This window comes from Paramormyrops kingsleyae, chromosome 20, assembly GCF_048594095.1.
Source record: "Paramormyrops kingsleyae isolate MSU_618 chromosome 20, PKINGS_0.4, whole genome shotgun sequence".
Classification (NCBI taxonomy): domain Eukaryota; kingdom Metazoa; phylum Chordata; class Actinopteri; order Osteoglossiformes; family Mormyridae; genus Paramormyrops; species Paramormyrops kingsleyae.
Genome location: NC_132816.1, coordinates 11,909,550 through 12,050,482, shown reverse-complemented (window position 1 = coordinate 12,050,482; position 140,933 = coordinate 11,909,550). Strand labels below are relative to the sequence as shown.

Here is a 140,933-nt window from a genome sequence, read left to right as displayed (position 1 = left end):
ACATTCTCCCCGCAGACAGACACTACTGATGGCTGTGCCTGTGTCTTTATCCAGGACACCCACAATCCCAGACACTGCCCATGACAACCAGAAAATACATGTCCATGTAAATGAATGCATGCATTAACTCTACAATTTTAATAAGCCCTGTAGAATTTCCAAGTGATTCAAGCAAACTTTAGACTGTTTTCTTCAGATTATTTGGGTAACTCAGGCAGTGACACAAAGACGATTTGTTGTAAAGTCTGAATAAAACAGTTCATTATTATGTGTCAAGTTTGGATAAAATCCATCTTGATGACATTAAATCACAATTTCAGGGTTTGCTAGCAAGTGCCACTTAGGTAATAATATTATAATAAAGCTTTTGCATGCGTGATAAACACCCAGTAGTCTTGCACATTCAATGGTCACAGGGAAAAAAGCATGGTAGAAAAAATGGTGCTTGGTTAATCATATATGACTTTAATCTTTTTGGCATTGTGCTATGAGAATACCATACCACTCTCTCTCAAAAATGTGACAGGGACTTAACCCATCAGCCATTTCTCACACAAACATTTAAATTATTATTTATGATACATTCAGAAAGGTTCTATGGAGTTTCTTAGTCACTAAGTTGGTTAACGTCTTCTCTCTTTGGAAAATTTACTTAAACACTTCAGTGCCATGGAATTTGTGATAAGCCAGAAGGTGGGTGGAGTAAGGCATTAAAATGTAGAGTTCGTTGCAAAGTTCTCATCACGAAGCAGGATTTCGTGATTAGTTGGACAGCTTGTCAGATTTAAGGTAGCCCAGTTTAAATGGACTTTTCTTCTGTTCACTTACATTTAGCCCAGACTACCTTAAATCTAACAGGTTATCTGGCTAAGCAAGAAATCATGTTTAATGTGACCAACATCTTTTATTTTGCATGTTCTAAGACAGGGGTGGGCAATCTTATCCAAAAAGAGCCAGTGTGTATGCAGGTTTTTGGGATAACCTTTAGGTCAGGTATTCAAACCCAGATGTGAGGACTCTTCAGCCAATCAGTCCTCTAATTAGCTATCTATAATTAGGGAGTTGCAGCGAAAACCCGAATACACAGCGGCCCTTTCTGGATGAGATTGCGCACCCCTATTCTAAGAGAATATATAATGTTTTGAGTAGTTTAGGTACTAAGGCTGAGCGATTTGGGTATAATATCTAATCGTGATTTTTCTGACAGATATTGCGATATGATTTTTTTTCTTAAGTCAAGCTTCAGTTCAATATAGTGTGTAATAGATTTAAAACATATGACGCAGCATTACCATATGAGATACCATCAAAATGTGAACTGGTCTATATGCTAATATAAGGATGAAAAAATATGCAACTGTGCAAACTTATTGAATACCTCATCCCTGAACACTAAACAGAGTTTCTAAATTAATAACATTGTCATGTGATGATGGCCATATGATTCGGTGTGGACACTTCCCAGATTACTCCACGTACTCTTTATCCACAACAATTTGCTATAAATTTAAGGCAAAACAGCTTAGATTTATTTACTTATGTATACTTGCATACCAGTTATGTGTATCATTCATTTATTCACATTCACTTATAGCTCTGCAGAGGAATCAATATTTTTTGGCACCGCGAAGGTAAAATGTTTCTTGGGTTTCATGTATTTGTTGTTTTGTGGACGTGTGGCCCACTTCTGTTTGCTGAGCATGACAGGCACGACAGGAGCATATAGCACTTCTCCTTGGTGAGAATGTGTCATACAAGGAGGACGGCATGAATTTGTAAAACTATTCTCACGAGTTTTAAACCCTGGGTTAGACCTGCTGAATAATGCATATCCTAAATCGCAGCCTTTGTAATCCCTATAAGGTACTGTACTTCGACCTAACTAATCGTCCACAAAATATTCTGCCTGACTTACACACGCAGTCCTAGCTTTAGAAAAGGCCAAAATGATAAATGAAAGGTTCTGAAGGTATTTCAGCTTTGAGAGTAACGGAATATTTGATAATAAATCTGAATAATACGGCTGTAGGCCTACTATGAACTTCGAGCTGAAGGTGCCTGGTGATTTTAATTTAAATACATGACTATTCATTAAGCAATTTCATTCAGTGAACAATCTAAAAATAACTATTAGTTACTACAGTACCAAGGCCGTGGCCATGAAGTCAACATTGGGGGACATGCCCCGCCCCATATATATTACAATTACGGATTACGGCCATGGTTACTATACTCACTTTGTAGCTGGTTTTCAGGGAAAACTGGATTTAAGGGTTAAGCAACTGTGGCTGTCACCTCCCATTTAGAAGCCATTTTAAACCGAGGAGGAACGGGGTTTGGATACAGTCCATATCCTTCCGTAGGACAGCACCTTGATCTGAGCCTGTAAGGTTAGCGTGTGAGTATGAAACTGCACTGTTTATCTTGGTAACTGTCCTTATAGTACAGTGGACAAAAGTCTGGAGGAAATATAGCGATATGGGGTTTAATTTGGTTGACAACAAAATTTAACATTTTGTCATTTGAATGTGCAGGGATTATCCCATATCCACTTTTAATAATATCGATGTATTAATATTAAACCTGGATATGGGATAATTTCTGCATATTCAAACGACAAACTGTTTAATTCAGTTTGTATATCAAGCAAAACTCGACTTACTACGCTTTTTAAATACTGTACAGCCGTATACGTTACATCGTTTCAGAGGTATTTGTCCACAGAAGTGCTAAGCGCAAAAAGCCTAGCAAATCGCTTCGCGGAATTACTTACTTTAAAACATAACAGACGTGTTTGACTCGGATTGTTCGCTAAATGACTTTCTGAATACATATTAGACTAGGAAGTAGGAACTCACGGATGTATTTACCCGGAACACACGAGAGGTCATGTGACAAAGACCGTATATCTCATAATATAGGTGCCATGGTATTATATTGTTCCTGTATAACATAGACGATCTTTTCCTGAAGACAAATATTCTAGCTTTTTCGGTAGTGTCCCATTGAAATGCCGAAGCCGCCGGAGACGATTTAATTTCAGATTACGGCGAACTACTAAGGGTCTTTTTCACAATGTCGTTTCACAATGTATCAAGAGAAGCTATGGCTGGTACTGCCATACTCGGTGTTGCTCTTGTGGCAGGTTACTACATGGGTAAGGGCGATCCGAGTTGATTTACTCTAAAATGCTGATAATTAAATTGGACTATGGTCAGACATGTGCATCTCATCCAATCAAAAACTTGATCCTTTTGGTTTAAAGTACATATTTCATTTAAAAGACAAGGTACTATAGAATTACACATCCTGACACATTACACTGTTATTTTTAAGATCACTTCAATTTTATGCTATTACATAATTCACATAATATTATAGCTTTATACGAGTATTTTCACCATAATATTACTTCATCAGTTTTGTAATATTGACTAAGTAATGACATGTGCATACTGTTAAGCGGGTGCAGTTTCTAACAATATGAATGGCTTTATAAACATCTATTTTTAAATAAACGCCTCAATATTACACGTGTTTAGTCAAATTATAAATTACTCCCCAACCTTTGTAATAATTATGACAAACAGCCATAAGATTAAAACCACCGACAGGTGAAGTGAATGACATTCATTATCTCGTTACAATGGTGCCTGCCAGACAGGCAAGTGAACAGTCTGTTCTTGAAGTTGGTGTGATGGAAGAGGGGAAAATGGTGCACCCCTTCATGGCAACGGTATTTGCCCAATGGCAATAGCCTCTTTCAGCAGGGTAATGCACCCTACTATACTGTAATAATTGTTTATAGAGTTCAAGGCATTGAGTTGGAGGCCCAACCTGGCAACCTACAGCAACTATCTTCTACGTAATTTTTGTGAGCAATCAGTAAGTCTAGATCAGGGTTCTTCAACTCTGGACCTCGATTCCTAATCCAGGCCGTGTTTTCAGTTCTCCCAGGTAGTTGTTTAATAATTACTGATTCTGATTGGTCAGAGGCTTCACACCTGATTGACAGGTAAAGGAAGGCTGGAAAACCAGCAGTGCCTGGACCTCGAGGACCGTGAGTTGAATAACCCTGGTCTAGATAAAATGACACTAGGGCAAAGTCCGAAACCCTCCCTAATACTGCCGTATATCTTTTGCTTTTGGCTTTGGTTGTATGACTTGTATCACACATTATATATGGAGAAAGCACATGGTAATATTATCCACTATCTTCTCTGTAGGGAAAACCAGAACTGTCTCTTCCAGAATGGACCTTTTTAAAAGCCACAGTGGAGCTAAAGACAACCCATTGATGTTGTACGTGTTGAATCATTCTTTGCGAGAACACCCAGCTTTGACAAAGCTCCGACTGGTAATAAATTACATTCTCAAATATTAGAAAATATAGTATAGGACACACGGTATATTAGATGGACGAATACATGACTGAATGAATGAAATGCCGGCTAGACTGATCCAATGAAAAAGCTTTTAAAAGTGGTTTTAAGAAATTTTATGAGTAAAGGAAAACGTACAGTTTAGCCACTAGATGGCAATATGTCAGCACTACACATAGCTTGGTATGGTCAGGATTAGAAGTGGATGGATGGATGGATGGATGGATGGATAAAAGGTTCTGCCAGATAATACATTTGTTTGGGTTTAATCGAATAGGTATTTAGTAATATAATTCTATGTTACTGTAGTTGAGTGGTGTAGTTCAACCGTTTTTTAAATTGTGTAAAATATCCAGTTTTAACTTTAGTTAAATGATGCATCTTTTTCCTACACTATGTAGAAGACACTTGAAGATCCCTATAACTATATGATGGTTGCATGTGAGCAGGCTCAGCTGATGGCCAACCTTGCAAAGCTGATCAAGGCCAAAAAAGCCATTGAGATAGGTATGTACAGAAAGTTCAGCTTATTTTATGGTTAAATAAACCCTGTCTAACAGAATCTGGGAAAACCACTCAGTCTTTTAATCACGAGCCAAACTTCTGTCTGTCATGCCAACAATATTAAACAGAACTAAATGGGTATGCTTACATTACTGGAGATCTCTATGTAGTCAGAAGAATCAAGTGCTACACAGTATACAGAGAGAATGGGATTCTAAATATGATTCGGCATATCAATGCATGCCATCAGCAACATAGTGCTGGCATTTATTAAACAAAAAACTGGAGCACCATGCCTGTGTCAATGAGATTTCTAACACCACCCCAACACCCTTCCACCCCCAGGTGTGTACACTGGATACAATGCACTTAGTCTGGCACTGGCTTTGCCCGAAGATGGCCGGGTTGTGGCATGTGATGTAGAGGAAAAGTATACTGACGTGGGCAAGCCCTTCTGGGAAGAGGTACAGTAAAATATACTTGCTTTGCAAGTTGCCTTTTCTGAAGTATCGCTGTGAAAGTTTAACAACCAGTCTCTAATGAAATGTATGTTCCGGCCAAAAACAGGATCAGTATAATGTGAAGTTTTATATTGGACATTCACAGCCAAAGTGCATTTCACTTTTCAGCTATTTTAACGGATTCCTGCGTGCGAGGCATTCTAACAACATTCTCTGAGCATTTCTCTTTTGCCACTGCTTTTTCTCCAGTAACAAATGCGCTGGTGTCATTTTCCCTTTATAAAGTGCTGAAAGGAGAATAAAAGTTGCCATCCAGGTAACAAAGTAAATTCTTGCATTATGCATGTTAACAGTGGTAAGCATCATGCTTCAGTTCATGCCCAGGATCCCTCATAGTCTAAGTGTTATTAAAAATTAACCAATCACCCTGCTAATAGTACTGTCTTCACTGACAATTATTTTGCAACTTAGAAGAAAACCCCCATGCAACACACAATATTAAAATTAACAATGTATTCTTGCTTTCTCTATTCAATTTATAAAAGAGTAATGTATTTAATGTAGACTGTAAAATCCTGTGCAAGTAAATGTATTCTGTAAAACCAGTAAACTCCATTTAAAAATGCATTATGGAAAAGCTGCAAGATAGTCTATCCCAGTTCTCCACATGTCACATTGAGTGTGTATTGTATGAACAGCACTGGACAGCCTGCACAAGCACACCAGTCAACTTTTAAATACCAGGAGTGATTTGTGCAACTGATACAGTCGACTTTTTTATCTATAGACATGTTAGCATAGCCACTGAAATGGCTCATCTAAACTAGTGATGATTAGCAGTACAACATATATCTACAACAGACCTGATGTACTCTTAAAAGAGGCTGAATTACCAAAAGTCCAAGGAGTACCACAAAGATGTACAAGACTTAGTCAGTCATTAAAAAAATATATAAAAACATTCAGGTCATTGAAAGTAACTGAAGGTGTAACACCCAACCTTTTCACATGAGGTTCCTTCTCAGTTCTAAAAAATTATAGGCAGCCTCATTACTTAGTTTGAACTGAAGGCAGGGGTGGGGAACCTGTTCCATGGAGGGCCGGTGTGGGTGTGGGTTTTTGGGATGGCCTCTCAATAACAGTGACTCCCCTGGACTGGAGTTGAGAACCACTGTTTTGTTACTGGCAGACTGAGATGTCATCCCAAAAACCCGCACCCACACCGGCCCTCCATGGAACAAGTTCCCCACCCCTGACTAACAGGTAAAATGACCACAGCCCCCCTGCACCATGAATATACAGAAAAGGTTAGATATACACTAGCTGGGAATCATCTGGATATTTCTAAAACACCCTGCACATTTGGCTGACATTCTCCACCAGAAACTTATCAGTTCCCCCACATTAAATCTCAGTAGTTCTCAAGGTGCATTCTGGGTGCACAGAACACCCAAAAGCATGACATTAGGCAATTGTCGCCAAATCTCCAGAACATCTTAAGTACCCATCTTTCTCTTTTTTGTAGGCTGGAGTTCAGCACAAAATCGATCTCCGCATACAGCCAGCCCTGAAAACACTCGGTAATTTGTGTACTAATCAAACTATTCCACATAAATTCCTGCATGATATACCACCAAAACCTCATGCTCTGTCTATCTACTGTCAGATGATCTCCTAGCGGCTGGCGAAGCTGAAACCTTTGACTTTGCCTTTATCGATGCTGACAAAATAAATTATGACAACTATTACGAAAGATCCCTTCAACTTGTGCGGAAAGGAGGGATTATAGCAATTGATAATGTGAGTATACCGCCAGCACCATCATGAGCGCACTCACTAAAGGTGTTTCATGAAATGCTACTTTAAATCGTTTTGTGGCTCTCTTTTCCATGGCAATAAAATACTGCTCTAGTTTTCAAACAAATGATCATTTTGCTTGTACTAGTAAATCTACAGATTGATTACACTGCCTTTGCAATTTCTTTTAACTGATGTTAATGCTCAGCTTTATCATTTGCACACAATACTTGCGCTGCTACAATTATAAATCATTTTTCCTCGACCCCATCTTTCAGGTTCTGTGGAGTGGGAAGGTTATCAACCCAGCTCAGGATGACATGAACACACAAGCGATTGACAAGCTTAATAAGAAGATATACAGAGATACCCGAGTGAATTTGAGCATGCTGACTATAGGAGATGGAGTGACGCTGGCTTTTAAAATATAACCAGCAGAGTAAACACTCAAGACTATAGCGATCAGACTGCACAAAATTTACCTTTAACATCCTATTGGGCCGAAACTATAAATTAAGTTTTTAACTTTATGTCTAAGGAATCAAGGAATGTGTGTGTGTTTTTATCTTCACATATTTCTCCCATTACTAATTATTCTCAGGCATTGTTGCAGCACTATGTAATGCATACCTCGGACTCGGATAATAATTCACCAGTCAACACCAAATTAAATGTTATAAGTCATATGATGGCCTGCTACTCTGCTCTAAATCAGTTTAACCTTAGCAAAGACAAGGAAAATAACCACTCCACTAAAACATCGGAGACACCACCCATCAAAGCAGAATCAAAACAACGAAGACTGAGCTGATGAAAAGGATAAACAGGAGACACAACAGCATATTATACTTAAAAATGTATGATTCATTGTGCTGAGATGTATTGTAGAAGTGAATTAGGTTTTGAGGCCAGTGTAGGTACTTTTGTAACCACTACCTAGTTTACAAAGCAACAAAACACAAGATCTGCACAAGGTTTTCAGGTGTAACGTAATGCTTATTTTTAGTCACTTTATAGACAGAAGGTTTATTAATTAATGTGCATTTTCACATGTATTTTTAAAAAGAAAATATGGCAGCATCCAGGTTTGTTACTACAATTTTCCCCATTCCCTCAAATAGAAAATTATAATTTATATAACATTTAAATTGATAACATTTACCCCCACAGTAAGCTGTCTATCAGAGTAACAAACACAAACATGTTTCTTTTTTCCTAGTCTCCCATCCCTACACTGGAGCGTCCACACGCACCTTATACCATGAAATCTTTGAACGATGGCACCTGTAGCTTTCATAGTATATGATTTTCCCGCTAAATGCCTCCAGGGGGATCACAATCATCAGCCTCCTTGGGAAGGTCTATGCCGGGGTACTGGGGAGGAGGGTCCACCTCTTGGTCAAAACTCAGATCCAAGTGGAATAATGCAGATTCTGTCCTAGTCGCAGAATGCTGGACCAGCTCTTCACCCTCACAAGGATACTGGAGGGGTCATGGGAACCAGTCTACATGTGTTTTGTGAACTTGGAAAAAGCATTCGACCATGTCCTTCCGGGGCTGCTTCAGGTTTTGGGGTACGAGGTCCACTGATGTGGGCCATCAGATCCCTGTATTAAGAGATTGAGAGTTTGGGTCACATCGCCAGTAGTAAGTCAGACTCGTTCCCAGTGGCTGTTGGACTCTGTCAGGACTGTTCTTTGTTACTGATTCTGTTCAAAAAAAATTCTAGAATAGTCATGTGGCAGAGCGGGTGTGGTTCAGTGACCTCAGGACCACATCATTGCTTTTTGCAGATCACGTGGTCCTGTTAGCATCACTGGACTGTGAGCTGCAATATGCAGTGCAGCAGAATGAGGATCAGCACCTCTGAATCTAAGGCCATGGTTCTTGACTGGAAAAGGATGGATTGCCTTCTCCTGGGGGAGGATGAGGTACTGTCTGAAGGAGTTTAAGTATCTTGGGGTCTTGCTCACGAGTAAGGAAAGAAGGAAGCAGGAGATTGACAGACAGATCAGTGCCCCGTCAGCAGTAATGTGGATGCTCTACCGTTCTGTCATGGTAAAGAGAGTGCTGAGTTGGAAGACAAAGCTTTCAATTTACCAGTCGATCGATATTCCTACCCTCACCAATGGTCACAAGCTTTGGATAGTGACCAAAAGAATGGTGTCTGGTCTCAGCCGTAGAGATAGGGTGTGGAGCTCAGACATTTAGGAGGAATTCAAAGTTGAGCTGCTGCTTCTCCTGCCCATTGAAAGAAGCCAGTTGAGATGCCTGAACCACCTATCTAAGATGCCTCCTGGACGCCTCTTTGGTGAGGTGCTTGCAGACCTGGGACATGCTGGAGATAATATCTCTCAGCTGGCCTGGAAATGCCCCCAGTGGAGCTGAAGGAAGTGGCTGGTGAGAGGGAGGTCTGAATACAGACTTGTTGTTCTTACTCTGAAGATCCAGCTTAAGTCCAGTAGGCTACCACCTACTATGAGAATAAGGCTGGATCTGGCCAGACTGGAAGATTGGGCTGTTTCTAATAAATTTGCATATAGATTGTGTGAGGAACTTGTAGACTTGGGTGTGATTGCTGATCTTTATGTGATGTGGGAGAACTTCCATGATAAGACCCTGAAGATTGTTGAGGTTTGTGTTATGTTACCGGTGCTTCATCTCGCAGGGCACCCTGAATATTATCCAAAAAAATCACAGCGTACTGCTTGATGGCAACATTATTGGTTTATCCCAAGAACTGAGAAAGACAACTGCAACATCACTGGGTCCATGGTTCTTCAGGCTAATCCTCCAATTAGCTGTGAACCACCCAATCTCACTGAGACTGCACACACAGTGAACCAGCTGAGGGTAGGGATCTGAGGTATCTGGGGTGAACTTCTCTAGGCTGGTGATAAGGCTGTCCGCCTGGCATTGCAAGCAATCTTTGCTTCCATTTGGGAGACAGGCATCATCCCAAATGACTGGAAAACGGGGCATGATATTCCTATCTGGAAATGGAAAGGGGTAATCGCCTGGATTGCGGCAACTACAGGGGGATAACACTGCTCTCAGTGCCGTATAAGGTTCTTGCTAGGCTCATCCTCAACAGGATCCGTAATCACTTGCTCACCTATCAGTGACTGGAGCAGTCTAGATTTACGCCTAAAAAGTCTACCATCATTGGCATCCTGTCACTGAAGAGTCTCATCAAGCACAAACGCCAATACTGGCAGGGTTTCTTTGCAGCCTTTGACGATTTTCACAAATCATTCAACCCAATCAACCAAGCTGTTTTGTGGGACATCCTAAGGCTTCAGGGGGATCCAGCAAAGTTGCGGAACATCATGGCAGACCTGTACACAGGTACTGTGAGTGCTGTGCAGAGTGGAAGCAGAACCTCTGCATTCCTCCCAGTGGATTCTAGGGTTCGTCAGGAGTGTGTTCCTGCTCCTACTTTGTTCAATGCTTACATGGACTGGGTGTTAAAGTTGGGGGGTCCAGTGACTGTGGGGTATCTGTTTGTGAGTAAAGATGTTGGCTTTGCCAACAATACTGTGATCTTTACAGAATCAATGGAGGCTCTGATGGGGGCTCTCAAGAGATTGAATGAGAATACTGAGTGTTTGGGCTTGCGAGCGTCCTGGATTATAACTAAGATCCAGTCCTTTAATGATCTCTTGGACACAGCAGTCAGCAGTGTATCTGTCTGCAAAGAGAATGTCAACCTTGTCGAGAGGTTCACTTCCCTTGACAGTGACATTCATAAGAAGAAAGAACATAAGAAATTTACAAACGAGAGGAGGCCATTCGGCCCATTAAGCTTGTTTGGGAAGAACTTAACTAATAGCTCAGAGTTGTTAAAATCTTATCTAGCTCTGATTTAAAGGAACCTAAGGTCTTAGCTTGCACTACACTAACATGAAGACTATTCCATACTCTTATTACATGCCTTGTAAAAAAGTGCTTTCTCAAATCCAGTTTAAACTGTTCTCCTGCTAATTTCCACCTATGGCCACGAGTTCTAGTATTTAAACTTGTGTTAAAGTAGCCATTTGGCTGAACAGCATCAAGACCTGTTAGAATCTTATATACCTGGATCATGTCCCCCCTTAGTCTCCTTTGCTCAAGGCTGAACAGATTCAGCTCAGCTAACCTCTCCTCATAAGACATTCCTCTAAGACCAGGAATCATTCTCGTAGCCCTACATTGAACCTTTTCCAAGGCAGCAATGTCCTTTTTAAGGTATGATGACCAAACCTGCACACAATATTCTAGGTGGGGTCTTACCAAGAAATTGTATAATCGTAGCATCATGACTCTGGTGACTCTTCCTATGAAGTAAGTGGATGGATTGGGAGCAGTGGCAGAACAACTGCACACAAGGCCTCTGGGCAAAACACCGATCGGGGCACGCACACACACATACACGTATATGTGCAGCGCTGAAATGAAAGTGTAAGGGCAGGATCACAAGAAAAACTTAATGAGAGAATTCGACTGACCCTCACAAAAACTGTAAAGTTTTAGTGGCTAAATTGCATTTTCTACGCCTTTTCAGACAGGAGATTTGTTTGGCTATGCCTAGAAAGCAACGTTGTTACCAGTGTGGAGACCAACAGAGTTTTACCAAGGACAAAAATTCCACCTCCAGCTGCCTGCCCATCTCATCCATTTCTGTTGCAAAAATTACAGTGTATTGTCTAAGTGAATAGGTTATAGGTTAATTCAGTGTTTCTTAAAGTGTGGGGCGCGCCCCTCTGGTGGGGAACAGAGACGTGACAAGTGGGGCGCGAAATACAGGGGGACTTTTTTGTTTATTCATTTATTTTTTTCATTTGTGTTATTAAATCTATGAATTCATTTATTTAATTACCATACACCCAAAACAAAACAAAGACACATTTAAACGTAATCCTAAATTAAAACAACATCAGCGAGCGAATGGCATTGAAAATGTCATGTGGAACCACAGTACTTTTGAGAGTGGCAGTATCAAGCCTTCAACCTCGTTTTGAAAACATGTGTGCTACAAAACAGGCTCATTGCAGCCACTAAAATAGTAAAAAAAAAATATAAAGTAATATAATACACTCACCTAAAGGATTATTAGGAACACCTGTTCAATTTCTCATTAATGCAATTATCTAATCAACCAATCACATGGCAGTTGCTTCAATGCATTTAGGGGTGTGGTCCTGGTCTAGACAATCTCCTGAACTCCAAACTGAATGTCAGAATGGGAAAGAAAGGTGATTTAAGCAATTTTGAGCGTGGCATGGTTGTTGGTGCCAGACGGGCCGGTCTGAGTATTTCACAATCTGCTCAGTTACTGGGATTTTCACGCACAACCATTTCTAGGGTTTACAAAGAATGGTGTGCAAAGGGAAAAACATCCAGTATGCGGCAGTCCTGTGGGCGAAAATGCCTTGTTGATGCTAGAGGTCAGAGGAGAATGGGCTGACTGATTCAAGCTGATAGAAGAGCAACTTTGACTGAAATAACCACTCGTTACAACCGAGGTATGCAGCAAAGCATTTGTGAAGCCACAACACGCACAACCTTGAGGCGGATGGGCTACAACAGCAGAAGACCCCACCGGGTACCACTCATCTCCACTACAAATAGGAAAAAGAGGCTACAATTTGCACGAGCTCACCAAAATTGGACAGTTGAAGACTGGAATAATGTTGCCTGGTCTGATGAGTCTCGATTTCTGTTGAGACATTCAAATGGTAGAGTCAGAATTTGGCGTAAACAGAATGAGAACATGGATTCATCATGCCTTGTTACCACTGTGCAGGCTGGTGGTGGTGGTGTAATGGTGTGGGGGATGTTTTCTTGGCACACTTTAGGCCCCTGAGTGCCAATTGGGCATCGTTTAAATGCCACGGCCTACCTGAGCATTGTTTCTGACCATGTCCATCCCTTTATGACCACCATGTACCCATCCTCTGATGGCTACTTCCAGCAGGATAATGTACCATGTCCCAAAGCTCCAATCATTTCAAATTGGTTTCTTGAACATGACAATGAGTTCACTGTACTACAATGGCCCCCACAATCACCAGATCTCAACCCAATAGAGCATCTTTGGGATGTGGTGGAACGGGAGCTTCGTGCCCTGGATGTGCATCCCACAAATCTCCATCAACTGCAAGATGCTATCCTATCAATATGGGCCAACATTTCTAAAGAATGCTTTCAGCACCTTGTTGAATCAATGCCACGTAGAATCAAGGCAGTTCTGAAGGCGAAAGGGGGTCAAACACCGTATTAGTATGGTGTTCCTAATAATCCTTTAGGTGAGTGTATATAAAATATAAAGAAAACACAACACTTTTATTTTCTTTGTTTCTAAATTGAGTTTATCAGAGGTAAAATGCAAACATAAATGCATTATTATTATAGTTATCATATATGTTTGAACAAAGTGTTATTTCATGCAAAGTGATAATATATTTGTACTTTTATTAGATGTTTTATTTAGGTTCCATGTGTGAAAGACTTTAATGCTGTTATATGAAGTTACGGTTTTAAAATGTAATGTTATTTCAATAAATTTGAACAGTTAAACTTAAAGCCCAGTTTATTACAATTTTGTTGGGGACGATTTGGGACAGGTGGGGCTTACAACCCTTCCATACCTCCAAAGTGGGGAATGACAGAAAAAGATTAAGAAACTACTGGGTTAATTGGTGTGCAGGCACCGTGTTTCTCATTCTCATAATGCGCTCATGCATCCAGGCATAACCCATTCAAATGTCATGTAGCCAAACTTTTTATACAACTTAGACAGCACAGAATCATTAACCCACTTTAACGCATTTATTTATACAACCACATATTTCCCACATTTTGACATCAGTGATGCAGTGAAGATAGTCTATTTATTTCTTGACGCCAACCCTCCCCATTAATCCGGGCTTGGGACCTAGTTGAGCTGGCTTGCTCCCTTAAGTGGCTGGGTTAGGCTAAACCAGGGTTGGCCAATCTTATCCGCAAAGGGCCGGCGTGTATGCAGGTTTTTGGGATAACCTGTAGCTCAGCTGTTCAAACCCAGGTGTCAGGACTCTTCAGTCAATCAGTGCTCTAATTAGTAATCCGCATACACACTGGCCATTTGCGGATAATATTGGCCACCCCTGGGCTAAACTACAGTGGTACCTCAGTTCTCGAACTCATTAGAACTCGAATTTCTTAAAAGTCGAACCAACTATTTTGGAAAAAAAAATTACCTAGAACTCGATCTGAATCTCAGAAGTCAAACCGTGAACGCCGACCTAAGATAACTTGTACACGTGGGGAAATGAGTCTCGCGGCACGTCTCTCAGCGGAAACATAGGGTAAGGCTTCAGTCTCAGCCTCGCATTCGCTGTGATAGCATCCTGCATGTTTACACTAGCTGAATACATATATTTAGACAGTAAAAATACATTTAGACAATGATAGACAGTAACAGTAATTATTATTATATAATAAAATACATTTAAAAATAAAGATTTCTTATTAATTATTTTAATATTAATAATAAACCATTAATATATTTGATTATAATACTATTGTCCTGCCTAGCGGGGACGGAACGGAGACAAAGACGCAGACGTAAGGGTATCGGGGAATACGGGGTTTAATTACAGGTAAGGCAGGCAAAGCGCAGACGGACAATACAATGACGGAGCTGGGGAAACAAACTGAAACGCGGACGAAATACAGAGGACTAATGACAATGTCACGCCCGCTCCGTCCGCTCCTAATGTGTGCCACGCCCACCTCATTACCTCCTGTTTCTCCCTGATTGTTCTCACCTGTGGCTCGTTACCCGTAGCTTGTCTGTTGTATTTAGTCCTCGTCTGAGTCAGTCTTCCCCAGACTTGTCATTAATGTTACCCGTCGTTCTTCCCCGTCTTGTGGATTCTGCCGTAATAAACCCCGTTTGCCCTACTTCCTGGCTCAGTATCCCTGCTTCCCAGATCGCCTTCTGCCCGACCATGACCGACAACAACCAGTAACAGCTAATCACACGGGGATTTTACACGGGGTTAATAAGGGGGCGTGGCACACGGAAGGAGCGGACGACACATTGTTTTTTTTAACTTTACACATTGTTTGGATACATTTATTTTCTGACTTTACAAATTTAATTAGCGACTGGGCTGATACTTGGCAGATGAAATTTAACACAGAAAAATGTAAGGTAATCCATGCAGGGAGCAAAAATATAAAGTACAGATATTTTATGGGTTCCACTGAAATAAAGGTAGCTGATTATGAGAAAGATCTCGGTGTGTATGTTGATGCTTCCATTCTCGCCAGTCGGAGAAGCAATGAAAAAGCCGAATAGGATGTTGGGGTATATCTCCAGGTGTGTGGAGTTTAAGTCAAGAGAGGTGATGTTACATTTATATAATTCCTTGGTAAGACCCCACCTAGAATATTGTGTGCAGGTTTGGTCACCATACCTTAAGAAGGACATTGCTGCCTTAGAAAAGGTGCAACGGAAGGCTACGAGAATGATTCCTGGTCTTAGACTAATGTCTTATGAGGAGAGGTTAGCTGAGCTGAATCTGTTTAGCCTTGAGCAAAGGAGACTAAGGGGGGACATGATCCAGGTCTATAAGATTCTAATGGGTCTGGATGCTGTTCAGCCAAATGGCTATTTCAATATTAGTTTAAATACTAGAACTCGCAGCTATAAGTGGAAATTAGTGGGAGAACATTTTAAAACAAATTTGAGGAATCACTTCTTTACACAGCGTGTAGTTAGAGTATGGAATAGTGCTAGTGTAGCGGAAGCTAAAACCCTGGGTTCCTTTAAATCAGAGCTAGATAAGATTTTAACAACTCTGAGCTATTATTTACAGTAAGTTCTCCCCAAATGAGATTGATGGGCCGAATGGCCCCCTCTCATTTGTAAATTTCTTATGTTCTTATGTTCTCTGGAATGGTGGAAAACCCACATAACTGCCTTTCCTAAAAGTGAGCCTCCTAGCTAAGCGGTATCTTTGTATTCCTGTCACTAGTTCACCTTCAGAAAGGGTTTTTAGTACAGGAGGCAACATTGTTACCTGCAAAAGAGCATCAACCAAGCCTGAGACCGTAAACCGGTCTTCTTAGCAAAAAACCTGTAGTGTGTCAAAGCAAATGTGTGCTTTCTTTTTTGTAACATAAAGAAGGTCCAAATGATTCTAGATACAGTTCTAATCATGACTTTTTAGAGATACAAAATAAAGGTAGATATTGATTGCCAGCATTACAGACTTGGCATTGTCTTATGTTTGTACTTTAGCATACTTGCACTGTTAAACTATACACAGTTTATTTATTTTCTTTTTTAATTTGAGGTACTACATGTCCTAACATTCTGAATACTTGAAAAATCCAAAACTTGTTACATTTTAAGTGTGTTTTAAATGAAAGTTTTTTTTATCATAACAAAGCTATGAAGAATGTAGCTCAATTTGGCTGGGGGCAGTCCATTTTTCAGGATTTGTAATTTTCAAAAGTGTCAATAAAGAAAAAACATCTGAGAATCTAATGAATGAAATATTCTTTTATAGAAACATTCACAGAAATGAACCATCGAGTCAGTTTTAGACTTTTGGATAATACAAGTTTTATTCACATTAGCAATCTAGGACAAATAATGCACATTTCTGGTAGACTGTCCCATCTAGCAAACTCATGTTTCTGGCAGTTTCTTGAACGGGACCAAGCCTGGTAGGGATCTTTTTAGCAGATAATTGATCTATTAAAAACAATACAGAGGCAGTTAAGTCAAACATCTCTGTCACCTTGTCTTTAACCATTGTAAGTTGGCTCCTCGCTGCTCGAGCTTGCTGTGTTAGCAACTAGCTAGTAAACTATACACACAAATCACAAACTTCATAATATGATATGCAAATCCCAAACCAAATCTTTAATCTTTAACAAAATTCCCACACCCGTTTAACGTCAGACGTTATATTAGTAGAACGTCTCTCATTCGAGTATCTTTAAATCTGTTATTGCAAGTTACTTTTACTTAAAACTTAAAAAACACTTCTACTAGATGAAAATATACTACTTTCACAAAAAGGGGAGAAAATGTTTAACACAATTAATTTTATTATAACTATTAACATTAACAATTAACATTTTTTGAAGGTTTTATACTGTACAACTGTATGGGTAACAATGTCATAAAATGAAACAAATATACCAAACAGACTATAGGTCATATATAATTTATAAGAAAAGGGCCATGGGGGAAACAACAGTGAACCATATGTACATAAGCAAATTAACAAAAACTTGATCAAAAATCTTTCAGGAAAACATTTCTCTGAATAAAATGGAAAGGAAATACTGTAACGTACAAGAAGAAAGGCAATTGCCACATTTGCAGCTGTGAAGAGACCTCTCATCACAGGTGACACTGGATATTCTGGTCTGAATATGCGGACATAGTCCACGAACCCCCTCTACACAAGAGACAGAGAGAAGATTAATGTCAATTGCAACCCTGGAGACAAAGAGGAGGGGGGACACCCAAGCAGGTACGAGTAGAAGCAAACATATGTGTCAGTCTTTAAAAGATGTAGGTTGATTCTCAAGACTCAGTCCTACATTTTCCCTATTTATTGATCACCATGAAAGGAGAAACATATATATACCTTGGGCTGACAGGTTGAAATATCAAGACAGACAGATATCTTTGCTTGATAAATTAACCCTGAATTCCTTTAAAAAGTAGCATTTACCAAGATAACTAGAAATGGATCTCTGTTATCAATATAACTAATGAGATATTAGGCTTTGTTGACTGAAACACAACAAAAACCCTGAGCAAGATGCTGAGAACATGTTCTCCCAGATTCCATATTCTTGGACTGCTTTGGTGGTACAACCACTTACTTTCTAACACAGGCAAGACAACCAAGAAAAAAATATATATAACAAGAAACTACATAAAAGGAGCAGTTTTTGATTACAAAATTACATGCACCTACCCAGCCTCCATTCTGGATCATCCATTCCTGTGTTTCTCTAAGAACATCAGTGATCATGTCCGCTAGCCGTCTGCAGCAGGTGAAATCTTCATCTATGGTAGACATTTGAACTGCCATCATTCCCGTGAAGGCGAAGAGAATCACAATCTGGGACCACCTCATATTTTCACGATCAACCATATCCAGCATCACATTCCTGAGTTCGGTCCAGGTGTGTATGGGAAAGTTGATCAAGAATGACTGCACAAGACGGCGCAGTGGGAGCCAGTACATATCCTCCACCTCCTTTGCTATGTATCGCATGGCTTTAGCGGACTCGCTGGGAGGTGTCCTCTCGATTCCAACACATAAGTCCATGTAATCATTTGCCACCATAAGAGTTTCGTCATGTAATGAGGTGGCCATATTCACTGAAAAGAGAGAACAAGAAACACTGCTATGCTTTGGACACTCAACGACTGGACAATTATCGACTGTCAGAAATACAATAAAACCATATTTTTGGTGAAAATAAGCAAACTTTCACGTTAAATTTCTTCATGGCGCCAAAGAGATGCAATTTTAAGAGGGACACATGAAGCATTTTTTTTAATCACTGGTATAAAAATATATAACAACAAGATAAATCACATTAATATACCGACTCCATGACACCATCCATGCTATTACATATACATAGAGACCATAACTATTTAAGTACCTTCCTCCTGCTCTGGCGTTTTCCTGAACCGCCGGTAGAGGTACGCTGTACCAGCGGCGGCAGCCGCCACTCCAGCGGCACACGCAAATTTCATGATTCCCATCTTCTTATCCAAGGCGAAATGAGCAGTGTCTCCCGTCCCGCAGTATAAATAAGCATCTGCGTTCTAAACTACGTCAAAAAAAACTCGCAATTTACGTCACACCGTCACGCCCACTGGAAGCAAAAATCGTCGTCTGACATGTTGGTGCATTTCGCGCATGCTCCGTGGGTATTAGTGATGGGCGAATATTTTAGGACAGGGGTACCCAATCGTATCCGCAAAGGGTCGGTGTCCCTTTGCGGATAAGATTGGGTACCCCTGTTTTAGGACATTTCATCTAAAAGATTCGTTATGATTCATTCACCAACTCCTACAGTGGCAATTCTTGTTTACCTAAAATTGCTCTGAAGCAAAAAATTGCTAAAGAGCAAGCTAAATACCACAAATAAGCATGGTTGCCTACTTTTGTCAATTGGCTGGCGTGAGATTTTAAATTCGAGTTAAGTCTGCATGCGCATTTACAAGTAGGTAACGGTTTTTGTAAGGTTTGCAAACTCCCCACGTTTTGATGTAGCTAATTCTAGGTTTATAATGGAACGATATGTATTTGTAATTTGTATTGAAATCTGTAAGATTTCTTGCGTGAGTCTAAAAGTGTCAGTATCGCCAGATACATGAGAGTTTGCAACCCTGAATAAGTAATGTGAGAAGTATTTTTTTTACTGAATTATAGTCTGTCTCTTAACGTTGTACCTTATAGATTCTCATGTCTGTTAAAAACGGAAACCTAGCAGCTTATCATATAGTCAGCTAACGAGTCCAAACGCTAACAAACCTTGGTCAAAATCGTTTTAGAAGGTGACAATATTTTATCTCTAAAATCCAAATATGAAACAAAATTTGAGTAACTAGCTATATATTACAACTGCCTTGCGAAATATCTTACCAAATGTCCCGTCCAATTATAGAACTTTTTAGGCGTAAAAAAAGAAAAGTCTAACTTGCCGAATACAGATAAGTTATCGATCGTCACAAGAGAAAAAGGTGTGGCTCGAGCCTCTCTCGCTCCCGCCTAAACAATACTACGTTAATCTTATTTGGCATTTTTTTGAATACAAGTTTTTTGTTTGGTTTAGATACTTTTCTACCTCAGAATTTTAAAAAGTTTTTAAGAGACCAAAAATAGAGGCAGATACTTGTTGCAGTCAGTTCCGTCCTGCTTTATTTTATGTTTGTCCTTTAACATATTTGTAATATTATAGTGTTTTGCACATTGTTACCTTTATTGGTTTTGTTGTTTTGAGCTATGTGTTTCTTTGAATACTTGAAAATCAATAACCTTTTATAATTTTATGGGAATTTAAATTTGTATGTAAATAGTAAAATTTGTTGGAAAATAAATATTTCTTTACTAATATTGTTTATTTCAATGTATTCATTCTATTTGTCAGAATATGGTTATTTTTATTATATTGATTATTACATGGAACAGTGTTGTGAAACTGTAATATTGATAATTATCGATATCGGTCAATACAGGAAAAATAATTGTGATGTTTTTTTTTGCCATATCGCCCAGCTCTACTATCCAGTGAACTGAGACAAACACCGGACTCCTTTGGTATTGTGTCTCTTCAGAGAATCCTTGTATACCGCCCGTTTGACCTTGTATTGAACAAGCAATTGCTCAGGGAGTCCTAAATGAGGCACATAACCTCTTTTGTGAGGGAGTGTCAGATACAGCAGTGCTTCTCAAACCAGTCCTCGGGGACCCCCCGACCATCCACATTTTTGGACTGGTTTGAGAAACGCTGAGTTACAACACTACAGCCATGTGGCACATTTCCCTGAGGGTGATCTGACTGGCTGGATCTTCATTGCTGAGGTCCCGAGTGGCTGGGCCAAGCCACAGGGACACCCATGTAACACCTGGCCGCGGCAGACAGATGTGGCAGACCAGAGGGTGGGACTGGACTGTGTGTCAGCATGGGGGATTGCCAACCAGCATTTCATAGTGTGGTGAGCACGGAAAATTGCTCTACCAGTGCATGCTCCCCAACCTGACTGGACAGACGTGAAAGTGTTCTGCTATGCTCTGGAATATGTGTTGTACTATAAATAATAATGTTACTTTTTTATGTCGGCCCTACTAATTTCTGGGGAGAGTAGAGTTAATTACTCAGTCAATCTAGCCGATAAGTGTCGACACGCTGCAAATTCCAAAAACACAAACTCTGAAAACACATGCAAAACAAAACGCTGCAGATCCACTCACAATACAACGGAAGTCGATACATTTTCAAATGACAGATAGGATGAAATGATACCGTATATGTCGATATTTTGAAGAGATCAGTAGTTTCCTGGTTGAGGTCTATGTTGCATTGAAAACCGCAAATAAAATCTACAGAACTGTGCACTTTTTGTTTTTATAAACATTAAAATAACTAATTTAAAGTTGTTCTGCTGGGAGTTTTGGGGATATTAGCTGTAGAAATGTCATCTTCTCTCAAATACAATGGGAATGAATGGCATTCTTTCTGCGGTGATTAAAGCACCAGAAAATTCAACCAGAAATCATGACCTGGTTACTCAAGATAACAGACTTTGAAGTGAGCAGTTTAATGTAGGAACTATTTACTTCTATCTAAGCCCACCACAAGTTATCACCGCACAGAAAATATGGCTGGGTTGCTCATGCGCAATGATATGATTTTTGGCGCTTTAATCACTTCGTCATTTACGTCATTCTCATACCCTCAGTCGTGGCATGTACACCGCTGGCGTCCCATACGTTTAATTGTGTCTGGAGGGTTAAAAAAAAAAAGCAATTTGGAGACGTATTCTGTCTCATGGTTTATACCCTAACGGTGTTCCATGATAGAGGAGGTGTACTGACAAATGAGGTCCGTGTACATCATTTACGTCATTTCCTTACCCTCAAACAACATTTACTGACAGGGGAGGTTTATTTACAGGTGAGTACTGCAGCTAGACCCTTTTGGGAAAAATCAAACCACCCAGCTTCTCGCAGGGAATGTGCTGGAAAAGAAATGGGAGGAATCATTGTCATATCCCACATGTGCTTTTGATTTAAAGCTGAACAATTAGCTATTTTCGTGCAAAATATTGTATATGGCTAATCTGCCTAAAACCTGATTAAGGTGTTTTCATATGTTTTTAATGACCCAATTAGCTAGTCATGTAAAAAGTAATTGGGTTATATCTCTAGGTGTGTGGAGTTTAAGTCAAGGGAGGTGATGTTACATATATATAATTCCTTAGTAAGACCCCACCTAGAATATTGTGTGCAGGTTTGGTCACCATACCTTAAGAAGGACATTGCTGCCTTAGAAAAGGTGCAACGGAAGGCTACGAGAATGATTCCTGGTCTTAGATGAATGTCTTATGAGGAGAGGTTAGCTGAGCTGAATCTGTTTAGCCTTGAGCAAAGGAGACTAAGGGGGGACATGATCCAGGTCTATAAGATTCTAATGGGTCTGGATGCTGTTCAGCCAAATGGCTATTTCAATATTAGTTTAAATACTAGAACTCGCAGCTATAAGTGGAAATTAGTGGGAGAACATTTTAAAACAAATTTGAGGAATCACTTCTTTACACAGCGTGTAGTTAGAGTATGGAATAGTGCTAGTGTAGCGGAAGCTAAAACCCTGGGTTCCTTTAAATCAGAGCTAGATAAGATTTTAACAACTCTGAGCTATTATTTACAGTAAGTTCTCCCCAAATGAGATTGATGGGCCGAATGGCCCCCTCTCATTTGTAAATTTCTTATGTTCTTATGTTCTCTGGAATGGTGGAAAACCCACATAACTGCCTTTCCTAAAAGTGAGCCTCCTAGCTAAGCGGTATCTTTGTATTCCTGTCACTAGTTCACCTTCAGAAAGGGTTTTTAGTACAGGAGGCAACATTGTTACCTGCAAAAGAGCATCAACCAAGCCTGAGACCGTAAACCGGTCTTCTTAGCAAAAAACCTGTAGTGTGCCAAAGCAAATGTGTGCTTTCTTTTTTGTAACATAAAGAAGGTCCAAATGATTCTAGATACAGTTCTAATCATGATTTTTTAGAGATACAAAATAAAGGTAGATATTGATTGCCAGCATTACAGACTTGGCATTGTCTTATGTTTGTACTTTAGCATACTTGCACTGTTAAACTATACACAGTTTATTTATTTTCTTTTTTAATTTGAGGTACTACATGTCCTAACATTCTGAATACTTGAAAAATCCAAAACTTGTTACATTTTAAGTGTGTTTTAAATGAAAGTTTTTTTTTATCATAACAAAGCTATGAATAATGTAGCTCAATTTGGCTGGGGGCAGTCCATTTTTCAGGATTTGTAATTTTCAAAAGTGTCAATAAAGAAAAAACATCTGAGAATCTAATGAATGAAATATTCTTTTATAGAAACATTCACAGAAATGAACCATCGAGTCAGTTTTAGACTTTTGGATAATACAAGTTTTATTCACATTAGCAATCTAGGACAAATAATGCACATTTCTGGTAGACTGTCCCATCTAGCAAACTCATGTTTCTGGCAGTTTCTTGAACGGGACCAAGCCTGGTAGGGATCTTTTTAGCAGATAATTGATCTATTAAAAACAATACAGAGGCAGTTAAGTCAAACATCTCTGTCACCTTGTCTTTAACCATTGTAAGTTGGCTCCTCGCTGCTCGAGCTTGCTGTGTTAGCAACTAGCTAGTAAACTATACACACAAATCACAAACTTCATAATATGATATGCAAATCCCAAACCAAATCTTTAATCTTTAACAAAATTCCCACACCCGTTTAACGTCAGACGTTATATTAGTAGAACGTCTCTCATTCGAGTATCTTTAAATCTGTTATTGCAAGTTACTTTTACTTAAAACTTAAAAAACACTTCTACTAGATGAAAATATACTACTTTCACAAAAAGGGGAGAAAATGTTTAACACAATTAATTTTATTATAACTATTAACATTAACAATTAACATTTTTTGAAGGTTTTATACTGTACAACTGTATGGGTAACAATGTCATAAAATGAAACAAATATACCAAACAGACTATAGGTCATATATAATTTATAAGAAAAGGGCCATGGGGGAAACAACAGTGAACCATATGTACATAAGCAAATTAACAAAAACTTGATCAAAAATCTTTCAGGAAAACATTTCTCTGAATAAAATGGAAAGGAAATACTGTAACGTACAAGAAGAAAGGCAATTGCCACATTTGCAGCTGTGAAGAGACCTCTCATCACAGGTGACACTGGATATTCTGGTCTGAATATGCGGACATAGTCCACGAACCCCCTCTACACAAGAGACAGAGAGAAGATTAATGTCAATTGCAACCCTGGAGACAAAGAGGAGGGGGGACACCCAAGCAGGTACGAGTAGAAGCAAACATATGTGTCAGTCTTTAAAAGATGTAGGTTGATTCTCAAGACTCAGTCCTACATTTTCCCTATTTATTGATCACCATGAAAGGAGAAACATATATATACCTTGGGCTGACAGGTTGAAATATCAAGACAGACAGATATCTTTGCTTGATAAATTAACCCTGAATTCCTTTAAAAAGTAGCATTTACAAAGATAACTAGAAATGGATCTCTGTTATCAATATAACTAATGAGATATTAGGCTTTGTTGACTGAAACACAACAAAAACGCTGAGCAAGATGCTGAGAACATGTTCTCCCAGATTCCATATTCTTGGACTGCTTTGGTGGTACAACCACTTACTTTCTAACACAGGCAAGACAACCAAGAAAAAAAAATATATAACAAGAAACTACATAAAAGGAGCAGTTTTTGATTACAAAATTACATGCACCTACCCAGCCTCCATTCTGGATCATCCATTCCTGTTTTTCTCTAAGAATAATCAGTGATCATGTCCGCTAGCCGTCTACAGCAGGTGAAATCTTCATCTATGGTAGACATTTGAACTGCCATCATTCCCGTGAAGGCGAAGAGAATCACAATCTGGGACCACCTCATATTTTCACGATCAACCATATCCAGCATCACATTCCTGAGTTCGGTCCAGGTGTGTATGGGAAAGTTGATCAAGAATGACTGCACAAGACGGCGCAGTGGGAGCCAGTACATATCCTCCACCTTCTTTGCTATGTATCGCATGGCTTTAGCGGACTCGCTGGGAGGTGTCCTCTCGATTCCAACACATAAGTCCATGTAATCATTTGCCACCATAAGAGTTTCGTCATGTAATGAGGTGGCCATATTCACTGAAAAGAGAGAACAAGAAACACTGCTATGCTTTGGACACTCAACGACTGGACAATTATCGACTGTCAGAAATACAATAAAACCATATTTTTGGTGAAAATAAGCAAACTTTCACGTTAAATTTCTTCATGGCGCCAAAGAGATGCAATTTTAAGAGGGACACATGAAGCATTTTTTTTTAATCACTGGTATAAAAATATATAACAACAAGATAAATCACATTAATATACCGACTCCATGATACCATCCATGCTATTACATATACATAGAGACCATAACTATTTAAGTACCTTCCTCCTGCTCTGGCGTTTTCCTGAACCGCCGGTAGAGGTACGCTGTACCAGCGGCGGCAGCCGCCACTCCAGCGGCACACGCAAATTTCATGATTCCCATCTTCTTATCCAAGGCGAAATGAGCAGTGTCTCCCGTCCCGCAGTATAAATAAACATCTGCGTTCTAAACTACGTCAAAAAAAAACTCGCAATTTACGTCACACCGTCACGCCCACTGGAAGCAAAGATCGTCGTCTGACATGTTGGTGCATTTCGCGCATGCTCCGTGGGTATTAGTGATGGACGAATATTTTAGGACAGGGGTACCCAATCGTATCCGCAAAGGGTCGGTGTCCCTTTGCGGATAAGATTGGGTACCCCTGTTTTAGGACATTTCATCTAAAAGATTCGTTATGATTCATTCACCAACTCCTACAGTGGCAATTCTTGTTTACCTAAAATTGCTCTGAAGCAAAAAATTGCTAAAGAGCAAGCTAAATACCACAAATAAGCATGGTTGCCTACTTTTGTCAATTGGCTGGCGTGAGATTTTAAATTCGAGTTAAGTCTGCATGCGCATTTACAGTACAAGTAGGTAACGGTTTTTGTAAGGTTTGCAAACTCCCCACGTTTTGATGTAGCTAATTCTAGGTTTATAATGGAACGATATGTATTTGTAATTTGTATTGAAATCTGTAAGATTTCTTGCGTGAGTCTAAAAGTGTCAGTATCGCCAGATACATGAGAGTTTGCAACCCTGAATAAGTAATGTGAGAAGTATTTTTTTTACTGAATTATAGTCTGTCTCTTAACGTTGTACCTTATAGATTCTCATGTCTGTTAAAAACGGAAACCTAGCAGCTTATCATATAGTCAGCTAACGAGTCCAAACGCTAACAAACCTTGGTCAAAATCGTTTTAGAAGGTGACAATATTTTATCTCTAAAATCCAAATATGAAATATGAAACAAAATTTGAGTAACTAGCTGTATATTACAACTGCCTTGCGAAATATCTTACCAAATGTCCCGTCCAATTATAGAACTTTTTAGGCGTAAAAAAATAAAAGTCTAACTTGCCGAATACAGATAAGTTATCGATCGTCACAAGAGAAAAAGGTGTGGCTCGAGCCTCTCTCGCTCCCGCCTAAACAATACTACGTTAATCTTATTTGGCATTTTTTTGAATACAAGTTTTTTGTTTGGTTTAGATACTTTTCTACCTCAGAATTTTAAAAAGTTTTTAAGAGACCAAAAATAGAGGCAGATACTTGTTGCAGTCAGTTCCGTCCTGCTTTATTTTATGTTTGTCCTTTAACATATTTGTAATATTATAGTGTTTTGCACATTGTTACCTTTATTGGTTTTGTTGTTTTGAGCTATGTGTTTCTTTGAATACTTGAAAATCAATAACCTTTTAAAATTTTATGGGAATTTAAATTTGTATGTAAATAGTAAAATTTGTTGGAAAATAAATATTTGTTTACTAATATTGTTTATTTCAATGTATTCATTCTATTTGTCAGAATATGGTTATTTTTATTATATTGATTATTACATGGAACAGTGTTGTGAAACTGTAATATTGATAATTATCGATATAAATGAGGTCCGTGTACATCATTTACGTCATTTCCTTACCCTCAGACAACATTTACTGACAGGGGAGGTTTATTTACAGGTGAGTACTGCAGCTAGACCCTTTTGGGAAAAATCAAACCACCCAGCTTCTCGCAGGGAATGTGCTGGAAAAGAAATGGGAGGAATCATTGTCATATCCCACATGTGCTTTTGATTTAAAGCTGAACAATTAGCTATTTTCGTGCAAAATATTGTATATGGCTAATCTGCCTAAAACCTGATTAAGGTGTTTTCATATGTTTTTAATGACCCAATTAGCTAGTCATGTACAAAGTAATTGGGTTATATCTCTAGGTGTGTGGAGTTTAAGTCAAGGGAGGTGATGTTACATATATATAATTCCTTAGTAAGACCCCACCTAGAATATTGTGTGCAGGTTTGGTCACCATACCTTAAGAAGGACATTGCTGCCTTAGAAAAGGTGCAACGGAAGGCTACGAGAATGATTCCTGGCCTTAGACTAATGTCTTATGAGGAGAGGTTAGCTGAGCTGAATCTGTTTAGCCTTGAGCAAAGGAGACTAAGGGGGGACATGATCCAGGTCTATAAGATTCTAATGGGTCTGGATGCTGTTCAGCCAAATGGCTATTTCAATATTAGTTTAAATACTAGAACTCGCAGCTATAAGTGGAAATTAGTGGGAGAACATTTTAAAACAAATTTGAGGAATCACTTCTTTACACAGCGTGTAGTTAGAGTATGGAATAGTGCTAGTGTAGCGGAAGCTAAAACCCTGGGTTCCTTTAAATCAGAGCTAGATAAGATTTTAACAACTCTGAGCTATTATTTACAGTAAGTTCTCCCCAAATGAGATTGATGGGCCGAATGGCCCCCTCTCATTTGTAAATTTCTTATGTTCTTATGTTCTCTGGAATGGTGGAAAACCCACATAACTGCCTTTCCTAAAAGTGAGCCTCCTAGCTAAGCGGTATCTTTGTATTCCTGTCACTAGTTCACCTTCAGAAAGGGTTTTTAGTACAGGAGGCAACATTGTTACCTGCAAAAGAGCATCAACCAAGCCTGAGACCGTAAACCGGTCTTCTTAGCAAAAAACCTGTAGTGTGTCAAAGCAAATGTGTGCTTTCTTTTTTGTAACATAAAGAAGGTCCAAATGATTCTAGATACAGTTCTAATCATGATTTTTTAGAGATACAAAATAAAGGTAGATATTGATTGCCAGCATTACAGACTTGGCATTGTCTTATGTTTGTACTTTAGCATACTTGCACTGTTAAACTATACACAGTTTATTTATTTTCTTTTTTAATTTGAGGTACTACATGTCCTAACATTCTGAATACTTGAAAAATCCAAAACTTGTTACATTTTAAGTGTGTTTTAAATGAAAGTTTTTTTTTATCATAACAAAGCTATGAATAATGTAGCTCAATTTGGCTGGGGGCAGTCCATTTTTCAGGATTTGTAATTTTCAAAAGTGTCAATAAAGAAAAAACATCTGAGAATCTAATGAATGAAATATTCTTTTATAGAAACATTCACAGAAATGAACCATCGAGTCAGTTTTAGACTTTTGGATAATACAAGTTTTATTCACATTAGCAATCTAGGACAAATAATGCACATTTCTGGTAGACTGTCCCATCTAGCAAACTCATGTTTCTGGCAGTTTCTTGAACGGGACCAAGCCTGGTAGGGATCTTTTTAGCAGATAATTGATCTATTAAAAACAATACAGAGGCAGTTAAGTCAAACATCTCTGTCACCTTGTCTTTAACCATTGTAAGTTGGCTCCTCGCTGCTCGAGCTTGCTGTGTTAGCAACTAGCTAGTAAACTATACACACAAATCACAAACTTCATAATATGATATGCAAATCCCAAACCAAATCTTTAATCTTTAACAAAATTCCCACACCCGTTTAACGTCAGACGTTATATTAGTAGAACGTCTCTCATTCGAGTATCTTTAAATCTGTTATTGCAAGTTACTTTTACTTAAAACTTAAAAAACACTTCTACTAGATGAAAATATACTACTTTCACAAAAAGGGGAGAAAATGTTTAACACAATTAATTTTATTATAACTATTAACATTAACAATTAACATTTTTTGAAGGTTTTATACTGTACAACTGTATGGGTAACAATGTCATAAAATGAAACAAATATACCAAACAGACTATAGGTCATATATAATTTATAAGAAAAGGGCCATGGGGGAAACAACAGTGAACCATATGTACATAAGCAAATTAACAAAAACTTGATCAAAAATCTTTCAGGAAAACATTTCTCTGAATAAAATGGAAAGGAAATACTGTAACGTACAAGAAGAAAGGCAATTGCCACATTTGCAGCTGTGAAGAGACCTCTCATCACAGGTGACACTGGATATTCTGGTCTGAATATGCGGACATAGTCCACGAACCCCCTCTACACAAGAGACAGAGAGAAGATTAATGTCAATTGCAACCCTGGAGACAAAGAGGAGGGGGGACACCCAAGCAGGTACGAGTAGAAGCAAACATATGTGTCAGTCTTTAAAAGATGTAGGTTGATTCTCAAGACTCAGTCCTACATTTTCCCTATTTATTGATCACCATGAAAGGAGAAACATATATATACCTTGGGCTGACAGGTTGAAATATCAAGACAGACAGATATCTTTGCTTGATAAATTAACCCTGAATTCCTTTAAAAAGTAGCATTTACAAAGATAACTAGAAATGGATCTCTGTTATCAATATAACTAATGAGATATTAGGCTTTGTTGACTGAAACACAACAAAAACGCTGAGCAAGATGCTGAGAACATGTTCTCCCAGATTCCATATTCTTGGACTGCTTTGGTGGTACAACCACTTACTTTCTAACACAGGCAAGACAACCAAGAAAAAAAAATATATAACAAGAAACTACATAAAAGGAGCAGTTTTTGATTACAAAATTACATGCACCTACCCAGCCTCCATTCTGGATCATCCATTCCTGTTTTTCTCTAAGAACATCAGTGATCATGTCCGCTAGCCGTCTACAGCAGGTGAAATCTTCATCTATGGTAGACATTTGAACTGCCAGCATTCCCGTGAAGGCGAAGAGAATCACAATCTGGGACCACCTCATATTTTCACGATCAACCATATCCAGCATCACATTCCTGAGTTCGGTCCAGGTGTGTATGGGAAAGTTGATCAAGAATGACTGCACAAGACGGCGCAGTGGGAGCCAGTACATATCCTCCACCTTCTTTGCTATGTATCGCATGGCTTTAGCGGACTCGCTGGGAGGTGTCCTCTCGATTCCAACACATAAGTCCATGTAATCATTTGCCACCATAAGAGTTTCGTCATGTAATGAGGTGGCCATATTCACTGAAAAGAGAGAACAAGAAACACTGCTATGCTTTGGACACTCAACGACTGGACAATTATCGACTGTCAGAAATACAATAAAACCATATTTTTGGTGAAAATAAGCAAACTTTCACGTTAAATTTCTTCATGGCGCCAAAGAGATGCAATTTTAAGAGGGACACATGAAGCATTTTTTTTAATCACTGGTATAAAAATATATAACAACAAGATAAATCACATTAATATACCGACTCCATGATACCATCCATGCTATTACATATACATAGAGACCATAACTATTTAAGTACCTTCCTCCTGCTCTGGCGTTTTCCTGAACCGCCGGTAGAGGTACGCTGTACCAGCGGCGGCAGCCGCCACTCCAGCGGCACACGCAAATTTCATGATTCCCATCTTCTTATCCAAGGCGAAATGAGCAGTGTCTCCCGTCCCGCAGTATAAATAAACATCTGCGTTCTAAACTACGTCAAAAAAAAACTCGCAATTTACGTCACACCGTCACGCCCACTGGAAGCAAAGATCGTCGTCTGACATGTTGGTGCATTTCGCGCATGCTCCGTGGGTATTAGTGATGGACGAATATTTTAGGACAGGGGTACCCAATCGTATCCGCAAAGGGTCGGTGTCCCTTTGCGGATAAGATTGGGTACCCCTGTTTTAGGACATTTCATCTAAAAGATTCGTTATGATTCATTCACCAACTCCTACAGTGGCAATTCTTGTTTACCTAAAATTGCTCTGAAGCAAAAAATTGCTAAAGAGCAAGCTAAATACCACAAATAAGCATGGTTGCCTACTTTTGTCAATTGGCTGGCGTGAGATTTTAAATTCGAGTTAAGTCTGCATGCGCATTTACAGTACAAGTAGGTAACGGTTTTTGTAAGGTTTGCAAACTCCCCACGTTTTGATGTAGCTAATTCTAGGTTTATAATGGAACGATATGTATTTGTAATTTGTATTGAAATCTGTAAGATTTCTTGCGTGAGTCTAAAAGTGTCAGTATCGCCAGATACATGAGAGTTTGCAACCCTGAATAAGTAATGTGAGAAGTATTTTTTTTACTGAATTATAGTCTGTCTCTTAACGTTGTACCTTATAGATTCTCATGTCTGTTAAAAACGGAAACCTAGCAGCTTATCATATAGTCAGCTAACGAGTCCAAACGCTAACAAACCTTGGTCAAAATCGTTTTAGAAGGTGACAATATTTTATCTCTAAAATCCAAATATGAAATATGAAACAAAATTTGAGTAACTAGCTGTATATTACAACTGCCTTGCGAAATATCTTACCAAATGTCCCGTCCAATTATAGAACTTTTTAGGCGTAAAAAAATAAAAGTCTAACTTGCCGAATACAGATAAGTTATCGATCGTCACAAGAGAAAAAGGTGTGGCTCGAGCCTCTCTCGCTCCCGCCTAAACAATACTACGTTAATCTTATTTGGCATTTTTTTGAATACAAGTTTTTTGTTTGGTTTAGATACTTTTCTACCTCAGAATTTTAAAAAGTTTTTAAGAGACCAAAAATAGAGGCAGATACTTGTTGCAGTCAGTTCCGTCCTGCTTTATTTTATGTTTGTCCTTTAACATATTTGTAATATTATAGTGTTTTGCACATTGTTACCTTTATTGGTTTTGTTGTTTTGAGCTATGTGTTTCTTTGAATACTTGAAAATCAATAACCTTTTAAAATTTTATGGGAATTTAAATTTGTATGTAAATAGTAAAATTTGTTGGAAAATAAATATTTGTTTACTAATATTGTTTATTTCAATGTATTCATTCTATTTGTCAGAATATGGTTATTTTTATTATATTGATTATTACATGGAACAGTGTTGTGAAACTGTAATATTGATAATTATCGATATAAATGAGGTCCGTGTACATCATTTACGTCATTTCCTTACCCTCAGACAACATTTACTGACAGGGGAGGTTTATTTACAGGTGAGTACTGCAGCTAGACCCTTTTGGGAAAAATCAAACCACCCAGCTTCTCGCAGGGAATGTGCTGGAAAAGAAATGGGAGGAATCATTGTCATATCCCACATGTGCTTTTGATTTAAAGCTGAACAATTAGCTATTTTCGTGCAAAATATTGTATATGGCTAATCTGCCTAAAACCTGATTAAGGTGTTTTCATATGTTTTTAATGACCCAATTAGCTAGTCATGTACAAAGTAATTGGGTTATATCTCTAGGTGTGTGGAGTTTAAGTCAAGGGAGGTGATGTTACATATATATAATTCCTTAGTAAGACCCCACCTAGAATATTGTGTGCAGGTTTGGTCACCATACCTTAAGAAGGACATTGCTGCCTTAGAAAAGGTGCAACGGAAGGCTACGAGAATGATTCCTGGCCTTAGACTAATGTCTTATGAGGAGAGGTTAGCTGAGCTGAATCTGTTTAGCCTTGAGCAAAGGAGACTAAGGGGGGACATGATCCAGGTCTATAAGATTCTAATGGGTCTGGATGCTGTTCAGCCAAATGGCTATTTCAATATTAGTTTAAATACTAGAACTCGCAGCTATAAGTGGAAATTAGTGGGAGAACATTTTAAAACAAATTTGAGGAATCACTTCTTTACACAGCGTGTAGTTAGAGTATGGAATAGTGCTAGTGTAGCGGAAGCTAAAACCCTGGGTTCCTTTAAATCAGAGCTAGATAAGATTTTAACAACTCTGAGCTATTATTTACAGTAAGTTCTCCCCAAATGAGATTGATGGGCCGAATGGCCCCCTCTCATTTGTAAATTTCTTATGTTCTTATGTTCTCTGGAATGGTGGAAAACCCACATAACTGCCTTTCCTAAAAGTGAGCCTCCTAGCTAAGCGGTATCTTTGTATTCCTGTCACTAGTTCACCTTCAGAAAGGGTTTTTAGTACAGGAGGCAACATTGTTACCTGCAAAAGAGCATCAACCAAGCCTGAGACCGTAAACCGGTCTTCTTAGCAAAAAACCTGTAGTGTGTCAAAGCAAATGTGTGCTTTCTTTTTTGTAACATAAAGAAGGTCCAAATGATTCTAGATACAGTTCTAATCATGATTTTTTAGAGATACAAAATAAAGGTAGATATTGATTGCCAGCATTACAGACTTGGCATTGTCTTATGTTTGTACTTTAGCATACTTGCACTGTTAAACTATACACAGTTTATTTATTTTCTTTTTTAATTTGAGGTACTACATGTCCTAACATTCTGAATACTTGAAAAATCCAAAACTTGTTACATTTTAAGTGTGTTTTAAATGAAAGTTTTTTTTATCATAACAAAGCTATGAAGAATGTAGCTCAATTTGGCTGGGGGCAGTCCATTTTTCAGGATTTGTAATTTTCAAAAGTGTCAATAAAGAAAAAACATCTGAGAATCTAATGAATGAAATATTCTTTTATAGAAACATTCACAGAAATGAACCATCGAGTCAGTTTTAGACTTTTGGATAATACAAGTTTTATTCACATTAGCAATCTAGGACAAATAATGCACATTTCTGGTAGACTGTCCCATCTAGCAAACTCATGTTTCTGGCAGTTTCTTGAACGGGACCAAGCCTGGTAGGGATCTTTTTAGCAGATAATTGATCTATTAAAAACAATACAGAGGCAGTTAAGTCAAACATCTCTGTCACCTTGTCTTTAACCATTGTAAGTTGGCTCCTCGCTGCTCGAGCTTGCTGTGTTAGCAACTAGCTAGTAAACTATACACACAAATCACAAACTTCATAATATGATATGCAAATCCCAAACCAAATCTTTAATCTTTAACAAAATTCCCACACCCGTTTAACGTCAGACGTTATATTAGTAGAACGTCTCTCATTCGAGTATCTTTAAATCTGTTATTGCAAGTTACTGTCACACCCTGCTCCGTCCGCTCCTGATGTGTGCCACGCCCCCTCATTATCCACGTGTGCTTTCCCGATCGTGCCCAGCTGTTCCTTGTTATTGTGGCTTGTCTGCTGTATTTAGTCCGCGTCTGAGTCTGTTACCCCAGATCCGTCATTGATGTTTGTTGGTGTCTCTACCCCGTTGTCCGGAATAAACCCCGTTTGCCTGCACTCTTGGCTTGCTTCGCCTGCTTCCCGGTTCGCTCGCTCACCTACCACAACAGAATGACGGATCTCAACAACGCACCTCCGCAGGTCGATGATCAACGCGTCGATCTGCTTCGCGAGGTGCTCTACTGGCTCCACCAGCCGGAGGTCCGGGAGGACTCCGGACTACGGGACTTAGCCAGCAAAAGCGGGACCCTCCTTCAGGAGGTAACCCCGCTCACGGCAGCGCCTGTCATGGCGGAGGTTCGCGAGAACCTCCGACAGCTCGTCGACAGGGTTACGGAGAAGCGGCTTCAGCCGCTCGCCCTCTCCGAGGTGACCCCGCCGCCATCGTCATGCCCCAGCCGCAAGAAGAAGAAAAAGCGGAAGGGGAAAGGGGAAGCAGCCGCCCCGACGCTGCTCTTGGGGGCCTGCTCCTTACTCCCCGCCGGGGATGACATCGCCGCTGCACCGCCTGCAGCAACAGCGGCTGCTGACGCCGCACTGCCTGCGGCTGCGCTGCCTGCTGCAGCTGCCGCCTCTCTGCCCGCGGCTGCGCTGCCTGCTGCAGCTGCCGCCTCTCTGCCCGCGGCTGCGCTGCCTGCTGCAGCTGCCGCCTCTCTGCCCGCGGCTGCGCTGCCTGCTGCAGCTGCCGCCTCTCTGCCCGCGGCTGCGCTGCCTGCAGCTGCCGCCTCTCTGCCCGCGGCACCGCAACAGCCTGATGCCTGTCTCGCTGCTGCTATCCTGCCATCGCAGGCGACTTCCCCCTTCCAGGGAACACGGCTAGCCCTTAAAGGGGCCAGGGCCGTCTGGGATTCGATTCCCCGGATCCCCAAGGCCCTTGAAGGGGCAGCGCCATCACGCCCGGCACCGATCCTGGCGCCTATCTTGGACCTGCCTTCCCCGGACGTGCCTGCTGCAGCTTCTGCCGCTCTGCCAGCGGCTACGCCTGCCCCGCCCGTCCTGCCCTGCTCGCCTGACCTGCCCGTCCTGCCCTGCTCACCAGCAGCCACGCCCGCAGTTCCCCCTGCTGATGCTGCCGTGCTGCTTACGGTGGCCCCTGCGGACCGCTCACCGGCCCTGCCCGTCTCACCGGTCCAGCCCAGCTCGCCTGTCGGCACTGCAGCCACGCCTGCAACTGCCGTCACCGCTCTGCCTGCAGCACCGCCTGCAGCTGGCTGCTTGCCCGAGGTGCCCACGGCGGCGCCCCCTGCTGGCCGCGTGATGGCGGCGCCCCCTGCTGGCCGCGTGATGGCGGCGCCCGCGACGGCGCCCCCTGCTGGCCGCGTGACGGAGGTGCCCATCCTGCCGGCACCTGAACTGCCTGTCTCGCCCGTCCTGCCGGCACCTGAACTGCCTGTCTCGCCTGTCCTGCCTGACCTGCCTGCAGTCCCTGCAGCCGCACCGCCTGAGGAGGACGCTGCTTGGCTCGCGGCGCCCCCTGCTGGCCGCACGCCGGTGGAGGAGGAGGCCGCTCTGTCCGCCGAGGCGCCCCCTGCTGACCGTACGCCCGAGGCGCCTACCCAGGCGGCCCCTGCTGACCACGTGACGGCGGCGCCCGCCGAGGCGCCGCCTGCTGGTCGCACGCCTGCAGCGGTCTCCGCTTTGCCCGAGGTGCTCCCTGCTGGCCACACGCCCAAGCCCGTCTCGCCTGACCTGCCCGTCCAGTCCGGCCAGCCCTGCTCGCCGGTCCTGCCCGTCTCGCCTGTCCTGTCCGGCCAGCCCTGCTCGCCGGTCCTGCCCGTCTCGCCTGTCCTGTCCGGCCAGCCCTGCTCGCCGGTCCTGCCCGTCTCGCCTGTCCTGTCCGGCCAGCCCTGCTCGCCGGTCCTGCCCGTCTCGCCTGTCCTGTCCGGCCAGCCCTGCTCGCCGGTCCTGCCCGTCTCGCCGGTCCTGTCCGGCCAGCCCTGCTCGCCGGTCCTGCCCGTCTCGTCGGTCCTGTCCGGCCAGCCCTGCTCGCCGGTCCTGCCCGTCTCGCCTGTCCTGCCGGCTCTCGACCTGCCTGTCTCGTCCGTCCTGCCGGCTCCTGAACTGCCTGTCCTGCCGGCTCTTGACCTGCCTGTCTCGCCCGTCTCGCCTGATCTGCCCGTCTCGCCTGTCCTGTCCGGCCAGCCCTGCTCGCAGGTCCTGCCCGTCTCCCCTGTCCTGTCCGGCCAGCCCTGCTCGCCGGAACTGCCCGGCTCGCCTGTCCGGTCGGCCCAGCCCTGCTCGCCTGTCCGGTCGGCCCAGCCCGGCTCGCCTGTCCGGTCGGCCCAGCCCGGCTCGCCTGTCCGGTCGGCCCAGCCCTGCTCGCCTGTCCGGTCGGCCCAGCCCTGCTCGCCTGTCCGGTCGGCCCAGCCCTGCTCGCCTGTCCAGGCCGCCGCTCTGCCCGCGGCCCCGCCTGAGGCTAGCTCTCCAGTCCTGTCCGCGGCTCTGGCTGCCCCGCCTGCGGCCACGCCCGCGGCCACGCCTGCGGCGCCGACTGCCCCGCCTGTTGCCTCCTTAGAGGCCCTGACTCCCACGCCCTTGCCTCAGCGAGGCCGACACCCCCCAGGACCCCGCCTGTCCGTTTCCCGTGGGGGACGGGGACACAGGCGTCGGGCCCAGGTCCCGCCCGCCCTGCCCCCTGGCTCGCCCGTGCGCCCCCTGGCCGTGGCTCGGTGGCTGCCTGCGGGTCCTACGGCTCCGGCTCGGCTGTCGCCTCCGGGTCCCCCTCCGGTGCCTCGTCGCCCGCCTCCGGGCCCCCCCGCTTCGGCTGGGCGTCGGACGGCGCCTTCCCTGGCTCCGGCTGTGCCTCCGCCTGCTGCGGCTTCCCCCTTTTGCCTGCCTGCGCCGGGGTTCCCTCCTGCTCCCTCCTCGTTTCCTTTGTCGGTCCCTCCGTCTGTCTCCTTGTCCCCTGTGTGGTCCCCTCCTGCTCCGGCCTCCCTTCCGCCTGCGGCCCCTGCGGCTGCCTTCCCTCGCCCGCCTGGGTTCCCTTGGGCTCCCCTGCTTCCTCCTCCCTTTCCTTCCGTCCCGCCTGTTTCTGCTCCTCGTCCCTCTGTGTCTCCTCCGTTCCCTTCTGGTCCCTTTGTCCCGCCTGTCTTTGCTCCTCGTCCCTCGGTGTCTCCTGTGTTCACCCCTCGCCCTGTTGTTCCTCCGTTTTCTGTCCCCTCTGGGTCTCCTTTCTCTGTCTGCCTGTCCGCGTTTCCTGTTCTTTGTCGGGTCCTGTCTTTCGTTTCGTCCTTGTTTTTGTTCTGTGTTTCGGTCTTGTTCCCTGTTCTTCGTTGATGGTTTTTGGTTTTGTCTTTCAGGTCCTGTTCCCCGGTCTCGTCTCGTCCGTCGCCTCCTCTCTGGCGCGCCCGGAGTGCGCGCCTTTGGGGGGGGGTTATGTCACACCCTGCTCCGTCCGCTCCTGATGTGTGCCACGCCCCCTCATTATCCACGTGTGCTTTCCCGATCGTGCCCAGCTGTTCCTTGTTATTGTGGCTTGTCTGCTGTATTTAGTCCGCGTCTGAGTCTGTTACCCCAGATCCGTCATTGATGTTTGTTGGTGTCTCTACCCCGTTGTCCGGAATAAACCCCGTTTGCCTGCACTCTTGGCTTGCTTCGCCTGCTTCCCGGTTCGCTCGCTCACCTACCACAACAGTTACTTTTACTTAAAACTTAAAAAACACTTCTACTAGATGAAAATATACTACTTTCACAAAAAGGGGAGAAAATGTTTAACACAATTAATTTTATTATAACTATTAACATTAACAATTAACATTTTTTGAAGGTTTTATACTGTACAACTGTATGGGTAACAATGTCATAAAATGAAACAAATATACCAAACAGACTATAGGTCATATATAATTTATAAGAAAAGGGCCATGGGGGAAACAACAGTGAACCATACTGTATGTACATAAGCAAATTAACAAAAACTTGATCAAAAATCTTTCAGGAAAACATTTCTCTGAATAAAATGGAAAGGAAATACTCTAACGTACAAGAAGAAAGGCAATTGCCACATTTGCAGCTTTGAAGAGAGCTCTCATCACAGGTGACACTGGATATTCTGGTCTGAATATGTGGACATAGTCCACGAACCCCTTCTACACAAGAGACAGAGAGAAGATAAATGTCAGTTGCAACCCTGGAGACAAAGAGGAGGGGGGACACCCAAGCAGGTACAAGTAGAAGCAAACATATGTGTCAGTCTTTAAAAGATGTAGGTTGATTCTCAAGACTCAGTCCTACATTTTCCCTATTTATTGATCACCATGAAAGGAGAAACATATATATACCTTGGGCTGACAGGTTGAAATATCAAGACAGACAGATATCTTTGCTTGATAAATTAACCCTGAATTCCTTTAAAAAGTAGCATTTACCAAGATAACTAGAAATGGATCTCTGTTATCAATATAACTAATGAGATATTAGGCTTTGTTCACTGAAACACAACAAAAACGCTGAGCAAGATGCTGAGAACATGTTCTCCCAGATTCCATATTCTTGGACTGCTTTGGTGGTACAACCACTTACTTTCTAACACAGGCAAGACAACCAAGAAAAAAAAAATATATAACAAGAAACTACATAAAAGGAGCAGTTTTTGATTACAAAATTACATGCACCTACCCAGCCTCCATTCTGGATCATCCATTCCTGTTTTTCTCTAAGAACATCAGTGATCATGTCTGCTAGCCGTCTACAGCAGGTGAAATCTTCATCTATGGTAGACATTTGAACTGCCAGCATTCCCGTGAAGGCGAAGAGAATCACAATCTGGGACCACCTCATATTTTCACGATCAACCATATCCAGCATCACATTCCTGAGTTCGGTCCAGGTGTGTATGGGAAAGTTGATCAAAAATGACTGCACAAGACGGCGCAGTGGGAGCCAGTACATATCCTCCACCTTCTTTGCTATGTATCGCATGGCTTTAGCGGACTCGCTGGGAGGTGTCCTCTCGATTCCAACACATAAGTCCATGTAATCATTTGCCACCATAAGAGTTTCGTCATGTAATGAGGTGGCCATATTCACTGAAAAGAGAGAACAAGAAACACTGCTATGCTTTGGACACTCAACGACTGGACAATTATCGACTGTCAGAAATACAATAAAACCATATTTTTGGTGAAAATAAGCAAACTTTCACGTAAAATTTCTTCATGGCGCCAAAGAGATGCAATTTTAAGAGGGACACATGAAGCATTTTTTTTAATCACTGGTATAAAAATATATAACAACAAGATAAATCACATTAATATACCAACTCCATGACACCATCCATGCTATTACATATACATAGAGACCATAACTATTTAAGTACCTTCCTCCTGCTCTGGCGTTTTCCTGAACCGCCGGTAGAGGTACGCTGTACCGGCGGCGGCAGCCACCACTCCAGCGGCACACGCAAATTTCAAGATTCCCATCTTCTTATCCGAGGCGAAATGAGCAGTGTCTCCCGTCCCGCAGTATAAATAAGCATCTGCGTTCTAAACTACGTCAAAAAAAACTCGCAATTTACGTCACACCGTCACGCCCACTGGAAGCAAAGATCGTCGTCTGACATGTTGGTGCATTTCGCGCATGCTCCGTGGGTATTAGTGATGGGCGAATATTTTAGGACAGGGGTACCCAATCTTATCCGCAAAGGGCCGGTGTGTATGCAGGTTTTTGGGATAACCTGTAGGTCAGCTGTTCAAACCCAGGTGTGAAGACTCTTTCAGCCAATCAGTCCTCTAATTAGTAATCTAATTAGGGAGTTGCAGCGAAAACCCGCATACACACCGGCCCTTTGCGGATAAGATTGGGTACCCCTGTTTTAGGACATTTCATCTAAAAGATTCGTTATGATTCATTCACCAACTCCTACAGTGGCAATTCTTGTTTACCTAAAATTGCTCTGAAGCAAAAAATTGCTAAAGAGCAAGCTAAATACCACAAATAAGCATGGTTGCCTACTTTTGTCAATTGGCTGGCGTGAGATTTTAAATTCGAGTTAAGTCTGCATGCGCATTTACAAGTAGGTAACGGTTTTTGTAAGGTTTGCAAACTCCCCACGTTTTGATGTAGCTAATTCTAGGTTTATAATGGAACGATATGTATTTGTAATTTGTATTGAAATCTGTAAGATTTCTTGCGTGAGTCTAAAAGTGTCAGTATCGCCAGATACATGAGAGTTTGCAACCCTGAATAAGTAATGTGAGAAGTATTTTTTTTACTGAATTATAGTCTGTCTCTTAACGTTGTACCTTATAGATTCTCATGTCTGTTAAAAACGGAAACCTAGCAGCTTATTGTCACGCCCACAGAGGCGGGACCGGACAGGTGCAGTGCACCAACAGGGGATTGACACCGGTTTAAAAGTAGAACCGGCATCATCCCTCGGTGCGAAGTATTGAGCCAATGACTTTGAGCCTTACTGAGCGATTTACCTGTCTCTCGTCTGCCCTGTTCTCCCTGCCTTACCTGTCGCCCTGGTGTGTTGTCCTTGCCTCCGTACCTTCCTTCTCCAGACCCGTTCCCGTCCGTGACTTACCTGCCCCATCAAGCCCGTCATCTCCCGCCTCGTGTGCCCTGTTCCTGTCTCTCGCTGTCGGACGGATCCCCTTGATTACGAACCCGGACTACGCACCTCGACGACGATTACCGCACGCCTCCACCTCTCCTCTGCCCCGCTTCCCAGAGCGAGACTTCCAGCTCGAACCGTATAAACGGTTCCCGCTCGCAATAAACCTACTTAATCCCTGCACATCTGGATTCCCGGTCTCCTCATTCCGTGACACTTATCATATAGTCAGCTAACGAGTCCAAACGCTAACAAACCTTGGTCAAAATCGTTTTAGAAGGTGACAATATTTTATCTCTAAAATCCAAATATGAAACAAAATTTGAGTAACTAGCTATATATTACAACTGCCTTGCGAAATATCTTACCAAATGTCCCGTCCAATTATAGAACTTTTTAGGCGTAAAAAAAGAAAAGTCTAACTTGCCGAATACAGATAAGTTATCGATCGTCACAAGAGAAAAAGGTGTGGCTCGAGCCTCTCTCGCTCCCGCCTAAACAATACTACGTTAATCTTATTTGGCATTTTTTTGAATACAAGTTTTTTGTTTGGTTTAGATACTTTTCTACCTCAGAATTTTAAAAAGTTTTTAAGAGACCAAAAATAGAGGCAGATACTTGTTGCAGTCAGTTCCGTCCTGCTTTATTTTATGTTTGTCCTTTAACATATTTGTAATATTATAGTGTTTTGCACATTGTTACCTTTATTGGTTTTGTTGTTTTGAGCTATGTGTTTCTTTGAATACTTGAAAATCAATAACCTTTTAAAATTTTATGGGAATTTAAATTTGTATGTAAATAGTAAAATTTGTTGGAAAATAAATATTTGTTTACTAATATTGTTTATTTCAATGTATTCATTCTATTTGTCAGAATATGGTTATTTTTATTATATTGATTATTACATGGAACAGTGTTGTGAAACTGTAATATTGATAATTATCGATATAAATGAGGTCCGTGTACATCATTTACGTCATTTCCTTACCCTCAGACAACATTTACTGACAGGGGAGGTTTATTTACAGGTGAGTACTGCAGCTAGACCCTTTTGGGAAAAATCAATCCACCCAGCTTCTCGCAGGGAATGTGCTGGAAAAGAAATGGGAGGAATCATTGTCATATCCCACATGTGCTTTTGATTTAAAGCTGAACAATTAGCTATTTTCGTGCAAAATATTGTATATGGCTAATCTGCCTAAAACCTGATTAAGGTGTTTTCATATGTTTTTAATGACGCAATTAGCTAGTCATGTAAAAAGTAATTGGGTTATTAAAACGCATTTAAACCATTTTTACCTGGTTATCATGTGTAAATGTAGTCAACGTAGCTAAACGTGGATCTCAATTTGTGACAATTGGGGGGTTCCCGCTCGCAATAAACCTACTTAATCCCTGCACATCTGGATTCCCGGTCTCCTCATTCCGTGACAGAATACTTCGCCCTGGAATGGATCCAGCAGGGACCCTAGAACGTCGTGTGGCTGCCATGGAGCAAGTCCTGGCCGCCCGCGCTGCCCAGGTACCACTACCCGATTCACCTCCACGTCCTCCCGCTTCCGTGCCGATTGCGCTTCCAGAGCGCTACGATGGGAACCCGGAGCAGTGTAAGGGGTTCCTAATGCAATGCGGCTTCTACGTCGAGGAACACCCAGAGATGTTCCGCTCTCCGGATGCTGAGGTTCGGTTTACGATGTCCCTACTGACCGGACGGGCTCGTGAGTGGGCCACGGCCCTTTGGAGTGACGACAGTCCTCTTTTGCGGTCCGGTAGGGAGTTTCATCAGGCTTTGATGGAGATTTTTGACCATCCTGCCGTTGGAAGAAGACCAGCGGTTCGGCTTTTGGACTGCCGCCAAGGCAATCGCACGGCGGCTGAATTTTCCTTTGAATTCAGGACCATCACCGCAAACCTGAGGTGGCCAGACGACTGTCTACAAGCCATCTTTCTCCGAGCACTGATTCCAGACTTACAGGACGAGCTCGCACATAAGGGAGAGGCCCCTTCCTTCGACGATCTGGTTCGGCAGGCCATACGCTTAGATAACACCATGAGGGATCGCCGTCGCCGACGTCCTCCCACGGAGGGTCACAGAGGAACAGCCCTCCCTGCCATCGAAGCTGCGGAACCTATGCAGGTGGACCGGACGCCCCTGACACCCACGGAACGAAGACGACGGCTCCAAGGGGGATTATGTCTCTATTGCGGAGGAGCCGGTCACTCCATCGCCTCTTGTGCCTCTCGTCCTGCCCCCGGCACGGTTCAACTCCCGGTAGGTATATCCTCCTTTTATACGAATTCGCTTTCCCAGTTCACTGTGCCCATATGTGTAGAACGGGGAGGTCACAGATATGAGGGGAGGGCGCTCATTGACAGCGGGTCCGCCGGCAACTTTATTAATGCTAACCTAGCTGAACGGATGAATCTGACCCTGCAGAGACTGGCTCATCCGATTTCCGTTCGAGGGGTGACCGGGGACTGTATGCCGGAGGGTACTATAATCTATCGGACCCAACCCTTCCGGCTAAGTGTGGGGGTTTTGCACACTGAATCATTGGAGGTTTATGTACTGCCTAAGTCCAAAGATGACGTCATACTCGGGCTGCCCTGGTTACGGAAACATAATCCTCGTTTGGAGTGGAGAACAGAAGAGATTGTAGCCTGGTCGGACCAGTGTCTCCGGGACTGTATGTCCCTTCCATGTCAAGCAACTGGCATAGAAAGTCCCGAACCAGAAAACCTTGACGTTGTTCCAGCAGAGTACCTGGATTTCAAAGACGTCTTCAGTAAGGAGAAGGCATCCGGACTCCCTCCTCACCGAGAGTGCGATTGTGCCATCGACCTGTTAGAGGGGGCTAAAATGCCGCGGGGTAGACTGTACCCTGTCTCATTAACCGAGGAAGAGTCCCTGGAGACATACATCCAGGAGGGATTACAGCAGGGAATTATCCAACCCTCCACCTCACCTGTAACAGCTGGATTCTTCTTCATTAAGAAGAAAGACGGGGGTCTACGACCTGTGGTGGATTATCGTGCCCTTAATGCGATCACGGTTAAGAGACGTGATCCTCTCCCTCTAATCCCTTCCTCCCTTGAACAACTGCGAGAGGCGGTTGTATTCACTAAGCTCGATCTCCGGAGCGCCTATAACCTGGTACGGATTCGAGCAGGGGACGAGTGGAAAACCTCTTTTGTCACCAGTAGGGGGCAATACGAATATTTAGTGATGCCGTACGGGTTGGCTAATAGTCCGTCAATCTTCCAATCTTTCATGAACCGAGTCTTCCATGACATGTTGCACAAATTCGTCATAGTGTACATTGACGATATTCTGATTTATTCCCCTTCTGAGCAGGCTCATGTCCAACACGTACGACAGGTCTTACACCGACTTCGAGATCACAAGCTCTATGTCAAGGGCGAGAAGTGCGAGTTCCATCGGAATCAAGTAAGGTTTCTGGGGTATGTCATTCAGCCCGGAGCTGTAGCCATGGACGTGCAGAAGACCTTAGCGATCCGAGACTGGCCGGTACCCCGGACTCTCAAGGATCTGCAACGGTTTCTGGGATTCGCTAATTTCTATAGACGATTCATACGTGACTATAGCAAGAAAGCCGCGCCTCTCACGTCCCTGACCCGCGGTAAGCCTATTCGACTGCATTGGACAGCCGAAGCTGACCAGGCTTTCCTTCGACTAAAACAAGCCTTCAGTTCAGCTCCTGTTCTCAAGCAGCCCAACCCGGAACTACCGTTTGAAGTGGAGGTAGATGCGTCAGAGGCAGGGGTAGGAGCCGTTCTGATTCAACGTGATCCAGAGACGGGACGTAGACATCCCTGCGCCTACTTCTCCAGAAAGCTGACAGCCACGGAACGGAATTATGAGGTGGGTGACAGAGAACTACTGGCTATGAAACTAGCGTTGGAAGAGTGGAGACATTGGTTAGAGGGAGCTCGTCATCCATTCGTCGTTCTGACAGACCATCGTAATTTAGAATACCTCCAGTCTGCCAAACGCCTCTCTTCGCGTCAAGCTCGCTGGTCTCAGTGGTTCTCACGGTTCACCTTTCGAGTCAGCTACCTACCAGGGAAGAAGAACGGAAAAGCAGACGCCTTATCAAGACAATTCGATCCCCCCGAGTGCGAGGATCGCACGTGTCCCATCCTAGATCCATCTTGCTTTTCCTCTTCCATTACCTGGGATTTGGAGGAAACCATCCGATTGGATAACGAACAACGCCCAGTCCCCTCTCGGTGTCCCCCGGGGCTTCTATATGTATCTCGTTCTCACCGTCCGGAATTGATGAGGTGGGTCCACTCCGAATATGGGACTGGACATCCTGGTGTGTCGGCCACCCAACTCCGTGTGGCTCGTCGGTACTGGTGGCCGGGGTGGCGTCAGCAAGTACAAGCCTTCGTGGACAGCTGCCCGGACTGTGCCCGATGCAAGTCTTCCTCGTCTCGTCCTTCTGGACTTCTCCAATCTTTGCCCGTTCCTTCCAGACCCTGGTCGCACGTGGTGATGGACTTCATCACAGATCTCCCTCGCTCCTCTGGTAAGACTGTGATCCTCACTATTGTTGATCGCTTCTCTAAAATGTGTCGGCTGGTCGCACTGCCGAAGCTGCCTACGGCAGTAGAACTCGCTGATGTCCTGTTACATGAGCTTTTCCGCGTGACGGGCATCCCGGAGGACATTGTATCCGATCGAGGACCGCAGTTCGCGTCCCGGGTGTTCAAGGAATTTTGTGTCAAGTTACGTATCTCTCTCAGTCTTACCTCAGCGTATCGTCCCCAGTCCAATGGTCTTGCAGAACGGACGAATCAAGAGGTCTCCAAGGCTCTTAGACTTCTATGTCGTAACGATCCTGACAGCTGGTCGTCGCATCTAATGTGGGTAGAATACACTATGAATTCTCGGGTGAGTCCAACCACTAAACTCACTCCCTTCCAGTGTGTGTTAGGGTTTCAGCCTCCTCTGTTCCCCTGGGATGCCCCTGCGGGACTCGTACCTCACGTGGACGCTTGGTACCAAGAATGCAAACAGGCGTGGAGGAGCATCCAGACTGCGTTGCGCACTCAAGCCGCCCGCAACAAGGTTCAGGCTGATAAACATCGTCGGCCGGGGTTCCCCTATCGCACAGGACAGAGGGTTTGGTTGTCCACCAAGAACCTACGTATCCCAGGATGTCGCAAGTTCGCGGAACGATACATCGGACCTTTCAAGATCCTACGAAGGCTGGGACCTGTAACGGTGAGACTCCAGCTTCCCCGTGTTTATCGGATCTGTCCGACCTTTCACGTCTCTCTTTTGAAACCGGTCAAACACAGTCATCTGCGCCCAGACACGGAGACCCCCGACACGCCGCCTCCTCCCATCGAGGAGGTGGGTTCCCCCTCCCAGGTCCGCTCCATCCTGGACTCCCGCAGACGTCGCGGCACGCTCCAATACCTGGTGGACTGGACGGGGTCCGACCCGGCTGACCGCTGTTGGGTCCCTGCTTCCTCCTTGTCTGAGACGGCTCTGCGGAACGCTTTCCACCTGGCACATCCTGGGAAGCCGGCTCCCCGTCCGCGGGGTCGCCCTCGTAAGCGCCGTCGGCCTCCGGGTGGCGGCCGTCAGGAGGGGGGTCCTGTCACGCCCACAGAGGCGGGACCGGACAGGTGCAGTGCACCAACAGGGGATTGACACCGGTTTAAAAGTAGAACCGGCATCATCCCTCGGTGCGAAGTATTGAGCCAATGACTTTGAGCCTTACTGAGCGATTTACCTGTCTCTCGTCTGCCCTGTTCTCCCTGCCTTACCTGTCGCCCTGGTGTGTTGTCCTTGCCTCCGTACCTTCCTTCTCCAGACCCGTTCCCGTCCGTGACTTACCTGCCCCATCAAGCCCGTCATCTCCCGCCTCGTGTGCCCTGTTCCTGTCTCTCGCTGTCGGACGGATCCCCTTGATTACGAACCCGGACTACGCACCTCGACGACGATTACCGCACGCCTCCACCTCTCCTCTGCCCCGCTTCCCAGAGCGAGACTTCCAGCTCGAACCGTATAAACGGTTCCCGCTCGCAATAAACCTACTTAATCCCTGCACATCTGGATTCCCGGTCTCCTCATTCCGTGACACTTATCATATAGTCAGCTAACGAGTCCAAACGCTAACAAACCTTGGTCAAAATCGTTTTAGAAGGTGACAATATTTTATCTCTAAAATCCAAATATGAAATATGAAACAAAATTTGAGTAACTAGCTGTATATTACAACTGCCTTGCGAAATATCTTACCAAATGTCCCGTCCAATTATAGAACTTTTTAGGCGTAAAAAAATAAAAGTCTAACTTGCCGAATACAGATAAGTTATCGATCGTCACAAGAGAAAAAGGTGTGGCTCGAGCCTCTCTCGCTCCCGCCTAAACAATACTACGTTAATCTTATTTGGCATTTTTTTGAATACAAGTTTTTTGTTTGGTTTAGATACTTTTCTACCTCAGAATTTTAAAAAGTTTTTAAGAGACCAAAAATAGAGGCAGATACTTGTTGCAGTCAGTTCCGTCCTGCTTTATTTTATGTTTGTCCTTTAACATATTTGTAATATTATAGTGTTTTGCACATTGTTACCTTTATTGGTTTTGTTGTTTTGAGCTATGTGTTTCTTTGAATACTTGAAAATCAATAACCTTTTAAAATTTTATGGGAATTTAAATTTGTATGTAAATAGTAAAATTTGTTGGAAAATAAATATTTGTTTACTAATATTGTTTATTTCAATGTATTCATTCTATTTGTCAGAATATGGTTATTTTTATTATATTGATTATTACATGGAACAGTGTTGTGAAACTGTAATATTGATAATTATCGATATAAATGAGGTCCGTGTACATCATTTACGTCATTTCCTTACCCTCAGACAACATTTACTGACAGGGGAGGTTTATTTACAGGTGAGTACTGCAGCTAGACCCTTTTGGGAAAAATCAAACCACCCAGCTTCTCGCAGGGAATGTGCTGGAAAAGAAATGGGAGGAATCATTGTCATATCCCACATGTGCTTTTGATTTAAAGCTGAACAATTAGCTATTTTCGTGCAAAATATTGTATATGGCTAATCTGCCTAAAACCTGATTAAGGTGTTTTCATATGTTTTTAATGACCCAATTAGCTAGTCATGTAAAAAGTAATTGGGTTATTAAAACGCATTTAAACCATTTTTACCTGGTTATCATGTGTAAATGTAGTCAACGTAGCTAAACGTGGATCTCAATTTGTGACAATTGGGGGCCTTCACGCAAATTTCCTGTTTGTCCCTCCATAGCAGTGGTGGATGAAGTACTTAAATAGTTTTTTAAAATTCCAAGTAGAAATAAACTGTCATGACCTGCTCGTATGATCCTCGTGTGTACCACGCCCCCCTCGTTACCTTATGTGAATTCCTGATTGTTCTCAGCTGTTTTGCATTTCCGTCCCTTAGTCTTGTGTATTTAAGTCCACGTCTGAGTGCATATCATCAGATCTGTCATTAACGTTTGTCCTGTGCTGCTCCCTATCTGCCCTAATAAAACCCCGTTCTTGAATTCTCATCTCCTGGATTTGATTCCCGGCTCCCTGCTCGCGGATCGGACACAACAGAATGACATAGAGCCGGTGAGGAGAAGGCTCACCCCCTCACCGAGATGAAGTACCTTGATCTCGTTGATGAGGTACTCTCCTGGCTGCGGCAGCCCAAGATCAAAAAGGATCCCGCGGCTCGGGCATTAATCACCTGGAGCAGAGACCTCTTGGAGGAGAGGTGTGCACAAACCAGGGTGCAGAGGTGTGCACAAACCAGGGTGCAGAGGTGTGCACAAACTTCTAGTGGCTCAGGGAGAGGACAACGGAGGTAACGCTTGACACTTACCAATAGCTGGGGGAAGGAAAGGACAGCGGAGGCTCTGTGAGCAGGAGGAGATACCGGGAATTTTCCTGGGAGCTGCCCGGATCTCCACAGTCTCCCCTGTCAGGGGTCGGAGGATGCCCCTTACTATTCTGAACCCAGCGGTGTTCGTTCCAGACGTCACCACCACCACTTTCCGCGAGCTGATTGCTGAAGCCCACAACTAAGCCGCTATGCTGCCCGCGCCAGCAGCTTATCCCTTCCGGGGAATGCGCCTAGCCCTTAAAGGGGCCAGGTCAAACTCTCCGGTCCCCAAACTCTCCGGGAAGGTGGTGCCCGCGGCTGGGGTGCAGTCTCCGTCTTCGCCCCCCACGGTTTCTGTTTTACCTGACCTGCCTGTAACTGTTCCTGACCTGCCTGTACCTGACCTGCCAGTACCTGTTCCTGACCTGCCTGTCCCTGCGGATGACACACCGTCCTCTGAGGCTCCTGCAGTATCACCATCCTCCGTACTAAAAGGGGCAATGCCAGCCCTCCTAGCACCTGATGTTCCTGTCCCGCCGGTGCCTGGTGTGCCTGACCCGCCTGTCCAACCTGTTTTTGTCCTGCCCGTGCTGCCTTAACCAGCCAGCCCTGCCTGTCCCGCCTGTTTTGCCTGATCTGCCTGTCCCACCTGATCCAGACCTGCTTGTCCCGGCTGCCGCGCCATCCAGCGAGGCGCCCTGCTGATCCTAAGCCGGCGGTTCCTGATCTGCCCGAGGCCCCTGCTGCTCTGCCTGAGGTCCCGGCACCGCCTGCTGCTCCGCCCGCGGCTCCAGACGGCCTAACACTCCAGCCCCGGCTCCACCCGTCCCAGTTTCTGATCCTGCTCCAGTGCCTCTGGCTCCAGATCCAGTCCCTGAGGAGGTCCCGGACTATCAGAACACTGCTCCTCCTCCCTTGATGGAGGGAGAGGAGGAGCTTGAATGGGACCCCTCAGGGACCTCCCTAATCGCCCCTAAAGACTTCCCCAGGAGGAGAACTCCTCTGCCATCGCCCTCAGAAGGGTCGAACCCGGTCAGAACCCTGCCTGTTGATGTCCCGTAAAGGGAGAGGACATAGGTGCAGGGTTTGGGTCCCGCCCGCCCTGCCCCCCGGCTCGCCTGCAGTCCCCTGGGCTTCTGCTTGGCTGTCGCCTGCGGGTCCCCCACCATCACCTTGTTGGCCCTGCGGCCCTGCCTCTGATGCCTTGTCGGCTGCCTGCGGGTTCCCCCGCTCTGACTCATTGTTCGCCTGTGGGTCCCTCCACTACGGCTTGTCAGTGGAAGGTGCCTCCGCCTGCTGTGGCTGCGCTGTCGCCTGCTGTGGCTTCCCCTCCCTCCTTGCCTTTGTCGTGGTCCCCTTCTGCTCCCTCCTTGCCTTTGCCGTGGTCCCCTTCTGCTCCCTCTTCGCCTTCGCTGGTGCCCCCTTTGTCTTCCTCCTTGCCCCCTCCGTTGGTCCCTCCGGCTTCCTCCTCGGCCCCTTCGTGGTCCGCCTGGGATCCCTCCGGCTTCGGCTTTTCGGTCACCAGCGGCCCCTCCGGCTGCCGCCCGTCGCCCGCTGTGGCTCCCTCGGACTCCCCTTTGCCCCCCGTCCTTTCCTGTCTGGCCTCCCGTGTTTGCTCCTCATCCCTCTGTGCCTCCCGTGTTTGCTCCTCGTCCCTCTGTCCCTCCTATCTCGGCTCCTCGTCTGCCCTAATAAAACCCTGTTCTTGAATTCTCATCTCCTGGATTTGCTTCCCCGCTCCACGCTCGCGCATCGGACACAACATAAACAGGCAAAAAATGTACTCTAGTAAAAGATGAAGTACCCCATTGGCCTTTCTACTTAAGTAAAAGTAAGTACTTGCTTGTAAATATACTTGAAGTATTAAAGTAAAAGTACTTGAACTTGTAGTCACTGATTCAACTGTATAACATGGCATTAACTGGGTCTTGGTACTGCTTTTTGTGATTTTTATACACTGCATGGATGAAAGCAGAAAATTTGCCTGAAGGCTTCGATTGTCACTGCCCAGTTTGCAGCCGCATGCTCACTATGTTTCTTGCAACATTGAGCACCATTTCACAGAACTGCCCGATCTCCACAATGCATGTTCCAACAGTTTTCTATTTACAGTTTTATATTTTATACATTAATATCTTATATTTTGTTACATGCTTAATTGGAAATTTCCACAAATTTCTAAATAAAAGAAAAAAAAATTAAATATGAGTAAGTACCTTTTATTTGTCTATAATAATTCAAAATGTAATAAGAACATAAGAACTATACAAACAAGAGGAGGCCATTTGGCCCATCGAGCTCGCTTGGGGAGAACTTAACTAATAGCTCAGAGTTGTTAAAATCTTATCTAGCTCTGATTTAAAGGAACTCAAAAATTCAGCTTGCACTATGTTATCAGGAAGACTATTCCATACTCTGACTACACGCTGTGTAAAGAAGTGCTTCCTTAAATCCAGTTTGAAATGTTCTCCCGCTAATTTCCACCTATGGCCACAAGTTCTTATATTTGAACTAATGCTGAAGTAACTATTCAGTTGAACAGCATCCAAACCTGTTAGAATCTTATAGACCTGGATCATGTCCCCCCTCAGTCTCCTTTGCTTGAGGCTGAACAGATTTAGTTCAACTAACCTTTCCTCGTATGACATTCCTCTAAGACCAGGAATCATTCTTGTGGCCCTACACTGCACCTTTTCTAAGGCCGCAATGTCCTTTTTAAGATATGGTGACCAAACCTGCACACAATATTCTAGGTGAGGTCTCACCAAGCAATTGTATAATCTTAGCATTACCTCCCTTGACTTAAACTCCACACACCTGGAGATATACCCCAACATCCTATTGGCCTTTTTTATTGCTTCTCCGCACTGGCGAGAATGAGACATGGAAGCATCAACATACACACCAAGGTCTATCTCATAATCAGCTACCTTTATTTCAGTATGTCCCATAAAATACCTGTACTTTATATTTCTGCTCCCTACATGGAGTACCTTACATTAGTCTATGTTAAATTTCATCTGCCAGGTATCAGTCCAGTCACTAATTAAATCAAGATCCCGCTGTAGCTGCTGAGCCGCTAGTTCAGTATCTGCTACACCACCCACCTTGGTGTCATATGCAAATTTCACCAGTTTACTGTATATATTGGTGTCTATATCATTTATGTAAATTAGGAACAATAGTGGTCCTAAAATTGAACCCTGCGGTACCCCACTATGAACGCAGGCCCACTGTGACATTGTGCCTCTTATAACTACTCGCTGCTTCCTATCTGTTAACCAGTTATCAATCCAGGTCGCTACAGTTCCTAAAATACCTGCCGCTTTGAGTTTAAGTAAGAGCCTCTTGTGGGGGACAACATCAAAAGCCTTTTGGAAATCTAAGTAGATGACATCATAGGCCTTCTTATCATCAACTTCCTGAGTAGCTTCCTCAAAAAACTCCAAGAGATTTGTTAAACAGGATCTACCTCTCCTAAATCCATGCTGGCTATCCCTCAAAATGTTATTTGAGTCCAGGTAATCTACCATTTTCTCTTTGATTATAGCCTCCATAACTTTACCAGTTATACAAGTTAGACTGATTGGCCTATAGTTTGACAAATTACTTCTATCCCCTTTTTTGAAAATGGGCGTTATGTTGGCATACTTCCAATCAGAAGGTACCACACCTTCAGATAAGTGTTTTTGAAACAGTAAAGTTAAGGGTCGGCAAATAATATCCCTCATCACTTTTAACACTATAGGTAAGATGCCATCAGGGCCCTGTGATTTATTTATTTTGAGCTTAGCTAGGCTTTGCAAAACATCAGCTTCAGTTACATATATATTAGTTATAGACGATGCTGGATTAGTAATAAGAACTGGTAAGTTACTAGTGTCCTCAACAGTGAAAACCATGCAAAACTATCATTGAACTCATTTACTATATCAATGTCGTTCTCAATTATAAGACCCTTACTATCCTGCAGATTAGTAATTTCAGCTTTTAGAGCTCTTTTAGAGTTAAAATACTGGAAGAAACTTTTAACGTCTTCCTTTCGACATTCCTTTTAGCTCGTCTAATGATATTTTTTAAATCCTGTGGTCATTTTACATAAACTATATTTATTCATTGAATTTACAGAAAATGTGCTATATCATGATATGTATCGTTATCAGGATTTAAGATTGCATTCATATTGCAAAGCCCTACATGTCCCTAACATTATCAACCTGCTATTCACAGTTCACCAATAAGTTAGCCTGATCAAACATCTGAGGATCACCTCTTGCCATTTCCAGAGCCATCTTTTAAAATGAATCAAAAGGTATTGTATGTCGTTCAAACTGTGTAACAATCAATCTCTCCAGCCAGAAAGAAACCACAGTACAAAGTTTATACAAGGTTTAATCTCAATCCAATCGTAGTTCCTCTGAGGTAGTTCTGGAACCCTTTTTAGTACCTAATCCAGACTCAGTACTTTTTGTTAGAACATGAACTACTGATTAAGAGGTGTGTCCCAATACTTTTGTCCATATGGTGTGTGTGTGTGTGTGTGTGTACATATACATAAAATTATATATTACATATAACAACCTACATTGCACCTTGATGGAATGAAACTGCTTTGTCTTTGCAATATCGGGTTAATTCTCTGATGGTGCTCTTTCAATGTGCGAGCAGCCAATAGCACTGACAACAACAGGATAGCTGGAGATTGCTGCAAATTGTATTGTCATGTTTGCCTGTACATCCAGTTGTATATCGTTATTTGTTGTTGTGTGCAGCCGATCTTGTGTGTGTGTGTGACTGGATGTTGAAGATTAATAAAAGAAGGATCAGTCACCGCCATTAACTCGGCTAGACTCTTATTACAGAGGGCACCGGAAAAATTATATACCCATATGTCCACCAGACTCAGGAATATAACAATTGGCGATGAGGACTATCAACAGCTGCGTGTGTCTTGTTATCGGTTGGAGGGGTAAGTAAAACTCTCGGAAGCTAATGCTAACGCACGAGTGACTAGTGGCGGGGAGCTCACGCAAATAATAAATAAATAAATAAAATGTGAATAAATATATTGCTAGGGAGATCGGCATGGCTGGGATTATTGGCAGCATCGGCCCTTTTGATGAAAATACTGAACAATGATGCTCTTACACGGAACGTTTTGAGTATTTTATCGAAGCGAATGGTATTGAGGACGCTAAAATCGTGCCAACATTCCTAAGCGTAATGGGTCCCAGAACATTCAATCTGCTACGCTGTCTGATTCACCCCGATAAGCCCGGGACCAAGCGTTACCAGGATATTGTAGCCACCTTGACAGCGCATTTTTCTCCTAAGCCCCTTGTAATTGCAGAACGCTTCCGTTTCCATAAGAGGAATCAGGAGGAAGGGGAAACCGTGACCATGTTTGTGGCAGCTCTAAAAAGGCTGGCGGAGCACTGTGAATTCAATGAGGTGCTAAACGACACCATCAGAAACAGGCTTGTCTGCGGGCTGAGTAGTGAAGCCATCCAAAAACGCCTGCTAATTGAGGGGGCGTTGTCCTTGGAAAAAGCCATTGATGTTAGCGTGTCCATAGAGTTAGCTGCTAAGGAGGCTCATCAGCTAAGGACAACTGGGATATTACACAAAATCTCCACAGAAGCAAAGAGTCCACAGCACAAATGCTACAGATGTGACAAAACAGGGCATAAGGTGTAAAAAAAAAAAAAGGCCACCTGGAAAGATCTTGTAAAAGCAAAAGAGTGGACGATAAATTAAAACACTTCAACAAAACAAAATACCATGAAAAAAAAGGACGTTCAGTCTATAATGTGCAAACAGACGAGACCCAAACAGGATGTAGCAGCTCATTGGATGAGACAACTGTGTACGTACTGTCTATTACAGGAGGCGCTGAGGAGTACTGGGTCACCCCATTATTAGACGGGAAGGTGGTGCATATGGAAATTGACACAGGAGCAGCGGTTTCCATAGTTCCTGAGACTGTTAATAAACAAACGCTACGTCATCTGCCATTGCAGCCATCCAAGCTCATCCTGAAAACCTATACAGGTGAACCGGTACCGACCAAAGGAGTCCTGGAGGTCACTGTACAGATAAATGGGCAGACTGCAAAGCTGCCGTTATATGTGGTGCTGGGGCAGTCATGGCTGGAGAAAATTGCCCTGGATTGGCCAGCAATCCATAGGCTGGGCAAAAAGGACTCGCATGTCTCAAGGGTACTGTGCAAACATGAGGAGCTGTTTACAGAGGAACTAGGTACTATGAAGGACATTAAGGTTAACCTGAAGGTTAAAGCGGATAGCACACCGAAGTTTATGAGAGCCAGACCAGTTCCCTACGCAATAAGGCTGAAGGTAGAGGCAGAGCTAGAATCCTTGGTAAAAGGGGAAGTGTTAGAGCCTGTCAGTCAGAGCGACTGGGCGACACCAATTGTACCGGTTCTTAAAAAAGATGGCTCCGTAAGGATTTGCGGCGATTTCAAGGTCACCATAAATCCTGTGTTAGAGGTCGAACAATATCCGCTCCCCCACATCGACGATTTGTTTGCGGATTTAGCTGGGGGTAAAAGATTCAGTAAAATTGACCTTACCCAAGCCTATCTCTAAAAGCCTGTGTATGAGAAGTCCAAAGAGCTGCTCACAATAGTCACACACAAGGGCCTCTACAGATACTGTAGACTGCCATTTGGAATATCATCAGCCCCAGCTCTGTTCCAGCGTGCTATGGACCAGATACTGAGTGGATTGCCTAGTGTGCAATGCTACCTGGATGACATACTCGTCACAGGCGAGAACGAGGAAAAGCATCTGGAAAACCTGGATGCCACAATGGAGCGCTTAAAGAAATATGGACTTAGAGTGCGTAAATCCAAGTGCGAGTTTTTTCAGGCTTCCGTGGAATATTTGGGACACATAATTGACTCAGATGGCTTACACAAGGCTCCATCCAAGGTTCAAGGCCATTATAGAAGCACCAGAGCCCCAAAATGTGAGCCAGCTACGCTCCTATCTGGGTCTTCTAAACTATTACGGAAGATTCATAATAAACCTGTCTTCCAAGCTAAAACCTCTTCACCAGTTACTCTGTCACAACAGATGGAAATGGACTGAACAGTGCCGTCTCGCATTCACACAGACCAAAACGGCATTGCTGGAGTCAGACACCTTGACACACTTTGACCCCAATCTCCCCATACAACTCGCCTGCGATGCCTTTCCTTATGGAATAGGAGCGGTCATTTCACACTTAATGCCCAATAGTGAAGAACGACCCATTGCCTTCGCTTCTTGTTCACTCAGCAAGGCAGAGAGTAATTCTGCACAAATCGAGCGTGAAGCTCTAGGAATTGTGTTTGGCATCCGGAAGTTCCACCAATACCTTTTTGGTAGGAAGTTTGTCCTCCTAACGGACCACCGCCCTCTTACAGCCATATTCGGGCCCCACACTGACATTCTGCCCTTAGCGGTCAGCCGGATGCAAAGGTGGGCATTGCTGCTATCAGCTCACACATACGACATTAGGTACAGGAAGTCAGAGCTTCATGCAAATGCTGATGGCCTCTCCAGACTACCCCTACCAGTAAAACCAGAGGAATTGCCAGCAGCTGAGATTTTCTACTTCAGACAAGTAGAGGAGGCTCCAATCACCTCAGCCCAAGTGAAAAGACACACCTGATCCGACCCAGTACTTTCAATGTTGTTAGGAATAGTGGTAAAGGGAGGTAGTGGCAACTCTCCAATGTTAAAACCATATTTTCCAAAAAGGAATGAACTCTCTGTACAAGCAGGATGCCTCCTATGGGGAAATAGAGTGATCATTCCACCAGCCTTGAGGAAAAGACTCCTGCAGCAACTGTGGAATGGTGCGTAAGAAGGAGCTTGCCAGAAGCTACTTCTGGTGGTCCGGACTTGATAGACAAATTGAAGACACCGCGAGAACATGCCCATCATGCCAAACCAACCGCTGCATGCCACCACCAGCCCCTCTACACCCATGGGACTGACCAGAGGAGCAATGGCAGCGTGTCCACATAGACTTTGCGGGGCCATTCGAAGATCGAATGTTTCTGGTGGCAGTAGATGCACATAGTAAATGGCCAGAGGTGTTCATCATGAGGTCTACTACTACGGAGCAAACCATTGAAAGGCTCGGCGAAACGTTCAGCCGATTCGGCTTCCCCGAGCAGCTTGTGAGCGATAATGGCCCTCAGTTTGTATCACAGGAGTTTAGAAGGTTCCTCGAGCTAAATGGGGTTCAAAACATTAGTACTGCTCCATACCACCCATCCACCAATGGATTAGCTGAGAGATTTGTTCAGAGCTTGAAAAATACTTTAAGGGTTTCACGAGGACAGGGCTCTCTGCATCAGCGATTAAACAGCTTCTTGTTATCCTACAGAAATGTTGCACATACAACTTACCAAAGCAGCACCTGCCACACTTCTCTTGAATAGACAACTCCAGACAAACCTTGTCCTGCTGAAACCACCAAAGATTAAGCAGACTGTGCTCCAGAAGCAAAGGGCGCAGATTGAGAGACACGGACGAACCGCAAAGGAGCGGGGTTTCCACCCAGGTGAACATCACGTAACTATAATCATGAACCAAAATGGGTGCCGGCCACAGTCACGGCACAAACAGATCCCGTGTCCTATACTGTCAAAACAGCAGAAGACATTGTCTGGAAAAGGCATAGTGACCAGCTGCTGGCTGAACCTGGCCTTCCACAGGAAGCTTCACGGGGGCGTGGTGGTGGGGCCTTTGACCGACTTCACCCGACCACAAACACATCCACCTGTGACACACCATGTGCAGTGGATCCTATGTCGGATGGACCCATCCTTTCGGCTATTTCGAACACGGAACAATCAATGGGCCCCTTACTTAAATTGGCGGCTTCTGTTGGTAGCAGTGTGGCCTCACCAGACAACAACGTGGTCCACCGCTACCCTAAGAGAGAACGCCGGCCTCCAGAACGTTTAGATTTGTAGTGTAAAGACATAACCAGAGGAATGGGGCAGAATTATCCCCAGGGTAATGTCAGGGTTGGGGGCAGTCTACCCCCCTCCCATAGTATATATATATATATATATATATATATATATATATATATATATATATATATATATATATACATATATATACACTCACCTAAAGGATTATTAGGAACACCTGTTCAATTTCTCATTAATGCAATTATCTAATCAACCAATCACATGGCAGTTGCTTCAATGCATTAGGGGTCTGGTCCTGGTCAAAACAATCTCCTGAACTCCAAACTGAATGTCAGAATGGGAAAGAAAGGTGATTTAAGCAATTTTGAGCGTGGCATGGTTGTTGGTGCCAGACGGGCCGGTCTGAGTATTTCACAATCTGCTCAGTTACTGGGATTTTCACGCACAACCATTTCTAGGGTTTACAAAGAATGGTGTGCAAAGGGAAAAACATCCAGTATGCGGCAGTCCTGTGGGCGAAAATGCCTTGTTGATGCTAGAGGTCAGAGGAGAATGGGCCGACTGATTCAAGCTGATAGAAAAGCAACTTTGACTGAAATAACCACTCGTTATAACCGAGGTATGCAGCAAAGCATTTGTGAGGCCACAACACGCACAACCTTGAGGCAGATGGGCTACAACAGCAGAAGACCCCACCGGGTACCACTCATCTCTACTACAAATAGGAAAAAGAGGCTACAATTTGCACGAGCTCACCAAAATTGGACAGTTGAAGACTGGAAAAATGTTACCTGGTCTGATGAGTCTCGATTACTGTTGAGACATTCAAATGGTAGAGTCAGAATTTGGCGTAAACAGAATGAGAACATGGATTCATCATGCCTTGTTACCACTGTGCAGGCTGGTGGTGGTGGTGTAATGGTGTGGGGGATGTTTTCTTGGCACACTTTAGGCCCCTTAGTGCCAATTGGGCATCGTTTAAATGCCACGGCCTACCTGAGCATTGTTTCTGACCATGTCCATCCCTTTATGACCACCATGTACCCATCCTCTGATGGCTACTTCCAGCAGGATAATGCACCATGTCACAAAGCTCGAATCATTTCAAATTGGTTTCTTGAACATGACAATGAGTTCACTGTACTACAATGGCCCCCACAGCCACCAGATCTCAACCCAATAGAGCATCTTTGGGATGTGGTGGAACAGGAGCTTCGTGCCCTGGATGTGCATCCCACAAATCTCCATCAACTGCAAGATGCTATCCTATCATCCTTTAGGTGAGTGTGTGTGTGTGTATGTATGTATATATATATATACACAGTATATATATATATATATATAAAATTAAAAAGTGAGTTAGGAATTGAGAGGTTTATTGTTCATGTTATTTCTGTCTTTCAGTTTCTGTGCTGTTCTGACATAAGGTGATGCTGCACTGTTGTTAGCATGGAACTTATGGTATGAGTTGGAGGGCCAACAGGATGTCGGGTGTTTGGGGTGGTTCTTGCTAATTAAGTGGGAAGGAGTATGTTGTATATCGTTATTTGTTGTTGTGTGCAGCCGATCTTGTGTGTGAGTGACTGTTGCTGTCTACTCTGACTTCTCAGTACGCACATCTCTAACCTAGACTGTATGCAATAAATGAATTGGTTCATATAAAGTCATTCAATTAAAAGAGTAAATATGTTGATTCACTTCAGAGAAATACTCAGTGTTAGTTGTAGTCCAGATATGTGTTTCAATACTTATTTGAGCAATAAAACTTTAAATGTTTCTGTCTGAACTCTAGATCGTTTTTTTCTGTTTCCTTCAAGACCTGCGTATGACTGCTTTGGACCCCTCGTAAATGTGCTAACTTTCACAGGATAAGTTTTTCTTTATAAATTCCGAAATCTTTATATATTCATGCGCGTACAAATGTTTCTCGTCTTTTTTTTTTGTTCGAATGAAGCCTTTTAATGTAAAAAATCCCGACCAAGCTTTTTTTTTTTGTTTGGACTCTACTGAGCAGTCCCTGAGCAGTCTTCTGGACTTGCATGCGCCCTTAACATCCAGGTCTGTCTCATTCTCGTGCTCAGCACCTTGGTACACCTGTGAGCTGCGAAAAATGAAGGCGGCTGGGCGTGTCCTTGAGAGGCGGCTCAAGGTTTCTGGGCTGACTGTCCACAAACAAGCTTACAGGGAACATAAGAAGGTGTATGCAGAAGCTCTGAAGGTTGCTCGGTCCAGGTTCTATTCCAACATCATCAGCAACAGTTCCATGAACTCCAAAAAACTTTTTTCAACTATAAATCACCTTCTAAAACCTCCTTCACCTGCCCACTCCAAGGCCACCGAGGAGAGGTGCAACATGTACCTCAATTTTTTCAAACAAAAAGTTTATAACATCCGCTCACACCTCTCCACCACGGATATCCTGCCTCCTCCAACTATCGACCCACTGTCTGAGACTGTCCAGCCCCTTTGCTCCTTCTCTGCTACCACACGGGAAGAGGTGGAGGACGTCATCAGGAAAATGAAACCGTCGACCAGTTCCCTGGACCCTTTCCCCTCAGCCCTGTTGAAGGCTAACATCTCTACTGTCTCTCCACTCATCACCAGGATTATAAACAACTCCCTCCTGGCTGGCCATATTCCTTCTGCACTAAAAACTGCTGTCATCAGACCTCTACTGAAAAAACCCACCCTGGATCCTGAAGTTCTGTCTAACTACAGGCCCATCTCCAATCTTCCATTTCTCTCTAAAGTTCTGGAAAAAACTGTTGCAGCACAACTTCATGATCACCTCAAACTAAATAACCTGTTTGAAAAGTTTCAGTCTGGTTTTCGCCCTGGCCATAGCACTGAAACAGCCCTGGTCAGGGTCACCAATGACCTTCTGATGACAGCAGATACTGGTTCCCCCTCTCTACTTATCCTTCTTGACCTGACCGCTGCTTTTGATACAATAGACCACAACATCCTCCTTCACCGCCTGCAATACTCCATTGGACTCTCAGGAAATGTTCACAACTGGTTTACATCATACCTGACCGGCAGAACTGAGCACGTCACCCTTGGCAGTGCAAAATCTCACACCCACAACGTCACCTGTGGTGTCCCACAGGGCTCTGTGCTAGGCCCCATCCTTTTCACCATCTACATGCTCCCCCTTGGAAACATCATTGGCAGACATGGTTTATCTTTTCATTGCTATGCCGATGACATTCAGCTTTATCTCAGGACTACCCCCATCTCCTCTACTGCCCCTCTGTCAGCATCCACACTGACTACCTGCCTGGAGGATATAGAGGTATGGATGAGGCTCAACTTCCTAAAGCTGAACAGTTCCAAAACAGAAGCCATCTTAGTTGGCACACCTCACCATCTCCGCTCTTCTACAATCACCAGTATCACTTTCTCTGGCCAAAACATCCCCCTTTCCACATCTGTCTCCAATTTGGGTGTTAAACTGGACCCTCAACTCACCTTTGACACCCACATCAAACACCTCTGTAAGTCATCATTCTACCACCTCAAGAACATCGCCAAACTCCGCCCAACACTCAGCCTGGCAGATGCAGAGAAGTTCGTCCATGCCTTTGTCTCCTGCAGGCTGGATTACTGTAATGCACTCCTCATTGGGATTCCTGGCAAGAATATCCAGAGACTACAGTATATTCAGAACAGCGCTGCCAGGATCCTGATGAGGGTGCGAAAGCATGACCACATCACCCCCATCCTGAAAACCCTTCACTGGCTCCCTGTCCCACTCAGGATAGAGTACAAGGTCTCTCTCCTCACCCATCAATGCATCTATGGACATGCTCCCCTTTACTTAAGAGAACTCCTCACCCCCCCATACCTCCTCACGCACCCTCCGCTCTGTACACACTAACACCCTCCAAGTCCCCAGAACTAAGCTCCGCAGCATGGGTGATAGGGCTTTTTCATCTGTGGCGCCGAGGCTGTGGAACGCCCTCCCTGACTACCTGAGAGCCCCACAGTCGACTGATGCTTTTAAACAAAACCTAAAAACTCATCTTTTTAGAAAGGCATTTTATTAAAGTATTTTATAGATCCTCCTGTTTTTATTTCTTTATTTTTACTGTGTAGCACTTTGAGATTTCTAAAATATAAAGTGCAATACAAATAAAATTTATTATTATTATTATTATTATATTTTATAAAAGTGTATACTTTCAAATGAATGTCATATTTCAAGCCTGAGATGATGCTTTGATAAGGGCCACAGTGGATCTCTAGTACTGTTTACCTGCATTGCTGTAAATTGCTACTGGCAGTATTCGGTATACCTAGAGTCCACTTTAGTTTGGCTGTATTCAGATGCAAATTAGTTAATGACATTTGTACTCGGTGATCCTTCACCGCCATTATAATGAGGAATACTTAGAAACACTTCATAACAAATAAATAAAAGAGTAACACTGGGTAATAACGATCGAGGCGGCTTCTCCTTTCAATTTTAGCAGCGTAGACAGACATACTTAGTAGTGTCTCCGCATCTATAAAGAAGAGAAGCAAGTCGTAATTAAAGCACTGCGCCGTAGCTGTGGTGAGGCATCGTGGACTAAAGCTGCACTTTTCACTTGTTTCACTTCTGGATCAAACTCTAAATACCTTTGTCGTGCGTTTAAAAAATAACAGAGCAGAAAACAACTAATCGGTTTTGTTACCATTTTATCATGACCTGCTCGTACGATCCTCGTGTGTGCCACGCCCCCTCATTTACCTCATGTGAATTCCCGATTGTGATCACCTGTGTCCTGTTATTTCGGCTAGTCTTGTGTATATCAGTCCACGTCTTCCTCTGTTTCCCAGATCTGTCATTGAGGTTTCTACCGTGTGGTTAGTGTTGCTCGTGCCTTTCCCGATTAAACCTCAGTCTTTCTGGATCTCTGTCTGCCCGTGTAGTGATTCCCTGCTTCCTGCTTGATCGCCCGACACGGAACGTAACACATGTACCTTTTCGGAGGAGCTGAAACAATGAATGAAAAGGAATTATTGAAGGAATTAAATGACTGCTTTGCGGGATTCATGAAAAAACGGCATCACTGCGAATGTCAACAAAATGTTGGAGAAAGAAACTGACTTATAAAGGAAAAAGAAAACCTCCCCCGCGTCACAGGGATTTGGCTGCGAGATTAAAAATCTGAGAAAAACGAATACATGGAATTACACTTCAGAAGCAAAAGATTCAATCTGACCACCACAAGTTGGAGGAAGATATCCGACTTTTGACTGAAAAATGTGAAGCAGAGATCAAACGCAGGTCAGACGTGGAAGAGCGCATTATGGGATTAAAGTTGAGTAATACACGCGTTTGTGAAACACTTAGACAGGAAACTCTAATCGCTCGTCGAAGAGACAATTACCCTCAGAAATAAATACCGAGAGGTAGCTGAAGTATTGGCACAACTAAAGGATTTGTCGATTTCCTTTGGAACTGAGAACGTTTTGGAAATTAAATAGCGCGGATATAAGAGAAGTTCAGCTCTGGAGTGTCAAATTAATGAGCTTCAGGAATGATAGTCCACATCTCAGTCATTATCAGGTAGCGCTTTCCTGCTCACTTCAGCATATCAACTTTTAACACTAAATACGGATATCTGTGCTCATTCCACGTTAGAATACGTAGAGCGGTACCTTAAACATAGTGTATGAAATGTCCGCCTACTTGGGCAAATATTTAATTTGCTCAATGTGATAATGGCATTAGACGCTGAGATGGCTTCCTATTTAAAATGCAGTGAAGCTGTGTAACACAGATATTAAAAAATGTTGTCTCCATATTATGCAAAAATAAGGTATAGTATAAATACAATTCATCTATCCATCTTTCATAACTGCTTAAATATAATAGTTACATCCAAATGCCATATGGAATTACAGCTGTGTAATAACTTTCCATTTATTGCTTTCTAATATTCCTGCAAGATTAAGATGCTCCAGTTCCTCACAATTTTGGTTGCAGAACCACCTGCATAATCAGTAATGCTTATCGTGACAAATGTTGCATAAGAACACAATTAGCAGAGCAGAATATCTGTTGAGAAGAGGGAGGATGCCCTCAAATTCTGGGGAAACCAAAGGTCAAACTGAATTAACAAGAGTAGAAAATGGGGCTTGTGGAGAAAGAAGACAATAGGGAAAATGTTTGACACTGAAGTGACTCCTGAAGGAGAGGATGTTCCAATATTAGAAAAGGCCCCAGAGGATACATCACATGAGACTTGTTCCTGCAAGGAGAGTGATATAAAAAGCACAGGCTAGTGAAGATGAACTTGGCCCAGAAACAGAACACAGAGAACCACTTCGCAAGATGCCCAGTGAGGGGACAAAAAGACCCATGATGACAATGCAGACACAAAGCAAAGTTCTTGTGTACTTCAAATCACAATACAAGAAGCAAAAGTATATCTTGGGTGCCAAACTGTAAGAGTGCAGCAAAATGACAAGAGTAGACTGAAATGTCCTCTAGGCTTAGTAACACTGAGACTAACTCAGCCAATGAACTGCAAAAAGGCTCCCACCTCAAAAGCCAATAGCAACAAAGGTAACCATATATTCAGCAGAGAGCCAGAAAAAAAAGTTGAGTTAAGACAATTTCAGGGCTTACTGAAAGCATATTTGAATTCAGTTTACGTTTAAAGTTGCAATACCTGCAAAATATCATCTATAGGCCTGGACGATATGGCAAAAATTTATATCACGATATATTTCTTAATTTTGGTCGATACGATATAATTCCGATATCGATATGGACAATATTAAAAAGCCTCAGGAAAAAACTGCCGAGGACACGCACAATGGTTGTCTGCAAACTGAATTTGCAAAGTCTATAATACCTCCAGGCTCCTCCTATTAAAATTATATAATTTTTTTTTTAAATAAAAACAGTACAAAAAAAAAAAGGTTCACTTTTTATTTGTATTTAGCCTTTACAAACAAGAAATGTGAAATAAACTATCAAATAAATAAAACTCTCAGACTCAGCTTATTAACAATAATATATTTCCATTTAAACTAGAACAGGCTGATTATTCATATACAGTCGAACCCGGTTATGTCGCCGGCCTAGGGGGTTGCCAAAAAGCGTCGAGATAACCGATGATCGAGATAACCGAAAACCAATATGGCAGCACTATATTAGCATGTGCTTGAAATGTATTTATGTGCGTTAATAACTGAGAATGTACATGCACGGGTTTTTGGCATTGCCGCGATTTGTTTGACGCGATCGGCATGCTATAAATATGTACATACATCGGGGCCGGTTCTAGACATGCATATATGAGGGGGCAGACAGAAATGTGAAGGGGGCACATGGTGGCGACAAAGGCAGGAAAGGGGTGGGGTGGTGCTCTGGATAACTGTTTTTGTCATGTAATTGGATTGCACTTTGTCAGGCCTCTGCCCTAAGACCTGTCCAACTTGGGTGTCCCACCTGAAGGCTAAGCTTCTGCTGGTGTAGCTCTTAGGGTCACTGAGGCACACAAAGCCCCTGACCACAGTAAGGTGGCAATCCCTCAGGGGGAAAACTGAAAAGTAAAAGAAAAAATAAAATAAAATATTCCTCATCAGATTAAAAACAAGACATTTACCTTAATTGGATGGCCTATATCAAACATATTTGAACCCAACAAAACACTTTTCACTATTGCCAATATTACCAAAACTAAAAAGGGTAGGCTAAGTTATGAAAAAGAAAAAATCAATTCACCGAGTCTTGAAATATAAAACTGAAAAATAGGATCGGTCAGGGTTCATTTCACTACATGTTGTACTTGTTATAACTAGGCCTGGACGATATGGCAAAAATTTATATCACGATATATTTCTTAATTTTGGTCGATACGATATAATTCCGATATCGATATGGACAATATTAAAAAGCCTCAGGAAAAAACTGCCGAGGACACGCACAATGGTTGTCTGCAAACTGAATTTGCAAAGTCTATAATACCTCCAGGCTCCTCCTATTAAAATTATATAATTTTTTTTTTAAATAAAAACAGTACAAAAAAAAAAAGGTTCACTTTTTATTTGTATTTAGCCTTTACAAACAAGAAATGTGAAATAAACTATCAAATAAATAAAACTCTCAGACTCAGCTTATTAACAATAATATATTTCCATTTAAACTAGAACAGGCTGATTATTCATATACAGTCGAACCCGGTTATGTCGCCGGCCTAGGGGGTTGCCAAAAAGCGTCGAGATAACCGATGATCGAGATAACCGAAAACCAATATGGCAGCACTATATTAGCATGTGCTTGAAATGTATTTATGTGCGTTAATAACTGAGAATGTACATGCACGGGTTTTTGGCATTGCCGCGATTTGTTTGACGCGATCGGCATGCTATAAATATGTACATACATCGGGGCCGGTTCTAGACATGCATATATGAGGGGGCAGACAGAAATGTGAAGGGGGCACATGGTGGCGACAAAGGCAGGAAAGGGGTGGGGTGGTGCTCTGGATAACTGTTTTTGTCATGTAATTGGATTGCACTTTGTCAGGCCTCTGCCCTAAGACCTGTCCAACTTGGGTGTCCCACCTGAAGGCTAAGCTTCTGCTGGTGTAGCTCTTAGGGTCACTGAGGCACGCAAAGCCCCTGACCACAGTAAGGTGGCAATCCCTCAGGGGGAAAACTGAAAAGTAAAACAAAAAATAAAATAAAATATTCCTCATCAGATTAAAAACAAGACATTTACCTTAATTGGATGGCCTATATCAAACATATTTGAACCCAACAAAACACTTTTCACTATTGCCAATATTACCAAAACTAAAAAGGGTAGGCTAAGTTATGAAAAAGAAAAAATCAATTCACCGAGTCTTGAAATATAAAACTGAAAAATAGGATCGGTCAGGGTTCATTTCACTACATGTTGTACTTGTTATAACTATGTATGTGACGAATAAAGAATCTTGAAATCACAACGAACAAGTCGCTCAATGAGAATGAATGACGTAACCGACTGGCTAAGCTGCTTCTAGCGCCAAGGTGGTTCAAATGGTACGATCCACACTAGGGGTGTCTAAAATCGTTTTACATAAAATTTTCCTACAAGGTGAGGTTCTTTCTTAACATTTTTCTTGTTGTTTTTTTTTTTTTAATACCCCCCCCCCCCAAACTGCTATTTTTGTCTATTTGGGGGGGTCTTGATCGGGGGGTACTGGGGGGTACAGTACCCCCCCGATCAAGACCCCCCCAAATAGACAAAAATAATTCGAACCATGATCTCACTAGTCACTATGATTTTGACGAGAGAGATTGCTGTTTCCTCCAAACCTACCGCAATCACGCAGCTCATTTCGCTTTGCCCTGCCTACTGAGAAACTGGCTCATTTGCATACTAACAGTGATTGGATGTTTAGCTGGGGGGAGGGTGAGTGGGGGATCTGCCGAGTGCTGCATGAGCCCGCGCACATACAGAACGCGGAGGGAAAGAGCGAACAAGAAGTGAAACTTATCATCTCGTTTGTGCCTTTTTCAGTGGATTTTTCAGCTACTGTAGTAAATCTTGTCCATATTCAGTTTGTGGGTAATTATTATTTTCTTCCTCAACTTCTAAAAGTTTGATTTAAGGGGGCAGGACGTTTGCTTAAGGGGGCATTGCCCCAGCGTAGAGCCGGCCCCGACATACATGTTGGCTAACAAAAGGCATACCACCAACTAACAGCAGAGATTTACCAGTATACAATAAAAACCACCGTCGTTTCTTGATACAAACCTTTAATTATATTCTCCAACATTGAAAACACAAAGATCGCTCACAAAATCACAAAAAACCTGCGGGGTGTACTGTAGTTCGTTTTCACAAAAAGCTAACCAGTGTCAAAATTAAATTCATCAGTCATTTCCCTCTGACGCAGCTCTGAAAAGTATCATACACGTGGTTACTATGGTTTCTTTACAAAGTCTAAAATGCTTTGTTGCTTTTGCTTTTAACAGTCTGCATGAAAACAAATGCTTCAATATTATTTATGCTGTCTAAAAAAGTTTTACCTGGATCACGTTTCACAGCTGCGTTGTTCAGCAAATTACCATGCGAATGCGATTTGAATACGCGCTGTTTAGCACTTGTGATACATTTTTAAAAGCCGGTGAATATATATAATATTCAAATGTATATCGAAATATCGGAAATGTGTTTAAAAATCGTATCACCGTTATCGAAAAAAATTATATCGCGATATATATTGATATCGAATTATTGTCCAGCCCTAATCATCTATCGTAGATTCTGGGTCCACATGTCCTCCAAGACATAATATGAACCAACTGGAGTATCTAGCTTGTAATACCACCTAAAGTACAAAATCAGAAGTGATACAAGTGACCTGGAAGAACTTGTGCTGTGAATGACATAAGAATTAATACGATAATCAGTGAAAGGATTGAACAGTAAGCCCCCGAAAGAATGTGAGACGTGCAGCATACTTACATATGTATAGGAACCCCAATGCCTCCTGAAAAAACAAAACAGATGCTGAAATTGAAATGGCCCGCATAGTGAATCATCCTGATCTAAAATTCCACTAAAGGTACTGATGATTCAGATAATGCAGTAACATAATGAAGCACAGACCTTTAAAAAGAAACATATGAACAATGAGTACAAAGCTATGTGAAAGATAAAATATTTTAAAAGGCGGCAGAAAGGTTTGATTAAAAGTTTAGTGTTAAAAATGAATATCTAAAAGATCAATTTAACAGCAAAATACAAGACAGAAAGCAACATTTGAATGCTGAAAGCAATTTCGTAAAGGTCAAAAATAAATCTAGACAATGCCTTTCTGATTTGGTATAATTTCTTCAGAAGACTGCACAATGATTAATGAGGTAGAATACTGAAACCTTACAGGACATACTGTACAATTCAAGCTCAAGAAAGGGTCATTTTATGAGGCTTTATTGTATAAGAATACAATTTTTACCTAGTTAAATTGTTTCCACTTTACATATTCAGGTTATGTGTCCTCATTGTTTATATCTTCTATTTTACATTGAGACATCAGAAAATACTTCAATCTCTTCGCACGTATAGTACACCTAACTCAAATATACATACAGGAGACTAGTTTTAACAATCACTTCTGCAAAAGAAAAATGGAGATAGCAGGGTGTGGGTGTTGAAAGGGTTGTGCAAGTCTATCCATCCATCCATCCATTGTCCAACCCGCTTATCCTACTGCGTTGGAGCCTAACCCAGAAGCAACGGGCACGAGGCAGGGAACAACCCTGGACGGGGGGGCCAGCCCATCGCAGGGCACACTCGCACACCATTCACACCTAAGGGCAATTTGAGCAACGCCAATTAGCCTGCAGTGGACAGTGAAAGCAGCTGAGGTTATCGGTGTGTCCCTACCTCACTTGAAAGAAATTTCAAGACCCGCTGCTGTAACAGAGCCAGAAACATAGTGAAGGATCACTACCATCCATTACATGGACTTTTTTCACTCTTACCATCTGGCAAACGGTTTCGTAGCTTCCGTTCTGCCTCCACGATACTGTGTAACAGCTTCGTTCCACAAGCCATCAGGGCTCTGAACACACTTTAAATTTTGATCATGGCTCTTCTGAAATACCTCATACCTGCACTTTTATGGTTACTCTGTACAATATAATAACCAGTGCAATAGTACCGTGCAATATAATATTACCATGTGCAATTTCAGTCACTAAAGCTCCCCATTCAAAAATACTGGAGTGTCGTGTACTGTTCTATCCCTTTATTGTTCCATATATTTATTGTAACTTGTTGTGCACGGTAATGTGATCGCAACCTTTGCACTTTATTGTGTTGCCTGTTTGCACCTTTTTGCCCTGTTGTATGTGGTATTCAGTGTTAGTAGATGTTGCACCCGGGCCATGGGGAAACGTTGCCTCATCACACTTTGTACATGTATAAAGCCGTTGATGACAATAAAGTAACCTTAACCTTAAGATTTCCCCCTTCATAATGTTTAAAATAAAACAAATGCCTGGTGAACGTATTGGGTTTGACGTCAAAGTCTTTATTCAAAAGCTTAAGAGGACATAAGAGGACGTCCGAAGTTTGCCAGCAACATCTTAACCTGTCAATGACATGTTGGTGGAGAGACACTGACCAATCTAGTACAGAATTCCACAAGTGCCATCAGGGCATCGCTGTGTACCAGAAATTATTTTTTTTGCATAGAACATAAACTCAATTTAATTTGTGAAGGCAAACTCACCAGTTCCAGAAATAAGCACCCTACTTAAATAAATAGCAACCCCCACAAACAAAATTTGGGGAGGGATTAGGTATATGAACTACCCATCAGAAAGAAGTGTAGCAAGTATGGAGATTAACAGAACCAAAAAAAATAAAAAATGTCCATACATACACACACACACTTAACGCAGGACCTGTGTGTAAACAAATACACAATTGTAGGAGTGCTTCATAACATTGAGGTTTACATTCCAGTTCTTAAACAACCGGGGGCCACATTAAGAGCACTGTAGTATTATTAGACAGCAGTCAGGCCCCAGTCCATAACCAACATCGATTCCACAAAGTTTTGGAAACAAGCAAAACCATGTACAGGTGTCAACATTTCATACAAGTGCATTTCATTTGGAGGGTAGGGGATGTAATCTGGGTTACTCTCAGGGGTGCAAATTATCACCCTATCACAACTCTGCTGCATCTATAAACACAGACCAAATGTGTGGAGATCAGCTCACAGGCAGCTATCTAACAGTACTACAGGGTCACGCATCTCGGTGCTGCAACAGCCCTTGGAGGAAATCCCATGCTGGTCAAGTTGGAAATGAAGTTAAGGCCGAATTCTTCAGATATTCCCCTTCACTGACATTAGCCCCAGCAGACCCTTAAGCTTCAAGCTCCAAACCCAGCCCCAGCTTGTGACCACCAGCATTGATGCTTTTCCCATCGATCAGGGCAGACAAGTTCAGCTTCACACCTGCAAGTAATGAAAAAGGAAGCTCGGTTTTAAAATATATTATACAATTATATTATAGAGTCGGCACTATATTTCCACAGGGGATAGTTTCGTCATACCCAGGATGAAGCAACTGCAGGTTAAGGGAACTTAACTTTTCAGTATAGTGCTCAGCACAACAAATTCAAGTTATGCTTTTTGAAACTTTCTGGATGTTTTTCCCCCTGAATATTTTCAATCTGGGGTCAGAGGAACGACTGCATATCCAGGTGGGTACAGTCAGAATGGATTTCATCCCTTTATACCACAGAATTGGTGCAGTGTACACAAACTCCACACTAAATGGATGGGATATTCAGAGGGGCTTGCACAGAAATTATTCTCACAAAGCGGCTACACCAGATCATTTCACCTGCAAGTGCCATCATTAGTTTCACATCGGTCTCACTACAGTGTGGCTTGAGAATGGTCATACCTGGCCGCAGGGTTTGACTGTATCCAACTCCAACTAGGCTGGCGTTATTCACTTTAGCCTGAAAATTAAATAAAATAAGAGGCACTGATGATGACCCCCCCCGCCCAAAAAAAATAGGAAACTGCTAAAAACAGTAACAAGGTTTCAGTTACATTACTGAGTACAAGTACTGAATCAGAAACGATTATTTGTTCTGTGAAGGACTGTTAAAGTAACTCAGGAAGCTGCCTTTCTGCACACAGCCATACCAACATCTGTGTTACAGCTCTAAAGCTGCAGAACGAAGCCACCAAGCACTAACTTACGCTGATGGAGGAGCTCCTGTCTAGCTGGTACTTGGCCGCAATGCCGAAGCGTGTGCTGTTGCTGCCCGCGGTCCATGCCAGGTTGACGGCAGTTTCCAGTTTGTCGCTCACTTTCTGGCAAATCGAGCCGCCGAACTCTGTGCCGTCATTACTGAAAGAGACATCTGGCTGTAAAAACTAAAAAACGTATGGCCATAAATGTAATTTAAAAAAAAAAAAAAAAAAAAGTCACTACCAGGCTTTAAACTGTGTCCTGAAAAGCACAACTCACTTTTCAATCTAAAAATAGAACAAAATCTGACTATGCTACCCCTGCTACTCCACTTTGCAACCTTAAGGGGTAATTCTACCATAAAATATTTTAATATAAGAGAAGGGGGAATTTGACAATTCATATTCAGACTTACACATTGGTATGCAGCTGGAAATCCTCAGTCTTGTAACCAACAGCAAAGTTGTTCTGGGTCATTTTAGATTTGGCCGTGTCAAAGGTCATTTGGTAGCCAGCAAGCCATCCTTCATAGCCGACCACAGCGGCACCATGAATGGCTGGACCAGCAAAGTCAAAGTCGACATCACAGCCGAGGTTGACATATTCACGCTTGTACGCTGTCTTCACCTTCCCACTTTTCTTGCTGGAGAGGAAACATTTAAATGGAGTACAAAAGTAAGAAAAGTTCATATATATGCATCATATCTAATACGATAAGGAAAACACTGTATATCCTAAAACTGATACAAAACCACAAAAACTTCTCAAGTACAGGAGCATCTTTTTATGCTTGACTTAACCAAAAGCATAGGGTTAGGATACATTCATTCTCCCTGCCACAATGCAGTATAAAATACGCATTTTCTCTAACAGACACTGAGGTCAGCGCAAGGTTGTTGGACACAAACATAACCAAGAGGTTGCTGGTTAGATACCTAGTTGTACAATTTTAATAAAACCAACCTGCATTACACTAAACAAAAGTCAATTAAGACACTAAGAGGCTAAAGAAAACCTAGCATCTATGTTCGCAAAAGCAAGATAAACATTACCCAGTGTTTGGTGAGAATGTTGTGTCGAAAGTCAGTTTCACGCCTTTGGCAATCTAGGAGCGAGGTCGCAAATAAGAATCCACAGAGAAAACCAGGTAACCAATTAAGAACCAATTATTTTGTAATTCAACAAATAACTTGTGTACACACCTGATCTTCAATGGTAATTTCTGTTCCGAGGGTATTGTCGGTATTCCATTTCTCTGTAAAGGTCAGTCCATACTCTGACCACTTGTATTTGGTTTCAAGGCTTCCATTAACTTTACTGGTGTCAGTGTTGGAGGAACCAGATGTTTTGAATTCCTGCACAAAATTCAAGATAGGTATACGTTTCGTGCTTACAAGCCATGAATGGATCACATTTATCTAATCAGACATGTGCTGCTGTGCACTACCAGAAATTCAGTGCACACACACACACACACAAAAAAAAAAAAAAAACTCCCACTTACCACTCCACTTGAAGATTTGGTTTTTACATCAAGCTTCACAACACCAAAACCTAAGGACATTTAGAATGGTGTGCTTAGTAATGTCTGGTATTGAGCATCATTAAAAGCTGAACATACACTAGATTTTAAAATCTCTTTTGGTAGTAAATGTATAAACTAATGCTCAATAAATCGCATGTTCAATCCTTTCCTTTACATATAAAACCAACAGTGCTGAACTATCAACCACAAGCAAAAAGTTTCATGTACACTGACCATTATACGTAAAAGCACCTTACAAACGAACTGTTAAAACTTCAGGACTTGTTATAACACAATACTTCCTTTATCAAGGTTGATCACTAACAATGCCACATTATGTCCGATTTTGCATTATCAAACACTTTGGCACTTCTGGATTTTGGTCATTTCATCATTGTGCATTTGGTTGGTTTGTCCCTTTCATTTGATGTAGGAAAATGGGAGAGTTTGTATGTTTAGGTAGATTTGGTTCCTTTTTTGCAAAATCCACATCCAACACTGGTTTTCTGTCTCACATTGCATATGTCTATCTGCTCTACAAAAAACTCAACAAAAAGGATGTTTAGACAGATTAATGTGATGGCTGTTCTAACATTCCTGATGAAAATATTAAGGTTTCACGAATCTGTGAAGTACTAGTTTAGCTGCCTTTGAAGCCTAACAAGGCAAACCTACTACAGCTAAACTCACATTACTACATTAAACAGTAACAAATGACACTGACTATTCAATGGCACCAGTGTTGCCAGATCTCGCGAGATAAATAAGCAACCAGGCCTGTGAAAACAAGCCCAAAACAAGCGACTTTTCCTACGGAGCCCCCATAGGTTCAGGGAAGAGAAAAATAAATATATTTGATAAATATATAAGAGATTGTTATATCTCTTGTCGTATTTCGCCCACTTTGTCCCGGGCATTTGTTCCTCCAAAAAAACTATCATACATTCCAGTCAGTCACCATCAGTCACAACTCGCGCGCATTCATTTAAGTTTAAATGAATGCGCGCGAGTTGTGACTGATGGTGACTGACTGGTTAAGAAAAAAACAGATTGCCCTGCCCTGCAATTGGCAACACTGAATGGCACCGACTATTCAGCTTTATTAGGGGCCGTTCACATATCGCGCCTAAAAACGCGAGGAAAACGCTAGGCGCGCTAAGTGGTGCTAAGCAACCATCCGCCGCACTCTCCATTAATTTAAAAAACGGATTTCCACCAACGAAAAACCCTTGCTGTGACTCTTCTACAAGATTTATTTACGCAGAAAAGAAAAAAACGCCGTAGTGTTTGGGTGCACCCCATTCTTCAAAAACGTAAAAAACACGGGGAATTTCACCAGCTGATCCAGGAGCTCCGCCTGGACAACGGGAGGTTCAAAGCCTATTTCAGACTTGACAAGGACCAGTTGGATTATATTTTAGGAAAAGTTGGCCCTAGCATCAGCAAACAGAGCTTCTGCCGTGAAACCATCTCTCCTGCACAACGGCTCTGCATTTGTAATTACCGTCATAACCGAAATGACCAAAACACAAAATTAAAAAAATATAACTGAAATAATTCTATATAAAATCTATATAAACAATAACAAATTCTATATAAATCAATTCTATAAAAACAATGATGGATTTAACAAGGAATTAGTTATACGCATTAAAATATTTTTAAGTAACTAGTACAGCAATTGTGTGTATATATATATATGTATGACAAATCATAAAGTTCAGGAAATCCCTGGATCACAATAATGAGCTGCTCCTCAGTTTCTGCTGAGGCGTCAGTGTAACGGAAAAGGCGAGGAAGCTAATTGGTTGAATCTTGTCACATGACTCGCGGTGCGCTTGCAGCATTTTGAAAAGTTGAGATGGTTCCAACTCGTCGCGGCGCGGACGCGCCTGAAAAAACCGGGCGCGTCGCACCGCGTGCGCGTCGCTTCCGTTATGAGCGCGGCTGCCGCGCGTCTACATTTGAAATAATGGACTTGAGCGCGCAAAAGACGCGATATGTGAACGGCCCCTTACACGGCTCTCTGGAATGCTTGATTCTGATTGGTCAGTTGAGACATTTGCAGGTTCGTTCTTTTCAAATAATAACCGCTCCAAAGTAATAACGCATAGCCGGTACTACTTGTATGTTTAAAATCAGTCCGCGCCAACAAAGATTATCGTTTAAAAATGTTAATTTAAAACAAATATGTCAATAAAATGTTTCAAATTTATATTCATGTCCAGTTTTTTTCCTTATGTGGCAAGTAGCCGTGTAATAAGCGGGATAATGTACAGGCAGCCGGTAGTTATCGCGAAATAAGCCCCGACAGTGTGATCAGGACCCGACGCGAAGCGATAACTACCGGCTGCCTGTACATTATCCCTTACATAATGTGTTCAGTCAAAAAAAGAAAAGAAAAGCAGACTAAATGTATATAAATACCATATCCTTTGCTGAAGATGTCTTTGGCAGATTTGCCGAGGTCACTATACGATGGAGGAACAGCCATGCTACCTATGACAGAAAAAGAGACAATCCAGTTTGTGGACAGTACATCAGTGTTTAGTGTTAACCAGAAACAAAACTGCACACATTAAAACCAAAAGGAGGGACTAGTAATATAGGTACCAAGCATCATGTGCCGCAAAGCCGTAAACTCAGCACCTCGGACCTGACAAATGGCACATCTCAGGGTGCTTTGACATCTCTGGTTCAGTTCATTTGGTCCGAACCAAGAGCAACAAATGATAAAGTGTAGCATTTTTCTGCCGTTTGGGTTCTTTTCAAACCACACTGATTGCTCTTGTCCGAACCAGTTGAAACGAACCAAAATGCAGTCATGTGACAACATCTACATCACTCGTTGGCCAGATGTGCCATTAAACGTATTTCGTAAACTGCTTTTTAATTGGTCAGAATTAACGTGCGGGAAAATTCCAAAACTCCCGGAAGTAAACAAAGCGAGGAGACAACAAGCCGGTAGACAACATGCCGCTATTTAGTATGGAGGGACGACTGCGGCAGCTGGATTAGTCCAAAAAGGCGCAGTACTTTTTGCAGTTGGGTCTGTTCGAGTTCGGATCATGTTCTCACCACAAACGAACCGCTCCAGTGTTCGTTTGAAAGCGTACCGAGACCACCTCTTCAAGGAGGTCTCGGTACGCTTTTTTGGTCCGCTTTTGGTGCGCACTCGGCTGCGATTGTTACATTCACACCTGCCCAAACGAACCGCACCAAGTAGGAAAACGAACTCTAGTGCGATTCAACCGAACTAAATGAGGCAGGTGTGAAAGCACCCTCAGTGAGAGTTTTGTGGCTGTGTTAGGCAATCACAAATCACACATCACTGGCATTACGCCTCAGGCGGAAGTATCCATTCAGAAAAAGCTACTACATTCCTGGTGCTGTATGAATGACCTACAAGATTTTCAACCGCGACCATCGGAAACATTCCATCCGGCAGCCTTTAGTTCAATATATGAATAATTGACTTGCACATAGATTCATGAACAGCACATTTGCCTTTTCATTAAGTAAAAAGCCAGTGATCAAACGCATTCAATAAAAGGCTTACATCAGACACGCATTAACTCAAATACTTTTACAACAATGCTAAAGTGAATTGCCACCTATATATATATATATATATACCATTTTGCAGAATAAATGCACCAAGACCCCTGCTTTTCATGGTTTTAACAATCAGGACAACCTTGTTTCAGTTTATCAAGCAAGAAAAATTCATTGTTAAAAGACTGTGAACCACTGTCATGTGCCTCATAACTACGAGTTCAGCTCAGCAAGGTTAACAGGAGGCAGCCATGTTAACATCTATATTGCACTATCCTTTGAAAACCTGAAATGTAATTTTTAATATCCGCGCGGTTGACGGTTATGGCCAATTTTAAAAAGGGACTAACCAAATACTACACACTGCAATAACCAGAGAGTTAAAACACAAACGAAAAAAAGTTAATACTAGTAATACCACTCCCCCTACTAATACTAAATCTAAAGTAAAAAGGGAACTAAAGGTTTAGCTAGTAGACTCCAAAAAAATCCTGACACGAAATAAGGTTACTTATATGAAATTGAATCTCCTTTTACGAACAAAATGCTACAATGGTAGCGCTCTTCAAGGCAACTACACCAAACTTATAATAAAACAAAAAATAAAAAGTTGCCATAGTTCGTAATAAATAACTTAAATAAACAAGGCAGCAACGTAGCGCAACACGAAACTAAAATTACAGAAACAAACACTGCAAATGTCAGTCTCCGAACCAGCCTGACAGTACCGGAGCACGTTGTCTTCACCGGGAATCTACGGACTACACGGGCCTCCTCCAAACTCACGCAAAAGTCCGCACGGAAGTCAAACAAACCCAAAGTACTTCGCTTGACACCTGCGTAACAAGAGGTATTAGATGAGACTTACGGGTAAAAGATGAAGTGGAAATGTAATGCAGTGCAAAGTTGTACTCTTTTGGTTGACTATGGCGTCCCACAGTGACGACAAATCTCTCCGGCTGGAGGGCGAAGTGAAGGAGACACCGCAGTACAACACAAACCCTCACAGCCTCACCGATAGGACCCAAAAGGTAAGCTGTCTTCTGAGCGCCTGTCCAATTAAAAATAAAATTATTTTATACACGATCAGTTAAAAATCGTTTTTTGCTACTAAAATATAGGACAAATATTACTTAATAATTATTATTCGTGTTTAAATTAATAAAGTTGTTAGCCAACTGAAACTCCCTTTAAGGGCAAATATCGGGCGTCTTTTAGAAAACTTTTGCCTGGGACTGCTGACGAGAATAGCGCAGGTTACACATGTATTGCAGCACCGTTTACGTAAATAATGATCAACAAATGGGGAATGGTGGCTTGGTCAGTGGTGTGATGAGGGTGTGCCTCATGTTAAGCAATAATTTAACTATGTGTATTTGCTTTCTTGCAGTCTTCCTTTTGTAATCTTTAAAAAAAGGAAATTGAAGAAAATTTAATTAAAACGCAAAACGTACTTCATGTTAAATATATGTTTAATAATTGAACACATTGATCCATTGATTAAAAAAAGCATTAAGCTCTATTAAGTGGAGGTAACTTAAATCATCGGTTCCGATCAATGTGACCTCAAGCAACAGTAAGTTATGCATAAAATATTTATAAGGTTCCATAGAACTCCAAGATAACAGCTTCAGGCACATTGACAGTGTTTTTAATATACACCCTGAGGGATCACTGCACAAGAGTGTTAATTGTTGAATGACCATCTCAAGTTAACTGAACACTGCCCAGATGGCTAGTAGAAGGAATGTTTCATGGAACTTTCTGGCATGAAAGAGACCTGGGAATCATCACTGATGTAAATAATGACTCCTGAACTGCATCAGAAAGTCTTACAGGAGGATGTCAAGGTATTCATCCATGAACTGGAGCTTAGTACCATGACAACAGTTCAAAACTCACCAGTAAAGCTGTCTACTGGCTAAAGTGGAAAAACAGTGCCTATGTTAACCTAACTGAAATGTAAATTAGATTAATTTGTCCAAACTCTTCTTTGAGCTTAAGTAATTCAGCAAAGAATAAATGTACACAGAGAGGCATCTAAGACAGTGTGTAGTCTACCTGAGGTTAGCAACAGTCTTTCCAGTACTTCAGTCCTTCAAGTCCTCAGTAGCTGTAACTCCAGACTTCTGCTATGTCACACTAACCCCCAGAACAATGAAGAATTTTGCAGGACTGGTTCTGGCCTACATCAAGGCTCCTGACCCGAACAAACATCTCTCTTACACTACTGACCCTATGTGAATTGCTCTCTTGAATGTCATGTACAATATCTCCTCTCAATCACCTGTTTTTCCAGTACTTTGCCATACACTTTGTCTTGACCAACTATTTCTTGTGTGTTGAAGGTCACTCTATCCAGTACTTTGTCCTCGGTCACTACTTTGTTACCCAGTACTACTAATTTCCCAGTGCTTGGTAATTTACATTGCATTATTTGTTACAATGCAACACTCATGTTCAGTACAGTCTTGCTATATCTAAAATCAAGTGCAGTAACTAGAGTCCTGCTTTCCTTTAAACCAAAGAAACTATTTTATATTGTGCATAGTATTTGTATCATTGAACTTTGCTAAATTTCTTTACAATATGAACAGATTATGTGTGCATCAATGGAAGCTTCTACTCAATTTTGTTAGAATAGTGTAGTCACACTAGCAATAAAAATCCTTCAAAGCTGTGCGCAGGATTGGTCAATATGAACAGGAAATGTTTGTGCAAGTTAGTGCTACTAGGGGTGGCTATATCATATATCTAAAAATCCCATATTATTCCACCAAATACAGTTAATGTGCAGTGGATCAAGGTGTTCAATATATGAAAAGATTCTCAATTATCCAATCACATTTTTGGTCAAGATATCATGACTTATAATGTGATTCTAAATTAATGCTTTGAATTAGCAGAGCCCAAAGACTGTAAATCCAGGTTAAATCTTTGCCAATTCATACACTCTGTGTGTGTAGGCTATCAATAATTCTGTTTATAAACCTGCACATAACCATGTCATGGTGGCTTTCATGCATTTCAAAAACAGTAATGAGAACATCCCTACAGTACTGTTATGAGAAACAGCAACAAACATTTAAAACATGAAACAACTAACTATTCCTAGTAAATGCCAAAATGAACTTCATGCTTATTTCTAAATCCCTAATCTAATCCACAAGAAGTTTCTGACGCAAATGAAATATCAGTACGGCGTCTTGGGCAAGTCTTTAGAAATAAAAGCTGGGTACATATTGAAATAAACATTTAATAAAGGAAAAGACACTTGTTATACACAGAACATGTACAATAAAAATCATTAATTCAATAATTACAAAAAAGAACAGTTTGGTGATTAATTACACTAATTATGACACCTTCGTTAGCAAGGATAGCAAAGCCCCGAAAACACAAAAAGCTATTATATGCTACATATAAAGATGATAAATGATTCTGAAACCATTTCAGAGGTGATAATTTTTGGACTTCTCTTAGGAATATATTTTCTGATAATATTTATCTTACAGGTTCAGTAGCAGCAGGTATTGTTTGCAGTGTGCTGGACTTTAAGAGCAATCGATTTGGAGACTACAGTGCAAAAATGGAACAGGTAGATGTAGATATTTATGTGCGTTTGTCTATGTGTAAAAGCCAATGGTCAACACTCTGAAACAGTTCAGTGACAAACTGAGGAGTCATAAGTAAGGATTATGAACAATTTCACACAAATTTGTCTATTTTTGGACTTTCTTGCAGCATTGTGGCAATTGTTTATATATATATATATATATATATATATATATATATATATATATATATATATATATATATATATATATATATATATGTGTGTGTGTGTGTGTGTGTGTGTGTGTGTGTGTGTGTGTGTGTGTGTGTGTGTAAATAAACATGTCAGTAATATTAAACTTAATTATCAAGGAGAATAATGTGCTTCAAAAAACACCAAGGTTATGTGAGGTACATCTCAAATAGTACCACTGGTGGTTTTCCATTGTCTTGATTCTCCAGAACTGTTTTAAATAATGTGCAAAGAACATAACTGCAAAAGGCAAAAAAAAAAACAGAGAATGAAAATGGAAAAACGGAAGGGGAATTACAACGGACCCCATCACCCCTTGTTTGTTTTTTGTTTTCTTTGCTTCTTTGCATTTTCATGACAAAATTTCAAGGACAAAATGCAAAAGTCTATCTTAAATAATTGTTCTAAGTAAACAAATGCACACCTAAACACAGACTGTGCATTTCTGTAAACTCTTAACTTCCATTCCAGTATGTGGGAGTATTTTTTCCACCTTCAAATACAACCACTCACCAAAAAACAAAAGGAAAAAACAGGATGGGAAATGTTCTATCTTCAAGAAATCAGGGAATTTATGGCAACTTATCCATCTGTATATTGTTTTAACAGATTATCCAAGTAATAGGCATCTGCATAACAGTTAACTGTAAACATAAACACAGAAACACATTATTCCACATTATTCAACAAAATTTTGTTCAAAGAAAATGCATGCGTAATACTGAAAATTTATTGGCAATTCATATCTTAAGATTATTTTGTTTTGACTAGTTTGGCTACATTTGAATTAAAGCCATAATAAACTGCGCATTCGTTTTCAGAAATACTTCTAACCAAGAAAATAAAATTTCTCAGAGCAATTGTACAATAAGACAAAAATATCCGCACTATAGTGACCTGTAAAAACGATGCACCGCAAATAATGGAAGATTTCGGTCAGCATTCTCTGCCAAAACCACAACATGTGAAGGAATGCAGCTGTTTTCTGGCTAGAATAAGTTTGACACCACAGTCAGGTAGCAAGACGACTCCTAGCCCTTTAACACAGTGTTCTAACCCCATGCAATGAAGATAAGCAGAACGTCTTAGCATTGCATTTCCCATCTAATTCAATGTGATCTATTTTAGCATATTTATGAGACAAAGTCACCTGACATAACCAGTTTTATATCTGTCGTACCATATCAATTAATGTCCGCATTTAGAAAACGCCTGGATAGGTTCTGTTTTTTCCACCTCCGTGTAGAGTTCTCATTCCCCCCACCTGCATTACCACCTTGAAGGCCCAAAGTCAAGTTACAAGATTCTCACACGTCATCTTTTTCACCTGCTTATGTTCAGCTGGAGCGAAACAGCAGCCTCTCCCCGGGGAAGTTATCTTCATTGGCAGAGCCACGTAGTTATTAATGTCGAATGTCCAGTAGCATTCATAGAAAAGGAATCGGTGAGAAAATGCAGTGAAATTTCAGTATGCTCGAACCCTAGCAATTTAGCTCTTTATTTACTGGTGCATCAGTATTTTCACAGTTCAAAGGCTAGTATTTCATTTCATAAGACTTAATGGTGTTAAAAACCCTAGTAAATATACAAGAGTTAAACAAATATTCCATTGTTTTGAAACTTCTGTTTCCCTTTTTTTCCCTCTCTCTGCTTCCAATAAAATAGGGTTCCAGAAAACTTTTACAAAATTCCAGCCGATCTCCAACTGCTTCGGAGTAAATTTGAACTCTGACACCTGCACCAGCTGTAGTAACCCTAGGGTCAAAGAAAAAAAAAAATGTTGACACTCAAACTTCTGCCAGTCCCAGGATGCTGCCACCGGGATTTCGGCCAAGTAGCACAGGACGCGTGCCACAGTGCCGGAGCGTGCTACCCAATCAGCCTCCTGAGGATGGTAGGCTTGGAGAAAGGCCAGCAGTACTCATTGGGAACAGGGCCATTGACGTTGCACTCAAAGAAGGAGAACATGGGGAACCAGATCCGTGCCCTGCGGCTCTGCTGGTAGGCCCGCGTGTTGGCCAGCGTATGGTAGTACAGGAACAGTCTTGTTGTTATGTAGAATGCTATGAACACATCAATGGAGTAGTGTTCATGGGCAGCCAGAATGAAGAAAATCCCAAACAAGTTCAAAACCCAGGATAAGGTATGTATGAAGTTCCACGTCCTTGGGGTATCTACAGGAAAGAAAGAGCGGTTTAGAAATGTAGAACCTCAAATTCGTGCCACGTTAAACCAGTTACGTGTAATCAGCTGTCTGTGATGTTGCACTTCTATACAAAATGTAAGATTGCTGACTGCATGACGGACTTTAAAAATGAACTTAATCTGTCTGTAGTTCTGCTCAATGGCATCTTGCAGCAACAATGGCACTTTCCTTACATTATGGCCTTTGCACTTGAATGCATTTGCGTAATTTGCACGTGTAACATACATCTGCATAACAAACATGCAAGCGGGTACGACCATTGCAGGCTTTTACTTGAGCGTCAGCATCTATCGCCATGGCGACAGCTAGGTTATGCAAAATTAAATGCGCCATCCGGCTGAGTGTCGTCATTGTCGGCACTCACACTCCGTGACGAAGAAGTTGAGCATGGTGAGCACGACGGTGTGGCCGCTGAACATGTAGTCTCCGCAGGTATGCACGCCCGTGAGCGTCATCCCAAAGCCGCTCCAGATGGCCAGCGCCCTGCTTAGCTTGGACCACATGTCGCTGTAGCCCTGTCAAGGAAGCCTTCGTTAGCATGCTGGCCTTAGGCAAAGACACGGCAGGCCTTATCGCCCACACCAGCCTATCGGTAAGGCCTTGCCGATCGTTTTAACAAAGATCCCATTTCAGTGTCGGTCAAACCACCCCAAAAATGAGTCTTAAACTTGTAAACGTACTGTCTGTTCATTAGCACAGTGGTTCTGAAATGTTTACTTTGTCTGGGAGACCCCCGTAAAAAACACTGGTCAAGTCTTGTGACCCCTTTCTTTACCAACCCAATGATCCATAACAGCATATCCACTACATCAGGATTACTCAACAAAGCCAAAGTCCACAGAAGTGGGGAGATGAGGGCAGCCCCGATGATTAGATCTGCTAACAGATTGTTACGGGGTACCAATACACAAAAGAAGAAAAAAAAAACCCCAATAGTTTTTAATTTTTTGCATATTCAGAAAATTACCTTGCGACCCCTTTCCAATTATCCGGTGCCCCAAAATTTGAGAATTCGAGTACTGAAAATAACCGTCAGCGTGAGATCAGGCAGCACGTTTTTAAGGCCACGGAGACCCGTGCGGTAAGCTGGAGTACCTCTCGCTGCATGACCCACCTTTCCCGAGCACTGCAGGTGTTGTCCCGGCACGGAGAGGGAGGTGACGAACATGGTGACGCAGCGCAGCATGAACACGGTGCCCATGAGGCTGCACATACGGCGAAGCAGGATGGACCTGGGCCAAAGACAGCGACAGCAGCTAGCGGACTACCCACACGTGCTCTCGGCACTCGCGTACACTGCACTCCAAGGCCAGTCCGCTTGCACGCTCATTACCGGGTGTGGCCGTGCGTGCACACGTCGTCCAAGGCCTACGATCTTGTGCCAGAACAGTATTGAGGAAAGTGTGCATTTGAGAAAAAAAAGGACACAACCAGGCTTTGAGTACTCGCCTGTCACAGTGTTTTTTTTTTTTTTCTTCTTAAAGTCACATGACTGCATTTGTAAAGAAGCCCACTCTGCCAGCACGGAGGGGCCGGCGAGGGGAAGTGCCGCGCACTGCACTACCTGTGCTTGTGAAGCAGCAGCACCAGCAGCCAGACGTTGCACAGAATCACACCGCACGTCTCAGCCATGGCGAAAGCCCAGGGGATCCTGGGCACGCTGTGGACAGAACGGACAAGTGCGTCATAAGCGAAAAAAGCTCCCCGTACCACTCGCGACCTCTTAAAAAAAAAAAAAAAGATTAAAGGAAAACTAACCGATAGCCTCAGTTCACTATAATTTTACTTGTCTTGCCGTCCTTTTCTTGATTCAGCATAGATCCCTTTTAATAATCTCTCCCCACCCATATCCGCATTAAGTCCCATGACCTACTTTTCTCTATCACCAAAGAGGACAGTTTGCTGTGGGCTGTGGAGATCAGCACTGACAGTCACTTTGCCCCTTATTTTCACAACAGCCACACTGTGACTCAGTAAAAGCTCGGCAAACTTGCTGAACAGGCGCACTCATGTGTTTACAGAAGCTAATCTTTGCTTCTGAACTCTCCCCTTTACTTATCTGTGCACGTCAGAATTGATAAATGCAGCAAAAGAAGAATGGCACTGACGTTACACATCAATTACATATTTATACTTAATTCATTGTTGCCATTATGGTCCATAAAGTATGTATGTATGTATAGCAATCTAATTTATTGATCGAGTGAAAAGGCAATTCATTCAAAGCAACATCCAATCAGACACCTTGTTTTAGTCATGGCATAATTAGTGATAATTTTCTCTCCACATAGTTAACAATTGAACCAGGAGGTTCTTTCTTACCCAATACATTCCATTGTGTTGCAATATCTTACAATGGTAAGGTTGGCTTCCTCATGCAACAAGAAAGCTAGATTTCTTTGGCTACCAAGGCTGATTTACAGAAAAAAAACTGTACTTCCGTCATTATTCACAGGTCAAGAAATCTGGTAATTTTTATGCAACAGCCAGTGGCCCTCCAACGCAAAAACAATGGGTGGACCAACAATGAATCGTCACCGGACTGACGTTTTGGGATCCGGTCGGTCTCTAACGTCAATCTAAAATAACCGAAGAACTAATTAAGTTTAGCATACTGCTCAGCTGTCTGCAAATTTACGCTCTACCTCCATGCCGGGGGGGGGGGCTCTCTTGTGTCTTACAAAATCACCGAGCGAGCGTCTACGTCAGAAAGTCCTCCTTGAGCAAAGAGTGGCCCAGATTTTTCTGACTGAGGGCCTCGATACCAAGGATTCCTAGGCGAGAAGTTTGATGAAAGACTCTGCGAGGGTACTGACCTGTCCAGAAAGATGTCTGGGAGGGGCGGGTAGGTGCGCATGTCAGGGACACGTTCATGCACGATGACCATGACGAAGGAGGTGAAGCCAAAGACAAAGACGACGTAGACAAGGCTGACGACCGTCTTCCAGTACTCGGGGTCCAGGCGTCGGGCATGCTGCTTGTGCTTGCCGTTGGTGTACTGGTGGTAGTCGCCCACCCCGGGGCTGCCGTCGCTGTCGCAGTCCCGCGCCGGCTCGCCGTTGCACAGCCAGTCCACGGCCTGCGGAGAGTGCCCGTCGAAGGAGAAGCCCAGCTCCTCCAGGACGTCCCCGTTCTGCTTCTGCAGCTTGCGCAGCGACAACATCAGCCGCTTGATGTCCCCCAGTACCTTGAGCTCCAAGGGCGGCGAGCGGAGGTCATACTCAGTCAGGGTGAGCAGGCTGGTGCCGTCCAGCCGGTGACGGTTACACAGAAGGTCCACATAGTCACTGAAGCCCTCGTCCTTCAACCACCTGGCGACGTGCTTTGTCGTCCAGTGTCGTATACTCAGCTGACCACCTGCCATTTTCTTGGACTCTACAGGAAAAATAAGGACGTTTATAAGCACACATTTATATATAATAATACACTTATATATTAGCAGGTCCTGTTGGGTCCAAACTCCAGAGAGTGACAGGTGGAAAGCTTAGGATGACTGGAAGACATACAAACTTTTACCATGTTCTAGCACTCAGTTAAACAATCATAATTAATCAGCATGACGCTGCATGACCTTTCAGGTGAGACGTTAGCAGGCACACAGAGAAAAATCAGCAAACTGTTTATTCCAGAAAAACCCAGACAGTGTTCTTTTCTGTCCAAAGAGTTAAAATGTTTATTTAGCTGAGAGCTAGGATGAAAATCCCATACGTCTGGCCACCTGAGAGATAACCGGTCTCTGGATTAAAGGTCCACTGAACATTCAGCTAATGAATTGCGAGGTTATGCATTGCATCCTTCTATTTTCAGCTATGAATCTGAGCCGGATGCAGTGCCTCTCAGAACTCCCTATGCCTCAGGAGCGTTCTACTTAACATTTAAATGAAGCACTACCACTAATGTGGAATCACTAATACTGACATGAGATGACGCTCAAAACGGTCTGTTGGGAACTGAAATCAATGTGCCCTGAATGCTAGAAAGTTAAAACCAGAAGTACATGTTTAACCATTTTAAATACGATCTCAAAAGTCAAGCTTACGTGCTAATACTGTAGGATAAATCGCATTTATGAATGAAGTTTCTTGCCTAAAGTTCTCCTGTCCTCTATCCATTACAATCAGTAAAAGAGAAACTAATAGAGCAACAGACGAATTGGTCTTCTACATCGTTTCAATAGGAATGCAAAGATTCATGAAGCAACAGTGGATTTCATAAGTTCCTGACTTGTGATTGCATAATTTAGATGCAACCATTCACTTCATGCAATGTAAAATGACTTGAGTTTGAGTTGTGATTTGACTACCCACAGAACAATGTGGCATCTGTTTTGAGAATGCACTGAGGATAGAGGACAGAGAGAGGATGTAGCCATCACATCTGTAATGGAACAGACACGATTTTAGCTCAGCTGGGCTAACATTACGATTTACTGTTACACAAAACAGGCATGTGTCAGATGTTCACCTTGCATCCCTATGAGCCCGGTTGATGCATAGGGTCAAATATACTGATCTTTGTGAGACCTTCTGAAGAGATGGGTCATTTTAGCTCTGATGACACTGAAATACAACTGCAGCCTACACACAGCACAACAGGGATAAAAAACATCTCGGCCAAATACTGGGCTGCTTTGCTCATTTTTTAAATGTAAATTTGATGCAGTTGTGTTGTTATCACAGTAAATGCTGGAGAAATCCCAAGCATTTTCATATCATTCTGACACACAGGTTCACAAGCATTCTTTTCAATGTGTTTTTTAAATATTCCATCAAATAGTATTCTGTTAACATGACCTGCATCCGTTTAATAAATTACTTTGTTGCTTTCTGAGTAGAAACACACGAGCTGCAACATCCTGCCCGCAAGTGGACAAGCTACATGAAATTTGCCAACACCAAACTTCCATGCCGCATTTCAGAATTCTCAAAGGCTTTTCGTTTGTACAGAGGAAAGCCCATTCTGAGACAATGTTTTTGCAAGCTGCGTAATGAAACAGTCTCACACGAGAGACTTCCGCAGCCTCCAAGAGAAATCAAACTTTGTATTATACTTTGGACTAAACAGGGAACACAAGATTAACAGTGCGACAATAATGATAACGCCAATGGGCCTCTGGCACACCCAGTTTAACAGCCTATTCTGCAGTTAATTATCTGTACCCAAAAACACACACACAGACACAAACACACACTCTCAGATTTCATATAGTACCACAGACTCTTCTCTTCTGGTGTTAAATGCCACCCAGTTACTTCAAAAGGGGACCGCACAAGCAAAGACATTCCAAACCATGTGAGAGTTTACCTTTTATCTTTTTTTAGATAAACTGAATCACGACATGTCTTCATTAAACCAGTCAATGTCCAAAAACACCGCTACATAATCTTCACTCAAAACTGCACCGGGCCCCGTCATCAGCCTATAAACAATTCCTGGTTTTTTTTTTGGAATAGCTGAAGCGAACTTACTTTTCAACATCACACGAAACACTGCAACCTCTCCCCCAGTCCGCAAATGTCCAAGATCACAACTACACACCATCGGCAAGCATCTCCTAGCGCAACTGTGTCCACACCCAGGGCAGTTTCTATTGCTGCAACACCATAATGATACGTGGAAAATGAATCCCTCTGTACTAACCATCCTGTTGCCAGGAACACTAGGAGTAGGGAGTCCAACAAAATGAGCAATTATGCGGTTATTTTCTACTCTGGAACATGTAACGTTAAATACAAACTGGAATCTCCAGATATGATTTTCCAGCAACATTTCCGTTCTCATGCTAAAACGGCTGCATAGGACCCAAACTGTCTGACTATCAAAGTAAAACATGAAAAAAACATTCATATTCATAAAACAAACTCAATGCAAGAGAACCTGGTAGATAAGCCGAGCTTACTGCTTCATAATAACCTAGATATCTAAAATTAAATGTCACAGTTAAGAGTGAGAACAGTGTTTGCTTCAGTTTCTTATTGTATACATTAAAAAGGCTAAGTGATTAAACACAGAGAGGCTGACACTAAAAGTGATTCGTGTTTCAGGTGGTATAAAAACGTACTAAAAACACATGACAGTGTCTTCATTTGATTGGCATTAATGGCCAGATCTGGTTATACGGCAGATATATTACACTCATTACTGTCGAGACACGCACAATATAATTTCCTTTCTTATTCTTTTATACTTGTGATTTTATGTCCATTACTAAGCCTTCTATATTATCGAGCTGGTTCCCGTCCGAATATGTCTTCTGAGGGGGATAAAAAGAAAATCATATTCGTGAAAGGCTGCTCAGAGACATTTCGCAATCATTGTAAAAAGTTCTCGCGATGTGACACATTGTTATTTAAATAAAAAAAATAAATACTAATTAACTGACCATTCTTCCAGGACATAACCAAGCTCTACTGTAATTAGTCAATGTAATAATGCAATCAGACCACCATAAAGCAATTGCCTTATAAATGCTAATAGAAACATTATCTTAGGAACAGACCAACAAATTTAACATTCCAATAATACTCTTTAAATTGAAGACCAGCCGGAGCCACGTTCATATTTAAACACACACACACACACACACACACACACAAACAAAAACACAACAGTCATCCGGGCTATTATATGGTATTATGCTTATTAAATGCTTACATTTTAAGACAACTAATGTCTTTTCGGACTGTTATTTATGCATTATGCGCCTCACTTGAAAGTCCGTTTTGAATGTCTGCTAAATAAATGCAAATGTGACGCAAAACACAACGACTAACTAGTTGTCTGTTCATTTACATGCTGGAACACAAAATATTAATATAGCAGTAATACCCATCCAAAAGCACTGCACGAAGACTCCGCAAAATCAGAAAGATAATTTCTTCTGTTGTCAGTGATCCATTGTTAAATCGCCCGGACTGGACGGCAGCTGACCTTTGACAGTGTTTCTCGGGGGCTGTAGCTTCATGCTAAACTTTCAACACATTAAAACGCTGAAAAGTGGAAGTGGACTCAGTCACGGCTACTCTGCAATGACAGTTCGCAGAATTAAAGCGCTAAATCAGCATTACAAAAGCCTCTAAACTGCTCCATACTGGTCAAACTCCTTAAACCAACAACAGGGGTGTGTGCGGTAACTCCCAGTAAATAATACGGCGCAATACGAGCCCTCCTGGCAAGCCATCTCTTAACGATCGTCGTTTACACCTCTTAAAATTCGGCTTGCAACTAGAATGACAAGGAAAACACTCACTGGCACAGCTGATTATTTCTGTGTAATTGTTTAATCGCCACAGAACTAATAAAGACTAACGATTTGAGCATATAGTTAAGCTAAATATACAGCTACCAGCTGACATTTGGCCATCTGAAGGGATTCCAAAAATATAACCTAAATTAAATTCGGTCGTTTTTGAATCACTCACCCGAAGGTTTCGGTTGTCCGATAACATCAGGAGCCAGCGGGCAGCTAGCTTATTATATTTATGGTAGAGATTTCACACATGCCCGAGAATGCTGTCTTGAATCACAGCGCAATGGAGAGGGTCAACGCAAATCATCGCTCTTTGACTTAGCAGGCTAACTTCGTTAGCATCGCTAGCTAGCTGGAGTCAAACACGTGAGCTGACAGCGCATCAGTGTAAACAGGAAAAGCAGAGCGCGAGGACTGTCAAAGCGGCCGCTCCGCGCGCAAAACACTTCAAAAAATCGCGACAGTGACACCTAGTGGGCGGATGCTGCACTGTCCGTTGTATGCGGCAAGACGCTCTGTTCATAAATTAAGTTTAACTTAAGGCTTTACTACTGGATGCTAAATTGACGAACTGAGATATCCATTGAATCAGTCATAATGTCGAATGAATTTATATTGATTTCGTTTAATTAATAATAAAATCATTAATTAATATTAAAATAAAAATCACTAACCATTTCTGCTTATGTTCATATTTTCACTCTAAAAGCATCGCCTGGCACCCTCTTTCGATCCTCAAACACGGACGAAGCCCAGGCTGCAACTGTTAGTGTCACTCACATTGTTGGACAAGCTGTGATAATCCAAATTTAGGAATCGGCTAATGAAAAGCAACAGATCACTGCGATCAAGACAACATTCGAATGTGCTCTGTAGACAATGTCTGCCGGTGTGAACTTAGATGATTGTCCACTGTCGACAGATATGAAGGAGAGTAGCGGTGCTTCGTGTGACATCCCATCTGTGGGAGAGCTGGAATGTGTTTTATATGGTGGTAAAAAGACCTGTAACCACGTGGATGAAGTGTGGCCTGACTTGTTCCTTGGAGACATGTAAGTTGGGACAACTGAAATATTTGTGTTAGGACTTACTGTAAGGGCTTTAATTTTTCTTTAATAAGCACTTGCATCTTTACCTTGTTTAGCTACGCAGTAAATTATGGCATGTGTGTCTTTGTCTCATTAATCCGATGGCAGGTCGATGGCCCATGACCGGTATGGTTTATGGAAGCTGGGCATTACGCATGTCCTAAATGCAGCTCACGGGAAAATGTGTTGCCAGGGGAGTCATGATTTTTACGGGACAACTGTGGACTACTATGGGGTGCCAGCTAATGATTTGCCAACATTTGATTTATCTCCCTACTTCTACCCCTCAGCACATTATATTCATGAGACTCTCAATATTCCAAACGGTGAGTCCATAGCTGCACAAACCAAAAACAGCACAACATCCGTTTGGGAAAATGCAAACTCATTTTGCTTAAGGACACTTCAATGTTTATCTTGTGCTTTTAGCTGTAACTTGATTCCAGGTGGTTCCTCTCCTGGTGGCTTTTATATAGATATCAGGATTTTTTCAGCACAGCGCTATGTAATCTTACGCAATCCACATCTTCTCTGTCACCAGCCAAGATTTTTGTCCACTGTGCAGTTGGGGTCAGCAGATCTGCATCCCTGGTGCTGGCATACCTAATGATATATCATCATTTGTCACTGATGGATGCCATTAAAAGGGTAAAAGAGAACAGGTGGATTTTCCCAAACCGAGGATTTCTGAAGCAGCTAAGACGACTAGATGCAACTTTACGCAGGGAAAAGAGCGTAGAATGAGGACGGGCAAAGTCAGAGAGAAGGGAAACTCAGAGAACTTCACATTTACTCAATTTTAAAGCTAAACTTCATGTGGGATTTAGAAGAGCTTTTTTTTCCCAGGGTGAATCTGTATTTTATCTAAAATAAATGAAAGACTTTACCATCTGCTTTGTAAGCATTTTGGACTGAACATTTTATATTTTTTATATATAAATATAAAACGTGAAGAATATGTTTAGAGTAAAATAATTAATTAAATGATGTAAAATTAAACAATGGGTAATGATAATCATGTCTTTATTAATAAAAGATGATTTTCTATTATTCAGCATAATCCTAGTAGTTGGCTTTTTAATTTTACCATCTGATTTTCCAGTGGTTTCTGTGCTTTTTGCACTCTGTTCAATTATGTTTTTTTTTAATTAGAATTTAGTTTTTCTTTACTTTCACTACTTATATTTTGCAGTCTGTTGATCGTATTGGATTATATTGAATTAATTAAAATGAGACTGTAATTTTTCAGTTGCTTTTAATAGAAATCAATTTTTAGTCAAGTGCACTCCATTTTTAAACTAAAAATATATTTAAAGTTCTAAAAACCGAATGAAGAACCTCAATCTTGTACCCTGTACTGCCTGGGATAGACCCCAGGTTCCCTGTGACCTGGTCCTGGATACGTAGGTGGAAGTTGGATGGATGGATGAATCCCTTAAGCTGAATAATATAGTCACTGTTGAGCCATTTTACATGGTTCTCTTGTGAAACCAGGTTTGGAAGATGCATACCCAATACTCTCTCACCAGAGTATTAGAAGAGAATTAGATGGTCTCCTTCAGCTGATTCATTGTAAATTCTTACAGCAGCAGTCCAGGAAACTCCTTGCAAAAAAGTGCAGGCAACCACCAGCCTGAACCGGAATGAGAGAGAGAACAAGAGTACAAAAGAGGGAAGTGTTATGTAGCATTTTATGGATGCTCCATTGCTTCTGAAGGGCAGCCAGTGGAAAATATGAGTGGTTTGGGAGCATAAGCAGTTGAGCTATACCTGTAATGCTCGGCTAAAAGTGATGGTTGGTCAGTCAGTGAACTTCTTGGCTGTTCTTGAAGGGAAATATTTTTGGATTGACTTAGGCCAACTTTCTTGAAAATTTATGCTACTATAGGGCATTGGACTGGAACACTATTTCCATGCTTGGAGATCACAAAAAGCAATAGATAACGGTTAAATGGATAAAAGGTTGAAGAGTATAAACAAGAACTTGCAGTAGCTGTAACAGACTTGCAGTGAGGAACTGTCAGTTGGTATTAATTGCAAGGTCAGCATTTCAATTTCAATACATTTGCAGGTTAACGCAGGGACTACACATGCCTGGGTTTAGTACATGCCTCTGACATGGACAATGATCCCGTCATTCACAGAGATACATTGGTAAAGTCATGTGACCAACTGGTCATGAGGTACATCCCAGCTACCAGAGACATAACTTAGGAATGATGGGTAAAACATCTGTACATCTATGATCCTTTAAAAACACATAGTTTAATGCTGATAGCTATTTTTAAAAGAATAAAAAGTCTTTTTTAAAAAGAATTTTAGTCTTGCTCTGTGAATACCACTTTGGGTGCTACAATTATATATATATATATATATATATATATATATATATATATATATATATATATATATACTGCAGATTGGCCTAAAATAAACCTGTATTTTAAATTTAAGCACTAATTATCGGTGTATGAGTATATTTTACCAGCCCTGAAAATAAGGGGGAGTTGTCCTTTAATGTCACCTGTACCCCAGCTGCGGCAGGCAAAGTACGAACTGCAGTTTGCCAAATCGCACTAGAAGAGAAAGCAAGACTGCCCGCTGAGCTGCCTGCTAAATCGGGTTACCGACCAGCGACACCCGCAACCCCGGCGAACACCTGTTCAGCTAAATCATTGTGCACCAGGGAAAAGAAAAGGGAGCCAGATTGGAACGGCGGTCGGCAAGAGTGCCTTAGTGTGATCCAAATTCGGATATAAAATGAAAAGCTCTCAAGGAAAAGGACACGGATACCTCTCTGTTGCCGATCTGGAAAATGTTTTGAATACTTGCAAACTACAACTGACCCAAATAGATGAAGTCTGGCCAAATCTTTATATTGGAAATGTGTAAGTATGTATTTTTGTTTCTATCAATAATAATATCGAGACTTATATTTCATACACCTATATAAAATGAAAATTATTAGTCATTTTAATAATTAAAAGACATTCACACTGAGATCCAAACAGAACAATCCAAAGTTTATGGTTCAGTCTAATGTTATATTCTTCATTTTTCAATTTTCTTGACAGTGCAATTGTTGGAGACAAATACTTGGTTATACATGTGTTAAATTTATTAGATTATATAATGAATTTTTGTATATGTGGTCATATGATGTAGGATTAATTTCTACATGTTTACGTATATTTTTTACGAAGGAAAAAATAACCATGATATAAGTATCTTATAGACAGTACAGACACACACTGTTTTTAGGCTTAAACTTAACGTGCTTTTCGTTGTCTTGTCAGGACAATAGCGCAGAACAGAAGTGCCCTGCAGAATTTAGGCATCACTCACATTTTAAATGCTGCCCATTCAAAGAAAGGAAGCATAGGTGACCAGAAATATTACGGCGGCAACTTTGTCTATTGTGGCATCGCCGCAGACGACTCCTCCTACTTCGACCTGAACATTTACTTCAGACCAGCAGCCGACTTCATTCACAAGGCATTAAAGGAAAAGGATGGTATGTTTGCTTACCTGAGCGAAAGGAAAATTAAGCTTCTGAAGATTAAATGACACAGTAGCTGTATTTTAAATTGCTTCTGCCAGAGGCATCATTATTGTATTATTACTATTGCATTGCTTTCCACGTAGTCCTACTATTTAGAGGAAATATACATTTCTTATTTGTTGCACTCTGTGACATAAGTTTCTTAAGATCTGTTCTGTACCTACATCAACGCAGCTTAGATTTCTCACATTGCAAGTCTGAAGTTTATAATTACACTCCATAAACATCCTTACATATGTTTCTCCTTGTAAAAAAGGGACATGACATGGTGTGTAGTTGTCATTGTGATTCTGACAGTGAGGGACGCTATATTAGGGCACCTAAAGGAAATACCGGATATACAGTGAAAGGTGGGAAGTCATGTATTTTATTACTATATGATGGAGGTTCTGCAGATATCCCCTTTTAACTTTGCCTTCTCTCAGGGAAAGTGCTGGTGCACTGCATCATGGGAATGAGTCGATCTTCCACCTTGGTGTTGGCATACCTAATGCTGTATCATCACCTCAGTCTCCACAGCGCGATTCGGAAAGTCATCAAGAAAAGGGCCATCTATCCCAACAGGAATTTCCTAGCGCTGCTTTTAGATCTTGATCTTCAGCTGAAAAGAAAAAAGAGAATATGTGTCATTTTATAATGAGGAGCATGACAGTCTGGTCCCATTAAGATGCTGCAGAAAATTCTGGAGACATAAACTCATCTATGCTGACTACAGGATATAATACAGGTTAATATAATAGTCTGTGAAATGCACTTAAAATAATGACTTTAAATGGAATAGGTGTGAAATTTCACCTTGCATTTATGTTATAAAAATGAATAGTTCCTCATGTGGTTAGAGCACCGTTTACTGCTACAAAATTTCTGTTTTTCAGTCTTTGAAACAATACATATAAATGTAAATAACGCACACAGTGTACTCAGTATCCTGTAGATTCTAAGGTTATCACAGAGATTGTTTAATTAAGGTAGATATCCCTTTCCAATTGAAAGTGGCTTGATACACTTAGTTATTTCAGGAAGCTTTTAATACAAGCCCTATCAGAACTAACACCTAGAACAGTGTTTCCCAACCCAGTCCTCGAGAACCTTCAGATAGTCCACATTTTTACTCCTTCTGAGCTTCCAGCCAATGAAGAATTCCTAATACCTGGCATGACGGAGCTTGGAGAGAACAAAAATATGGATTGTCTGGAGGTCCCTGTGGACTGGTTTAGGAAACACTGACCTAGATGATGACCTCAAAAATTGCTGTGAATATTATAAATGTGATGGTTGTTACCTCAAACTAGTGAAAAACAGAATGGCATCAATAGACCACATGGTTAGAGTCTCTCTAACTCCTATAAGATTTGTGTATTAGAGTTTACATCATTTGCGATTGCTCTGTTTCAGATGTGAATTTTGAATCTTCTTGCAGATCTAAATCTACCTCTGTAGAAACTTATGAATACCTCAATTTGCCCATTGTTTTTAATAATAGAAAATTGAAGCACAGTTATCCCAATTTTTCTCATTTGCACTGGGCCGAAATTACTCCAGAATGTCAGTGTTCAATAAAAAGCATGTTTTTACAGGTGACACAATCATAAATACTGTAAAGTAGTACTTGGCCCTTAAGTCTAAAAACTAGTAATTCTCATTTCTGCTTATGCTACACCCTGATTGCTCATGTAATCATTTTCATGCCAGGACACTGGACCAAACTCATAAATAAGCAACATTGCAGATCTGAATCCAAATTGCCATACTGCCCTACGTCCATCGTTCATGTTTCTTTCCGAAATTGGAAACTAAAGTTTGAACTATGCCTGTTTGTTAGATATGCTACTGCCAAGGTTGTGCCACAATCGACTACTTGTGTAATACATTTTTCACTAAATCCTTCAGTTACTTCATTATTGCTTAAATGAGTTATAGATGTTGATGAAAAAAAAATATTTCATACGTACCAAAGACTTGCTACAATTTATTTATTACCATTTCTTTGTCCCTAAGACACACAACAGAATAAGATGTTTGACATGGATAGATGGGTATGGGATCTCTTTGTTAACTGACCCTATAAAAAGAAGAATCATTGTGCATGATACTCATCATGGGACACATACACACATTACTTGGAATTTAGAGACACTAGTTCACATAAATCGCAAGTCTGTGGTCTGCAGGAGGAAGCGCATGCAGAGAGAGGGAGAAGAGAAAGTCCACACACAGGAGCATGAAGATGGAGCTTTCCTGGAAACGGCAGTGCATCACAGGGTACAATTTCACACACTATGAGAAATTCAGAGCCATCAATTACCACAATTGCATGCTTTTGGGCAGGGGTGTCGCTAGGGATGTTGGGCCCTACTAAAGCATATCATACTGGACCCCCAATCCAGACCAATCCAATTATGTTCCAAATTTTGAGGGCCCCTGTTAGTCAGGGGCCCTTGGAATCGTATTGACTTTCCCCCTCTTTACGGTGCCCCTGCTTCTGGGAGGAAAATCACACAGACACAGAAAAAAAAAACTGCAAATTCACACAAGCAAAGAGCCAGAGCCAAAACTAGATCTCCCAGTTTTTATCATCAAGGCAAAAGTAGGGCCTCTAATGTGACAAGATTCTGTATCAAAGGACTTACTTTCACGGCAACAGAATCATGTTAACGTATCACTGAAACTTTTTTTTTTTTCCATGCTGGTAGGTCAGTTGACATCCAGAGATGGTGCCAGAGAAATTCGGAGTTCACGTTCATATATTAAAATAGAAGACCCTGAGAAGCAAATTGCAGCATGTTCCCCGCTGGCGTGCAGCAGAGAAAACAAAGCATTCACCGTGACGTACGGCTTCTTGGTCTACTCAATAATATCTTGACCAGCAGGATATAAAGGCAAGTTCTTGTGTGTGTCCGTGTAAGATAGCTGTCCGTAAATATGCTCCTTACCGCTAAATGCTGCAGCTTTGGCTGTACAAACCTTACAGAATCGCGTTGTTTTGTTTCTCGAATGACTATTAACAGCATCTAAAAGACGGGTATCTAAAATTTTAAATGCCTCTGTTAATGCCAGATAATAATACTTGAATAATAATTCAGAGGCATTTATTTTTGTCCAATATATAAGTTGTATGATTTGTAATACCTTACATTTTACCTTAAACTTACATTAATTTGCTAATGTCGCAGGTTATAGGATTCATATTTTTGTCTTTGAACCTTGCAAACATTCAGCATTTCTGTACGTATTACCCAGTGTGATGTAATAGTAAATGCAGCTCCAACATGGGAAAACTAAACACGACCTATAACCCAGGCTTGTCCTCAAAATAGCCTAACCTGGGCAGTACGAACAATTATTATGAAATGATACTTTCAAATGGCTCAAAATCAGAGCTGGGAGAGCTTAATTCTCTAGCGTAATCTTTAGGATTCCAGTCAGTTAATTCCTCAATAAGGTCCTTATCCTTATAGTGAGAAGGATTTGCGATTTACCGGATCTGTGATTATTAACTCTAGTAGCAGGGGCTGGTAAGTCTTTTTTCCATCATGAGTCGATTCACACATGGAAATTTTAATGGTATTGTAAGGACAACAGGAAAACTGGGGAAAACGGATTGTGTAGGACAAGCTGGACATTCCATGCTGCCAATTTTTAGTGGCAGAGACTTCCAGGTGAGTCCCTGTGCTAGACCAAACCCTGGGAATAGTGACTCTCGAAACTACACAGCAAAAACAGCAGCAGGCACGCCATATCATCAGAAGGTCTCGCCTGCACGATTCACGGAGTCTCCATGCAGCGGAGTGAGGGGGAGATCCTCGAGTTGGCACGGAGGACCGCTGCTCTGAGAGCGCACAGGGTATTAATGTGCCACAGAGTAAGTCCCTCAGGGAGCCTGACAGATACTGAGATGGATAAGGCTATCAAGCAGATGCTGGAGCGCTCCACTCTAAGCTGCACCAAATTTAGAAAAGGTCGCTAAGCCACAAAACAGATTTTGTTTCCAATGCTCATCCCCGCGGACGCGCACGAAAGCCCTCCACCAGCTGAGCAGAGCGCCCGGCTCAGAAAGTCCCCACAGTATGAAGATCACAGTAATGAGCAGGCAAGGACGCTGGCGGTTATTCTGCACGGCCCCAATAAATAAACGAGTAAGAAGCAGACACACACAAAACCAAGGGCTGCAATAAGAAGGACATCATTTTGTTTAGTGGCACTTACTGTAGCAGGTAACTGGGCGCAAACACGTCATTGCCCGACGATCCAATTTTATTAAGGATTACCGGGAGCTGGAAGATGTCTCTCTAATACTGCTGGGGGCTTTCATGTCAGGAAACGCTGTCACTGTAAGCAAGCGCAAATCCACCAATTTCTGATAAGAAAAAAACTCATAGGTTTACACTTTAAGAATCCTCAGTTTATTTTTACTATTTAAACCATATGAAGAATAACGGGGGGAAATCCAGTGTCCCAGAATTCACCTTCATAAAAATATAAAATGCTGAATTAGACAGATCTTAAAAATGATCACATACAGTATATGTAATGAAGTATGGGATCCCCTGTATCTGTCTTTTGCCACTTCATGGAGATATGATGTTTAACTATTAAAGTGTTTAAGCTCTCACAAGATGTCAGAACCACGGAAAAATGGCCCCAGAAAATCCAGGTGTAACTCAGAGAGTTCTTTTTTTTTTTTTTTTTTTTAACAGAAGCTGTCTTCCACATTTCCGCTATGCCAAGGGGGAGCAGGTACGATGCCGTTCGCGAGGGGGGACACGGCAGGTACGAGACACCCTCAGCCTATGACCTGCAACGGCTGATGTGGAAACATAGCGGGACCAGCGCGCACCTGAACGAGGTCAGGCCCAGGATATACATTGGAGACATGTAAGGGGTTCAGGAGCGCTGCTTCAATGTCGTGGTCGCATGATGCATGCGTTACCCACCAGGTGCAGGAGGTCAGATCGTTCACGACTATTATTTCTGCAGCAAAGGCGCAAAAAAAAGTATATTATGCATGTCGCTCTCCAATGAATTGGAGTCGGGGAAAAAAGTTCTCCGTGACCTTATCTCCGCGATAACCCCTCGATTGTTAGGTGGGCAGCCAAAGACAAACGGGCTCTCCAGTCTCATAGCATCACTCATGTGCTGAATGCGGCTGACGGGAAGTTCAACGTCTGTACGGGGGCAAGTTTTTACCGGGACACTGGCATGGCCTACTTCGGCGTGGAGGCCTTCGACATGCCTTCCTTCGATATCAGCCCCTTTTTCTACTCCGCAGCCAGATTCATCAAGGATGCCCTGAGCGATCCGACAGGTGAGAAGGCTGGCTTATTCATCCACAACCTATTTCACTCCTCGCCCAGGTGTCTTCATCCCTTATTCACTAGCATCCTTTATTTATTATTAATACTGTGTCTATGGGGAGGACAGTAACTGTTACACAGGTGAACAAATCACACAATGGATAGAAGTAATTGTTGCCTATGTGACCAAAGAAATCTTACCGACATGAATTTAACATGTTCTGTGTGTCTTCATACCACCCATAATAATATTCTCTGTAGATGAGAAGTCAGTGTAATGTTTATGAACGATTATGTTTTTAGTCTAAGCAGCTCTAATTACACAGAGTTTGTCTGGTGTAAAACCCGTATATCGTAAAATTAAATCTCCCTTCAAATAGAAGCATTTCTTTGACTGGATATTTTGGCGCTTGCAGTAATTACAAATCCTTGTCCAAATAAGGGCATTTTATCATCCCCCGATCGCCAATTGGGCAGCATATAATGACAGAGTTAGCTTATACTGTATTCTCTAGGTCATTTGTGCTGAAATGTATTCACGTGCAAGTATAAACACATAAACAGAATGGTGGCAAAATTCAACCATCAAGCGATGAAAGCCTCACCAAACTGGAATATTTAGTCCCAGATTGGGACAGAATTGTAAGCATTTCCAAATTATAAAGAAATTTGAGAATTGGAGAAATGTCATCCTCATTTACAACACACACACACACACACACACACACACACACAGAGAGAGAGAGAGAGAGATAGATAGATGTGTAAACTAATTCTATTATATTTCTTTGGGTAATTAATGTAGTGTACTGAATTACACAGAATGGATTTTTCTGTAGAAATTGTTCTGAAATTGGAATGTAATGAAGTGAGTCAAGTAATGAAGCCAATTTACAAATTAAAATGGTGAAGTTACTCTTAAGCCGAGCACAATCACAAACTCATAATGGTTGCTGTTCATACTTGAGTCTGCAGGGGGCAAAATGCTTCCACTGCAGGCTGCAGCGAAAACGGTTGGGGCCATTTTTTTTTTTCCACTTTCTACACTGTCGTACTTAGGGTTGCAGTCACTTTCTCCGTGATGCTTAAAATAGCAGTTTTAGCTGGAGTGTCAGTCAGAACAGTAACACAGACAGTTTTTTCAAACTTTGGTTCTGGTATGTTAACCACGGAGCTGGCAGTGTTGAATACCGCTTTCACTTATTTGGAGGATTTGCACAGTGTGGCTCTGTATGAGGACGGCTGTTTTTATTTACCTGCAGCCAGGGTCTTTGTCCACTGTGCCATGGGCCTGAGTCGCTCCTCCACACTGGTGCTGGCGTACCTGATGATTCACGAGCACCTGACCTTGGTGGAGGCCATCACAGCCGTCAGCGAACACAGGAACATCTGCCCCAATTCCGGCTTCCTGGAGCAGCTTCGCAAGCTCGACCAGCAGTTACATTGCCTGGGGAAATGAACTCCCTCCGAAAAATGATTAAGCGCTCGCCAGTTAAAGGCTAATTTGTTGCCCCGGACAGTACAAAATGCATTATAAATAAATCTGAAATAAAGGGATCCCAACTCAGGAATACGAAAAGGTGTTCATCCCCCATCTTTGAATGGCTAAGAATGGGTGGTTGCTAGCTAATTTATTTTGTGCCTTGTCAGTAGTTTCGTAGATTCTGGGTTAATTGCCGAAAAGGGAAATGAAAATAGCTGCAGTTTCCCTTTCCTCAGCTATCACCTTACTCACACATTGGCTGTCATTTCGTTTTAACCCACTGGACAAATAAAGAACGAAAAGCTTTCCAGTTGTCCCGGTTTGTGTGACAATTAGGGCGTAACCTCTATGCTGAATGGCATAGATACACAATAATGGCTCGATTTTTACAAAGGTGAGGTGCTTAGCTAGATATTGTTCAAAGATGGCTCCTGTTTTGGTTGATCTCTTTTAACAAGCTAGTTGTCAACTCGTAACTTTATTCATCCTGGCACATCAAGATTGTTAAATGTATTTCATCCCGATAATGTTATATAACCGGAAATTAAATGAAAAGCGCTCTCCAGCAGGCTCAAACCTGTCGTGGGTGGTTTCGGGTTTTTTTTTTCGGTCAGTTATCTTTTGTTGCTTTGTTCTGTTAGTCGTACGCCCTGGAGGAGAAAGCCTTTTTGTAAAGACTTGTAGCTGTCAGTTATTTCTAAAGGCTGAAATTGCAACAATGATGCACTTGGCCTCCCTGAGCTATTAGCTTTTCCTGTCGTAGAAACACGATGCTCAGGTCTCACTGTGCTAATGGTGTTTTTGCCGTGACAGCTTTTGTTTTCCTTTCTTGGTTTCTTGAAGTGTAAACCCGCATTTACATCAGTCCATAAAACATCTTTTCATTAACTGGTCTTTGGGTCTGTTTTTGTGCAGCAAGGTCTTATACATCTTGCAGCTTCATTGAAAATGATGCCTCACTGACATGCACAATCTGTTTCAGTTAACCATTGGCTTGATCAGTCTAGCTGACATTGTTCTGGAATTATCACTATAGGTTTTTACATTGCAGCCAAGTTCCTTGTATATAAAGTCCGGCTTGGAAACAGGAATGTCCTGGGTCAGCGTGTCCTGACTGGGATCAGGGACTGGCAACCTACTGACTTCATAAAATTAACTGTAATTAACAATGACCTCAGTGTTTCACACAAGGTCTGCTGAGGGAGCGCTTGAATTTTTCAAATAAAGTAGCACAGTATAATCCAGTAGCGTGTCCACTCAAATACTCTATTCTTCCATTTTATTAGTGTCCTACACTATCGACAAAATGCACCTTGGAGATATACATCGGCTTGCTCCGAGAGAGAAACGCTTTCGGGAGCTGGAAGGTTTTACAGACCTCTTCAGCATTAAAAAGGGAAACAGCATCCAAAAATAACCCTGGAACTTGCAGCAGACACCTCCCAGGGCTGGAAAATGAAGCAGGCACTCGGCAGGGGGAAGAAAGAAGACTGTGTCAGCCATAAGTAAGTTTACAAGGCCATCTGAAAACAAACACGCTCATTTATTTGCATTACAAACATGACGGACCTGGTTCAATAATGTACACAGAGGCAAAATTCACGTGAGATGAGTCTTTGCCATTTTCAGAGCATTGGTGAATTTAGATCAATGAGTTGTGTTTATTTTCAAAAAAATTAAGGGGGTTCCCCAACTTGATTACAAATAACGATACATTTGTCACATAAACAATTTCTTGGCTTATTACCGTTGCTTAATCTGTTCGTCTAACAATAGGCACCAAATGGTTAATCACTATTCAGGTATTATCAACAATCAATGGATGATTAAGTCATGCAGCTTAATTGTAGTACTGTATTGACTTTTGGAGGCATAAATGAAAAGTTAAATCACAAGTCAGCTTTGTAGAAACAAAGCGTGCATAGCAGATGCCCAGAATTAAGTGCTGAGAATTAATAGTGTCTAACATAAAATATTACACGGTTTCTGCTTGGGTAATCATCTCTTTCATCCACATTAGAATAATTTTGAGCAAATTTGGGGAGATGGTTGTTATGTTTTATTGTAACATTGTTGCTGAAAGCCAGTGCTCAAGGTGAATTTATTAGCAGCTTTGGAAGCTTTTTGTAAAATGACTTGTAAAACTGCATATGCAGCTCATACAGTAACAAAAGTATCATGCGAAATACATTACTCAGCAACTGCAACTAATATTAAAATAATAATACTAACGGATTTCTACTTGAGATATGATGCAAGAGCAGTCTTATAGAAGTAAAATCTCCATGCATACATACGTGGAACGAGGTCTTGTTAGTATTGTGAAATGCCTGTAAAGCCTTTCGCAGAATGGATCTGAAGGAATCACGTTCAAATCAGGAGGGGAACGAGTATGAAACGCCGCCTATTCCGGACCTTCTGCACCTCCTGCTGAAAGGCAGACACCCTACAGGACCAGTCAATGAGGTCTGGCCTGCTGTGTACATAGGCAACGCGTAAGTAGCACTTACCACAAGTCACAAATAACGCTTCGATAGAAAAAAATAAAAACACATTATATATCACCAGTTCCAGCTGGACACACGGTTGTTACACAACCTGATGGAGAGCCAGTCTGGCAAAAGAGTCGATCTACTTTTTAAGGAGAATGGCAGATCATTGGGAACAGAAATGTGTTACTGGTATGGAGTTGGCAGTACATGTGTTAAAGGATTTGATGAGGTAGGGAAACAAACACATTGAGTGAATATTATAAGGAAAAAAACCTCTCTCTCTCTCTCACACACACACACACGACAAAACCAGTTACTATGTGTATTCAATGTGAAAGCATTAGCTGCAAAAATCCATCCATCCATCCATCATCAACCCACCAACCCCTCCATCATCCATGCTCCCACCTGTTCCTCCATCCATCCATCGTTTTTCCTGGTCAGAAATGAAAGATTTTTAATGCCTCTTGATGTAGATCCACAGCTCGTGATAAACAGTTACTATTACACCTGGGAATCACCCACATTGTGAATGCCGCCAGTGGTCCAGATCACATCGATACTGGCCCCGCCTTCTACTCAGACTTGGCCGTGACTTATTACGGTGTGGAGGCTGCAGATCACCGGGACTTTGACCTCACCCCCTTCTTCTATCCAACTGCGAAATTCATGCGGGAGGCACTTTCCCAAAAAGGCAAGTCCGTCACCTGAAGTAGCAGTTCATTTATTTATTAACGAAACAATGGAGATTGTAAATTGTGTGCCACCATTTCTCACGTAAACCTTTAGTGACTGCTTCATAACCCCTCCTACTGACACGTTCTCATTTCACCATAATCCTTTGATCTTGTTTAAATCTGAGTGCTAAAAGTTTGTGCACATCAGGGCTACATAGTATATTGTTTCAGAATCGTCACTGCAATATGCACATGTGCAATAATCACATCGCATTCTTCAGCACTGCTATGTGTTTATTGACAACTTGCGGCAACACCACCGACTTATTTTACACACTGTATCGATATATTAAGTTAACAATTATTAAAAATTAAGTTAGAAATAATATTTGGCTATAGTTTATTTTGGGTGATTTCCTCATTTCTCGTTTTAGAAATATCACAGTATTACTTGTGGATATTTCACATATCGCGATACTGTTCAGCCTTAGCATATATCAGTGTTCAGTGGCATCTTCAGGGGCCAATGCACATCTCTTTCAGGGAGAGTGTTCGTCCACTGCGCACGGGGAATCAGTCGATCTGCCACGCTGGTGCTGGCCTTCCTCATGATCTGCGAGAAGCTCACTCTGGCAGAGGCTATCAAGGCTGTCCGGCAGCACAGGAACATCCTTCCTAATGCAGGGTTTCTGAGCCAGCTGCACCATTTGGACCTGAAGTTAGCTACAATGAAGTCACAGCAGGACTCATAGAAAGTGTATCTTCAAGTGCAGTGCAAAATGCCTGCATGCGTATGCAAGAATGCCCAGATTTGTGCCTCAGTCTTCTGGCATACAGTCCAGATCTCTGTGACCGTAACTGGATTTGCAGTTCTAAAAAAACATACATGAATTATAACGGAAATTTCCACAATATACCCAACTGTCAACTTAGCTAAAATGCGTACACAGTGGCACGAATGAACAGTCATGAAAATTGCATGTAAAACTGCGTTCATACCCGTAGTAACACAAGGGCCGGAGGAAAGGATTCACAGAAAGAGAGGTAACAAGATTGGAAGTGACAGCAATATTTTAAAGGGGATTTAAAGGTGAAGAGGGTTCTGGCGCAGCTAAGCTGGGCACTCCGCTACCCGAATACTAGCGAGTCCATCATCCGCGGCCCAGAGGGGAGCACTGACTACTGCCAGTCTCCAAAGTCAGCAGACCGCGGGGGGCAATTGGGTGTGCACTGGGGAAAGATGCATAAATCCAATTCCTAGTATGTATGAAGGTGTGTGGTGAAGTCAGCCCTTGTTTACACACAGTCGGTAGAGATGTGGGGGACAAGGGTTGCTTTTGAAAACAATAAATACTGGCCATCCTTTCGAGCTGTCGTTTCTCTGCTGCACCACAATCGCATTTAGTTTGGCCTGGAACACTCTCTACTTTCTGCTTTCTTAAACAACACACTACACATGAAAACATGAAAAACTATAATTGTGAGCTTTAACCATCAACGTCTATGCTACTGGAGATTTATTACACTGTGAATTGCTATTTCTTCGGGAGCTTTTGTACACAAATTTAATTTGTATTATTTGAATTATAGCCCTTTACTAGACAAAGATTATACAAGATAAATGAGTCGATTCAGAACAACAAGCTGTTGAGAATGCATGGGTAAATAGGTCCTGTCAAAATGCGTTAGAGGTTTAATGATTTCACCGTCAGTATGAATGATGGCTGGGTCTGGACAGAAGACTCTAAATACAAGAGAATAATGGTTTGAAACTCCTGCGGCTGACATAATGCATATGTTCTTTTCATAAGCTGGGCTCTAAAATACAATTATCATCACAGTTGCAGGACTCGCATTATTGAGATTACATGCAGTTCAGCACCGGCAACACCATTTTGATTAGACATCAAGCCTGGGCCCCTTGAGATGTACTACTCATAATAAATAGCAGTAAATGGCAGCTGCCACTGGGAGATCCCACAGACAGGCAACTTGCGAAAGGAATAATTGACTAAGTGTAAATAAGGTTGTACCGCCTCTCTGGAGACATTATGCTCGTTCCAAGACATTATCAGGGTTACTACAGTCTCCGCCGTATAAATATCACGAGCTAAAAGGAAAAAACAAACTGATGCAAGTGATGCATCCGAAAGAAAACTGACGCGATAAATCAATATAGCAGTTAGTTACAGGCAAAAATGCTTCAGAAACTGGGCTAAATAATTAATGCTAAATGATATGCTGCAAACAATGCGTTTCCGTAATGGCTAAGGAATGTCACTGGCAGTTTCAAACAGCGGAAAGCTTTTATAAGATTTTGGGGCCTTGGGGAAAGCTCTTTAACTGGAGCAGAGGGAAAATCCAGCAGTGTAAAGTCATATAACTAAACTAGGAAAAGTTGACTTGACCAAATGCAGACTAGATGATTATGAAAGCAGCACCTATTGAAGCACTGTGCTTAGTTCTCAGGTGCAAAAGACAGGGTGTTAAGGTTAAACGTGGGAATCTCTTATAAACACAAGCAAAAAAAAAAAAAACTGTCCTAAAATGACAGTGTGTACTCACTGCACTCACAGCTCCTGTCCTTGTTGCACTGTTGTAGAAGATGCGCTACTCCCCAGACAACCACTCAGCAAGCAGAAGCCTAGAAAACATCATTCTAGAGCAGAATCAGCACTTTGTGAGCATAATAGGACTATGCTGGTTTGCGTGGCACCTCTAACATCTCATTGCTGCTCTAGGGTATTCAAGTTCTTTGTCACTGTAGTAAGACCTCAAGTTGCAAGCACTATATTCATACCTGACTCCTTAAGGCTAGATGAGCTTGTCAGTATTCCAATAATCCAATTAAAAGCCCCACAATAAATGTTTTAGGTTTACGACTCTGAAACCTATCTGACTTTATCCTTCTAATCCTGCACCTCTTAAAAGAACTTATTAGAGAACCTTGCACTAGGGATTTTTTTCCCGCTGTATTATGGTACGTTCAAAGGGAATATCCTGAATTAAGCTGCAGGTCCAAGCGCCTAGCTGATGGGAAAGCATGGGTGTCCCTCAGGATAGCAGAACACAGAGGATGGGCCTCAGCCCAGCATTAGAGTCTAACTGCTGCAGCCTGCTTGTTTATGAGAGGAGAGCCAAGCAGACATGGAGGGTGTAGAGTAGAGGGTGGGAGATTCTGCCCTGCAAGGCAGGCAATGCCTCCCTAAGGTCAAAGCTTGCGGATCAGCTTCCTAAAAATACCCGACAGAATCCGACGCCAGTCGCAGAAGCCATACTGCCCTGCCCCAGCCCCCTGCAGACGACAGGGTGCAGGCTGGGAAATCTGCTACTCGTCTTACACAACACATTCGACAATAAGAATGCCGGTGGCAACAGCCTTAACGATTTGGGACACTCTCGGACGATGACCTTAAATGGTGTGGCTGACGAATGTAATCGAGAGAAAAGGAAATCGAGGGGAGCACTGGTAAGTTGTTGGCTTGCTGGAAAAATGTGTGATTACATGGTTTAATGTTAACAAAGACTTTGTAACACAGACAATTTCTTTTACTTCTAAACCAAGACAGTAGAATAACAAATTGATAGCAAAGGCTTATTCACATTATTAAACTTCTGTTTTAACAGTTAAGTATGGATACAGCATCAATATAGTAACATTTCTCACACAGGCCATAATCTTCAAAAATGGACGACTTAACCAACAATTGCGCACATTTGCAAAATTACTCATATTCCAAAGCAAATTAAGCTTAGTTCCAAAAAAAATCCACAAGACATATTGAGTTGATTTCATCTCAAATTTAAACAGCAAATCTGTGTTAGTCCTCTAGGGAACAGATCACCAAAGCCGTTGGACACGTGTGAAAACCAGTTACTCGGGAGAAAATGGCTTCTTATTGCTCAAAGACATCCCAGAAGATCATTTATGAAAAGGTGCCGATTGATTCAGTGGATGGATATCTTACGCCGAGGGAATATGAACTCGAGAAGATCCTCTGTCGTGGTCCTACTGCAGCATATGCTCACGTCAATGAGGTCTGGCCTAACGTCTACATTGGCGATGAGTAAGTGAGCCAACCTCTAAAAAAAACTATCATGTAGAATGCAAGGCACAACATAATAGCATCAAAATAAACCACAGATTATATTGAGGAAAAAAATTCAAACTATTCAGTTCTCAAGCACCTATCAAAACGTTTGGTACTTAACAATACCAAAATAATGTAACATACAAATTTTAGTTACTTGATGCTAAGTAAATAATTATATATAGGTTTTGGAAAAGAAAGCTAACCCCCTTAGGATCTATGGTTTTACGTAATAAGACATATCTGACCTTCATCTAGTGTTCACCAAGCACCAGTGGTACATAAACCTAACCTTGCGTGACAATAGAAATTACCCTGTCATTATTTATTCATTGCCTGAGAGAAGTCGAGACACTCACCACAGCATCTCAACAGGGTTGAAGTTTGAACTTGGGCATTCCAACATCCACATTCTTTCAGTTGTACATGTAGTGGTTTTGATTCTTGGTCCTCTTTCGCAGTCCAGTTCTTCTGCAAACCATCCCTCTCAAGAATTCACTGATATAGGGAAAAATTCACAGTAGACTCCTTGAGAGAGAAGTGTTTGAGTCTTGCAGCCACAGAACACGTCCGAGTCATCACCTCTCTGCCACCAAGTTCATTTGAGGTTCTTGTGATGACAGAGTGCTTGATTTTTTTTGATATATGCAACATTTCACATTACATCTAGAGGATTCCGCTCTGGTCTTGTCTATCCAGAGGACACCGTTCCAGAACACTTGTGGTTTATTCTAGTGCTATTTTGAAAACCGAAGCTGTAGAGAGGCTTCCCTCCTGATTACCCCTCCCTGAAAGCCATTCATCTTCAGTATTTTCCTTATAGGAGAATTTTAAAGTCTAATGTTTGCCATGTTGACAGAGGGCTGCAGATCCCTGGATGGAGCCTCGTGGTTCATGCAGCCTATTAGAGCATAGCGTGTGGCGTGATCTTTGGGTAAATTTGGTGGGATGCCCACTCTGGGGTAGACTGGCAACAGTTCTGAACTTTCACCTTCTGTAAATTACCTTGCCCACTGAGGAAAGACAGACTTCCTATTGTTTGGAAATGGCTTTATAAAACCCCATGCAAATGAATAAGCAGCATCAATGATTTCCTTCAGAAGGGTGATTACTAGATGAAATATGATGTCATTAAAAAAAGTGTCCTTTATATAAGCACTGTGCATGAAAATTCCCATTTTATTTAAGTCAATAATGAGCCTATTTAGACATTTTTAGTTTTTGTGTGTGTATTTGTGCATGTTGGGGGTGGGGGTCAACGTTAACTGGTAGAAATTTGTTGAGCAGAGAGATTGCACGTAATCGCTACGTCCTTAAGAAGATGGGAATGACACACGTCCTGAATGCGGCGGAAGGGAAAAAGAACAGCGTGGACACTGGGCCTGACTACTACAGCGACATGAACATTGACTACTATGGAGTAGAAGCAGAGGACATTCCAACTTTCAACCTAAGCCAGTTCTTCTATTCGGCTGCACAGTTTATCGACTACGCACTGAGCGGACCGGAGAGTAGGTTATAAGCCTGTCTAGTTATTTACACTTACGTGGAGTACTATGACGAAATTAGTAATACATAAGCAGACAAAATATATGCTCAAGAGATAAAAGTATGCCAATTAGATATAATTTAGTAAGTTAGAGAAACATTTATTTTGTATAAGGATTTTTTTTGATAAAAAAAAAATAAAAAATTAGATGAAAAAGCCACAGCAGTTCCCAAATGAAGTAACGCTTCTGTTCCAATTGTACTTAACGTGGTAGAAAAGGACTGATTAAGTAAACACGTCGGAGCAAGTTTGAACCCATTAAAACAGCATCTGGCCGTTTCTTTCAGACAAGCTTCTGGTTCACTGCGTCATGGGGAGGAGCCGGTCAGCCACGCTCTTCCTGGCCTACCTAATGATTCACAAGAACATGACCCTCGTGGACGCCATCGAGCGCGTGAAGCAGCACCGGCGCATCCTTCCCAACTGGGGCTTCTTAAAACAGCTACGGCAGCTGGACATGCAGCTCCAAGGGCAGCTGGAGAGATCAGACGGTGACATGGGTCACGACACAGAGACGGCGAAGGACGAGCATGACACACAAGGGTCAAAATAAAAGCCTCTATGTATTTCCATTGAAAGAGCATACAACGACTTCAGTTCCAGAAATGAACAACTAATAGAGGGAAAAATATTACAGAGTCATTCTAATGATACCTGTACATTTGGCTTTATTTTACTTTTCAAAAGACATTCAGCTTATTCGATAATCTTTGCCTTGGGGCATAAACTTAAAAAGAAAAAATCTCCATTTTTAAAAATAATTTAAAAAACTGCAGATTAACAATGTACATAGTCATCTTAATGTTTTTGTATCATCAAGTGACATAATAGGCTTCATTTGCGATTAACTGAACTCAGGATCTTTACATGACACAAAAATCGCCTTAAGGTTATTGATGACCATTTTATTAATAAAAGTCAAATATGTTCAAGATGGTCACCATAAGTGCATGTGGAACCGCTAAAGACCCAAAATTCAGCAGAGTGACAGGGGAGAGCTAATTTCACTTAAGACAAAAAGGACAATTGGATCAAGCAATTGTGGTCAGGTAGGATAAAATTACAACAGCACAGCAAGACCAGAAGAAAGATCTATACACGTGCTTAATGACAAGCATCTCCATTTAAACCCAGAAGATCCATGCCCATGACTTGAGGCACATGGTCAACGGTGCTAAAGCTTACAAAACCTCAGTGACAAGTGATACGTTTCTGTGCCTCAAAGCTACTTCCTTAAAGACCGATAGCATATATACATTCCACAATCTCAATTAATTAACGAGAAGTCTGAACATCCAACTGTCACGAGCTTTTCAATGAGCTAACAAATAACAGAAGCCTACACATGGTTCATCATAATTTATTTTATGCTAAAATGTACAGCATTTTAAGGGACTAAGATAACTCATAAATACGAGACTTGTTCTGTACTATTTTGTACACATAAGCAGGTTTTCCCCTCTCATTCCTACCAGCCACTCTGTACAGGTACAAAGGCTACAAAAAAAAGGAGTATTAACAGACACGAGTACAATTTGCTTTTTACATGCGATTCATTAGCTTAGTTTGTTCTATTCACAGGCTACTGCTCTACGCTTTCGTAAAATATAAATCCCACATCTTATAAAGATAGAAAACAAATCTACAGATGGAATGAAAATGTAAAGTTAAAGGCATTTCCATAAAATACAACTTTGGACTAAATTTATTTTATCTTCATCAGCGTTACTTTTTAAAATTCTGCCACATTTCGGTTCGCATACTTTGAAATGTTTTAGAACTTTTCGGGTACAAATATGAGATATGCTTCATTATTTAGACAGAAATCAGTCTGCATTATAAAACAGAAAGCTGCCTCCTTTAAGGAAATTTGTTACAAAAAGTTCAGAATTATACACATTTAGCAATAAAACCTTTCAAACTTAACCAAAAACAAAACTAAGTTTACAATTTGTACAGTATTAGAATTAACAAAAATATAGTATAATCTTTCTCCCATAACAGGGAAATCTAATGAAGGCCATACATTTTTAAAATGGCTTGCTATTAAGCACAACACTTGTACAGTACTACTTAATGCACTGTCACTAACAAAGACATTGTAGCATGCTAAGTGTCACTTTACAAAAAATAAAACAATGTACAATAATTTAAACGTACAAAGGCATAAATTATGGTACAAACTAAATTTCAGTACTGTTGGACAGGTAGACTGAAAGGCTCTAATACACGTTCACTATCGGTAGCAGGCACATTAAATAGCTTCATCACCCAGGCTGCCAAAAAACCGCAGAGCCGGTACAGAAGCCTCCTCTTGCTGAAGCTCATCATCAAATACATTTGAGAGCGGACGACACTAAATCAAATCAAATCTGTTAATGTAAGGCTTCCCAAAAACCAGGAAAAAAAAAATAAGCTTAGAGAATGTGTCAAAAACATTTTTTTTTTTTTTTCTTTTTTTGCATTCTTACCAAGTGCTGGTTTTTCCATAGAGTAACCAAAAATAACTACATACAAGGGGGGGGGAAAAAATTATATAAATAAAAAAATTAAAAACTGTAAATAAAAATGGGCTATTGGAGATCAAGAACTGAAGACTAGCGTCTCATAAAAGGTCCGTTTAAAGACTGTTTGGACATGCTGGCGTTCATGTAACCATGGTGACTGGCTGGGGTGTACATCATGTTGGCATGGGGCGGAGCCTGCATGGGCTGTTGGGGGTATGGCTGTGTTCCCATCATGCCCATCTGCATAGAGTATTGCGGGGACTGGTTCATGTAGGTATGGTTGCTGTGGTAGCCGCTGTTCATCATGGGCTGAGTCATCCGGTACCCATTCATGGCATTGAGAGGGGCCATATTCATGTTCATGGAATTCACGTTGTAAGCTGGTGCAGGCATAAGATTCACCCCCATGTTCATCCGAGGCATGGCCAGCGTCCGACCAGGGGTCTGCATAGGGACGCCCTGTGGGGTCCGGCCGTACATCTGCTGTTGGTGATGCGACAAGGGTACAGACTTGGACCGGATCGAGATGTGGTTCTTGGCGGCCATCTGAGTTTGAAGCCTCTGTGACGGGGGTATTCCCATGTTTGACGCCGCCATGTTGCGCTGTAGCATCATCGGCGGGGGGGTGAGGTTTGGGGGAGGGGTCATGGTGGCCTGTGTCTGGGGTCCCCCAGGGACCGCGTGTGGGGACTGCGGCAATGACACAAGGCCGGAGTTGCTGAGCTGCGAAGACAGGGGGACGGTGTTTGCATAGGATGTGATGGGGTGCGAGGACGAATGGCTGAAAGGCAGAGGGTGGTCCATCAGCGTGTTGGTCAACTGCTGGAGCTTGGCCAGGCTGAACGTGGCAGACGGCTGGGGGTAATGCCCCCCGGCGTAGTCACTCTGGCTCATCCGCTCGTAGAGACCGAGGTTTGGGTTGCCGGACTCTGGGATGTCGCTGAGCTGCATGGGCGAAGTGAAGGTGGTAGGCATGCCACATTGAGAGAGCTGCTGCTGGTGATGCTGGTTTCCACTGGGGGGCCTCTCCACGACACAGCCCTGGGGGGACTTAACCCCACAGCTCTGTGGAGAGCTCATGCTGTTCTGTTGAATCATGCTGCAGCTCCCGTTGACGCTGGCCATCTGCTGCGTCACAGCGCAGCTGCTCTGGGACAGGCCACTGGAGGAGATGTTGCTGTAGGAACAGCTACTCTGCGAGGAGTTCGTCCCGCATATGCTGCCCCCGAGCGTGGAGTCGTAGCTGCTTGGGTTCTCATAGTTTTCTGTTGTGCTTTCGATGCTTCCCAGGTCGCTGAACCCGCTGTCGACGACCTGCTGTGAATGGTCCGAAACAGAGGGGACATCCATCATGGGGCTCGTCTCCATGTTTTGCAGGGATGGCATGGAGATGGCACCCTGGTCGGGGCTGATCTGCGCGTAGCTGCTCTCCAAGACGGAAACGGCGGGGCTGCTGACGGAGCGAACAGATTGGCTGGGGTGAGAGTGGACCGATGACATGGGGCTGCTGTGATTTGACTGCTGACAGTCGTCCAGGGGCGCCATCTGGGGGCTTTGGTCTATATGAGTGTATCGCTGCAGGCTCCGGCAAGCCTCCTGCGTTTCAGCACAGTCCTGGAAATGGCTGTCCTGCTCAGCTTCTTGGGTAAGCGACTGGACTGCCTGCACAGTCTCTGAATCGATCTCGTGGCAGGAAGCATGAGCGCCCTTTCTTACCACCAATCCCAGGGATTCGCTCTCCTTTTGGTGCAGTTCACGATTGTGCTCTTCATCAGACTCCGAATCCACAGGACGCTCCGAGTCAGCCGTGACCTCCTCAATGCCCTTGCTGGCAGTGGGAGGGAGCTCTCCGTCGCAGCTCGGAGCTGGGTCCTCCTGACATGGTTCCTGGCCGTTTAGATCGTTTGGATCTAAAAAAGGTTCTTTGTATTCTTCTGGATCTTTTAAAGCGTCCTGCACTTTCCCATCTTTTTCGATATCAGCTGAATCTGCATGGCCATCATCTTCATCATCAGCGTCATGATCTTCGACATGCACCGGCTCCTCCTCTTCCTCCTCATCTTCGTCAATCTCATCCATTCGCGTACTGTGCTCCTGCTCGTCGACCATGTGCTTGCTTTCGTCCTGATCGTCTACTGCATTGTCAGCATCCTCTTGGCTTTCGTCGTGGCTAAAGGAATCTTCGGGAGAACCCAGTTTGTCAAAAAACTGGTCCTGTTTCTTGGGGGTTGAAACTTCAGGAGCTTGGGGGTCTGAGAGAAGAGTATCAATTTCTGCATCCAGAGGCTCCACATCTTTTCCAGGTTCGACATCCTCCTCTGTGATGGCAGGAGCCTTCTCTGGACTCTCCTTCGGTTCTTCGATTGGGATCTGATGGTCGGCCTCCATAGGCGTTTCGGGTGGAGTATAGAGATTCAGCTTAAAGCCCATTTTCTGCTCCCTCTTGAGCCTCCATTTCGGGGGCCCTCGCTTAACCCCTTTGGGCCACCCTTTCTTGCGCTTGGGCGGCCGAGGATTGTCTTCCTTCATCAAAACTACATGGAAATGAGAAAGGGGGGGGGGGGTAAATTGAAGTGAGGTGAATCAAAGCTCACAAAGATTTAATTCAGTATCCACAAGGAGTGAAAAATGTCTATGTGGGAAAAAAACAAACATCAAAATCATCTAAATCTACATATTTGTGGTTGAAAGGTCTTAGCCCCAAAATCAAAAGAAGTCTGAAAGGATCGACTGCTATGATAAAGACAATAGAGATGCAGCTTATTCAGGAATAAGACATTTAAAACCTATATTCTTTAAAATGGGGGGAAAAAATAAAGGATGAGAGGCTACACTACCTTTAAGGTGCCCTTCCGCCACAGCCTCATTTTGGCATTTGTGATTGTCTTTCTCCATGTCCTTCATAGCTCTCTGCCTGTCCCAGTGGCGAGCCATAGATTTCCTGACCAACTTGGACTCTTCCTCCTCTTCATCCTCCTCCTCCTCCTCCTCCTCCTCAGTCTCTCCATTTCTACCAGTGCGCTCCAGTAGAGGCATGGGCCTCTCGTCTTCGGAGTTCTCAAAGGGCTCGTTGAGCACCTCCGTGGTCTCGGAGATGGTCTCTGTCGTCACGCTGCTGTTGATCCTTTTCCTCTTCCTGCCTCTCTTGCGCCTGAGGATGGGCCTCTGAGCAGAGACACACAAAGCGTTCATGTCCTGACACTATGAAAGGCCCATTGGCACAATTCAGAGCAAAAATAGGGCAAAAACCACAGAATCAATGACATACTACTCTGTTCACAAACCAGTGGAATCTCTTTGATACAGCTTGCCCTAGAATTTTTATGTATGTATTTTGCTCCAGAGGTCATGCTACCCTAGACTGATCATGCCAGCAGGAGAAGCCAACATTTTCACCCTTCTGGAGCCAAGTTACAACCTTTAAATACTGACATTAAAATTATGGGAGGTATATATATAAAAAAAACACCTTTAAATTGTTCATTGAACAAGAAAAGCTACAGTCCTACACTGCCTTTGAAGTCATCCAGCACAGAAATATTGGGCAGAAGATAGAAAGGCCAGTGGTCTTAATTATGTTCATTGCTCTAATGCAAAATTTTGTCAGTTTTTCCATTATGCCAGATAATTCTCCCAAACACTGTATTAACACAAAAGCTTGTATTTCATCTCAATATGGTACAGATACCTGCAGGTGTCATACTTTACTGTAGTAATATTTAGAATCACAAGAGGGCAGTACTACATGTGTTTGTTACATAATGTTAGCAACTGGAGTCAAGAGGGATGACTTATTACGTCTATCATATATAGAAGATCACAGACGGTTTTGACAGGAACAAAGCAAATAGACCTTTTGTGCCTTAGCTACCAAACAACATTTATGACAAGAGTAATATAAAATTTGCTAAATGCAACAACGGAAACACTAAAAATCAGATTGTGTGCAGACTAGAAACAAACGACTAAACAAAAAAAAAAAACGAATAGCGCTGATAACAGACAATCATTCCGCCACATATAAACTTTTGCACCAAGCTGGGAAACTGATCACCACTCATGCAGCACAGACAAAGGATCTCCCCCCTCACCTTCCTTTTGGCTCCAAGCATAGCCTGAGCTTTGGTGAGGATGGGTGGGGAGAGGTCAGAATCCCCATCCTCCTCGCTGTAATCGTCGCTCTCCCGCACGGCCCCTGCCGCCACACTGAATGCACGGTCCGGCGCCTTCCAGGGTGGCTTTCTGCTGAGCACCTTTGAGGATGGCGGTCTGCTCGAGTGACTTAACGAGCAAGGCTCCCGATCCTCTTTCTCCCAACAGCTGGCCTGCTCCAAACGCTCGGCCTACATAAAAACACGAAAGGGGAGAATAAAATTTAAGAGGTACAGACACTAAAGGAAGGTTACTGACATAGTACACAGTCATAGGTTCCATAAAAATGGCATTAATTACAATCGATAATGCAGAGAATGAATTTAAGCTGTCCAACTTGTCACAGGCCATACCCACACAAATATAACACATTTTTCTCTATATTCATAATCTAGAAGAATGTGACCATTAAAAATGGGAGTACAACAGTACAAAGCAGAGGGATGTACAATTTACAGAATGTGAATCCAAATCCATCACAGGTCCAGAAATTTAACTCAATTGCAATAGGTCATTGCATGATCTAATCGGTGGCTTACAGCTTTTTCATACAGCAGCCCAAGTACTGAAAAGATCTGGCAATGTTAAATAGAGTAACTAAAAAGGCCTGCCATTACATTCAGACATAAAATGCTGGCATGGCTGTTTAAAGGTTAAAGGGCATCGGTTTGTACGTCTTGATGCCTGAACACCCAATTCATGAACTGGATGATAAGGTGCAGTACTTAAGGAATGCATTAATTAGACAAAAGTGGCGTTAACGCAGTTTAACAAAATCAACAGTAGCATTAACAGTTTAACGAAAAACTAATCAAATAGAGCTACCACAATGCGAATTTAAAAGGCAAGAGCTGATGGCAGACAGATAAGTGTATTTAACCCGTCTGACAACAGCGCCGAGATCAGCTCACTTCAAAAGAACATAGCCTAATTATCACCAGGCACTATTTCCCAGGAGCCCCGTAGCTCATTAAGCCTTTAGGTTAGTGGCCACTTGCAAAAAGGGGACAGGAAATGCACCTCCATCTCAGCCTCGCGCTCTTCCTCAGACAGCACCGTGCTGAAGGTCATGACGGGAGACCACCGAAGGCAGTTGGGGTCCACTTCGTTCCGGCGGGGGTTTGTCTTCAACCTCGTCATGTGCTTCTGGATCAGTGTCTCCCTCCGTATGACGACGAATCTGGACCAAAGTCAATGGTACGTGATCGTTCAGAATCAACACTTTGGACGTTCATATTCAGCAAAACATTTTATTCTCCAAAAAAATTCAGCAAATATCTTATTCTTATTTTTCCTTGACATTAGCTGTCACCTTCATTCCTGCCAAAAAACACGGAAGACTTGACTACCTGCTATGACAAGTGGCCATCTGCATTTCGTTATTCCTTAAAAGACCCCGCAAACACAAGGTCATAGTTACCCATGTATATCGAGCATGCCTAGTAAGTCAGAATGGGCAAACGTTTAAATTGGACTGACTTCTAGAGGATTCAAAAAGAAGGGGGATAATAGGAAAGCGAGAAGCTAGGTCTTGGACTGGTGACATTGGTGCTGCGGCAGGAGGGCAAGGAATCTCTTTAAAAAAAAAAAAAAAAAAACCCACAGCTGCAAATTTATCAAACCTTGGCTGGAGATAATGGCCATAAACTGCACATCGACTCACCTGCCATCCTGCCTGTCAATCATATTGAGGTGCTGCAGAGTTGAGGCAATGTCATGTGGACACATGCCAGTAGCTCTGCTTATTCCCTTAATACTGATGTGTTTATCTGGGTGGTTATAAAGGTACTCTAGTATGACACTTTTCCAATATGCCAAGTAGGATAAGCGGCCCAGATCTGACAGCGGCTTCTCAGGGGAGCCCGCTTGTCCTTCTTGCCTCGACAGTAGGTAACCTAGAAAAACGAAACAAAAGCAGAGTATTAAGTTAAGCTAAGCGTCGCCATTTCTAGCGGGCTACTTCCTGCGAAACCGGCTCTATGGAGGAGGGGCGGGGCGGGGCGGCTATTTGTAAGTGCTCCGTTGCCACCTTCAAAAGAGCCTAAAAGAGGTGAGACAATATATTTTTCACTCCTTCAACCCCTGTCAAATTCCACGAAACATGCTGGCAAGGGCAACTGGGAAGGTTGGGGGCAAGCAATGCAGCGGAACAAATGGAGAGAAGCAGCTGGGTGTCACTGCTCACAAGAAGCCGAACCGATAAACGGGGGGAAGGCGGCGGCAGGAAGAGACGCCGCTATCAGTAATTAGTCTTACAGCAGCCCATCTATTACGAGAGGCACGAAATTAAGCCGTACGGCTTTTAAGGACTCGCGCTACTAGGAACACCTACGGTATCGCTGGGAGGGTGAGAACACCTACAGAAAAATCCAGCTGAACAGAGCACGTCATTTACTGTGAGCATATGCAACTATAAGAAGCTACAAATAAAGGAAAACCAAAAAAAAAAAAAACCATGCCAAACTGCAAAAGACAAAGGGTCATAAAATAGTCATTTCTAGAAATTCCTTGGGCGTAACAAATGACACTGCAGTGCGTTTGGCATAAGCGGCGTTCCTGCTTTTTGGTCCTTGCGGTTTAATGGCAGCTAAATGTTAGAAAAGAATTTTTGTAAAGGACAGTTAAGTCACTGCTTTATGACTCATCGTCAGGATTTTTGCTGCAGGCACTGTCAGGCTAACAACACTAAATAAATAATAAAACAAACCACCAGAGAGCCATTAACTCGGTCACATTTCATCTCTAACAAGAGGCAAACAATGCAATTATTATACTTGAATATGATTGTATGATTCCAAATGCTTCTCAGGTTTTAAAGAGAGGCAGCTTGACATAAGAAGCTAAGAATTGTATAGGGGAAAAAAACAAGGAGGTGGGGGGGCTGTTCTTCAGCCACATTTCATTACCAACAATTGTAGTTTTACTTTTTCCTACAGTAAAAAGAGTAAGAGGGAGAAAGTGAAATAAATAGCCCACAGCTGCTACCACGTATAGCCCCCTTTTTTACAATAAATACCTCTAAAAGCCGAGGATCAGGGTCCTCAGTGCCCACTGAGACGGAGACCCTCCTCCCACTTTCATTATGATGGATCCCACACACACACAGCCTGAACAGCTATAGTCACCTCCTGGGAAAGCAGTGCCCTAAACCAACAAATGGGGTTCTCTCACACACACACACACACACACACACACACACACACCAGGGGAGGCCTCTGGCAGAGGTGTTATGCCCCCACCCCCCAAAAAAATAAAAAATAAAAAAGCCTTGTCCAGCTATCCCTTTTGAGTTCAGAGAGGTGAAGTTTTAAACCCGTCACACCACAGCAACGACAGCGGGCAATTAAAATTCAATCCCATGTTGAGCGATTTGTTAAAAATTACCCCACGCGGTGTCATGTGCCAACGGTATGCAGAAATACACGCGGCGCTACGTGGCTGACCTCCATGAGAACCAAGAAGGGGGGGGGGGGGCGGTGGAAGGAGGGAGCGAGATGGACTCTTGTTAAGATGAGCGTGGACCAACCCACCCCCCACCCCCACAGCCCACCACTGCACTTAGCGACTTACTGAAGTCGATGAGAAAGCGGCCATAGCCCTGCCTCTGGTACTGAGGCATGATCATTATGCATGAGACATTGTACTTCTGCTGGCACAGCTTCTCCTGGGGGAAAGGGAAACAGATCAAGGATGTCAAAGCTATGCTGAAGCCGGCAATTCACCACACCTGCCACCAGCCCGGGCCCGAAAGACGGGCAACTGCACATGTAGCACGAGGTGACATTATAATACCATAATCATGCATAAATATAAACACATCCCTTCAAATACGTCATATCTGCCAATAAAAAAAAAAAAAAAATTTAAAAAAAAAAAAAAAAAGCACCAATTTGCCAGTTTGAAATGGGAATTCCAAAAATCCCATTATTTCATATGCTGCGAAAACCATGTTGATTTCATTTTCTTGGTAATAAAATAAGGATTGGTGTGTCAGGGACAGGGGTTGGCAGTATCACAGAATTCCCAGGCAGTATGACATCAATGTAACCAGGATTCTAGGAAAAATAGAATGGAAATTGGAGATGGGGGGGGGTCATGATTTTTTGGGGGCGAATCTGAAGAGACAAAAAAAAAAAAATCCACTGGCATATTGCTGATTTTCCTTTTTTTAAATTAATGCTAAACAGACTTCTGACACCAAGTATAATAGAAATGTCCCTTGGCAACAGTGCATTTTAAAAGTTTACTCTGCAGAGCCAGCTCTCTGGTCAGGGAAAGTGAAATATGATTTCCATTTGATATGTAGGACATTGTAGGGGGAAAAAAAAATTGGATGGAATCTCTCTTTAAATACAGAGCACCTTGTTCCGCAAACCACATACTCTCCCCATCTGAAACGGAAATTACTGTTACACCCCCTACAGCCCGAACAGCGTTAGCATAATGAATAATGAGGAAAAAAAATAAAAAAACTTACCTTTGAAAAGTATCCCACAAGATGGCATCCCTTTTCATCATTTTTTGTAAGTATGTAAAAAAGGAAAGGCTCGACATCATAGTAAAGCGTTTTGTGGTCCAGAAAGAGTTTAGCCAGCAAGCAGAGGTTTTGGCAGAATATTTTGCTTATATTACCATCAACCTGAGAGGGAAGATTTAAAGCAAAAGGCTTCACTCAGCATTGTCTCCATGTCAAGTGCAAATTATATAACAAGAACCAGTCTACGGATATAACAAAGTTTCCACTTTCAAAAAAAAAAGGTAAATTTAAACTATTTACAGCAAATCGAATTTTCTCAGCAAGACAAAGCAAGATGCGGATCCAAACATTGTGTTTAAATTCTGACAACGCTTGGGGACTGGGGGGAGGTGGGGGGGGGTGGCTGAGCTTAGAGCTCATGCTGAGATCACGTCCTCTGCGGACCGTGAATCGACAGAATACGTGTAGCGCGGCTCCGCCGGAGGAGACCGGAGTGTAAATCATTCAGTGCATCTCTGCCGGCTGCCGCAGGAGCGGCAGAGATGGAGAGAGAGGCGGCTGCACTGAGGCTGCAGGTCACCGTTGGCAAGGAGTAAGAAAGGCAGCTCCATCAGATCAGGGACGCCTTGGCTACATGTCACACACGGCACGTAACAAGTTCAATGGGCATCACAGGTTTTTTTTTTGGGGGGGGGGAAGGTGAGGACAAGCTACAGAATTGGAAATGGACATTGATGTGGGGAAAATACTGGGGTGGTTTAACTCAATGTGTTGAAGAAATTAGATAAATACAGAAGAATAATTTTGACAAACCAATCCTGAGCGTCTAAAGATTACAAAGTGGCCACTTACCTCAAACACAGACAAGTCATCCTTTCGGTATATCTCATTGGCTGGTGGGTGAAACCATCCACACTTCTTCGAATGCCGCTGGAGAATATTCTTGCTCCTCATATACTTCAAGCAGAACTCGCAGAGATACAGCTTGTGTAATCTGCGGAGCAGAATGGGAGGCCGTCACACTCGGCCGGACGTCGGCTTGGCAGACAGAACTAGGCTACCGGTGATTCATACCTTGAATATTCGGGCGGGTATGGCGAAGAGTACCAGGTCTGGATCTCGTACTTCCCAAAGTCAATGACTGTGGGGTACCGCCCAGAACCTGTTGTGTTTGCACACCCTGTTTTCTGCAAGGGTACAGAATAATAGTATGTCAGTGTATAAGTACAGGCTTAAAGGACAAGGGTTAGGGAAGGATTGAAATCTTCCAAAATAATAACATCTAAAACCTTATAAACTGCAGTACGTTGAAGGACAGAACACCGATTACGGTCTGCGAGCTGCAAGAAGCACCATGTACTTCAAAAACTCATTTCATCAGGGTCCCAATGCCTTAACATTTAACTAAAGCAATATAATTCTGTGCACCGATGGGAGAAGCCTGGAGTAATTCAGACACAAAATGAGCCTCCTCACCTGCATCGAGAGCTCCAGCACTTGCTTAAAAATCTCTAAATCCTCTTGTGTAACGTGCTCCTTTGAAACTGCCGCACTCAAGTCTGGAGTCTCCTGCTTTACTTTCCTGATGCCTTCATTTTCTGAATCATTCACAAAAAGAAAGAAAAAAAAAATTTGCATTTCAGACATGGATACAGGGACAGTGCATACACAGTAATACCAAATCAAAGCATAATACCTCGATAAAACTGCCCTAGAACCTTAAAATACCCATTTTAAAGGCTCACACAAGATGTCCATTGGGTTCTCCTAGGAGTAAACACCTGTCATTAGGTTCTCCAAAAATATCTAGCAGCTTCTAAATCTAGCTCTCTCTCAAACATTTTATCATTAACATGCTTCAGCTCATTTTCACAGTCATGGAATCACTGAATTACCAGCTTGATTATAGCACCTATAAATATAGTAAGTAGAAACAAGACACTTAATCGCACAAAATGTATGCAAACAAAGCAAATCTATGCCAACCTGTGCTGAACGTTAGATTACTGAATTGATTCTTTCAAACACTAGCTTAGCATACATATCCATATTCACGCTAATCAAGAATGTTATGATGTTAGTATAACTGAAGAAATCATTTTAAATCATTTTCTAATTAGAATGAAATAAAAGCTTTGACAAAAAGGTCAACACTCAAGTTAATGGACCACCACATAATAGCTTTCATGTTCTTAGCCATTCCTCATATAACAGTATTTAATTAGATCGAGTAATAAAGCAGATAATAAACAAAGGAAAATGGTGTTTCGTCTCTATCCCTCACTTTTGGCTGTAAAGAAGCAGAAAAGGTTCTTCACAGAAGAGCCTGAGGCATTCAGTCACTCAATTATGAGATGAAATGATTCACTTGCCGCTTTTGTGACAGTATTTGAACACGAAAGCTATTATACAGCAGGAGAAGCCACTTTACAGTAGCTGCAGTTAAAACAAAATCACAAACACATCAGACAGACATTAAAATGATCATATTTAAAAAATGTGCCAATGGCCCAGGATCTAAATTTTATCACAAATTACGCGCAGAATAAGCAAACCCTTATCTTTAACCCGATAAACCACAAGCGAAAGGCTTTAAAAAAAAGCCCCTTTTCCCACATTTAGGCAGGGTGGCTTACAAAGGGGTGAACACAAGGGGGGTTGAGTGGGGGGAAAAAAAAAAAAATCTATTACAATTAGCACAAGAGCCACAATTCATGAGGAATGGGCGCTGATCAGCGGCGCAGATTTTTGTGGTGAAATCGAGTTAAGAGACAAGGCTCGCGGAAAAAGGGAGGCCACTAGGAGGAGATGGAGATGGGCAAGTCAAGGCAGAGGTATGGGGACAGGAACAGAGCGGGCGGGCGGGGGGGGCAGGGGGAGCTGAATGAGGACAGGCCACCATGCGCAATGACAGATCCGCAAGCAGGTGTGGGAGCGTGCCCTAAAGAGACTACACACACAGAGCAATACCAAAGGGGGACAAAAGAAAAGAAAACAAAACAAAAAAGGTAGACCCGGGATTAGTCAAAGGACAGGCTACAAGTTAATCAGCAAGGAGGAGCCGCAAATGTGCTTTTCACTACTTTCCGATAGTTTAGTTAGGAAACAATGGGGAGGGGAGATGAATGGCAGAAGCTCAATGTTACAATGTGTCTTTGCTGGACGAGACGCAGGTTTGGCTGGAGTGTGGAGCCTTTTGCTTACCATCAGTGTGCTCAGGCTTACTCCTTCCATCTGTCAAGCCCCCCTTCCCTGGAGAGGGGGTACCCTTCTGAGGGGTCACTTTATATTTTAACCTGCCTAGCATCCTGTGCTTTCTGAGGAAGGACTGTCGCCTGAAATGACCAGCCGCCTTAAAGGGGCGTCCTCTCGGCAGGCCCCACCCGGAGAGGGGGGAAGAGTGGGCCGCCATCCTATTCTTAACGTCTTTCTTTCCGTGGAGCTGGGGGCAAGACTTTGCCGTGGAAGACAAATCCGGCTTACGGCGCGTGCGCTTAGGCGGGGCGTAACTAGGGAGTCCCTTTTTCCGAGATTGTCCCTGAGTGGCATAGATATGAGAGAGTCCATCGAAAAGTCCCTTAAGTTGGCTGTTATTGGAGAGGCTACTAAAGGAAGGCGCACTAGACTGGCTCGAAGAACTCTGGGGGGAGTTAGCCAAGGTGGAACTGTTGGATTTCTGAGAGGTGGGGCTCTGTCCAGGTAATGGAGGACCGGGCGGGAGTGCACTGAGGGGGGGGGTGGTGGTGGTTGTTAGCTTTTGGGTGGTGCCAGGGGCCACAATGCAGGAATGAGGAGCGGACGGGGGTTTCTGAAGCCCCCGCTTCCTTGGGCGCCCCCGCCTCGATGGGCCTACCGCCTCACCCCGCGACCGGCGGCCGACCGGCGACGGCGTGAAAAATTTCGAAAGCCCATCAATAAGACCTTTGGTTTTCTTGTTAACAGTGAGTTTGGGGGAGGTGGATGTGGACGTGAAACACGCGGGGGTGGGGGTGGGGGGGGTGGTGGTGAATTTGGTGGCGTCATCAGCCCAACAGGGGTCTGTAAGAGCCAGCTCCCCGTGTCTTGCGTCCGTCACAGATGCGGCATGACCAGATGAACGTGTGGTACAGACGGTAATCTTTTGACCCCTACCAGGTGACCCCCTTCCAGCCAGTGCTATCATGGAACCGCCTCCACTGGTTACAGACCTACAGGTAGGTGAAATGGTAAGATGCAGTTAAAAAAAAGGTCCATCAGCGTTCGAAATCAAATTTACACCTAGGATAGTTCAAATCAACAGAACGTCAAGCATTTAACGTATAATGAAAAACAGACTTTCATAGACATTCTCCAACAGTTGTATTAACTTGCCCCTTAAAGGCAGAGGTCAGGCTCACATGCAAACAGGACAGGCAGCCACAGTTAAGAGGGAATGGTTAAAATGCAGAGCATGTTCACAGAACATGAGGAACTCTGAGCGATATTCAGAGTGGCTGGTCAGATGCTTAATCCAACGCAGGAGGACCCTCAGTATGATAAAAGGTGCTTGGCGCGTCGAAGAGCCAGAAATAACTGATCTGACATACGGCAAAAATCAAACCTGCAGGAAAATACTGAATTTTTTCTCTTACATTTTATATCTGAGGTGAAAGTTGATACAATACTAACTTCAAAAGATTTTTGGAAACTGGGACTTCACAAAAAAAAAAAAAAAAAACTGCCATCAATCTTAAACCAATATAAAAAGATAAAGAAATAAATGTATGCACTTCAGATTCATACAGAAATAAAATCTTTCCACACAAATGGTATCAAATTCAGACTAACATACATGGTACACTGTTTGGGCTTTTTTTTGGGTCTTCCTAACGGCTTTGCATATCGACGTTTGATCTGGGCAGCTCTCTTATGCAGCAAACGCTTTCTCTTTTCCTTTGGCCTACACACTTGGCAGATCCACATTCCTGGAGGATGTCCAAGCAGAAAGAGCATTTGATTGGTCAATCAATTCAAAAGGACACATACTCGTTTGAAATACTCCCGAGTAATGCACACAATTTAAATGCCTTCATTTCTGGTGTCAATTCACAACTCGGGGAAAACGGAAATCAATTAGAGAAAAAACGGAAACGTTTTCAAGGAAAATAGACGGAGAAAGGTAATAACATGGAAGTATATGAGCCGACTTTTTCACATTTCCACAAGCTTTACGAGCACGGCTGTCAGGCCCCATACTGTAATGCAAGGTAAATCGATATAACATTTTAACATTGAACTGGGGGCGGTGGGGGGGGGGGGCAGATGGATTGATGATCTTACCTTTTGGCATTCTCGAAAGCGGTGGGTCACAGCACTCCATATGGAAACCCCGATCACAAGAATCGCAGAATAGCATGTCATCCTGGAAGAATCAGTTCACATTCCGTTTTTATCCCTGACTTTCACCTCATTTTACACGGCGACCTCGCTTTCGGCTTCCTCGCTGACACTGACGACACGGCCTCCTCCGAGTCACGCATGCACTAAAGAAATAAAATCCCGGCCGATTCTCTCCCTCGCTGGAAATATGCCAAGTTGCCTCACCGCTTGTGGCTTCCAGCACACAGCCAGGGATTGCCACCCTCTAAATTCCCTCATCCAGCTTCTAGATTTCAGTCTAAGCACCAACTTGCAAGACTATCATGATTTACATGTTATATTGTGATCCAATCTCCTCCATGCAATCACAGAGTTCACTCACGCCCCTGTAAATGTTCTAGGAACTAATTAGCAAAGCTAACCATTTCTGAAGGGGATGACTGGATTCAAACTGGCCATATACAAGGTACTAAACAGTTTCCTCTGTTAAAATGCATGCATTACTCATAGGGGGAGACAATCAAGATTTCCCCCCCAAATTACTTACAGCATTTTTCCCTTGGATTTGACAGGAACTACACGTTTTGCATTCAATACATTGCCACGGCAGCGCCTTTACATTCGTGGTCAGCTCTGGAGAGAACTTCAGACAGGACGGATGTCCTTAAAGAAAATCAAGGCAAAATACAAAATCAGATTTACTGCATAATACAAAAACCTGTTAACACACAAAACATCAAGCCTCTTAAGCTAACATTTAGAAGAATTCAAAGTCGGAGCCACCATCAAATTAATAGTTTGCAGGATTAAAGAAAATGGTTCTAAATGGCAGCAAACGATGGATGCAGAATCAACACATAAAAGATACGACATTACATCAACAATGTGATTTTTATGCTGAATGCAGTTCCAAAAAATAATACATTTAACCTTAATGAGTGACTGGTGAAGGATAGTTTGACCTTAGTGAGAGATAGGAAGCATTTATTTGTACATTAAGATAATCCATGAAAGTCATGGTGGGGGAGAAAGGAAGGGAATAGAAGGCAGTCTGTCAGTCTCATAACTAGTGTTTTTCAGCAGGGGGCATTTTGACACACTCCGAACGATGGAGTGAAACCCGTCTCCTTAGTCAATTTTAGCCAATAAGAATGTCACTAGGAAAGTGATTACTCTTGGCATTTCAAATAATTGTTTGACTCAAATTACTACTTTGAAGAGGTAACTTAATGGGATGCTGCCAGCAGAGTCCAGAAGATAGAAGAGTGTGGAAAAATGCCACCACCAAGACGAGGCCAATCTATATGCCACTTTCCCATAATGCTGCTCAGCACTGACGCACCTCAGGACTGACATCAACCTGCTACAATAAGCTGAACCTTGGAATACATCTTACCAAACATCTAACCAGACATCTGGAAGTCTAAAGTTCGGTAAAATAGCAGCAGAAACGTGCAAAATGTGTGGCAAAATAATTATATTTACACACAAGTTCGGTCTTCAAATACTTTCTACACCTACGGCAGCATTTTCACATTGCCTCATAGGTATGTTCAAAATATGTATTGGATAGCACTAATCACCGAAACAGAGCCACCACACAAACATAGCCACAAACCATTATGGGTAGCACCCATACATCAACAGATGGGAGAACTGATTTTATTATTTAAGCAAAGAAACATGTGAGAAGGAAATACAACCTCTTAATAAACAAGAAACCAAAATACTAAGTGATTAGGATTTAAACATGGTGGATGAATTCACAAAAGCCTTCCTACATTCGAAATCTCAACACGTGACGTCTGGCACCTCTGCAGAAGGGCCACACAGTGAAAAGGGACCTCGCGTCTTTCTAATCACCCCTGCCACAAGGGTAGAGCCTCATTCAGAGGGGCGCAGAGAGACTTGCTTCAGCTGAATACTCTCTCCACAATACAATATACTGTGGTTCACAAATTCATTGAGATTGATACATGAAGAAGGAAAAAAAAAAAAAAAAAAAAGCAGCACCCTGTTCTGGAGTGGTTGCCAAAATACTGTATTTGCAATGCCTTCAATAAGACAAACTTATAAGCTTATTTAAGAAATGTGTTCCCAGCTCTGGCATCACATCACATCAAGTCACATCACATCACATCACTGGCAAGCTGGATGCCCAAACACTGATGCCTCTATTGCTACTGCATGGAGGCACCCAGGAAACTCACCGCTGCTCCCACAGTCCGCGCAGGAAAGCAACTCCTCGGGCCTCTTCTCGCGGTTGGACTCCTTCGTGCCCAGACAAAAGCTGCATATGGGGATGGGGTCAGCGCGAGGCTGGGGGGGGGGCGCACAGCGCAGGGGAGATACGGAGAGCAAGCAAGAGAGAAAAAAAGATCACAATGAGCAGTGGGGAGTGTAAAAAGTACCACACAGACATGATTAGTCACCATTTTCTGTTATTAATTATCAGGGCCGATGCATTAGGAGTATTGCAGGTAAGAGCTGAAAAAAAGAAACTGTAAAGGTTTTCATTTGGTCTGATGTTCCTACATCTCACAAATTCAACTAGAAAACATTAATACTGGAAAAGTCTCTCACTGACTTCAGTCACCACCTGTAGGTCTAATTACACATGTGGATTAACACAAAACATCTTTAAGATCTGTTAGTCCTTCAGGAGACTTGGGAGGAATTTTCAGGTGCCCAAGATTGGTATGCTGATTAATTCCACCTGTCCCTCATTACCAGTGAAGGGTATTAATTGGTGAGGCCTGTTTCTCTCTCCACATTCCTAATAACCAGGGAGAACACCCCCCCCCCCCCCGCCTTGAAAGTCTACTCAGTGTCCCCTGACATGTACCAGCTTTTCCTGCCCCCATGATTTTCATTTCACTCTACTCTAGAAGGGCAGTTTGCTTTTGTAGCTCTGAAGTGTGTGCCGTCAGCCCTTTTCCAGTGCCACCATTCCCCCCATAAAGAAAGATCCCATTCCCCACCCAATTGTCAGTCACGTGGTTCGAACTACAAGCTCAGCCAAAGGCATTTTCACAGTCATATACAACTGACTAAATGAGAAGTGGTTAAAAAAAAAATACAAAAAAACAAAAACCAAAAACTTAACATTTGTGCAACAGGTTGCTCAAATGTCTGTTTATAGTTAAAAAAAATAAATACACAATCTTCATCATCACCAGTTTTTAATAACCTAATCACACCGTTGTTGCATCTCACAGACAGCTAATAAACTGAGTGACTCAGAAAGCACGCATGCAGCACCTCAGCGTCAGATACACGCTATATCAGCTCGAGCCGATAAAGGGACTGAGATCAGCAATTGGGAAATCTTTACTGCAACATGTTGTGCTGAAACACAATGAGACCAAAGCATCACACCAGGCCTTAAAATGTAAGGGGGATACAAGACAAGCAACAGAAACTTACCTGTATTATTTATAATGAAGAAGCTGATGGCCTGTGTTAGCTAAGATGCGAGGTCGACATTCACTGTGATGTAATGAAAACCAGACCTGCAAAAGCCACCCATTCTGTGGCAGCCCTAACAGCGGCCCTGTAAGTCACTGATGCTAATTAACAGCGCGTTTCCTTTCAGTAACAGAAAACCGATTCAAACAAAATAGCCCGACTTAGATCCAACGTCCATTTACCTGGTTCACTGCATCACTTTATTTTCATTCATTTATTTATGGTCTGTTTTCTGGCTAGACTTGATGGAGTGTAATATAGCCTACAGCTGTGGGCAACGTGTGCTTAACATCAGGCTCAGGGGATTTGCACCTTAGCGCATACAATTCAGTTATGGGGAGAGACCATTGGAAAAACATCTAATAACGAACAGATGAACCATAAGATCTATTATCTGACTACTATAATGACTTATTAAACTGCAGTTAGAGAAACTACACACATATCTAGTATTCAGTGCACGTTAGTGCCTCAGCAATGTTCACATGCTGTTCTTATAAAACATCTATTTAATATAAATAAATAAAAGTACCCAAATCACCATTACAAATGCAGTCTGGCCCAGCTCGTATAAATGTCTCAGGCTAGTTACGGCAACTTCCTGAAAGTTATCCATATTCATCATTATCCTTGAGCAGTACGGCAAGAGAGCCTCATTTATGGGGCCACTTTGTTTATACAAGAATGAATGTGTTCCTGTCAAAAGAAATTTTTAGCTTCATGTGTCCGTAACAGCCCGCCTGCGTGCAAACAGTGCAAAACCACAGCTTCCCAGCTAAACCTCACCCTGCAGCAGGGTGCACTCAACCTTTATCACCTCACTAGTAGCCATGCTCACCAGCCATTTGTCTATGACTAAATTTTCGGTGACAGATAGGATACTTCTTGCTAATGTTTTAGCAGCAAACTCGGAAATGACCCAACTGGCGACCAACAGAAGCATGCCTGAGGAATGCAAGAGTTACCCGTCCCTAAAGTCTGTGATTTGTTTAGATTATTAAACTGCGTTTGTTCAGCCCCCTCCCCCAAATTTGAAATGATGCAGCAGTTCAGTTGCAGATCCATTCCTTTCACCACTACGCAGCCTGCTGCCCGAGCTCTCACAAGCAGCCAGTCACACCTTCACGAAAGCTCCTCGTTCACAAAAGTAACTGACTTTTCTCAGCAACTATGAGCTTACAAACAGTTCCTCTGTCACTGTACACAAAGCTGAATATGTTCTCAAAACACAACATGGGTGTTCGGTTATAAAGGAGGGGCAATTCTATGAAGACCTCTTTGCTTTCATTTGTTTAAGCTTATTATGCAACTTCAAAAGGTGAGTCAGCATTTTTTAAGACCTGGGAACACTGAAGATAAGAGCAGCCACAAGAAAATCGCAGGGACCGCTTCTGCATTTTTGCACTTAACTTACTTAAGTGTAGTAAAAATGCAAAAGAAAAAACTTCTGTTCGCAGAGCTACATGGTGCTACCAAATGCTGTATGGGAATATTTCTCAGCTAGGCTAGACAGAACTTTAAACAGAATCAAACTGATTCCAATGATACCATCTCAACTAATCTGCAATGCATGCAAAAGCAAAAATTCAACTACTATAGTATGATTAATTACTTTTTTTTTTTTAACCTTCCATAACAAAATAAGACCTTTTCAAGAAAAGAAGCATTTTCAGGTGTTAAATGCAGAGCACAAGGCAATAACATGGCAAGACAGCCACAGAGAACGAAACATCATAGCCTTGTTGGAATGTTTAAAGTCATGTGTATTAGGTGATACAAAAACAATCATACTCCGCCCATTCTATGGAGGGGAGGAGCTATTTTTCCAAACTACCGTGTCTAAAACAACTTGCATAACCAAGGTTAATTCAGCATGGCCATATGCAACATATTACCTTGTTAGTATGAATGAAGAGGACAACAGCTTGTTGTGTACTTAATACTGAATGCATCAATATTCTTTTTAAAAACCTATAGATGAAATGACTTAACAGCCGTTTAACCAGTCAATTAAGAGTCGGGCGGTTCAGTAAGTCTCCGAGGTTCTTCAAATATCAGCAGTTGCAGGGCACCCGCAGTGAAAAGTGCTCAGCACAGCGAGGGTTTGTCAATGAAATAAACAGCTTGAGATGATCAATCAGTCAGCTGGATGCAGAAAAACTGGAGCCAAAAGGAACAGTCTATGAGCAGAGGGATTTGCACACCAGAAGCTGATAATTGCCATTTATAACATAATTAAAGAAGTCTAATTAAAATAAATAAATAAAAGCATTAGCAAATTTGCTTTTAAATGATACCACAAGCTTAATACTTCACACAAAGGCATCCGTCCCCATGATGAGCAACATATCACAGTATTGGCATTATATACGCATTGCTGCAAGACAAGCAAACCACTGCTGGGCTCCCATTGGTCAAAAAGAGGTTCTTCCTCTACTTAAAAGTTCAACAGAAATGGCCTATTATTTTAAAGGGAGCCTTATATGTTAAGGAATATTCAGTCGTGGTGCATGCACTTTTCAGCTGCTGAGTGAAGTCACACTCTAGACCAGTGTTTCTCAACCCAGTCCTCAGCGAACTCCAGCCAGTCCACGTTTTTGCTTCCTCTCAGCTCCCAGAGCACCTGTACCAGCTATTCGGTGTTCCTGATTGGCTGGGAGCTGGGAGGGAGCAAAAACGTGGACTGGCTGGGGTTCGCTGAGGACTGGGTTGAGAAACACTGCTCTAGACAAACAGCATTTAAGAGGAGGCTAAATGCATCCCTCTACAGTGTGTGAACCACTTACTGTCCTTCAGCTACCCGTCGTGAGTCAAACCGAGAAAATGAATCCACTTCCTCTTGTTCGTTAGTCAGTGAAACCAGAGAGATAATTTTAAAGCAGGCTAAAGCTCAGCACAAACTCCTCTTTTTCTTTTTTTTTTTTTTTGAAGATCTATATCTGTCCCATGTCCCAGTTGCCACAGAGCAAGATTTTAAACTGTCAGGAGTGATCCAGGATTAAGTAAGGAAATCAATTTTTGGATCAATCTTACCAAACCCAGAAAAAAAGAAAACTAGGCTGACCATCTTTTTAAAAAAAAAAAATAAACATTCTGATTTATCAGTGGCATACAAACTAATGCAGACTGCCAGCTTGAAATAGTACAGTCACTTAACAGGGGGCTTTGATCCCAATCCTGCCCCCATTGTTTACAGAACCACCAACCAGTTCATAAACACAATCAATCACAAGATGCAGGACCATCTGCAAGAGGAGACCTTTTCTAACTGCTGAGGAACTGGCACCATACTATCACATGCTCATGTCAATTTAATATACCTCCTAGCAACAGACAAGGTCTATTCCTGGAAACCAGGGGCCTGTAATTAAATAATTCAAAGACAAGGGAATGTCCCGTTTTCATTTGATTACTTAGCTGCTTCCAGTGTTAATGCTGAATGAAGAAAAAGAATGCATTACTGCAGGTGAGTGGTGGCCAAATAGATCAATTAAAGATACACATGTGGTCACAGAAAAGTGTCTGTTTAGCATTAGGCTGACTTAAATCACCTTAATATGCACGTCAATGATCATTTGGAATATTCCTGGGTTCTGAGTCCGACTGATGATATTAAGAACCTCTCCCAATACACATCCATTCCATGTTGACTTGGAAAAGGCGGTGCCATATCCCATATGCATTTATACCCTGATAGCACATTATCCATCTTTATAAATCTGAATTGGAGCCTGACTGTCCTATTGATTTGCACATACAAATTAACCTGATCAGTATCAGTGCTTTGTGGTTCTGAGAATTCACAGCTCATTAATTATCATTTGTCTATTTAGAATCCACATAACTTTGCCCCAGTACTACATAAAAGACTTTCCTTTAAACTCACTAAATATTCTGATATAAATGTTCCAGATTTGCAAACTGGTAGTTCAGGTGCACTAACTCCAAAAGGGCCATTATTGTATGCCTCTGTGCATCGGTGCCATCCATCAGCCTGGCATGCCATCCAGAACATACCCTTCTCTGTGCATCCCAACATTGACTGTAGTTCAGCTAACCCTACCCGTGACCCTATCCATTATTCAAAGTAGATGGTTGGATAGTGTTAAAGGATGACTGTCACATTATAAATGCACAATTCATACCATTGCCAACAGAAACACCCACACAGATTTTTGTGAAATTGCTTTGTTTGATTGGAATCCAAAAAAGGGGAATGGTAATTTAACATTGTCTTTGATGGATCAACACAGTAACCTACTGCAGTGATCGCTAACCATGTGTCCAACTTTTGACATAACCAGCAAATGAAACAGGTGAGCCTGGCTGGTAGCAACTCATATGCTGCCAGAGGCCATTTTATGGGGTCAACTCCAGCATCTACCAACAGAAAAAGCCGGCTTGGCTCGTGGTGCCAAAGCAGAAAAACAATTTCACATCGGGAAGCCTGGGTAAATTGACGTTTGGAGCATGTCACAGCAACGGTGTAAAAAGCAACTTTTGTTTAAATTCATTCTTGTGCCCTCACACAGTGCAATTTAACCACAATTTAGTGAATTTTTGGTAACCTGCTGTTCCACAGGTCATACCATTTAAAGCGATTCACTAAAATCCTGAAAAATACTGATTTTAAACGAGTCAACCACAGAACTCAATTTTCTGACGATTAAGAGACTAAAAATTGCACACACTTTTGGATAGTGGTACTATTTTCCAGAAAGGGTGAAATCACAGCTTTAATGACACCAAAAACCAGGGATTGTTTTATTTGGACAGAAAAATAAAAAACACATAACAGGCATGTCTGACAATGGCACTATCGTGAAAGATCATAAAAAAATACAATAAACCACCAGTTAATTTTATGTCTCTTACTGCACAACTGAAGGTTCGTTATACTTCAGCATAAATTATTGCATAAATTAAGTGAATATCCTAAATCCTGGCATTCAAGCTAAAAGAACAAATTTTGATAAAATAATAAGCAAGGAGACAGAGCCTAAACTTCATCTTGGTGGCTATAATCAGCAGATTGGCTATCATAGTGCTTACTTACCTGTACACAGGCTAGTTTCCCTGAAGTGCTAAACCAGCTGAACTTGGGACCAGGCAACAGACATAAAACAGTGTTTGTGATTGGTGGAGATAATTGCTTGAATGTTACATATCAATACTCCACAATCAATTACTTAACTGAAAGTTTTACATGGGCATCATCTTTCTTTTTTTACGCTCATTAATTGGGAGGGACCAACACATTCACAGAAGGCTACCAAACCACAAAAAGGAAGGGCGCTTACTTGCAGATTCCTCATGTAAACCAAGTTAGCTGTATATCTACCTAATATTTAGAGGCCGATTGATTAAACTAGAAAAAAAGAAAAGGGTTTAAATGCTGCTAACTACATATTATGCAGTATCCAGCAGCTTGAAATGCACTGCAATTAACATACTTCATTTCTCAAAATGCACAACATCCAAACCCATATATTTTTAAAAGAATTTAACTACAAACTGTTGCCTAACAACTGGAAGATAACTGGGAAGAAAAATGGTCAACTTATTACTATACATGACAGAAAGAGGCATTTTATATACATGCTGATTTCAGCATTCATACAACAGCATAATCAGACAGCAGCATAATCAAGTCAATGATCTATTAACCTGTAAAGTTATACAAAAGAACAAAGTCACAAAACCCATCATACTTTCTGCTAGTTTTTATTCTCCGAATAAACTCACAAATCAACACTCAACACAAATCCAAAAATCACACCAGTCTAGCATGGGCTCCCAAGAAAAACCACACTGATCTTGATAGTTTACCAAAGTTCTCTGCCATGAAATTGCAAACATCTTATCTAGTATAAATACTGCTTAACTGAAAAAAAAATACTTTCTGAAGAAATTAAATGGACCATCTAAGATTTCATAAAGCAGCCAAACAAAACTTGGTGACAAAAAGGGTTCAACACAAAATGCTGGTTCAACATCAACACCAGGAAATGAAGAGGTACACAGCATACCTGGTCTTTCTCATGTGGAAGAAGACTTGCAAGGGGGAGGAATGATGGGGAAGCACTTGTACACCTGGAAGATCCTCTTCCTTCAACACTTCCATAGTTCATCCGGTACAGCGGCCCATTCTTCAGCAGCCTTCCATTGTTAACCGCCCGTTTGGCTGCCAACCTTAGCCGCTGCTGGAAAGTGGGGTTGCTTATGATGTTCGACAAGTCATCCTGGTTCCTGAGATACCTTTCGATGTTCTTCAAAGAGGAACCAATGGGGTCATTGAGAGCTTCGATAGCTTGCCGCAAGATCTTATTCCAGTCTACATAGCGTAGGTCGCTTGAGCTCCATGCTGATCCCTTTAGAGACACAGAGAAGCCTCCAGATTTGAGAGGTGCTATTCGCCCTGGATTATCTGGGTCTTTATAAGAAGCACTTCCCTTATTTGTCACCTTGAGAATGGAGCCATCATGGACACTTAATTCCAACTGCTCCAAAACGGTCTCCTTGTCCAGTCCATGTGATGTTGATACTGCATGACAGATTCTCTCTTCAGATGGTCTCTGCTTTTGCCTTTTGATCTTTTGTATTGCTTCGAGAATCCACCCCGTATATAGTGGGTTTGCAAGTTTTACCATGGTTGAATACTTTGCTTCAGGCAGAGGTGATCCATAGAGATTTCTCTTTCTCTGTTACTAATTAATGGCATCCATACAGTGAAAAGGATTGTAAAAATATGTGACAAAGCATAGTGTAGGGCATTCTTGTAAATCCTGGGAAGAGTCAGCAAGATAGATTTAGCAGAGGATATATTTCAAAAATATCCTTAATAAAGTTGACTATCATCACCCAAAAAGCACAAACTCTTTAAAATTCCTCCTGGACTCAGTGGAAACCTAAAAGAATAAAAAGAAATCAATAAAACAAGGAAGAGGTTATTGCAGCAATAAAATACCAGCAATGACAACAGCAATGTCTCTTACCACTGTAGATAGTTTGTTTAAACATTCAAACTAACTGCACACATATTATGGCTATTCATTAACAAGCTGTCAGAATACATCAGATGAAGCTGGAAATATGACCAACTTTCTTTTGCGAAGCAACAAGTTCATGGCAATGCTGTCATTCTTAACATTTACGCAACCTCTCAAATCAGTTTCACACTGAAAGCAATTAGTCAGGTTACAGGTATGATAGCGGTTAAAATACATATTAAAGCAGCAACATTCATTATACAAAACTTACTGAATCAATTTGTCACCTGAATTTTATATGCATGATAATATGTTGGAAGATGAATGGATGGATGGATGGATTTCTAGGCAACATAATTCATGACTGAAGCAACCAGATGAATAAGCAAATTTACAAACTGATTAATAACATGTTCAGGAATACTGATTATGGGAAAACCGCAAGCTTATACCATAAGTCTGGACTTGTCTAAAACAAACCATAGACCTTGACCACCAACTACCTGAAGAACAATGGCAATTTATCAGGTCTTAAAATACAAATATGCGAAAATTCTTCTTTTGAGACTATTCCAATACCACCATCTCAAACTGACAATTTATATCCAGATATACATTTGGGTTTCAGCTGAGTAAATTGGGTAGCTTTTATGAAGAGAAAACACAAGGCCCTGGGACAGAAACCAGCAACCTTCAGGTAAGAAGCCCATGATCTAACCCACTAATTACATATCTTGATATCGACTTATTTTACACTAGACACTGGAAGAATCGATTTTAGTCTATATTAAAGTCTCTCTGCTTAATATGGGTATTCAGTTCATTTTGTCGAGTTATAACTACATATGGCAATTACAAAAAAAAAATAGATCTAACAGGGGAAGAGTACGTGTGGCAACCGAGCAACTGTTTTTGCGTGTATTTTGCGAGTGATTTGAATAAACGCGGAGGCAGAGGAAGAACAGTGCGCAGAGCTACCAGCAGGTGACGTGTATCGGACGGCTCTCTCCCGGATCCCCGCAACCCCTGTCATCCTGCAAGTTAGCTGGCCAGCAAGCCTCCGCTGATCGCATCAAACTCGGCTCCACACTGCAGCAGCGGGGTCAGCCGGGGATTGCAGCTGGAGAGACGGCATCCCCAAGCGACCAGTCACATCATGCCATGAAATCCTCACAGCGTTGATATAATAATAATAATAATAATAATAATAATAATAATAATAATAATAATAATAATAAATCATGTCACCACAGCTAAAGAGAAACCTTTAACTGCGCCGATCATTTATGTACTTATAGTTCGTGTCACCGACATCGTAGGTTGACAGTTCTGCTTACTAGGAAATATTCGCTAACCTTTTTCCTCCCAAACTCAACTTTTAAACATTACCTACATAAATAAAACAAACTCCCCCTCCGGCGCCAAAAATCGTTTTCACTTTAAAAAAAAAAAAAAAAAATAGCTGTCAAAGTTGCTAAAATTAATTGCTGGATACCTAGCTTAGTCAGACGTCAGATAGCAGCTCCAAGATGGCTAGCTAGCCGCCGCTAACTCCGAACTCGAGGCAAACATTTATGACAGCCTCCGAGGGACGCTTGCGGATAATTTATGACGGCGAGTTAATCGTCCAATTAACCTGTGACTTCGGTAAACGAAAGGCAAATCACAAACCTTGACTTCTAGCGTGTGAGTGGCTGAGGGCTGCGCTGTTGCCTGCCGCTGGTGGTACCTAACAGACGCCATTTTGTTACAATGTTGTAGTTTACATGAATCCGACATGACACTGATTACAACCCAATGGAGTCTCATTAAACCTTACCTTCACCGCGATGCGCCCTCCCTCGCAACTTTAATATTGGTTGTAAAGGCAGAAAAAATCGATTTCTGATTTGATAAAGAGCACGTCAATCATCGAAAATAGGCTCTCGCTCCCCCTTAAAAAGAGTTTATTGGCTATTTCGACCTGCTACTGATATTCAATTGCCCCGCCTTTTAAGGTAACTACTTAGCAATTATTATTACCAAGCGCCAGTCACATCCCATACCACCGAGACCCCTTGCATCTTTCGCATGTGAAGGACGCTAGATCCGTATGAGTTATCCTCCAAATACTTAATAATCGCCCGAATGCATAGGCACCGAGCAAATCTAAGCGGTTATGTTTTGAAGGGTCAATGATTTGGCAAATAGAGCAACACCAGGCAGCACTCCACCTTTCAACAAACTCCTCCTCGAAAGGATTGACACCGGGGAAGCTAACTAGTTAGCGACGTACAATTTGACTTCCATCGTTTATTTCACGAGTCTGTCGAATCGTTTCTTTAAATTATTTTTTATAAAGTTGCCGCTGAGCAGTAAAACTGGTCGTGTCACATTCTGTTCAGGAACACGTATGAAAGCAGTTATCCAAGTACATAGTCTTCTTGGATAATTACACAGTTGCAAAACGTAGACACATAGCTGTTTAGCAAGCTAGCGGTATTCTTTCTCTCGTATAGTATTTTGTTAGCCGACCAAGATAGCCTGCATGTCTGTGTTGGCTTTGCCGTTACATCACACTCCTGCAAAATAATAGTTGGGTAGCTGCACGCATTGTGCATTAAGGTAACAACTTAGCGAGGCGACCCCGAGGAATCGAAGTGAGTAACAACACAGCGAAATGTAGATTTAAACATGTTCACCCAACTTTCCATATCCAAAAATTCTAATGACAGTATTAGCGGAAAAAAAAAGAAAATGCCAGTAATCCGACGGAATATCCAGCGCTCATCACGCTATTTGCTGCCTCGATAGTTATTTCACGTTACAAATGTCTTTTCCAGCGCGGTTTAATTTTGAACCCAAATGCAATTATTTCCGATGCCTAAACGATTAGGTATTCCTTAAATATCGGTCCAATAACAACGATCGGCTCTATTTAAATGCAAGACAAAAAAAGGAAGCCACAACAAGAAAATGCCTGCAGCTAACATTGCTGCTTGCTAGCTTGTTACCTTTTCAAGTTTTTTTTTTCTCGAGGTTTCTTCTCTCCTCTTCGCAAACGCAGTAATTGAAACGATGAGGAATAATTACAGGAAGGAAATCAATCCCAAGACTTTGTTGTATTTAATAAAGGGACGCACGCGACAGCTCGCGCTCAGGCAGAATAGACCTGATAACAACTAGCTAGCTAGCTAATTGAAAGGTTAATCTACATAGCAGCCTGTGACAAAGTAGTACCCTCCCCCTTCTTCACTCTATCTCAAATGTTTGCAGCCAAGTCTTGCCGCTATATGTACTCATAGGGTGATCATAGGGAAATTATATATTTTTTTCCCAGTGAGGAGACCACCGTGAAACGTTGCTGGGTGGAAAAAATAAATAACTAATATATTGATGAGACGCAGAGACAGGTAGCGCGAAGATCTAAAATCTCCAGAACCGTATAAGTCTCAGAAAAAAATGATACAAATGATTTTAATGAGGGAAATATGTTAAAAAATACCTATACTGGTTTCGAATAAAGATTACATTTAGAGCAGTATCCGTGCGCATTTTATTACAAGTAATGCAATAAACAAGTATTTTGGCAGGTTTAAATGATCGGAAGAAACAAAGAATAATTTAAGATTCAAGAGGACAGTGTCTTTATAGTGACAAATGCATGCGTTTAAGGCGATGCAGTTGTTTTAAGGATAAGGATTTTTTTTAAATTACAACAATAAAGGGTGAGATTTACGTGTCCTTTAAGAACAGCGTGCTATTTTAAGCATAATCTATACAGCCTTATAATAGACTGTCAGGAACAGGGAAAACGCTCTTTGATTTACATCACACCTACATTCCAAGGTAAACGTTAAACTGTAAGCATGGGGATGGGGGGGGGGATTATTTTTGTTATACTCACTCCAGAGGGACTTGGATCTATTGGGAATGT

At 42.3% G+C, this 140,933-nt stretch overlaps 11 protein-coding genes and 2 long non-coding RNA genes across 31 annotated transcripts; 5 read left to right on the top strand and 8 right to left on the bottom strand.

Annotated features, from left to right (window-relative positions):
• The first annotated feature begins 2,253 nt into the window (after positions 1-2,253).
• Positions 2,254-7,830, top strand: comtd1 (catechol-O-methyltransferase domain containing 1). Of its 2 annotated transcripts, none has more exons than XM_023808052.2 (7): positions 2,254-2,398; positions 4,227-4,357; positions 4,784-4,889; positions 5,232-5,350; positions 6,873-6,927; positions 7,014-7,147; positions 7,423-7,830. In XM_023808052.2, exons 2-7 carry the CDS (start codon positions 4,253-4,255, stop codon positions 7,573-7,575), a joined length of 672 nt encoding a protein of 223 aa, XP_023663820.1. In that variant the 5' UTR covers positions 2,254-2,398; positions 4,227-4,252; the 3' UTR covers positions 7,576-7,830. The 2 variants fall into 2 exon arrangements, with proteins under 2 accessions (XP_023663820.1, XP_023663821.1); XM_023808053.2 differs by lacking the exon at positions 2,254-2,398 and adding an exon at positions 3,014-3,157.
• Positions 7,831-16,717: 8,887 nt separating this feature from the next.
• LOC140577597 (anti-apoptotic protein NR13-like) lies at positions 16,718-19,107 on the bottom strand. Its single transcript, XM_072703722.1, has 4 exons — positions 18,818-19,107; positions 18,118-18,527; positions 17,485-17,589; positions 16,718-16,874 (listed from the first exon to the last, which is right to left on the bottom strand). The coding sequence occupies exons 1-4, from the start codon at positions 18,918-18,920 to the stop codon at positions 16,809-16,811; spliced, it is 684 nt and encodes a 227-aa protein (XP_072559823.1). The 5' UTR covers positions 18,921-19,107; the 3' UTR covers positions 16,718-16,808.
• A 4,212-nt stretch (positions 19,108-23,319) lies between these two features.
• On the bottom strand, positions 23,320-24,761 carry LOC140581327 (uncharacterized). The gene is made up of 3 exons (XR_011984396.1): positions 24,720-24,761; positions 24,087-24,191; positions 23,320-23,476 (listed from the first exon to the last, which is right to left on the bottom strand). It is a non-coding gene; the product is annotated as an uncharacterized lncRNA (long non-coding RNA).
• Positions 24,762-28,564: 3,803 nt separating this feature from the next.
• On the bottom strand, positions 28,565-31,913 carry LOC111841967 (anti-apoptotic protein NR13-like). Of its 2 annotated transcripts, XR_011984397.1 has the most exons (5): positions 31,667-31,913; positions 30,665-30,835; positions 29,965-30,374; positions 29,332-29,436; positions 28,565-28,721 (listed from the first exon to the last, which is right to left on the bottom strand). XR_011984397.1 is itself a non-coding variant. In XM_072703733.1 (4 exons), exons 1-4 carry the CDS (start codon positions 30,765-30,767, stop codon positions 28,656-28,658), a joined length of 684 nt encoding a protein of 227 aa, XP_072559834.1. In that variant the 5' UTR covers positions 30,768-30,937; the 3' UTR covers positions 28,565-28,655. The 2 variants fall into 2 exon arrangements, 1 of the variants encoding a protein (XP_072559834.1); XM_072703733.1 differs by lacking the exon at positions 31,667-31,913 and having other exon boundaries at positions 30,665-30,937.
• Positions 31,914-38,050: 6,137 nt separating this feature from the next.
• On the bottom strand, positions 38,051-40,089 carry LOC140581330 (anti-apoptotic protein NR13-like). Its single transcript, XM_072703758.1, has 3 exons — positions 39,699-40,089; positions 38,999-39,408; positions 38,051-38,469 (listed from the first exon to the last, which is right to left on the bottom strand). Exons 1-3 carry the CDS (start codon positions 39,799-39,801, stop codon positions 38,356-38,358), a joined length of 627 nt encoding a protein of 208 aa, XP_072559859.1. The 5' UTR covers positions 39,802-40,089; the 3' UTR covers positions 38,051-38,355.
• Positions 40,090-69,800: 29,711 nt separating this feature from the next.
• Positions 69,801-77,614, bottom strand: LOC111837041 (non-selective voltage-gated ion channel VDAC2). Its single transcript, XM_023798796.2, has 9 exons — positions 77,457-77,614; positions 75,461-75,532; positions 73,013-73,062; positions 72,711-72,863; positions 72,561-72,613; positions 71,924-72,151; positions 71,517-71,667; positions 71,212-71,269; positions 69,801-70,757 (listed from the first exon to the last, which is right to left on the bottom strand). Exons 2-9 carry the CDS (start codon positions 75,525-75,527, stop codon positions 70,666-70,668), a joined length of 852 nt encoding a protein of 283 aa, XP_023654564.1. The 5' UTR covers positions 75,528-75,532; positions 77,457-77,614; the 3' UTR covers positions 69,801-70,665.
• A 2,210-nt stretch (positions 77,615-79,824) lies between these two features.
• samd8 (sterile alpha motif domain containing 8) lies at positions 79,825-90,267 on the bottom strand. 4 transcript variants are annotated; one of them, XM_023798113.2, is made up of 6 exons: positions 90,024-90,267; positions 85,419-85,975; positions 84,167-84,262; positions 83,717-83,834; positions 82,967-83,117; positions 79,825-82,570 (listed from the first exon to the last, which is right to left on the bottom strand). In XM_023798113.2, exons 1-6 carry the CDS (start codon positions 90,048-90,050, stop codon positions 82,266-82,268), a joined length of 1,254 nt encoding a protein of 417 aa, XP_023653881.1. In that variant the 5' UTR covers positions 90,051-90,267; the 3' UTR covers positions 79,825-82,265. The 4 variants fall into 4 exon arrangements, with proteins under 4 accessions (XP_023653881.1, XP_023653873.1, XP_023653898.1 ...); XM_023798105.2 differs by lacking the exon at positions 90,024-90,267 and adding an exon at positions 89,533-89,707 and having other exon boundaries at positions 85,419-85,977; XM_023798130.2 differs by lacking the exon at positions 90,024-90,267 and adding an exon at positions 89,431-89,507 and having other exon boundaries at positions 85,419-85,977.
• A 372-nt stretch (positions 90,268-90,639) lies between these two features.
• On the top strand, positions 90,640-91,999 carry LOC111836663 (dual specificity protein phosphatase 13A). The gene is made up of 3 exons (XM_023798156.2): positions 90,640-90,903; positions 91,048-91,265; positions 91,481-91,999. The coding sequence occupies exons 1-3, from the start codon at positions 90,731-90,733 to the stop codon at positions 91,681-91,683; spliced, it is 594 nt and encodes a 197-aa protein (XP_023653924.1). The 5' UTR covers positions 90,640-90,730; the 3' UTR covers positions 91,684-91,999.
• Positions 92,000-93,382: 1,383 nt separating this feature from the next.
• Positions 93,383-102,166, top strand: LOC111836674 (dual specificity phosphatase 29-like). 7 transcript variants are annotated; one of them, XM_023798175.2, is made up of 7 exons: positions 93,695-93,831; positions 94,236-94,453; positions 96,673-96,763; positions 97,195-97,380; positions 99,199-99,376; positions 99,586-99,806; positions 101,058-102,166. In XM_023798175.2, exons 5-7 carry the CDS (start codon positions 99,222-99,224, stop codon positions 101,252-101,254), a joined length of 573 nt encoding a protein of 190 aa, XP_023653943.2. In that variant the 5' UTR covers positions 93,695-93,831; positions 94,236-94,453; positions 96,673-96,763; positions 97,195-97,380; positions 99,199-99,221; the 3' UTR covers positions 101,255-102,166. The 7 variants fall into 7 exon arrangements, 5 of the variants coding, with proteins under 5 accessions (XP_023653983.1, XP_023653951.1, XP_023653943.2 ...); XM_072703354.1 differs by lacking the exon at positions 96,673-96,763; XR_002836472.2 differs by lacking the exons at positions 99,199-99,376; positions 99,586-99,806; positions 101,058-102,166 and adding an exon at positions 94,927-95,228 and having other exon boundaries at positions 93,389-93,827; positions 97,195-97,374.
• LOC111836727 (uncharacterized) lies at positions 94,948-107,623 on the bottom strand. The gene is made up of 3 exons (XR_002836480.2): positions 107,013-107,623; positions 101,052-105,319; positions 94,948-95,102 (listed from the first exon to the last, which is right to left on the bottom strand). It is a non-coding gene; the product is annotated as an uncharacterized lncRNA (long non-coding RNA).
• dusp13a (dual specificity phosphatase 13a) lies at positions 103,628-105,813 on the top strand. 2 transcript variants are annotated; one of them, XM_023798235.2, is made up of 3 exons: positions 103,628-103,773; positions 104,313-104,464; positions 104,991-105,813. In XM_023798235.2, the coding sequence occupies exons 1-3, from the start codon at positions 103,628-103,630 to the stop codon at positions 105,197-105,199; spliced, it is 507 nt and encodes a 168-aa protein (XP_023654003.1). In that variant the 3' UTR covers positions 105,200-105,813. The 2 variants fall into 2 exon arrangements, with proteins under 2 accessions (XP_023654003.1, XP_023653996.1); XM_023798228.2 differs by having other exon boundaries at positions 104,247-104,464.
• Positions 107,624-108,335: 712 nt separating the features above from the next.
• On the top strand, positions 108,336-112,358 carry dusp29 (dual specificity phosphatase 29). 2 transcript variants are annotated; one of them, XM_072703353.1, is made up of 4 exons: positions 108,336-108,514; positions 109,826-110,049; positions 110,375-110,561; positions 111,563-112,358. In XM_072703353.1, exons 1-4 carry the CDS (start codon positions 108,336-108,338, stop codon positions 111,645-111,647), a joined length of 675 nt encoding a protein of 224 aa, XP_072559454.1. In that variant the 3' UTR covers positions 111,648-112,358. The 2 variants fall into 2 exon arrangements, with proteins under 2 accessions (XP_072559454.1, XP_023653910.1); XM_023798142.2 differs by lacking the exon at positions 111,563-112,358 and having other exon boundaries at positions 110,375-110,665.
• Positions 111,432-140,250, bottom strand: kat6b (K(lysine) acetyltransferase 6B). 6 transcript variants are annotated; one of them, XM_072703352.1, is made up of 18 exons: positions 138,689-139,306; positions 137,996-138,137; positions 136,058-136,936; positions 128,771-128,879; positions 127,108-127,223; positions 126,522-126,603; positions 126,034-126,166; positions 124,428-125,410; positions 122,700-122,821; positions 122,298-122,410; positions 122,076-122,217; positions 121,224-121,385; positions 120,317-120,410; positions 118,410-118,641; positions 117,767-117,926; positions 116,686-116,937; positions 115,432-115,759; positions 111,432-115,128 (listed from the first exon to the last, which is right to left on the bottom strand). In XM_072703352.1, the coding sequence occupies exons 3-18, from the start codon at positions 136,676-136,678 to the stop codon at positions 112,685-112,687; spliced, it is 6,093 nt and encodes a 2,030-aa protein (XP_072559453.1). In that variant the 5' UTR covers positions 136,679-136,936; positions 137,996-138,137; positions 138,689-139,306; the 3' UTR covers positions 111,432-112,684. The 6 variants fall into 6 exon arrangements, with proteins under 6 accessions (XP_072559453.1, XP_023653825.2, XP_023653815.2 ...); XM_023798057.2 differs by lacking the exons at positions 137,996-138,137; positions 138,689-139,306 and adding an exon at positions 140,011-140,250; XM_023798047.2 differs by lacking the exon at positions 137,996-138,137.
• Between the last annotated feature and the right edge of the window lie 683 nt (positions 140,251-140,933).

Bases quoted from the DNA above. Each gene is read 5' to 3' on its own strand.
- comtd1 (XM_023808053.2), top strand. From the start codon at position 3,076: ATGTCGTTTCACAATGTATCAAGAGAAGCTATGGCTGGTACTGCCATA. The intron at 4,890-5,231 runs GTATGTACAGAA...TTCCACCCCCAG, and splicing joins CAAAAAAGCCATTGAGATAG to GTGTGTACACTGGATACAAT. The intron at 5,351-6,872 runs GTACAGTAAAAT...TCTTTTTTGTAG, and splicing joins GCAAGCCCTTCTGGGAAGAG to GCTGGAGTTCAGCACAAAAT.
- LOC140577597 (XM_072703722.1), bottom strand. From the start codon at position 18,920: ATGGGAATCATGAAATTTGCGTGTGCCGCTGGAGTGGCGGCTGCCGCC. The intron at 17,590-18,117 runs GTAGGTGCATGT...TCTCTTGTGTAG, and splicing joins TGATCCAGAATGGAGGCTGG to AGGGGGTTCGTGGACTATGT. The intron at 16,875-17,484 runs GTACGTTACAGT...TGTTTTTAATAG, and splicing joins TGGCAATTGCCTTTCTTCTT to ATCAATTATCTGCTAAAAAG.
- LOC111841967 (XM_072703733.1), bottom strand. From the start codon at position 30,767: ATGGGAATCATGAAATTTGCGTGTGCCGCTGGAGTGGCGGCTGCCGCC. The intron at 30,375-30,664 runs GTACTTAAATAG...CTCTCTTTTCAG, and splicing joins AACGCCAGAGCAGGAGGAAG to TGAATATGGCCACCTCATTA. The intron at 29,437-29,964 runs GTAGGTGCATGT...TCTCTTGTGTAG, and splicing joins TGATCCAGAATGGAGGCTGG to AGGGGGTTCGTGGACTATGT.
- LOC140581330 (XM_072703758.1), bottom strand. From the start codon at position 39,801: ATGGGAATCTTGAAATTTGCGTGTGCCGCTGGAGTGGTGGCTGCCGCC. The intron at 39,409-39,698 runs GTACTTAAATAG...CTCTCTTTTCAG, and splicing joins AACGCCAGAGCAGGAGGAAG to TGAATATGGCCACCTCATTA. The intron at 38,470-38,998 runs GTAGGTGCATGT...TCTCTTGTGTAG, and splicing joins TGATCCAGAATGGAGGCTGG to AAGGGGTTCGTGGACTATGT.
- LOC111837041 (XM_023798796.2), bottom strand. From the start codon at position 75,527: ATGGCTGTTCCTCCATCGTATAGTGACCTCGGCAAATCTGCCAAAGAC. The intron at 71,668-71,923 runs GTAAGTCTGAAT...TGTCTCTTTCAG, and splicing joins TTCCAGCTGCATACCAATGT to TAATGACGGCACAGAGTTCG. The intron at 71,270-71,516 runs GTAAGTTAGTGC...TTTAATTTTCAG, and splicing joins ACAGGAGCTCCTCCATCAGC to GCTAAAGTGAATAACGCCAG.
- samd8 (XM_023798122.2), bottom strand. From the start codon at position 88,143: ATGGTGTGTAGTTGTGATCTTGGACATTTGCGGACTGGGGGAGAGGTT. The intron at 84,263-85,418 runs GTCAGTACCCTC...TTCTGTCCACAG, and splicing joins CCAGACATCTTTCTGGACAG to CGTGCCCAGGATCCCCTGGG. The intron at 83,118-83,716 runs GTGGGTCATGCA...CTTCCTTGACAG, and splicing joins ACCTGCAGTGCTCGGGAAAG to GGCTACAGCGACATGTGGTC.
- LOC111836663 (XM_023798156.2), top strand. From the start codon at position 90,731: ATGTCTGCCGGTGTGAACTTAGATGATTGTCCACTGTCGACAGATATG. The intron at 90,904-91,047 runs GTAAGTTGGGAC...ATCCGATGGCAG, and splicing joins GACTTGTTCCTTGGAGACAT to GTCGATGGCCCATGACCGGT. The intron at 91,266-91,480 runs GTGAGTCCATAG...CTCTGTCACCAG, and splicing joins GACTCTCAATATTCCAAACG to CCAAGATTTTTGTCCACTGT.
- LOC111836674 (XM_072703354.1), top strand. From the start codon at position 99,222: ATGCCAAGGGGGAGCAGGTACGATGCCGTTCGCGAGGGGGGACACGGC. The intron at 99,377-99,585 runs GTAAGGGGTTCA...CTCGATTGTTAG, and splicing joins AGGATATACATTGGAGACAT to GTGGGCAGCCAAAGACAAAC. The intron at 99,807-101,057 runs GTGAGAAGGCTG...ATTTACCTGCAG, and splicing joins TGCCCTGAGCGATCCGACAG to CCAGGGTCTTTGTCCACTGT.
- dusp13a (XM_023798228.2), top strand. From the start codon at position 103,628: ATGGATCTGAAGGAATCACGTTCAAATCAGGAGGGGAACGAGTATGAA. The intron at 103,774-104,246 runs GTAAGTAGCACT...CTCTTGATGTAG, and splicing joins GCTGTGTACATAGGCAACGC to ATCCACAGCTCGTGATAAAC. The intron at 104,465-104,990 runs GCAAGTCCGTCA...CATCTCTTTCAG, and splicing joins GGAGGCACTTTCCCAAAAAG to GGAGAGTGTTCGTCCACTGC.
- dusp29 (XM_072703353.1), top strand. From the start codon at position 108,336: ATGGCTTCTTATTGCTCAAAGACATCCCAGAAGATCATTTATGAAAAG. The intron at 108,515-109,825 runs GTAAGTGAGCCA...TTTGTTGAGCAG, and splicing joins AACGTCTACATTGGCGATGA to AGAGATTGCACGTAATCGCT. The intron at 110,050-110,374 runs GTAGGTTATAAG...CGTTTCTTTCAG, and splicing joins CGCACTGAGCGGACCGGAGA to ACAAGCTTCTGGTTCACTGC.
- kat6b (XM_023798057.2), bottom strand. From the start codon at position 136,678: ATGGTAAAACTTGCAAACCCACTATATACGGGGTGGATTCTCGAAGCA. The intron at 126,604-127,107 runs GTAAGTAATTTG...TGATTCTTCCAG, and splicing joins AAATCCAAGGGAAAAATGCT to GATGACATGCTATTCTGCGA. The intron at 118,642-120,316 runs GTAAGTCGCTAA...TCGTTTTTCTAG, and splicing joins CCGCTTTCTCATCGACTTCA to GTTACCTACTGTCGAGGCAA.